Genomic DNA, 107,754 nt, shown 5'->3' on the forward strand with positions numbered 1-107,754 from the left:
TGATTCGGTTAGGTCTAACTTGGCTTATACAGGAGGTATTTTACTAATAGTTTTTTTAATGGTATAATTCCCCTCTCGCTTTGTGCTGGCAGTGCTGCTGATTTTGTGAAGAAGGTCCACTACAGACTGGGAACTGGATATATCTGAGGAAATCCATTATTATTGGCTATTGTTGGTTATATCTAACTTTTCATTACAATGAAGAACAATTTTTTATTAAGAACCTGCTCCGCTCATTTCTTTTAGGTACTATACTCAAGATGACAATATTGGTTAATGGCCAATATACATAATTTAAGTATTTGAGTCTCAAACAAGTCTCAGACTTGTCATGCAGGGCTCCCTTGCTCTCAATGGGACACCCTCATAATATAAAGGTTAAAAAAGTGTCGTTCGTTGTCGTTCGTTGTCTCTGATTGAGAATCATACTTAGGTAGCCTTTTCCCACCTGTGTTTTGTGGGTGATTATTTTCTGTTTTGCGCACCTTACAGGACTGTTTCGGTGTTCGTTTATTTTCATGTTGTTATTTTGTATTTTTCAGTGTTCAGTATAATAAATCATCATGAACACATACCACGCTGTGCATTGGTCCGACATTTCATACTCCTCGTCAGAGGAGGACGAAGAATATCGTTACATAAATACTTTAATCCATCTCTATTTCATGAATTTATTCATAGGTAAATAATAATTTAAGCTTTTTAAATTATTAATAAAAATCTGGTTTAAAATCAGAAAATGTATTTAATTGTTTATTTCCATATGATAGGCAAATTAAAAAATATATAACATTATTTATTATTTTATTTATTATTGACACCAAATTAATTTTACCCGCTAATATGAATATTGTCACGGCCGTCATTGAAGGAAGACCAACGAGCAGCGTGGTGAATATACATTACTTTTTATTTCGGAATGACACCAACAAAACAAGAAACAAACTGAACAACCGTGAAGCTTAGTGCAGCAAACAAAGTTAACTACCCACACTGAAGGAGGGAAAGGGCTACCTAAGTATGATTCCCAATCAGAGAGAACAATAGACAGCTGTCTCTGATTGAGAACCATACCCGGCCTAAACATTGAAATAAAGAAACATAGAAAACAAAACATAGAATGCCCACCCCACATCACACCCTGACCGAATGAAATAGAGAAATAAAACGGCTCTCTAAGGTCAGGGCATGACAAATATTGTCTTTCGTTGTCTCTGATTGGGAATCATACTTAGGCAGCCTTTTTCCCACCTGTGTTTTGTGGGTAGTTGTTTTCTGTATACTATATGCACCTTACAGAACTGTTTTGTTTTTCCCTCTTGTTTATTTTTGTTCGAGTGTTTGCTGATCAAATAAAATCATGAACACTTCCCACGCTGCGCTTTGGTCCGATCCTCATTACGAAGAGAGCCCTTACAAATATTTTTGGAGGGAGAGTAGGCTATTTGCTTATAAATAGTGATTTTATCCACCAGTGGTGGAAAAAGTACCCAATTGTCGTACTCAAGTAAAAGTCACCCAGTAAAATACTACTTGAGTAACAGTCTAAAATGATTTGGTTTTAAATGTACGTACTTAAGTATTAAAACTAAATGTAAATGCAAAAATATACTAAGTATCAAAAGTAAAAGTATAAATCATTTTAAAGTAGACAGTAGAGAAGAATATGTTAGCTATTAAAATCTCTATTTTAGTAAGCTAGCTGTCTAGCTAACATTAGCCAGCTAGCTAGCTTTAAGGGTGTTTTTACATGAGTATAAAATTGTAAAAAAATAAAATACAAGTGTAGATTAATAGTGAAATGCTTACTTTACGGGCACTTACCAACAATGCAGAGTGAAAAAAAATATAAATAATGTAAAAATTATAACACAAGGAATAAATACGCAATGAATAACGATAACTTGGCTATACACAGTCTTCACAAGGTTTTCACACACTGTTGCTGGTATTTTGGCCCATTCCTCCATGCAGATCTCCTCTAGAGCAGTGATGTTTTGGGGCTGTTGCTGGGCAACACGGACTTTCAACTCCCTCCAAAGATTTTCTATGGGGTTGAGATCTGGAGACTGGCTAGGCCACTCCAGGACCTTGAAATGCTTCTTACGAAGCCACTCCTTCGTTGCCCGGGCGGTGTGTTTGGGATCATTGTCATGCTGAAAGACCCAGCCACGTTTCATCTTCAATGCCCTTGCTGATGGAAGGAGGTTTTCACTAAAAATCTCACTATACATGGCCCCATTCATTCTTTCCTTTACACGGATCAGTCGTCCTGGTCCCTTTGCAGAAAAACAGCCTCAAAGCATGATGTTTCCACCCCCATGCTTCACAGTAGGTATGGTGTTCTTTGGATGCAACTCAGCATTCTTTGTCCTCCAAACACGGCGAGTTGAGTTTTTACCAAAAAGTTATATTTTGGTTTCATCTGACCATATGACATTCTCCCAATCTTCTTCTGGATCATCCAAATGCTCTCTAGCAAACTTCAGACGGGCCTGGACTTGTACTGGCTTAAGCAGGGGGACACGTCTGGCACTGCAGGATTTGAGTCCCTGGCGGCGTAGTGTGTTACTGATGGTAGGCTTTGTTACTTTGGTCCCAGCTCTCTGCAGGTCATTCATTAGGTCCCCCCGTGTGGTTCTGGGATTTCTGATCACCGTCCTTGTGATCATTTTGACCCCACGGGGTGAGATCTTGCGTGGAGCCCCAGATCGAGGGAGATTATCAGTGGTCTTGTATGTCTTCCATTTCCTAATAATTGCTCCCACAGTTGATTTCTTCAAACCAAGCTGCTTACCTATTGCAGATTCAGTCTTCCCAGCCTGGTGCAGGTCTACAATTTTGTTTCTGGTGTCCTTTGACAGCTCTTTGGTCTTGGCCATAGTGGAGTTTGGAGTGTAACTGTTTAATGTTGTGGACAGGTGTCTTTTATACTGATAACAAGTTCAAACAGGTGCCATTAATACAGGTTACGAGTGGAGGACAGAGGAGCCTCTTAAAGAAGAAGTTACAGGTCTGTGAGAGCCAGAAATCTTGCTTGTTTGTAGGTGACCAAATACTTATTTTCCACCATAATTTGCAAATAAATTCATTAAAAATCCTACAATGTGAGTTTCTGGATTTTTTTTCTCATTTTGTCTGTCATAGTTGAAGTGTACCGATGATGAAAATTACATATGATGAAAATTACAGGCCTCTCATTTTTTTAAGTGGGAGAACTTGCATCTGTCTCCATCCAGCAGGTGGGCGTTTTTTCGTTGTTTTGCAAGAACAATTTGTATGGAGGTCAACAAAAGAGTTTCGATTTTTTTGGTCAACAACAAAATGTATGTCTTGTTTGCTACATTAGGTTAATTTGATCAAATATAAGTTTTTGCAATACTTAAGTTGATACGTGTGTATTGATATAAACAGGACACGTGACATCCCGGGAACTTTGAGAAAAATAACTTTATATCGGAGTTGTCTCGAGATGGCTATCCAATATTCATGACTGAGGTTAGTAGCATAGCGTCTCTCTCTCTGCTGAATACAGGCAGATGACGTCAACAACCTTCATCAAATATTTTAAAAAGATTACAATAATGAGATAATAATCCACCAATCTAAAGAAATCACAGGTGAGAGCTAGACAGCCCGACGTGCCGCTTTGTGGACAATGACTCCCATTGTTATGGTTCGTGTACACTAGCATGCGGGAAATTGCAGCTTTCCGCTTCCGCCGCCCAGAGTGGCTCGCTTGTGGGCGTGCTGGCAGCATATGGCAGCATATGGCATCATGTTCGATTGTGCATAAAGAATTCAGCATAGCAACTTTGTATCAAGGTCTAGTTATTAAATGGGTAAATAGTTTAATCCATTCTCCATTTCATGAATTCATTCACAGGTAAATAGTAATATGCTCTAAAGCGCTCTGGTGACAAACAAACTTTGCTGCTCTGTTTCCAATTGTCCACAAGGCTGGGGGTACGTATTCAAGTAAGTAAATACATTTAGAAAATGTAAAAAAAAAGATGTATTATTAGCTAACTAGCTACAGTCCAGGCTAACTCAAATGAACTGCTAATGTAGCTAGCTAGCTATCGAGCCAACTTTACATACTGTATAGCTAGCTAGCTAAGTGAATTACATTTTACCAGCTACCTAACGTCATATTAGCTAGCTATCTTTATGTATTTATCACTGTAAAAAAAAACTATTCCAAACACATTTGTAGGTAGCTAGCTAAAAGCCATGGTGGAGGGTGAAAGGAGAGTGAGAGAGTAGGCTATTCTGGATAGGGCAGGTACTTTTGTGTAGTTCCAGTCCCTAGAAGTGAGGACAGAGATTATAGTTACATAATATTCAGGTTTAATTTTAGTATAATGAAGTCTGTTTCTTGTGAGGTTTTCTGTCCTCAGATGCAGAGAGCTGTGAAAGCCTGTCTGCAGAGGAAGAGTTCCCAATGAAGAGCAGTGGTTCTCAGTCCTGGTCCTGGGTTCTCAAAGGGGTGCATGTTTTTGTTTTTGCCATAGCACTACACAGCTGGTTCAAATGATCAACTCATTATCAATTTTCAAGTGGTATTTATGTATTCATTTGTGATGCTTCCTTGACATGATCCTTCTATTGTCACATGCTACACATGCACTTGTGTGTGCACACGCTTTTTACTTCCGGCACCAACAGAGATGGCCGGCCACGCTTTGCGTTCCTAGGAAACTATGCAGTTTTTTGTTTTTTTTACATGTTATTTCTTACATTGGTACCCCAGGAAGTCTTAGGTTTCATTACATACAGTCGGGAAGAACTACTGAATATAAGAGCAACGTCAACTCACCATCAGTACGACCAGGAATATAACTTTCCCGAAGCGGATCCTGTGTTCTGCCTTTCACCCAGGACAACGGAATGGATCCCAGCCTGCGACCCAAAAACAAAGACGTCGTAAAAGAGGGAAACGAAGCGGTCTTCTGGTCAGGCTCCGGAGACGGGCACATCGCGCACCACTCCCTAGCATTCTTCTCGCCAGTGTCCAGTCTCTTGACAACAAGGTTGATGAAATCCGAGTAAGGGTAGCATTCCAGAGGGACATCAGCGACTGTAACGTTCTTTGCTTCACGGAAACATGGCTCACTCGAGAGACACTATCGGAATCGGTGCAGCCAGCTGGTTTCTTCACGCATCGCGCTGACGGAAATAGTTTATTTCTGGTAAGAAGAGGGGCGGGGGCGTATGCCTTATGGTTAACGAGACGTGGTGTGGTCACAACAACATACAGGAACTCAAGTCCTTCTGTTCACCTGATTTAGAATTCCTCACAATCAAATGTCGACCACATTATCTACCAAGGGAATTCTCTTCGATTATAATCACAGCAGTATATATTGCCCCCCAAGCAGACACATCAATGGCTCTGAACAAACTATATTTGACTGGAAACCACATATCCTGAGGCTGCATTCATTGTAGCTGGGGATTTTAACAAGACTAATCTGAAAACAAGACTCCCTAAATTGTATCAGCATATTGATTGCGCAACCAGGGCTGGTAACACCTTGGATCATTGCTATTCTAAATTCCGCGACGCATATAAGGCCCTCCCCCGCCATCCTTTCGGAAAAGCTGACCACGACATTTTGATGCTCCCTGCCTACAGACAGAAGCTAAAACAAGAAGCTCTCACGCTCAGGTCTGTTCAACGCTGGTCCGACCAATCTGATTCCACGCTCCAAGACTGCTTCCATCACATGGACTGGGATATGTTTCGCACTGCGTCCAACAACAACATTGACGAATACGCTGATTCGGTGAGCGAGTTCATTAGAAAGTGCATTGAAGATGTCGTTCCCATAGCAACAATTAAAACATTCCCAAACCAGAAACCATGGATTGATTGCAGCATTCGTGTGAAACTGAAAGCGTGAACCACTGCTTTTAACCAGGGCAAGGTGACCGGAAACATGACCTAATACAAACAGTGTAGCTATTCCCTCCGCAAGGCAATCAAACAAGCTAAGCGTCAGTATAGAGACAAAGTAGAGTCGCAATTCAACGGTTCAGACACAAGAGGTATGTGGCAGGGTCTACAGTCAATCACGGATTACAAAAAGAAAACCAGCCCCGTCACGGACCAGGATGTCTTGCTCCCAGGCAGACTAAATAACTTTTTTGCCCGCTTTGAGGACAATACAGTGCCACTGACACGGCCCGCAACCAAAACATGCGGACTCTCTTTCACTGCAGCAGATGTGAGTAAAACATTTAAATGTGTTAACCCTCGCAAGGCTGCAGGTCCAGACGGCATCCCCAGTCGCGTCCTCAGAGCATGGGCAGACCAGCTGGCTGGTGTGTTTACGGACATATTCAATCAATCCTTATCCCAGTCTGCTGTTCCCACATGCTTCAAGAGGGCCACCATTGTCCCTGTTCCCAAGAAAGCTAAGGTAACTGAGCTAAACGAGTAGCACTCACTTCCGTCATCATGAAGTGCTTTGAGAGACTTGTCAAGGACCATATCACCTCCACCCTAACTGACAACCTAGATCCACTCCAATTTGCTTACCGCCTAAATAGTTCCACAGACGATGCAATCTCAACCACTGCACACTGACCTAACCCATCTGGACAAGAGGAATACCTATGTGAGAATGCTGTTCATCGACTACAGCTCAGCATTTAACACCATAGTACCCTCCAAACTCGTCATCAAGCTCGAGACCCTGGTACAACACTAAAGTGGTAGGCTTGATTACCAACAACGACGAGACGGCCTACAGGGAGGAGGTGACGGCCCTCAGAGTGTGGTGTCAGGAAAATAACCTCACACTCAACGTCAACAAAACTAAGGAGATGATTGTGGACTTCAGGAAACAGCAGAGGGAGCACCCCCCTATCTACATTGATGGGACAGTAGTGGAGAGGGTAGTAAGTTTTAAGTTCCTCGGCGTACACATCACAGACAAACTGAATTGGTCCACCCACACAGACAGCATCGTGAAGAAGGCGCAGCAGCGCCTCTTCAACCTCAGGAGGCTGAAGAAATTTGGCTTGTCACCAAAAGCACTCACAAACATCTACAGATGCACAATCGAGAGCATCCTGTCGGGCTGTATCACCGCCTGGTACGGCAACTGCTCCGCCCACAACTGTAAGGCTCTCCAGAGGGTAGTGAGGTCTGCACAACGCATCACCTGGGGCAAACTACCTGCCCTCCAGGACACCTACACCACCCAATGTCCTAGGAAGGCCATAAAGATCATCAAGGACAACAACCGCCCGAGCCACTGCCTGTTCACTCCGCTATCATCCAGAAGGCGAGGTCAGTACAGGTGCATCAAAGCAGGGACCGAGAGACTGAAAAACAGCTTCTATCTCAATTCCATCAGACTGTTAAACAGCCACCACTAACATTGAGTGGCTGCTGCCAACACACTGACTCAACTCCAGCCACTTTAATAATGGGAATTGATGGAAATTGTAAATTTTGTTGTTCCTCAAGGTTCCATTTTAGGACCACTATTGTTTTCACTATATATTTTACCTCTTGGGGATGTCATTCGAAAACATAATATTAACTTTCACTGTTATGCGGATTACACACAGCTGTACATTTCAATGAAACATGGCGAAGCCCCAAAATTGACCACGCTAGAAGCATGTGTTTCAGACATAAGGAAGTGGATGGCTGCAAACTTTCTACTTTTAAACTCGGACAAAACAGAGATGCTTGTTCTAGGTCCCAAGAAACAAAGAGATCTTCTGTTGAATCTGACAATTCATCTTAATGGTTGTACAGTCATCTCAAATAAAACTGTGAAGGACCTTGGCGTTACTCTGGACCCTGATCTCTCTTTTGAAGAACATATCAAGACTGTTTCAAGGACAGCTTTTTTCCATCTGCGTAACATTGCAAAAATCAGAAACTTTCTGTCCAAAAATGATGCTGAAAAATTAATCCATGCTTTTGTCACTTCTAGGTTAGACTACTGCAATGCTCTACTTTCCGGCTACCCGGATAAAGCACTAAATAAACTTCAGTTAGTGCTAAATACGGCTGCTAGAATCCTGACTAGAACCAAAAAATGCGATCATATTACTCCAGTGCTAGCCTCCCTGCACTGGCTTCCTGTCAAAGCAAGGGCTGATTTCAAGGTTTTACTGCTAACCTACAAAGCATTACATGGGCTTGCTCCTACATATCTCTCTGATTTGGTCCTGCCGTACATACCTACACGTACGCTACGGTCACAAGACGCAGGCCTCCTAATTGTCCCTAGAATTTCTAAGCAAACAGCTGGAGGCAGGGCTTTCTCCTATAGAGCTCCATTTTTATGGAACGGTCTGCCTACCCATGTCAGAGACGCAAACTCGGTCTCAACCTTTAAGTCTTTACTGAAGACTCATCTCTGAGTCACTGGCTTACTGGGGCTCTCTCATGCCATCCCTGGAAGGGGTGCGTCACCTGAGTGGGTTGATTCACTGATGTGATCTTCCTGTCTGGGTTGGCGCCCCCCCTTGGGTTGTGCCATGGCGGAGATCTTTGTGGGCTATACTCAGCCTTGTCTCAGGATGGTAAGTTGGTGGTTGAAGATATCCCTCTAGTGGTGTGGGGGCTGTGCTTTGGCAAAGTAGGTGGGGTTATATCCTTCCTGTTTGGCCCTGTCCAGGGGTGTCCTCGGATGGGGCCACAGTGTCTCCTGACCCCTCCTGTCTCAGCCTCCAGTATTTACGCTGCAGTAGTTTATGTGTTGGGGGGCTAGGGTCAGTTTGTTATATCTGGAGTACTTCTCCTGTCCTAATCGGTGTCCTGTGTGAATCTAAGTGTGCGTTCTCTAATTCTCTCCTTCTCTCTTTCTTTCTGTCTCTCGGAGGACCTGAGCCCTAGGACCATGCCCCAGGACTACCTGACATGATGACTCCTTGCTGTCCCCAGTCCACCTGGCCGTGCTGCTGCTCCAGTTTCAACTGTTCTGCCTTATTATTATTGGACCATGCTGGTCATTTATGAACATTTGAACATCTTGGCCATGTTCTGTTATAATCTCCACCCGGCACAGCCAGAAGAGGACTGGCCACCCCACATAGCCTGGTTCCTCTCTAGGTTTCTTCCTAGGTTTTGGCCTTTCTAGGGAGTTTTTCCTAGCCACCGTGCTTTTACACCTGCATTGCTTGCTGTTTGGGGTTTTAGGCTGGGTTTCTGTACAGCATTTTGAGATATCAGCTGATGTACGAAGGGCTATATAAATACATTTGATTTGATTTGATTTTGTTATGTTTTTTCTCTCCTTTGCACCCAATATCTCTACTTGCACATTCATCTTCTGCTCATCTATCCACTCCAGTGTTTAATTGCTAAATTGTAATTACTTCACCACTACGGCCTATTTATTGTCTTACCTCCCTAATCTTACCTCCTTTGCACACACTGTATATAGATTGTCTATTGTGCTATTGTGTTATTGACTCTGTTTGTTTATTCCATGTGTAGGGTGAAGAGACATGTAAATTGTCAGTATATCCATAATTTTTGCCTCCATTGAAAATTAATAGGAAGTGTTGTATCAACGCGCGTTGCAGCCCCCTTATGTACAAATGCCATATATGTGGTTGATTGTTGATTGTGATAAATGTAAAACTGTTATAGATTGTAATTACACAATTGTACCCCAACCTCAGTCACAGCTGTATGTCACGTTATGTAACACTGTAATTTGCTGTACCTGACCATGTAATGACAATACTGTATTTGTCTTTGTCAATAGTTTCTCTTAATGCTAGGGGGTTACGAAACAATGTGAAGCGCAAGGCCTTCTTTTTATTTGCTAAACAATTTCAAACAGATTTTTGCTTTTTTCAAGTCTCATTCAATTTCGGCTGATGCCAACTTCTGGGGATCACAGTGGGGCAACGATATTTGGCTTCCCATGGATCTGAACACTCCGCTGGTGTCACTACAATGAAAAATACCTTTGGTGGTAATATTCTACACTCGGAAAGTGACCCCTTTGGTCACTTTATTTGTCTTGTGATCAGTTACAATGACATTACGCTCATTACTGTAAACTTCTACGGGTACATCACCAAACATGAGAATGATGAGTTGCTTGAATCTATAGAGAAACATATACAGTGCCTTGCGAAAGTATTCGGCCCCCTTGAACTTTGCGACCTTTTGCCACATTTCAGGCTTCAAACATAAAGATATAAAACTGTATTTTTTTGTGAAGAATCAACAACAAGTGGGACACAATCATGAAGTGGAACGACATTTATTGGATATTTCAAACTTTTTTAACAAATCAAAAACTGAAAAATTGGGCGTGCAAAATTATTCAGCCCCCTTAAGTTAATACTTTGTAGCGCCACCTTTTGCTGCGATTACAGCTGTAAGTCGCTTGGGGTATGTCTCTATCAGTTTTGCACATCGAGAGACTGATTTTTTTTCCAATTCCTCCTTGCAAAACAGCTCGAGCTCAGTGAGGTTGGATGGAGAGCATTTGTGAACAGCAGTTTTCAGTTCTTTCCACAGATTCTCGATTGGATTCAGGTCTGGACTTTGACTTGGCCATTCTAACACCTGGATATGTTTATTTTTGAACTATTCCATTGTAGATTTTGCTTTATGTTTTGGATCATTGTCTTGTTGGAAGACAAATCTCTGTCCCAGTCTCAGGTCTTTTGCAGACTCCATTCTTCCAGAATGGTCCTGTATTTGGCTCCATCCATCTTCCCATCAATTTTAACCATCTTCCCTGTCCCTGCTGAAGAAAAGCAGGCCCAAACCATGATGCTGCCACCACCATGTTTGACAGTGGGGATGGTGTGTTCAGCTGTGTTGCTTTTACGCCAAACATAACGTTTTGCATTGTTGCCAAAAAGTTCAATTTTGGTTTCATCTGACCAGAGCACCTTCTTCCACATGTTTGGTGTGTCTCCCAGGTGGCTTGTGGCAAACTTTAAACAACACTTTTTATGGATATCTTTAAGAAATGGCTTTCTTCTTGCCACTCTTCCATAAAGGCCAGATTTGTGCAATATACGACTGATTGTTGTCCTATGGACAGAGTCTCCCACCTCAGCTGTAGATCTCTGCAGTTCATCCAGAGTGATCATGGGCCCCTTGGCTGCATCTCTGATCAGTCTTCTCTTTGTATGAGCTGAAAGTTTAGAGGGACGGCCAGGTCTTGGTAGATTTGCAGTGGTCTGATACTCCTTCCATTTCAATATTATCGCTTGCACAGTGCTCCTTGGGATGTTTAAAGCTTGGGAAATCTTTTTGTATCCAAATCCGGCTTTAAACTTCTTCACAACAGTATCTCGGACCTGCCTGGTGTGTTCCTTGTTCTTCATGATGCTCTCTGCGCTTTTAACGGACCTGTGAGACTATCACAGTGCAGGTGCATTTATACGGAGACTTGATTACACACAGGTGGATTGTATTTATCATCATTAGTCATTTAGGTCAACATTGGATCATTCAGAGATCCTCACTGAACTTCTGGAGAGAGTTTGCTGCACTGAAAGTAAAGGGGCTGAATAATTTTGCACGCCCAATTTTTCAGTTTTTGATTTGTTAAAAAAGTTTGAAATATCCAATAAATGTCATTCCACTTCATGATTGTGTCCCACTTGTTGATTCTTCACAAAAAAATACAGTTTTATATCTTTATGTTTGAAGCCTGAAATGTGGCAAAAGGTCGCAAAGTTCAAGGGGGCCGAATACTTTCGCAAGGCACTGTACTTCATTGGTTATCTACATTTCCCAATGTGTTATTATTAATAGGAGGGGACAATAACATTACTATAGATAATTCAACTGATAGATAGCCCCCAGGTAGGCCAACCAATCAGAATTTGGGTTTAATACTTTTATAGAAAAGTTTGATCTTACTGACATATGGAGAGAGAGGTTTCCGGCTGACAGATTGGAGTAAAAAAACAGGCTCCAGACAATCCAGAATAGGTTTTTGGCTTACATCCAAATGTATTGATAGTGAGTGTGTTACTACAAATATTTGTACCACTCCCCTCACAGACCATAGCGCCATTTACATTGATATTAAAATATTTACCCCTGATGCTAACCTTGGTAGAGCATCCTACTGGAAGCTAAATAGCTCATTGTAGAGTCTATCAAACATCTAAAGAACAATAAATCACCAGGTGTTGATGGAATTACATCAGAATTTGACAAATTATTTTTTGAACAAGTAGCTCCCTTCCTATTTGAAGTATTTTTTTTAGAGAGTATTAAAAACAATGTTCTCCCTCCTACAATGAGTCAGGGGTTAATAACTCTGATACCTAAGCCTAAAAAAGAAGCATTGCTCATCGATAACTACCGTCCAATTTGTCTTCTTAATAATGACTAAGATGTTTGCCTTACTACTTGCAAAAATAATTTAAGTCCTGAATGCAGTCATTGAAGAAACACAATCTGGCTTCATGAGGAACAGACATATTTCTAACAATGTCAGACTAGTATTAGACATACTTGACTACTCAGACCTAATAACCAAGGATAGCTTCATATTATTTTTTTGATTTTTATAAAGCATTTGACACAGTAGAGCATCAGTTCCTCTTCCACTCCCTTGAGACTTGGCTTTGGGATTTTTTCTGTAAGGCTATTAAGACTCTATACAAATGGTAACAGCTCTATCAAATTGAAATATGGCACCTCACCTAGTATTGAGTTAAAGAGAGGAATTAGGCAAGGTTGTTCTATCTCGCCATACCTGTTTTTATTAATCACCCAACTTCTTGCAAATTGTTTAAATAATAGTCCTGTACAATGTATTTCCATAGCTGGTAAAGAAATTGTTGTAAGCCAGCTGGCTGACGATACTACACTTTTTCTGAAAGATGCTAACCAAATTCCCATATCGAACAATGTGATACAATCCTTTTCCAAAGAGTCTGGTATATATCTTAACATTAATAAATGTGAACTCATGACTGTCACGATCGTCGTATGAAGCGGACCAAAATGCAGCGTGGTATATGTTCATGATGAGGAAGCTATAATGAGCTGTGCTGACACAAGCAACTAACATAGACAATCACCCACAAACAAACAGTGAAACCCAGGCTACCTAAGTATGATTCTCAATCAGAGACAACTAATGACACCTGCCTCTGATTGAGAACCATACTAGGCCGAAACATAGAAATCCCCAAATCATAGAAAAACAAACATAGACTGCCCACCCCAACTCACGCCCTGACCATACTAAATAATGACAAAACAAGGGAAATAAAGGGTCAGAACGTGACAGTACCCCCCCCCCCCCAAAGGTGCGGACTCCGGCCGCAAAACCTGAACCTATAGGGGAGGGTCTGGGTGGGCGTCTGTCCGCGGTGGCAGCTCTGGCGCGGGACGTGGACCCCACTTCAACAGTCTTTCTCCTCCGCCTCCGTGGCATCCTAAACACGGCGATCCTCGCCGCCGACCTCGGACTGGGGACCCTAGAAATGTGTCCCGAATGGACGGGAGATTCCGGCAGCGCCGGGGTGAAGGATGACTCCAGCAGCGCCGGACAGGCGGGAGACTCCGGCTGCGCTGGAGAGGAGGAAGGCTCTGGCAGCGCTGGACTGAGGGGCTCTGGCGCCTCTGGACTGAGGGGCTCTGGCGCCTCTGGACTGAGGGGCGGAAGCTCTGGTAGCGCCGGACAGGCGGAAGCACCTGTATTGATGGGACAGAGAGACAGCCTGGTGCGGGGTGCCGGCACTGGTGGTACCGGGCTGGGGACACGCACCTCAGGGTGAATGCCTTGCATACTACGCCAAATCAACTGCTCTCTCTCTTCACACTCCCTCAATTCTATTAACACCTCCTCGAGTGTCTCCTCATCTCCCATCCGTTCACTCTCCTCCATTCTGTCCAATAACTCCTCGACCCTCTCAGACTCAGCCCTCAGCTTCGCCGACAGCTCCGATAACATCCATGGCTCCTTACGGTAAACAGGGGGAGTTGTCTCAGGTCTGGCTCCTGACTGCCACACTCTCCCTGTGCCCCCCCCCCCAATACATTTTTGGGGCTGCCTCTCGGGCTTCCAGCCGCTCTGCCATGTCAGCTCCTCATAATGCCGCCTCTCTGCTTTCGCTGCCTCCAGCTCGGCTTTGGGGCGGCAATATTCCCCTGGCTCTGCCCAGGGTCTTTTCCCGTCTAGGATCTCCTCCCAAGTCCACTTTTCCAAATAGTGCTGCCTCTCCCATTGCTGCTGCTGTTGCTCCTGCTGCTGCTGCTTCTCCTGCTGCACCTGTTGCTTCTCCTGCTGCTGCTTTTGCTGCTGCCTCCGTTTTCCACGCCGCTTGGTCCTTGGTTGGTGGGTGATTCTGTCGTCGCATGAAGCGGACCAAAATGCACATGTGTTCATGATGATTTTTTCATTAAAAAAAGCACTGAACACTGAATACAAACTATACAAAACAATAAACGAATAACGACCGTGAAGCTATAATGAGAACTATGCTGACACAAGCAACTAACATAGACAATCACCCACAAACAAACAGTGAAACCCAGGCTACCTAAGTATGATTCTCAATCAGAGACAACTAATGACACCTGCCTCTGATTGAGAACCATACTAGGCCGAAACATAGAAATCCCCAAATCATAGAAAAACAAACATAGACTGCCCACCCCAACTCACGCCCTGACCATACTAAATAACGACAAAACAAAGGAAATAAAGGTCAGAACGTGACTGTGACACCTTGTGTGTGACACATATTATGGTATTCCAGTAAAAGAAGAACTTACATGTTTAGGCATAACCATTACAAAGGATCAGAAGTCTAGAGGCTTACTAAATATTAACCCTCTTATTAAAAAACCCCAGAGGAAGCTAAATCAATGGCTACAGAGGGACTTATCTTTAAAAGGAAGAGTCCTAATAACCAAGGCTGAAGGTATCTCTAGACTAACATACGGCGCTCTATCTTTATATCTTGACGGTAAAATAAGCAAGGAGATAGACCAGATGCTTTTCAACTTTCTGTGGAGAAACCGTACCCATTACATTAGGAAAACTGTTGTAATGAACACTTATGAGAATGTTGGGCTGAATTTTCTGGACGTTACTACCTTAAATAATAGTTGTAATATCAATTGGATAAAATAATTCTTAAGAAGACCCACTTCTATCTGGAATTTTATTCCTCATCGTGTCTTCTCTACTTTTGGTGACCTTAACTTCATGTTGGTTTGTAATTATAATATTCCCAAAGTTCCAGTGAAAGTTTCTGCTTTTCATCAGCAGGTTTTCTTGTCATGGTCCTTGTCATGGTCCTTGTCATGGACATAATTTTTCTCCACACATATTATATGGAATAATCGGGATATATTATATAAAAATACTTCTTTGTTTTTAGAATATTGGTTCCGAATTAATATCCTATTGGTGAGCCAACTGGTAAATGCAGTGGGTATTTTACTCAGTTATAAGGAAGTCTTATCACTTTACAAGGTCCCTGTAACACCTAAAGATTTTGCAATTGTTTTAGATGCCATTCCCTCAGGTGTTGCTTTATTATTCAGGAGCGTGTCCAGACCTGACCCTCAGAGCCTACCTTCTGTTGACCCTGTTGACTCATCAGTAGGAAAGATTTGTTCTCTTTTGGTCCATTCAACAACAGAGCGATACGAACGTTGTTTCAGCAGGATGTCATGTCATGGAATAGATTTATTGATAATATCTGTTGGAAAAAAATTTGGCGGTTGCCACAAACATACCTACTTGTTAACAAAATTAAGGAAGTTTCCTTTAAAATTGTTCATAAATATTATCCTGCCAACCACTATATGAAGAAGTTTAAGGAAAACATTAACTCAAATTGCTCCTTTTGTAATGACCACCCAGAAACAGTGTTGCATCCTTTTTGGCATTGTATTCATGTAAGAAAACTGTGGCAAGACATCAGTAGATTTATAATTGAACACATTTATGAAGGTCTATTGTGGAGAGATGTACACTATCGTGGAGAGATATACTGCTTGGATTCTTTACCTACGATAGGAATAAGCTGAAACATTTTTATGTAATTAATTTAATTATTATTTTGGTCCAATTTCATATTCACAAATGTAAATTTACAAACAAAAAAACACATTTTCTTACCCTACAAAAAGCAATTGAACTTGCTTGAAAATTGAATACTCTACTAACAAAAAAGCTGTTAGAATTATAAGTGTATGTATGTCCCTTAAGGTCCTTGTGTAATGTGATATTGTACCCCCTAGCTCAATTGTCCATTGTATATTATCCATGTATACTCGTGTTCCCTCATGTACTTCCTGTACTTCCTGTATTGAAAAAAAAGGTGAAAAAAGGAGATACTGTATTTGGATGTCTTCATAACATTGTTTAACTTTGTTAAACTTTAACTTTGTTAAAATGAGTTCAGACAATGTTGATATTTCACTGTTATTCAACAGAGATAATATAAGAACATTCCTGTGAGTTTCAATAACAAAGGATTAATTGTATTCTCCTTGTTATGACCAATCATCTGTTTCTGGGAAATAACGGACGTGCACATTCAGCCAATGGGCGTTTGATTAACAAACCAAACCAGGCCCTTTTATTGCCGTCATGAACCCACCAATAACGATTAGAGATTAACTTTACTGACGTTTTTATCCACCAATAGATGACCGGTTTTGGAAGTATTCCTACCCCTTCAATGAAGCCAGAGAGTTACTTGATGGCGACAGGTTTGGTAAAATAACAGATTTCTAAGAAACAAACGTCTAACTAATCTTGAGAAATAAGCAGTGTAATTTTCTTTATTCAGCGCGTATAGTTTGGTGGAGTGGGACAGTTGTCATTCTACCGTTCGATGTCGATTGACAATTTATTCTAGATATATTTTGTTCATTGTTATGTTTGTTATTTTGGTTGTAACATTAGCTTGCTAGGCTAGCAGCTTGCTAGCTATATATCAATATAGTGACAAATACAGCCTGCTTTAAAGGTAGTAAAACAATGTTTCGGGAAAAAACTTCGGACTCGATGTACATTTTCGGTTCATTCATTTGACAATCTCGAACAGTGGGGCGCAAGCGGTGTCGTGTCTGAACTTGTTGACATTCTTTTGTTTACAAGTGAGCTTGGTTATTTTCTAACTATTAGACAAGAAAGCTTATTCCCTTGTGACAGCACTCAACACAATAACATATTGCATTATAGAAAAAAGTAATTGGACAGTTGGCTATAGGCTATGTTAACGTTTCACATTTCTAAGAGTAATAAGTGTCATTCTATGTTTTAGCTAGTTTTCCAAGAATACAAATGTCAAGAAATAAATTGCGCAAGATTAGTTATCGGATATCTAGAAAGCCATATCTAGAATAAATAAATAAATATAATAAAGCCTAACATTAGATATAATCTTAACTTTACAATTTAAGTTTCTACGATAACCTAAAAAAAATGGCTACATTTCATTTGGCCACAGCTACGAAGCAGAAAGCTTGTTATTGTCTTCAGCTGATCCTTTATAATGTAGCCTACATTGCTCAGACTAGGTGGCATGCCACGTTGATATTTCTCAATTCGCCTTTATCTATGAAATAATATTGCTATTTTCTCTCGATATTTTGTGAATTTTTGTATGATCATAACAGCGTTATTGACCAGTGCTTGTTATGCAGTTATGAATGAATGAGCTCTGGTGCGCGTGCGCGAAGTTCCTCAAGTTTATAAACAAGGGCTGCACGCATATGATCACATGACTGTTCTTTATCTAGTCTACACAGACAAAGGACTTTGTTATATGGAGGCATTTTATCCCCAATGTAATGACCTGTAGATTTGATTTGATTTATTATGGCCATAATGTGTTATTGCCACAGGAAATGGGATTCGTAATTGTAGAATAATGCAGTCAACTATGCTTTTTAACCAGTGCTTTTTATTATTCACCTATTAATATTCAATGCAAACATAAATTACATAGGCCTAGCGTTTAACCAAATAATTCAAATAATATTAATTCAGAATTTTGTATGTTTTATACCTGTTGTGGTCAGATTCTGAAATTGTAATTTATCGTTGTCTCCAGTGGCTGTCTACAGACTTTCCAGCTGACATGGCGTAATATGTTATGGGAAGTTAATAAGACTGAACAAGTTGAGGAAAACAAGATGGATGCAAATAGAATGGAAGACTCTTTTGATCTTCTGAAATGCAATGAGGCTCTGTCCTCATCACCTGGCTGCCCCCCTACTCCCATGGAGTATGGTAAATATCTGCTATTATGTAATAGGTCTACACACACACACACACACACACACACACACACACACACACACACACACACACACAGTATACAGGTATAAGACTGCAATGTAAAGTGTTACCATAAAGGACAGGAATGTTCTATTTAATTATATTCTGAACACTTATAAGCACAACCCTGACCAACCTCACTCCCCTCCCGCTCCAGATGACCTGCCAGAGCTGCAGGAGGTAGAGGAGAACCAGTCCTCTCTGGTGCTGTTCCATGTGGGAACTGGGGTGTCACATCAGGACTGTATAGCTGGTTACCCTCACACCAATTGGCTGACTGAGCTAGCTAACATCGCCACCAGCCCTCAGAGCCCCCTACTGCAGGAGCCTCCTCCCATCAAGAGGTACCTGTTGTGTTTAGGGGTTGACAACGCATATGCACACTCATTTACTGTAGCATACACACACGTGGTACACAATACACATGCATGTCACACAAAGGCACGTGGTACACACACACACAGACAGACACACAGATAGAGCCACACATCAACAAAGCATTAGGTTTATGTTTGATATGTCGAATTTGATATGTATATCTGTATTTCTCCTTATCAGGTCGTCTCATGGACGGGCAAAGTGATGGTGTTAGATTGTTAATGTATTGATGATTGATATGTATTTCTCTTTATTCCTCTCATCAGGTCGTCTCCTATGCACATCTTTGCCACCAGTCGTAGTTTACATTCTTACGCCCGACCTCCCCTGGCTAGCAGTGCACCCAGCCCCTCTAGGGGTCACCTTAGGGAGCGCAGCAGACGTGTCAGAGTACGACCTTTCACCATTTACCTTTCAGTTCAACCATTTCCTGTGTGTGGACCCTATCACCCTCTCCACTTCTATACTGAATGAATGAATAAAATGTTTTTGTACGTGTCACGTCACCTAGACTATTTACTACAAGATTATGTATGACCATTTGTGTTCATTGTGGTCAATTCCATTTTAGTTTAGTCAATTCAGGAAGTAAACTGAAATCCCTCACTGAAATTCAAATGTTCTATCTATGGATTGGAAATTCATTTAGGAATTTCCTTGATGAACTGAATTGAAGTGGCTTTGGCCAACCCTGATGGGCATGCTTCATTCAGGGCAATGTACAGTGCCTTGCGAAAGTATTCGGCCCCCTTGAACTTTGCGACCTTTTGCCACATTTCAGGCTTCAAACATAAAGATATAAAACTGTATTTTTTTGTGAGGAATCAACAACAAGTGGGACACAATCATGAAGTGGAACGACATTTATTGGATATTTCAAACTTTTTTAACAAATCAAAAACTGAAAAATTGGGCGTGCAAAATTATTCAGCCCCCTTAAGTTAATACTTTGTAGCGCCACCTTTTGCTGCGATTACAGCTGTAAGTCGCTTGGGGTATGTCTATCAGTTTTGCACATCGAGAGACTGACATTTTTTCCCATTCCTCCTTGCAAAACAGCTCGAGCTCAGTGAGGTTGGATGGAGAGCATTTGTGAACAGCAGTTTTCAGTTCTTTCCACAGATTCTCGATTGGATTCAGGTCTGGACTTTGACTTGGCCATTCTAACACCTGGATATGTTTATTTTTGAACCATTCCATTGTAGATTTTGCTTTATGTTTTGGATCATTGTCTTGTTGGAAGACAAATCTCCGTCCCAGTCTCAGGTCTTTTGCAGACTACATCAGGTTTTCTTCCAGAAGGGTCCTGTATTTGGCTCCATCCATCTTCCCATCAATTTTAACCATCTTCCCTGTCCCTGCTGAAGAAAAGCAGGCCCAAACCATGATGCTGCCACCACCATGTTTGACAGTGGGGATGGTGTGTTCAGCTGTGTTGCTTTTACGCCAAACATAACGTTTTGCATTGTTGCCAAAAAGTTTAATTTTGGTTTCATCTGACCAGAGCACCTTCTTCCACATGTTTGGTGTGTCTCCCAGGTGGCTTGTGGCAAACTTTAAACTACACTTTTTATGGATATCTTTAAGAAATGGCTTTCTTCTTGCCATTCTTCCATAAAGGCCAGATTTGTGCAATATACGACTGATTGTTGTCCTATGGACAGAGTCTCCCACCTCAGCTGTAGATCTCTGCAGTTCATCCAGAGTGATCATGGGCCTCTTGGCTGCATCTCTGATCAGTCTTCTCCTTGTATGAGCTGAAAGTTTAGAGGGACGGCCCGGTCTTGGTAGATTTGCAGTGGTCTGATACTCCTTCCATTTCAATATTATCGCTTGCACAGTGCTCCTTGGGATGTTTAAAGCTTGGGAAATCTTTTTGTATCCAAATCCGGCTTTAAACTTCTTCACAACAGTATCTCGGACCTGCCTGGTGTGTTCCTTGTTCTTCATGATGCTCTCTGCGCTTTTAACGGACCTCTGAGACTATCACAGTGCAGGTGCATTTATACGGAGACTTGATTACACACAGGTGGATTGCATTTATCATCATTAGTCATTTAGGTCAACATTGGATCATTCAGTGAACCTCAGAGATTCAGAGATCCTCACTGAACTTCTGGAGAGAGTTTGCTGCACTGAAAGTAAAGGGGCTGAATAATTTTGCACGCCCAATTTTTCAGTTTTTGATTTGTTAAAAAAGTTTGAAATATCCAATAAATGTCGTTCCACTTCATGATTGTGTCCCACTTGTTGTTGATTCTTCACAAAAAAATACAGTTTTATATCTTTATGTTTGAAGCCTGAAATGTGGCAAAAGGTCGCAAAGTTCAAGGGGGCTGAATATAATAATAATAATATGTTTCTCTTTTTTTGAACATCCCCCATTCAGGCCAGCAGTGAGTCAGAGTCTGGTGTGTTCTCTATGTCATCATTCTCTGATGATGAGGACATGGGTTGGTCTAACTCCTGGCCCTTAACTGCCTGGCACTGTTTCCTGAAAGGTATGGATCCACGCAGGCGCGCACACACACACATACACAGAGAGAAATTGATAAGCTTTTCCTAGAATTATGGCCTTGAGTGCATTTACATTTTACTTGTGGAAAAAGCCTAGCTAACACATTGATAACAAGTGGCTGTGCAATCTGGATTCAGGACTGTATCAGGCAACATATCACAGATATGTGGCATGGCATGGATGAAAGAGAACTTCCTCCAGTTGATCAGTAGCAAGATTGAGGCTATGCTTATTGGGACACCCAAGCAGGTCATCAGTGCTGGAAACATCTGCCTTACAGTCAATGGCTAGGCCATCCACCTGTCCACTGTGTCGTGACGTTGTATTAGTTAATGTGACGACTGTTGTTCATCGAATGATTAAAGTTTCTAATTGCGTGATTAACTGAATCAAGCAATGATTAACTCATTAACCTGGGGCACCATGGGAAAACTAGTTTTTATTGAGTTTCTATTTCCCGAATTAACTCAAAGAATATCAGAATATCGATTTTTACAACAGCCGCTTATTAACCAGTTGCCTCTACCAATCTCGTTGTGAACGTTGTATCGCCCGTGAATCTGCACGGACCCGGGTCTCACCAATGAGTTTGTACCACACCAATCTTAGTTGAATATTTATTTACTAAAAAGCTAAAATTATAATAAAAGATACACATAGACAAAGCACATTATCGGCTATTGATTAGAACTTAGTATAATGGGCCAACACACTATGGCGTGTGTTACCCACAATGGGGATTTCAAGAGAGAGAAAAAAGAAAGTACACGAGAAATATACATTTGGGTGAATTTGTCAGTTATGCTATTCTAACCCTAGCCTTGCCCCAAACTGTCGCTCTTATGGGTCAGAATATAATGATGTAATTACGTGGGGATGATCTCAGAGGATTCTCTGTGTGGACCGTCCAGGCTGCTCGATGACGCACTACTCCGGCGCACCTCTCTGACTGTCCTCCCGATGTCAGTGTCCTTTTGGCTTAGGAGTCTGTTCCCTCACCCTTTGCTCTGGAAGGGGTCTTCTGAGGACAGACAGCTCTGTAGCTCAGAGCTCACAGCATAGGAATGAAACCCTTTAGATACCACAATTCGATGGGAGATGGAGGCTAGGTGGTTCGACTTGAATTCACCTGCTTAGACACAGCTACTCATCCGTAGCTTGGGTAGAAAATGATTTCTTTGTCTTCAAACTTGTTCTGGGTTTGTTGACTTTTTAGATCTTGCTGCAGCTTGGGTCAGGTAGTCTTCCTGTAAATTCTATACTCACAGGTTTTATACCCTTGGGTCAGAAGTGGGCATAACCGCCTTTAGGGCAATTTTCTGGGCGTACCAAGTTAATGAGGCAAGGTCTAGATTTGATTCAAATCCAATTTTAGACAACTAACTTAACATTTAATCTTCCCCAAAACATTCTCTTTGATTTGGATATTTTCCATACAACGTACAATGGGGCGGCAGCGTAGCCTAGTGGTTAGAGCGATGGACTAGTAACCAGAAGGTTGCAAGTTCAAACCCCCGAGCTGACAAGGTACAAATCTGTCGTTCTGCCCCTGAACAGGCAGTTAACCCACTGGCCGTCATTGAAAATAAGAATTTGTTCTTAACTGACTTGCCTAAAGGTAAATAAATAAATAAACATCAAACATGTACTAGGAAAACTCTTCACATTACAATGTTTTCGTAATCTTTAATAGAAAATGACATACATTTTCATATTCCATCTATCGTCTTGACCACCATTGTGGCTGACGGAAACCAAAATAATAAAGTCCCTTTATTTCATGTTTAATGTTCAGTTGAGCTGTAATGAAAAGTGTTATATTAAATATATTCTTTTTTTAAGCCTGTGTTTCCTCTGTGTGAGTTGCTAACTTAATCCAGAGTGAACATAAATTCATAGGGAAATATCAGCCTCTGGTGTTTAGACAGCAGTATGACAGGCCAATACGGTTTGTACTTCTTGGTAAGTAAGGATGTATCAATAAGAAGCATCAAAAGTCAAGTCTCAAGGCAAGAAGACATTTCTGTCTCTCTCTCTCTACTTACTCTATTTGACTAAATGTTTTGCTGTTATCCTCCTATTCAGGCACCCGGTTGCGGTTCCACATGGGTTCTAACAAGGAGTGGCAAGAGGCTGAGGACCTGGGAGACTCTGATGACGAGTCAGATGATGATGAGAGAATAATGCCGTCCACTGCCCGAAAGGTAGCAAAATGTTTTACAGCAACAAAAAAATAATCGAGCTAATCCCTCCCTGTTTGTTTGTTTTCTTCCGTTTGATGCCTTATGAACATGCCCTTGCTAATCGCCAGATCTGATATGATTGGCTAGACTCCCTCTCACATTTTTTTCTCTGGATGTTGATTGATTTACAGAGCTACGGTTCGGAAGGTCTGAAGCTAGTGGCCCACGAGGAGAACGTGTCGTACGGCCAGGCTGTCCTCAAACTCACCTTTGACCCCGGCTCGCCAGAAGATGGCCTCTTAACGGCGGAGTGCAGATTTGATCACCCCTTTTTTGTGAAAAACAAAGGTAAAAGAACGAAATGTCTTTGAATTGTTAACAAGATAACTGAATCAGTTAAGGGAACATGGCAAACTGGAACTGCGTGCATAATGATAAATGCAGGCGGTATTATTCTGAAATCCTAGATATTTTATTTACCTTAATTTAACTAGGCAAGTCAGTTAAGAACAAATTCTTATTTTCAATGATGGCCTAGGAACAGTGGGTTAACGACAGATTTGTCAGCTCGGGGATTTGAAGTTGCAAACTTTCGGTTACTAGTCCAAATCTCCAACCACTAGGCTACCCTGCCGCCCCTATCATCAGATTGATTAAGCAAATGTTCAGCTCTTGATGTTCAATGGCCTATTGGTAGGATCATCTTTGAGATTGTATGGTGATAGGGCTTTATAGTACAGGCCAGATGTACATATTTTTTGTGTATTTAAAAAAAATGTTTACAATTCCATTTCTCTTCCTGTCCCAGGCTGGTCCTCGTTCTATCCCAGCCTGACGGTGGTGCAGCACGGTATCCCCTGCTATGAGATGCAGGTGGGGGACCTATGTCTTCCTCCAGGCCACAGAGACTCCATAAACTGTGACGACTCTGTTGTCTTCGACACCTTCAGGAGGTACAGAATAATATTCTGAATATTATTCAGACAATATCAATGCCTCAGTATGACACAGTAGATAAGATTTTAGTGAAATTATATAAATTGTGTTAATCTTCCCTATCTCTTCATATCCATCTCCAGTTATGACTTCACCCCTCTGGACTCTTCAGCTGTCTATGTGCTGAGCAGCATGGCCAGGCAGCGTAGGACCTCCCAGTCCAGCAGTGGCGCTGTCTCCCCTGACCCAGAGAAACTCTCCAGTTCCTTCCACCCCTCCTCCACCAGCAAATCAAACAGGAGCAATACCTCAGGGACAGCCCCTGGCGGGGCCACACCCACCAAATGCAAGCGGCCAATGAACGCCTTCATGCTCTTCGCTAAGAAGTACAGGTTGGAGTACACACAGATGTACCCTGGGAAGGATAACAGGTGGGTAGGCAGACCAAACGTGTGTGTGTGCATGTGTGTAAAACATAATTTTCTGGGGGGGATGGTCAGTAGTACATCCGTCCTGTTCTGACAAATTGTTTACAAAATGAAAGGATCTCTATGTTAGGAACGTCTCTGAGTAGATTATTGCTTTAGACCAGAGCCACAGGTAGGATTACAGTAGCAGAGAAAAGAGTGTTGTCTCTCACAGTAATTAATAAAGTTCCACACACATGAGTGACTGAATTAATTAATGAATTATGGTAGAAATTATAGTATGTCCTTGTGTCCCTATACAGAGCCATCAGTGTAATCCTGGGTGATAAGTGGAAGAAGATGAAGAACGAGGAAAGGAGGATGTACACCATGGAGGCCAAGGCTCTGGCTGACGAGCAGAAGAGACTCAACCCTGACTGCTGGAAACGCAAGAGAACCAACTCAGTAAGTTGATCACAGTGACCACGTTTACATGCAGACCAATATTCCCTTATTATTCTGGATACTCAAGTATTCAGTTTTCGAGTTGACACACAAACATCATATCCGGTTTACAATAACCCGAAAAGCTTTTATCCTGGCTGTAGGAAAGCCGGATAAGATGCCTGGGATATATGCTGATCTTAGACTGGATACTGTGGCATGTAAACATCTTATCCCATTTACGGTTGTTTTTTGCGGTCTGTGTAGGCTCAATTTTGCATATCATGGGTGTTGTGTGATGATGTTTTCATCTGATTGTCAAACAAATCACTTCAAAAAGTAGGCTACCTTCGCAGTTCGATACACCATAATTCCATAATAATACATTTAGCTGATACTCCGTACTGGACCATATAGCCTACTGGCTACTTTCACTCCTAATTTAGACAACTTTTTGCTTATAATTTACGACATTTGGTAGGCCATATTATAATTTCTGACATTTGGTAGACCATTTGCTCGTCAACTACAGTATAGTTAGATACATGCAGCTTCTCTTCTGTCATAACTTGTTAACCAAGAAGACTAAATAAAGTAGTGCTCACCAGAATAATGTCTTACATTGATAGAATGAATGTGTTAGTAAACTAATTAATACCGGTCTGTTTCGTTTAGGGACCGGGAAGAAAACGCAATAACTCCAAAACAGTGGAATGATTGGTCCTGTGCAAAATGTACAAATGCCATCAGTTTGAACGCTTTTAAGGAAATTAAAAGCTGTGAAAACGATGAAACCTTTCTGATAAGGCTTCAGTTCATTTTGGGAACATATTTTATGTTGTTGAAATACTGTCTGCTTGCATAACAGTGTCAAAGATAACATTACACGCACATTCACATTTTCTGAGATGCTGAAATAAATAAATCATATTTCTCCACTCCTCTTCTCAAGACAAAATTAACATTTGTGGTATCATTTTACTGCAAGAAATGCATAATTCTATAGTAGTTACGAGCTACTATCCGGAATACTGTGCGCATGTAAACGTGGTCACTTATCATAAAGAACTCAGTAAGGTGTAATAGGCATGACACTGATCTGCTCTTATTTCGAAGGCCCAATTTCTGTCCTGGACATAAGGTCCTGAGCGAGATTCAAACCCTCTGGTTTAAACCAACACGGTAAGGACTGTTATTATAGGCATGATCATAAAGTTCCAACTGAAATTATCCAGGTATATAGTTTACCAGGCAACTGTGCCAAATTCAGGGCTTAGCTAAAACAAATAGTGATGATGTAAGGTCACAGATTTATAAAACCTATAGGGCACATTGCCAAAAATGTCACAGCAGCCTATCAATGGAAAGATAGGATTGCACACTCTAGGTATAATAACGCTGTGTGCAAGTTCTGAGCATGCTTTAAAGGCTCAGTACACTAAAAATTCAGTTTTCCTGTGTTTTGTATAATATTAACAGCTGGTTAAACGAACACTGTAAAAGTGTTAAACCATGTGATCAGTGTTATTTCCTGATGGTTTCTTTTTGAAAATACAATCTACATAGGATGTTCTAATCAGCAGGTTTGCATGGGCGGGAGTTTCGGCTTTCCATTGTGACATCACCATGCAGTAAATTGGTTAATAGGCCAATTACAAAGACTTCTAAAACTCTCTGCCAATAACAGCTAGTTTTCAGTTTTCCCTTCCCCACTCAGACCACTCCCAGACAGTCCTAGCAAAAAACAAAACACAGTTTTTTTGCTAAGCTATTTTTTGCCAATTTTAATGTAAATCTATTAGAGTAAGGTACTTAATTGTTACCCAGAAATGATTTGATATTGACATAAAAATGTCTGCATTGGGCCTTTACCCTCCACCGCTCTCTTTCTCTCTCCTCAGGGGTCCCAGCACCAATAGATGGCCTGGTGAACAGACCGACCAGGTGAACAGACCGACCAGGCGACCCCACTAGCCTCTCTAGCCTGGTCCCAGATCTGTTTGTGCTGTATAGCCAACTATGGTCGTTGGACCATAAGACAGCACAAACAGACCTGGAACCAGGCTACTCTCTCTCTCTGCTCACCTGTCAAATTGATGAGACATAACTGTGATGCTGAATACACTTGCTTTTATAACTAAGAGACCTTATAGATAGGCCTACAAGATAAAACGACAACTATGAACTATATATTAAAAAGCAGGTCATAAAGTGTAACTAACCGTGCTTATATTTTCTTACATTTTAAAATGACAAAAGTTGCCTTGTTATTCCTCTATAAAAAAAGGAAAGGCTCAGTTTTATTTCTTCAGGTAATTTCATATTTCGAGGCATGAAACCTTGAGATCAGGGTTGCAAAATTCTGGTAACTTTCCAAAGATTCCCCAGGTTTTCCAGAAATTCAGGTTGAAAGATTCCCAGAATCAGGAGGGTATAAGCAAGAAATCCAGAATCCTCCAACCAGGAATTCTGGAAAACTTGAGAATTTTGGTAGAAATACTGGAAATTGAGAATCCTACTTGAGACCCAGTGGTGCTAAGTTCGGTTAAGGAAGGAGGAGCAGTGATACAAAAGTTATATTTTTAATTGTAAAATAAATAAGGGGGATTTTAAATAGCTTTGGTAACACTTTATTTTAAGGGTCCATAATAAAGCATTTATAAGGCATTGACAAACCGCTTGCTCATCATTTATTAATCATGCAGGAATGTCTACCAATGGCATGTCCATCTTTTTGTGAGAAATTACACTGGTCACTCAAAATATTTATAAAATATTAATAAAGTATAAATAGTGCTCACTGGACTGCAAAAATACTTTACTAATTATTAGTAAATGGTTTATAAATGTGGGCGTAATGATTAATAAATGGTGACCACACAATTTATAACTGCCTTATTAAATGGTTTTAATACGGAACCTTAAAATGGTGTTTTTTCTCTTCTCAGCTGTAGTTCATATTGACTTATATTTGTACAACTCAATATATTGCACAGATTGATAAAGCCTTTCATGCATTGTGTCATACAGTACATGACCAAAAGTATGTGGACACCTGCTCGTCGAACATCTCATTCCAAAATCATGGGCATTAATATGGAGTTGTTCCTCCTTTGCTGATATAACAGCCTCTACTCTTCTGGGAACGCTTTCCACTTGATGTTGGAACATTGCTGCCGGGCCAATTTTTTTTATTTAACCTTTATTTAACTACGCAAGTCAGTTAAGAACAAATTCTTATTTACAATGATGGCCAAACCCGGACGAAGCTGGGCCAATTGTGTGCCTTGCCTAGTCTCGCATTGTCTTGTTTTGATCTCAGTTTTTTGTTATTATTATTGTTACTCTCAGAAGGACCAACCAAAAGCATCTGTTGGAGACACAGGTAGAGTGGCGAAGGAGCTGATCCCCCTTAACTCCTTATAAGGAACCACTCTCCTGGCCTCTGGTCATTCTCAAGCATGCTTCTCCTCGCACTCTTGTGAGCAGTGAAATGCTGAGATACATCTCACTTATATCAGAGAACCAGGGTTACAAAAGTAACCTTAAGTTCTCTTTCAAATACTAATTTCAATGTATCACATACTCTATGGTGATATGGCCAACTCTCGTATCGCAAACATGCTCACCGAAGCCAGGGTAGTCCCAACATCAGCAACCCTCAAGAGGCTCCGAAGCTGAGGAAGTGCGCATGCAAGAAGTTGCAGAAACAAGTTGTTGGGAAAACTTCATAACAAAGTGAGGGGAAGCCCAAAACATGGTGCGCAAATCTCAGTTTAATGAGATATGTCTCTTTCGAGGGTGGTAACCAAATGATTGAAAGCATTACACCCTTGCCTGAGCCTTCGTTCAATCCAAGTAGATGTGCAATGCGTGTACTGGACAACAACAGGAACGCCCTTATAGGCTCCAAGGTGCGACAAAAATAAATTGTCGACCTGGACCAAAGGATGGGGTTAGGTATAGGGTTAGCCTGAAAAACCCTGGGGCAGAATGCGGGTGTGAACAGTGGCAGGTAGAGCACTGTCCACACACTCACTTTAGGGATGCCAAAAGCAAAAGATGGAGGAATATTGCTTCTCAGCGGCTAGTAGCTGCTGTGAAAGAATCTTAAGCACAATAGACATGTCCCAGGTTGAGTAACCTCATCCCTAGGCTATTGCGCACGGTGCAATATAAGCCTTGGATATCAACGATTCAAAGTTGGCCTTAGTGGGAGTGACGATATAATTTTATGGGAGTGACCTACTGAGTAATGTATTTGTCATCATTAAATTTTGGAGAATCACATGACTGCAAAGAGTGGGGAGGGTTAAGGGGAAGGTGTTGTGGGTGACGATTGGTTGGTAGATTAAGCCAATGCCTATGCAATGGGAGTTTCTCCCGTTCTTTCTGTATTGGCTAACGAAGGCCAACAAGTTTGACGCGTTGGTCCACCAGACCTTCTCTCTGTCCAAAAAAGTCCTGCAAGGAGCATAAGACCATGGAACACAGTGTAGGACGAAACGATCTGTTTAGTCATACCACTTCTGTAAAACAGAGAGCATGCATAAGGAGGTTGGCCCTCTTTTTCAAGAGTTGAAGACCTGCATTTCTTTCCTTAAAATGTAAAAAATAAATGTAAAAAATAATCTCACCAGCTATGCCCCGAGAGAGTAGAGAATTGCTTTGTTTGCTAGGGTATAAACCCTGCATAAACCCTGCCAGGACTGGTTGTGAGTAGGGTATAACTGCTGCCTGAAAGTCACTGGCCATCGAGGGGCTCAAAAATGAGGGGGAGGCCCTATTCCCTTGCTCTGTGTAGACGGAAAAGGGAGGGTAGGTAACATAGTTGAAAAAGCATACGGCATCCCTCTATTTCATTGGTTTGTCAGCTCTCCCGCCCCAAATGGCGTGGTCACCGTTTTTGGGATGGGGTCTCCCATGGCCCTCACACGGTCTTTGCTTCTATCAGGGTGCAGAAAGTCAGTCTGGATAGATGTGGGAAGTGGGCTCTCTCTAGACAGAGCAGGCAATGTATCTGAAGGAAGAAGTATTCAAAATCCTGTATTCATAAAAAAAAATCCTGTATTCACTGAGAAGTAGAAAAGCAATTGACACAAAGCAAAAACCTTTCGTTCAGTACTCAACCTCTCAACAGGGTCTGAAGAGCTACGCTCAGCAAAAATATCCTACACGGTTCGCTTCAGAGCAAATAAGCAGGAAACAGGGTCATGCTGAGATCTAGAGAGCAATAGTCCTCAAGGGGAAGATGAACGAGAATGGCCATAGGCTTGGAGAGTGGCTCCTTATAAGAAGATGAGGGGCTCATCTCATTTTCCACTCTGTCTCCAACATATGATTTCTATTGGCCCTTCCAAGAGTATTGGTGATCCTAGCGAATCCCCATATGTGATACATCAAAATGAGTATTTGAAGGAGAACCCTTATGTTATTGTTCCATTGCAAAACATTTTGAAAGGTTTCCTTCCTTGCTCTAATGAACATAACTCAGATACCCTGTTTCCTGATTCACACTGTAGGGTCGAACCAACATATTATTATAGCTTGGATATTTTCTTTTCACATTGTGCTTTCTAGCATGGTTTCAGGAACTGTGATAGATGTATAACCAGGCCTCTCAGTACAGCTCGGCCAGGCTTGGCTTAGCCCTTTAGTGTGAATCAGGCATCTAGTTGCTAAACCAGCTGGTCGTGTGCCGATGATGATGTATGTTTCTACACATGGATGTTTTGCACACTCATCCAAACAGCACTTCAGGCCCAAGCCTTCACTTTTAGTGTTTTAATTTCTTTTTGCACTTTATATACAGTACATATGTAATCTTATACAGTACAACCAATTAAATGTATGCTAGTGGAAGCTACTGGTAACTGCCAAAATAAAGGAAACATGTGAGTAATGAGGGATACAAAGTATATCGAAAGCAGGTGCTTCCACACATATGTGGTTCCTGAGTTAATTAAGCAATTAAAACATCACATCGTGCTAAGGGTAATGTATAAAATGCCCAGTTTCCCATTATTTTGAAATAGGGGTTTAAAGGGTGTGTGTGTGTGTGTGTGTGTGTGTGTGTGTGTGTGTGTGTGTGTGTGTGTGTGTGTGTGTGTGTGTGTGTGTGTGTGTGTATTTGTATTTATTATGGATCCCTATTAGCTACTCTTCCTGGGGTCCAGCAAAATTAAGGCAGTTTATACCATTTTTAAAACATTACAATACATTTACAGATTTCACAACACACTGTGTGCCCTCAGGCCCCTACTCCACCACTACCACATATCTACAGTACTAAATCCATGTGTATGTGTAGTGCTTATGTTATCGTGTGTGTGTGTATGCGCCAATGTTTGTGTTGCATCACAGTCCCCGCTGTTCCATAAGGTGTTTTTTTAATATGTTTTTTAAATCAAATTTTACTGCTGGCATGAGTTACTTGATGTGGAAAGGAGTTTCATGTAGTCATGACTCTATGTAGTACTGTGTGCCTCCCATAGTCTGTTCTGGACTTGGGGACTGTGAAGAGACCTCTTGTGGCATGTCTTATGGGGTATGCATGGGTATCCAAGCTGTGTGACAGTAGTTTAGACAGACAGCTCGGTGCATTCAACATGTCAATACCTCTCATAAATAAAAGTAGTGATGAAGTCAATCTCTCCTCCACTTTCAGCCACGAGAGACTTGACATGCATATTATTAATATTAGCTCTCTGTGTACATCCAAGGGTCAGCCGTGCTGCTCTGTTCTGAGCCAATTGTACATTTCCAAAGTCCTTTTTTGTGGCACCTGACCGTATGACTGAACAGTAGTCAAGGTGTGACAAAACTAGGGCCTGTAGGACCTGCCTTGATGATAGTGTTGTTAAGAAGGCAGAGCAGCAATTTATTATGGACAGACTTCTCCCCATCTTAGCTACTGTTGTATCAATATGTTTTAACCATGACAGTTTACAATCTAGGGTTACTCCAAGCAGTTCAGTCATCTCAACTTGCTCAAGTTCCACATGATTTATTACAATATTTAGTTGAGGTTTAGGGTTTAGTGAGAGTTTTGTTCCAAATAAAATGATTTTAGTTGTAGAAATATTTAGGGCTAACTTATTCCTTGCCACCCACTCTGAAACTAACTGCAGCTCTTTGTTGAGTGTTGAGTCATCTGCATACATAGGCACTCTGGCTTTACTCAAAGTCAAAAACATGTAAAAAAGCAAGGGTCCTAAACAGCTACCCTGGGGAATTCCTGATTCTAACTGGATTATATTTGAGAGGCTTCCATTAAAGAACACCCGCTGTGTTCTGTTAGAGAAGTAACTCGTTCTCCTCTCAGATATAGATACCTTATTCCTTATGATTTATTTTTGGACTGAAATCTAGAGGCTTGATGTTGGTGTTTCCTTTATTTGGCAGTTACCTGTGTATAAAATGACATATGAAATAATCTTCAAGAGATCTATCAGTTTTTACATTGACACAAACATGGCCAAACTGTATACAGTAGGTCTAGCCTGAGTGCCAGTCTGTTTTGTGCTCTATGGCATGACAATGAATGACAAGGAGTTGGCAGTACAGCATAAAAAGACTGGCACCCAGGCTAGTACAGGTCATGTGATGTTTTGCTTGCAGGTTGCCATGGCGTTGAATTTATACAGCTTTGTTGTTGATAATGTACAGGTCCATGCCCCACCAAACTCAAAATATCCTTGTACTATATTTTAAATAAAAGTTTAAACTTGCAATCTTATTCACCTGTCCTATCTTTTGTTTTTGCACGTCTTGAGCATTTAAGAGGTAGCCAGCTAATTGTAGGAGGGACAGCTCAGTTTTCATGAATAATTTGTAAGATGATCTTAGCAAAGCTGAAGATTTCCCTCAGATCTCTCAGGTTTTCCTCCCGAGTGGTGCAGTGGTCTAAGGTACTGCATCGCAGTGCTAACTGTGCCACTATAGATTCTGGGTTCGAGTCCAGGCTCTGTCGCAGCCGGCCGCAACCGGGAGACCCATGAGGAGCGCACAATTGGCCCAGCATTGTCCGGGATAGGTGAGGATTTGGTCTGCAGGGATGTCCTTGTCCCATCATGCACTAGCGACTCCTGTGGCGGGCCGGACGCAGTGCACGCTAACACTGTCGCTGGTGTACAGTGTTTCCTCCGACACATTGGTGCGGCTGGCTTCCGGGTTAAGTAGGCATTGTGTCAAGAAGCAGTGCGGCTTGGTTGGGTTGTGTTTCGGAGGACACACGTCTCTCGACTTTCGCCTCTCCCGAGTTGTACGGGAGTTGCAGCGATGAGACAAGACTGTAACTACCAATTGGATACCATGAAAAGGGGGTAAAAAAAAACACTGATCTCCTAGGTTTTCATGTCTCTCAATAGCCATGTGATCTATATGTGTTTACAATACACAATTTCACAACGAGCAAAACCATCTTCCTGTTACCTTAGAAATGAGTCGGCCACCCTCAAGGTGTCCATATTTTTCAGCGCTTCAGGCACACATACCGGAAACACATGAAGTGACCGTTGAGTCACAGCAACTTCCTCTTATACATTCAGGACATGCATTGGTAGTACCCAACTGCTAACGATCATCAGGTCGCTAATGGCCTGGTACTCACAGCACTATTGTCCAACTAACCACTGATGTCAAGGCAAATGCAATTGAAAATCACATCAAACACTTATCATCAAAACAGTATGTGCTTTTAAAACTAACTGATTTATCAATTTCAAGAAAAAAGTTCAATAGGTTGAAACTGAGTGGAACACATTGTGGATATTGTTTCAAAGCCTAACACACCAAATGGGCAGCTCTTTTTTTAGGTGATGATTATTCAAAACAACCATATGCATATTAGAGTGGAACAGGGGAACCCAAGAACAGACTCAGATGAGTAGACTGGGATGAAGTAACCAAGGTATTTATTGAAACACGGGGAAGATGGAGTGCAGGTCAGGGGAAGCTCGGGCACATAGCTGGAAACCAGGTGCGGAGGCTGAGGCTGGAGCGAGAGGGGTTGAGACAGGGTAAGCAGGTCCGGAGGGGAATCCAAGGGAGTAGTGGAGTGGGGAAACCAGGACAGAGTAGCAGGATGACGAGATGTGGGACTAGAGACAGGTACCACAGTCAGAGCGGGCAGAACTGTAGTGGAGAGGAAAACAGCGTCAGGCAAGGAAAACAGGCACAACAGGATTTTTTATTTTTATTTTATTTCACCTTTACCTTTACTTCACCTTTAGCTTCACCAGGTAGGCAAGTTGAGAACAAGTTCTCATTTACAATTGCGACCTGGCCAAGATAAAGCAAAGCAGTTCGACACATACAACGACACAGAGTTACACATGGAGTAAAACAAACATACAGTCAATAATACAGTACAAACAAGTCTATATAAGGCAAAAAAAGGCCATGGTGGCAAAAACAGGATAACAGGATCTGAATAGTAGCTGGTGGGGATCTGCTCTGACTCCAGCACACCTGTCTCCGCCCACACAATCATACACACACAGAGAGAGAGGGAGACAGAGAGAGTACTGGGGGAGTGGCGGCAGGTTAAGGAGACACAGGATGAGCAGTAGAGGGGGTTGCAGGAGCAGATGTGACAGTTTATGCACAAGCATAGGACTTTATTTGAGCCTAAGCCTGAAAAAAAAAAACTGAATTAAAATAAGGATTGTGTCGTTATACAATACATTGCCTACTGCATATATGGCAGAAAAACATGACATTTTTATTTATTTAAGGTATCTTTGGTACAAACCATGCCTTTGGAATGTATTCAGACCCATTGACTTTTTCCAAATTTTGTTACGTTACAGGCTCAGAGGCTGACTACACCACTCGCGTCACGTGCGCGAGCATTGCACAATAAATTTAGGAATCTATGTTATTCAATTATTGCACCCACACTGCTCGCGCTCGCCAACGAGTGTCTGCGTTGCCAAGGGCTAAAATAGAAGTAATTCCTATTTCTGACGCAGATCGCGTTTTAAGTCCTGCCTCTCCCATCTCCTCATTGGTTTATAGAAGCAGGTACCCACGTGCCATCTCCTCATTGGTTATACCCACGTGGGTGATTGAAAGACGAACTGTTTTGCCGGTTGTCGTGGTAATACTATGAACGTGTAGATGCCAAACACCGTATAAGTTCAAAGATGAAAAAGCCTGGAAGGAGGAGAGATGACTAGAAACAATTCGGTTGACCGTTTTATGTGTGGATTAATTGTCGGAGTAGAGGACCTTGTGCATTTCAGGTAAAATAACTCAATGTTTATATCCCAGTACAAATTAGCTAGCAACAGCAAGCTAGCTAAATAGGACAAATTAGCTAGCAAGTGCATGCTAACTAGCTAAATTGCCATACATATTTAAGGCTTTTCGACCTGTCCCCAAATTAATGTCATTAGTTCAGAGTTTGTTTTGATATTTTAACCTGCGTATAGTGATCGCGTTTGGTTTAGGGCAAAATAATAATAATAAAATAAATAAATGTATGCACAATAGCTCACGGTGGCGCATGCGCGCTGCCAGTTTGCGTTCTGTGGTATTCTAAAATTGATTCAATTGTATTTTTTCCTCCACCTACACACAAAACCCCATAATGACAAAGCAAAAACATGTTTTTAGAAATGTTTGCAAATGTATAAAAAATATCAAACTGAAATAACACATTTATAAGAATTCAGACCCTTTAGTCAGGCTGGACGGGGTGCGTCGCTGCACAGCTATTTTTAGGTCTCTCCAGAGATATTCGATCGGGTTCAAGTCAGGGCTCTGGCTGGGCCACTCAAGGACATTCAGAGACTTGTCCCGAAGCCACTCCTGCGTTGTCTTGGCTGTGTGCTTAGGGTCTTTGTCCTTTTGGAAGATGAACCTTCGCCCTAGTCTGAGGTCCTGAGCGCTCTGGAGCAGGTTTTCATCAAGGATCTCTCTGTACTATGCTCCGTTCATCTTTCCTTCCTTTAATCCTGACAAGTCTCCCAGTCCCTGCCACTGAAAAACATCCCCGCAGCATGATGCTGCCACCACCATGCTTCATTGTATGGCTGGTGCCAGGTTTCCTCCAGACGTGATGCTTTGCATTCAAGCCAAATACTTTTTTCTTGGTTTCATCAGACTAGAAAATCTTGTTTTTCATGGTCTGAGAGTCATTTAGGTGCCTTTTGGCAAACTCCAAGCAGGCTGTCATGTGCCTTTTACTGAGGAGTGGATTCCATCTGGCCACTCTACCATAAAGGCCTGATTGGTGGAGTGCTGCAGTGATGGTTGTCCGTCTGGAAGATTCTCCCATCTCCACAGAGGAACTCTGGAGCTCTGTCAGAGTGACCATCGGGTTCTTGGTCACCTCCCTGACCAAGGCCCTTCTCCCCCGATTGCTCAATTTGGCCGGGCGACTAGCTCTAGGAAGAGTCTTAATGGTTTCTTTTAAACTACTACCATTTAAGAATGATGGAAGCCACTGTGTTCTTGGGGACCTTCAATGCTGCAGAAATGTTTCGGTACCCTTCCCCAGATCTGTGCCTCGACACAATCTTGTCTACCGACAATTCCTTGCACCTTATGGCTTGGTTTTTGCTCTGACGTACATTGTCAACTATGGAACCTTATATGGACAGGTGTGCCTTTCCAAATCATGTCCAACCAATTGATTTTACCACAGGTGGACTCCAAGTTGTAGAAACATCTCAAGAATGATCAATGGAAACAGGATGCACCTGAGCAAAGGGTCTGAATACTTATGTAAATAAGATATTTCCATTTTTTTTTATAAACATGCGGAAATGTCTGAACCTGTTTTTCGCTTGTCATTATGGAGTATTGTGATAGATTAATGAGGAAAAAACTACATTTAAATACATTTTAGAATAACATAACAAATTGTGGAAAAAGTCATGGTGTCTGAATTCTTTCCGAATGGTCTGTAATTGGTCTAGCCTAAATTAAACAAATTAAGAGTTAGTCTATAGTGAATTTGTAGCCTATTTGATTTTGAATAGCCGAGTAACAGGTCATTGTTTATATTTTCATAATTAATAGGCTGACATGTTACCTTTAGCAACAGAGCTGGCATTGTTTATTTAGCTGGATAGAGTCAAGGATACATTTAGCATTATTCGAAAAGCCTACTGCAACATGTATCTTGTTTTCGTTTCCCTTGCAATACGTTTGATTAGTAATAGGGTTAAAGTAAATAAACCAGTCCCAAAACAGATTATTTTTACAAAATAAAAAATCAACCCCCAAGGCGCGCGGTCAAATGATTTTCTGCTCATCATTACACTGTTGTCTTTCTAAAGTAAATCAACATCTTCACCCTCCTTATCATTTAGTTAGGCCTAATTTAAATTAAATTGTGAAGTAAGGTGCACAATTATCACCCATTCATCCATTTGTCATTCGTTCAGTGAGGAGAGAGAGACACATTAGTGCCTGCCTGGGTACCAACGTCCTACAGCAGGTTGTTTTGGCAAAATGTGTTGGGAATAGGTGTGAAATAAAACAAACACAAGGTTTTTCTGTTTGTGATTTCAAAATAATTTTTTTGGGGGCAGATTTTTTTTACACTGAACAAAAATATAAAATGCAACTTAAAGTGTTGGTCCCATGTTTTATTAACTGAAATAAAATCCCAGGAATGTTCTATATGCCCAAAAAGCGTATTTCTCGCAAATTTTGTGCACAAATTTGTTTACATCCCTGTTAGTGAGCATTTCTCCTTTGCCAAGATAATCCATCCGCCTGGCAGGTGTGGCATATCAAGAAGCTGATTATTACACAGATGCACCTTATGCTGGGGACAATTAAAGGTCACTCTAAAATGTGCAGTTTTGTCACACAACACAATGCCACAGATATCTCAAGATTTGAGTGGAGTGTGCAATTGGCATGCTGACTGCAGGATTGTCCACCAGAGCTGTTGCCAGATGATTTAATGTTCATTTCTCTACCATGTCTTAGAGAATTTGGCAGTACGTCCAACCGGTGATACGTTGGGCAGACCGCACCACCCTCTACACAGCCCACAACCGCAGGGCTCTCCAGAGGGTGGTGCGGTCCGCCCAACTCATCACCGGGGGCACACTGCCTGCCCTCCAGGACAGCTACAGTACCCGATGTCACAGGAAGGGCAAAAAGATGATCAAGGACAATCATCCGAGCCACGGCCTGTTCACAACTTACAGACTTGTTTACGTGCTGCTGTGCGTAACCTTACTTTGCTAACCTTACTTTGCTAACTGACAACTTTACAGTTTTTACTTTTTAATTACCGTTTATATTTTGAGTTTTTCCCTTACTCAACTTTTTTAAATTCAACTATTTCACTCCGGACACCTTACATGGTTCGTCAGGAATTCCAACAGCTGAAGCTAAGTAGTAACATTAACATGATGCCTTCTAATTGCAGTCGCTGTACTCATAATATACAGGAGAACAATTGCCTTACGGCGAGGATAGCTGTGCTGCAAGCCCAGCTTCAGACGCAATTGTCAGGCAAGGGTAATTTCAATGTAGGAAAGGATGAAACAGCGTCTGTGTCACCAGTAAGTTCAGATAGTAGTATAAATCCCCTCACACTGTCCCCGCAGCCGGACAACTTTCTCATGGCTTCTGGAGGGAAATGCTGTAGGAATGCTCCACCGGTGTCGCTCATTCAGCCAACAGAAACTTTCAACCGGTTCTCCTTATTAAGCAGCGAGTCGGAGCCAGAGACCGAGCCTTCTCTGGTCTCTACTCCTCCCGTTACGGGGTCTGAGACGCCGAAGCCTCCCACCATTAGCTCTGACAAATTGAAAACCCTAGTCATTGGCGACTCCATTACCCGCAGTATTATACTTAAGACGAATCATCCAGCGATCATACACTGTTTACCAGGAGGCAGGGCTACCGACGTTAAGGCTAATCTGAAGATGGTGCTGGCTAAAGCTAAAACTGGCGAGTGTAGAGCGTATAGGGGTATTGTTATCCACGTCGGTACCAACGATGTTAGGATGAAACAGTCAGAGGTCACCAAGCGCAACATAGCTTCAGCGTGTAAATCAGCTAGAAAGATGTGTCGGCATCGAGTAATTATCTCTGGCTCCCTCCCAGTTAGGGGGAGTGATGAGCTCTACAGCAGAGTCTCACAACTCAATCGCTGGTTGAAAGCTGTTTTCTGCCCCTCCCAAAAGATAGGATTTGTAGATAATTGGCCCTCTTTCTGGGACTCACCCACAAACAGGACCAAGCCTGGCCTGTTGAGAAGTGACGGACTCCATCCTAGCTGGAGGGGTGCTCTTATCTTATCTATGAACATAGACAGGGCCATAACTCCCCTAGCTCCACAATGATATAGGGTGCAGGCCAGGCAGCAGGCTGTTAGCCAGCCTGCCAGCTTAGTGGAGTCTGCCACTAGCACAGTCAGTGTAGTCAGCTCAGCTATCCCCATTGAGACCGTGTCTGTGCCTCGACCTAGGTTGGACAAAACTAAACATGGTGGTGTTCGCCTTAGCAATCTCACTAGAATAAAGACCTCCTCCATTCCTGCCATTATTGAAAGAGATTGTGAAACCTCACATCTCAAAATAGGGCTACTTAATGTTAGATCCCTCACTTCCAAGGCAGTTATAGTCAATGAACTAATCACTGATCATAATCTTGATGTGATTGGCCTGACTGAAACATGGCTTAAGCCTGATGAATTTACTGTGTTAACTGAGGCCTCACCTCCTCGTTACACTAGTGACCATATCCCCCGCGCATCCCGCAAAGACAGGGGTGTTGCTAACATTTACAATAGCAAATTTCAATTTACAAAAAAAACAAAACAACGTTTTTGTCTTTTGTGCTTCTAGTCAAGAAATCTATGCAGCCTACTCAATCGTATTTTATAGCTACTGTTTACAGGCCTCCTGGGCCATATACAGCGTTCCCCACTGAGTTCCCTGAATTCCTATCGGACATTGTAGTCATAGCATATAATATTCACATTTTTGGTGACTAGTATTCACATGGAAAAGTCCACAGACCCACTCCAAAAGGCTTTCGGAGCCATCATCAATTCAGTGGGTTTTGTCCAACATGACCTACTCACTGCCACAGTCATACTCTTGACCTAGTTTTGTCCCATGGAATAAATGTTGTGGATCTTAATGTTTTTCCTCATAATCCTGGACTATCGGACCACCATTTAATTATGTTTGCAATCGCAACAAATAATCTGCTCAGACCCCAACCAAGGAGCATCAAAAGTCGTGCTATAAATTCTCAGACAACCCAAAGATTCCTTGACGCCTTTCCAGACTCCCTCTGCCTACCCAAGGACGTCAGAGGACAAAAATCAATTAACAACCTAACTGAGAAACTCAATTTAACCTTGCGCAAAACCCTAGATGCAGTTGCACCGCTAACGACTAAAAACATTTGTCATAAGAAACTAGCTCCCTGGTATACAGAAAATACCCGAGCTCTGAAGCAAGCTTCCAGAAAATTGGAACGGAAATGGTGCCACACCAAACTGGAAGTCTTCCGACTAGCTTGGAAAGACAGGACCGTGCAGTATCGAAGAGCCCTCACTGCTGCTCGATCATCCTATTTTTCCAACCTAATTGAGGAAAATAATAACAACCCCAAATTTATTTTTGATACTGTCACAAAGCTAACTAAAAAGCAGCATTCCCCAAGAGAGGATGGCTTTCACATCAGCAGTAATAAATTCATGAACTTCTTTGAGGAAAGGATCATGCTCATTAGAAAGCAAATTACAGACCCCTCATTAAATCTGCGTATTCCTCCAAAGGTCAGTTGTCCTGAGTATGCACAACTGCCAGGAGCTAGGATCAAGGTAGACACTCATGTGTTTTAGTACTATATCTCTTGAAACATTGATGAAAATAATCATGGCCTCTAAACCTTCAAGCTACATACTGGATCCTATTCCAACTAAACTACTGAAAGAGCTGCTTCCTGTGCTTGGCCCTCCTATGTTGAACATAATAAACGGCTCTCTATCCACCGAATGTGTACCAAACTCACTAAAAGTGGCAGTAATAAAGCCTCTCTTGAAAAAGCCAAACCTTGACCCAGAAAATATAAAAAACTATCAGCCTATATCGAATCTTCCATTACTCTCAAACATTTTAGAAAAGGCTGTTGCGCAGCAACTCACTGGCTTCCTGGAGACAAACAATGTTTACAAAATGCTTCAGTCTGGTTTTAGACCCCATCATAGCACTGAGACTGCACTTGTGAAGGTGGTAAATTACCTTTTAATGGCATCAGACCGAGGCTCTGCATCTGTCCTCGTGCTCCTAGACCTTAGTGCTGCTTTTGATACCATCGATCACCACATTCTTTTGGAGAGATTGGAAACCCAAATTGGTCTACACGGACAAGTTCTGGCCTGGATTAGATCTTATCTGTCGGAAAGATATCAATTTGTCTCTGTGAATGGTTTGTCCTCTGACAAATCAACTGTAAATGTCGTTGTTCCTATGCGGATGACACACAGCTGTACATTTCAATGAAACATGGTGAAGCCCCAAAATTGCCCTCGCTAGAAGCATGTGTTTCAGACATAAGGAAGTGGATGGCTGCAAACTTTCTACTTTTAAACTCGGACAAAACAGATGCTTGTTCTAGGTCCCAAGAAACAAAGAGATATTCTGTTGAATCTGACAATTAATCTTAATGGTTGTACAGTCGTCTCAAATAAAACTGTGAAGGACCTCGGCGTTACTCTGGACCCTGATCTCTCTTTTGAAGAACATATCAAGACCATTTCAAGGGCAGCTTTTTTCCATCTACGTAACATTGCAAAAATCAGAAACTTTCTGTCCAAAAATGATGCAGAAAAATTAATCCATGCTTTTGTTACTTCTAGATTAGACTATTGCAATGCTCTACTTTCCGGCTACCCAGGAATAAAGCAATAAATACACTTCAGTTAGTGCTAAATACGGCTTCTAGAATCCTGACTAGAACCAAAAAATGTGATCATATTACTCCAGTGCTAGCCTCCCTACACTGGCTTCCTGTCAAGGCAAGGACTGATTTCAAGGTTTTACTGCTAACCTACAAAGCATTACATGGGCTTGCTCCTACCTATCTCTCTGATTTGGTCCTGCCGTACATACCTACACGTACGCTACGGTCACAAGACGCAGGCCTCCTAATTGTCCCTGGAATTTCTAAGCAAACAGCTGGAGGCAGGGCTTTCTCCTATAGAGCTCAATTTTTATGGAATGGCCATGTAAGAGATGCAAACTCGGTCTCAACCTTTAAGTCTTTACTGAAGACTCATCTCTTCAGTGGGTCATATGATTGAGTGTAGTCTGGCCCAGGAGTGGGAAGGTGAACGGAAAGGCTCTGGAGCAACGAACCGCTCTTGCTGTCTCTGCCTGGCCAGTTCCCCTCTTTCCACTGGGATTCTCTGCCTCTAACCCTATTACAGGGGCTGAGTCACTGGCTTACTGGGGCTCTTTCATACCGTCCCTGGGAGGGGTGCGTCACTTGAGTGGGTTGAGTCACTGATGCGATCTTCCTGTCTGGGTTGGCGCCCCCCCCCCCCCTTGGGTTGTGCCGTGGCGGAGATCTTTATGGGCTATACTCGGCCTTGTCTCAGGATGGTAAGTTGGTGGTTGAAGATATCCCTCTAGTGGTGTGGGGGCTGTGCTTTGGCAAAGTGGGTGGGGTTATATCCTTCCTGTTTGGCCCTGTCCAGGGGTGTCCTCGGATGGGGCCACAGTGTCTCCTGACCCCTCCTGTCTCAGCCTCCAGTATTTATGCTGCAGTAGTTTATGTGTCGGGGGGCTAGGGTCAGTTTGTTATATCTGGAGTACTTCTCCTGTCCTATTCGGTGTCCTGTGTGAATTTAAGTGTGCTCTCTCTAATTCTCTCTTTCTCTCTCTCTCTCGGAGGACCTGAGCCCTAGGACCATGCCTCAGGACTACCTGACTCCTTGCTGTCCCCAGTCCACCTGGCCGTGCTGCTGCTCCAGTTTCAACTGTTCTGCCTTATTATTATTGGACCATGCTGGTCATTTATGAACATTTGATCATCTTCGCCATGTTCTGTTATAATTTCCACCCGGCACAGCCAGAAGAGGACTGGCCATCCCACATAGCCTGGTTCCTCTCTAGGTTTCTTCCTAGGTTTTGGCCTTTCTATGGAAGTTTTTCCTAGCCACCGTGCTTCTACACCTGCATTGCTTGCTGTTTGGGGTTTTAGGCTGGGTTTCTGTACAGCACTTTGAGATATCAGCTGATGTACGAAGGGCTATATAAATAAATTTGATTTGATTTACTAAATTATAGGTCATGAACATAATTTTGAGGTATTTAGAGTAAACAAACATCTACTGCCAGCTACACTGACGGTTGCATGGTTACACAAACCGTCTCGCTCAGTTCATAGACTCTATTTTGAGTGACTTTCTTTTCATAGACTCAGAATAACTACTTGCTCCCAATGAGGAGGGGAAGGTTTATTGTCATCTTTGACAGGAGACATACCCTGTGTATGATGTGGTTAACCTGGCCACCTTGGTGTTGTCACAGCCCATGGCAAGGAAGAAGAGGGACAGGAAGTAACCTAGCAGGGAGGTCACAAAGGCAATCGTAGCAGCTCTCGCAAACTTAGCAGCTCCCATGATGCTTCCACTTCTTCATGACCACACCCGCAGAGCCACTACAGGGATGTTGATCATGGCTTAGAACCGGTATTTGGGAAGAGACTCTGAAAATATAGTTTACCAAACTATCCATGACTTCACACTGGAATAAGTTAAGTTACACTAAAGCTACCCTTAATAAAATATACTTTACTTAACTAAAGTTACGATAAAAAAGTAGTTCACTAAATCTAAGCTACTTCGTGAAAAATTTTAATATGCAAATCTGAAATGCCATAGACTACAAACTACTTGTATTTCACTAATCCCCAACAATGCATATAACAAAACGGATGTCAGAGACGCATGCATGCACACAGAGGGGTTGGAACAACAGTTCTAACCTCAGCACAGCACCACTGCAGCAGTTTTAGTGGTTGCATGACTTGCTCAAGCGCACAACGGCAGGAGAAGGCATCTAGGATACTAGCACCATCAATCCAGCACACTGCTGACCAGAATTCCCTATGGGATCTCTATAGACATCATAAAAACAACAGGTTAATACTGAGGGGAAGTGTGGAGCTGAGGTATAGCTCACTATTTGGCTTTATCGGAAAATATATACAGTAGCACAATCTAATCTTCCCAGCAGGGATGTTGATTATGCCTGCAGTACAATACAGATGTCAGACAACAAAAGGGCTCTTTCTCAATTATAATATTTTATTGATTCTTCGTATCTTCTCTCCTCGCCTCCTCAACAAAACACATTGAAGAAGACCTGAAAGGGAGGGACATTGGAAAGATGAATTGAGAAAGATTTTAGGGGGGAGGGGAACTACTGTACATGGGGAATCACTCACTGAGTTTTACAGGAAGACAGAGATGCAACAGTATCTAGCACAATCCCTCTTCCCAGAAAATAGAAAAAGGAAGGAATAGTCTCATTCATAGTCATGTCATGAACGTTTAAACTGTCTTCTGATGCTTGAAAGGACAGATGGACTGCTGAATGTATATCTGGCTGAACCCTCACCCTCCAAAAGTGTTAAACAAATCAACATTTCAGATTCTTCAAATAAGCCACCCTTTGCCTTGATGACAGCTTTGCATACTCTTAGCATTCTCTCAACCAACTTCACCTGGAATGCTTTCCCAACAGTCTTGAAGGAGTTCCCACATATGTTGAGCACTTGTTGGCTGATTTTCCTTCACTCTGTGGTCCAACTCATCCCAAAACGTCTCAGTTTGGTTGAGGTCGGGTGATTGTGGAGGCCAGGTCATCTGATGCAGCATTTCATCACTCTCCTTCTTGGTCAAATAGCACTTACACAGCCTGGAGGTGTGTTGGGTCATTGTCCCCTTGAAAATTAAATGATAGCCCCACTAAACACAACCCAGATGGGATGGTGTATCGCTGCAGAATGCTGTGGTAGCCACGCTGATTAAGTGTGCCTTGAATTCTAAGTAAATCACCTGCAGTATCACCAGCAAAGCACCCCCACATCATCACACCTCCTCCTGCTTCACTGTGGGAATGACACATGCAGAGGTAATCCGTTCACCGACTCATCAGACCAAGGACAGATTTCCATCGGTCTAATGTCCATTGCTCATGTTTCTTGCAAGTCTCTTCTTCTTATTGGTGTCTTTTAGAAATAAAAACAATAAATCAGCAATGTGACCGTGAAGGCTTGATTCACACAGTCTCCTCTGAACAGTTGATGTTGAGATGTTACTTGAACTCTGTAAAGCATTTATTTGGGCTGCAATTTCTTAGGTTGGAAACTCTAATGAACCCATCTCTGCAGCAGAGGTAACTCTGGGTCTTCCTTTCCTGTGGCGGTTGTCACGATCGTTGGAAGCATACGTGCAGCGTGATCTGGGTTCCACATCTTTTTTTATTTAAAGTAAGTGAACCACACAACAAAACAATAAAGAATAAACGAACCGTGACGACAATGGAGTGCTAACATGCAACTACACATAAACATTATCCCACAAACACAGGTGGGAAAAACAGCTACTTAAATATGATCCCCAATTAGAGACAACGATTACCAGCTGCCTCTAATTGGGAATCATACAAATCACCAACATAGAAAATAAACTAGAACACCACATAGAAATAAATAAACTAGATCACCCCCAGTCATGCCCTGACCTACCACACCATAGATAAACAAGGGCTCTCTATGGTCAGGGCGTGACAGCGGTCCTCATGAGAGCCAGTTTTCTCATAGCGCTTGATGGATTTTGCGTTTGCACTTCTTGAAATCTTCTGTATTGACTGACCTTCATGTCTAAAAGTAATGATGGACTGTCATTTATCTTTGCTTATTTGAGCTGTTCTTGCCATAATATGAATTTGGTCTTTTCCAAATAGGGCTATCTTCTGTATACCACCCCTACCTTGTCACAACACAACTGATTGTGTCAAACGCATTAAGCAAGAAATTCAACAAATGTACCTTTAACAAGGCACACCTGTTAATTGAAATGCATTCCAGGTGATTACCTAATGAAGTTGGTTGAGAGAATGCCAATAGTGTGCAAAGCTGTCATCAAGGAAAAGGGTAGTTACTACATTACTATTAATTCATTGCATTATGACATTTTATTTTCATTGTTCTGTATGTCTCTCTTCTCTTTATGTCAGTGTTTAATTGCAGTAGTCAGCTGTCTTTGGAGCAGCCCCCCTTCTTTAGTATGAAAGGACCATACCGCCATGGAAATGTAACATTACAAATAAAAAGATAAAAAGACAGTCAGTCACATGAAACTCTCATGACAATCAGCTCACTCAAATGGAATATTTCAATACTACAACATATTGAAATGTTCTTACTTACTGTCACGTTCTGACTATAGTTATTTTGTGTTTTCCTTGTTTTAGTGTTGGTCAGGACGTGAGCTGGGTGGGCATTCTATGTTGTGTGTCTAGTTTGTCCATTTCTATGTATGGCCTGCTATGGTTCTCAATCAGAGGCAGGTGTTAGTCATTGTCTCCGATTGGGAACCATATTTAGGTAGCTTGTTTTTTGTTTGGGGTTTGTGGGTTGTTGTTTCCTGTCTTTGTGTTCTCTGCACCAGATAGGACTGTTTCGGTTTTGCCACGTTTGTTATTTTGTATTTGTGTATTGTTCACGTTATCGTCTTTCATTAAACATGTTGAACACGAACTACACTGCATTTTGGTCCTCCTCTCCTTTGACGGAAGAAAGCCGTTACACTTACAGTCACCTCCAAAATATTTGGCATCCTTGAAAGACTATAAAATAAATAATACAAATACTGAGCTATATTGAATGCAAAACAATGGGAAATTATATTATTTTACAGTGCATTCAGAAAGTAGTCAGAGCCCTTGAAGTTTTGCACATTTTGGTACATTACAGCCTTATTCAATACCTCAAAACAGATTTTGTATTAAATGTATTAAAAATAGAAAACATATCACATTTACATAAGCATTCAGACCCCTTACTCAGTACTATGTTGAAGCAACTTTGGCAGTGATTACAGCCTTGGGTATGAGCTACAAAGCTTGGCACACCTCTATTTGGGGAGTCTCTCCCATTCATCTCTGCAGATCCTCTCAAGCTCTGTCAGGTTGGATGGGGAGTGTTGCTGCACAGCTATTTTCAGGTCTCTCCAGAGAAGTTAGATCTGATTAAAGTCCGGGCTCTGGCTGAGCCACTCAAGGACATTCAGAGACTTGTATCCAGAAGCCACTCCTGCGTTGTCTTGGCTGTGTGCTTAGGGTCGTTGTCCTCTTGGAAGGTGAACGTTCGCCCCAGTCTGAGGTCCTGAGCCCCCTGGAGTATGTTTTCATCAAGGATCTCTCTGTACATTGCTCCGTTCATCTTTCTCTCGATCCTGACTAGTCTCCCAGTCCCAGCCACTGAAAAACATCTCCACCACCATGCTCCACTGTAGGGATGGTGCCAGGTTTCATCCAGATGTGACACTTGGCATTCAGGTCAAAGATTTAATCCGACCAGAGAATCTTGTTTCTCATGGTCTGAGAGTCCTTTAGGTAGCCTTTGGCAAACTCCCGGGGGGCTGTAATGTGCCTTTTACTAAGGAGTGGCTTTCGTCTGACCACTCTACCATAAATATCTGATTGGTGGAGTGCTGCAGAGATGGTTGTCCTTCTGGAAGTTTCTCTCATCTCCACAGCGGAACTCTGGGGCTCTGTCAGTGACCATCGGGTTCTTGGTCACCTCCCTGACCAAGGCCCTTCTCCCCCGATTTCTCAGTTTGGCTGGACGGCCAGCTCTAGGAAGAGTCTTGGTGGTTCCAGACTTCTTCCGTTTAAGAATGATGGAGGCCATTGTGTTCTTGGGGACCTTCAATGCTGCAGAAATTTATAGATACTCTTCCCCAGATCTGTGACTCGACATCTTGTCTCAGAGCTCTACGGACAATTATTTTGAACTCATGGCTTGGTTTTTGCTCTGACATGCACTGTCAACTGTGGGACCTTATATAAACAGGTGCGTGCCTTTCCAAATCATGTCCAATCAATTGAATTTACCACAGGTGGTCTCCTAGAAACATCTAATTGGAAACAGGATCCACCTGAGCTAAATTCCGGGTCTCATAGCAAAGGGTCTGAATACTTATGTAAATAAGGTATTTCAGTTTTGTATTTGCTAAAACTTCTAAAAATCTGTTTTCGCTTTGTCATTATGGGGCATTGTGTGCAGAGCTATTTATTGAGAGGCTCTTTTCTTTCATTTGAAACTGAGTGCTAAATAGTGTTACTTTGGTCTTTGAGTAACTGAGATGTGTGCAGCAAAAATACAGGAGAGAAGATGAGGACACTTCAAAAAGAAGGGTTGTGAAACACCTGGTTTTAACATCTGCCCATACTTGGGAATGTATGTTGGAAGTGGAACAGCCATTGAGACAACACTTAGTACCGAGTCATAAACAGAGTCAGACATTTGTTGTTTACTGAGAAGGTAATTCAAAGCAGTCTTTGTTTATTAACTGGAACTATGGTCTCAAGCATTACAGGAAAAACGAGGACATCATCCAATAATTTACAGTATTGTTATTTTGGTGATTGCTTTTTGTCCTGCCAAATTGAGGTGAATGGAAATAATAATACGGATGCTTACATATGTCCTAGTTCACACATGTACACGTTTGAATAATACGCATGTGTGAATTGGAAATGTGTTTTTTTGGATATCCCACTCTCTGAGGGTGTCTCATGGGGAGTGGGATATGGAGAAAAAAACACAGCATCTACAACGATATGTCATGCTTTATAAAGGGTTCTTAAATGTAGCATAACTGTGTGACATAACCACCAATGTCAAATGTATAACCGACTATAACCCATAACCCACTATGTCAAATATGACATAAACCTGTGCTTTATAAAGGGTGGCATAAGCACTGATTAATAAAGGCCTTATCAATTATATTAAATTGAGGTTTTATAAAGCATTTCTAACACTGTCATGCATCTTGGTAGAGCATTGCAACGCCAGAATATTGGGTTTGATTCCCGGGACACCCATACACAAAAATGTACTCACACATGACTAAGTCACTTTGGATAGTGTCTGCTACATTTTATGTATTATATTAGATTTCCCAAAAACATTTCTAGGATGGCACAACCTTTTCCCCTCTTGGGTGCATAGTCAATATTTGACCTGACCTAAACTTCCCAAAAAATGCTGTTCTGCAGGATGAAACACTCTAAAGTGCAGAAAATGTTGGTAGGGCCTTTTAAAAATCTGTTTATATTTTTTGTATTTTTTTTCTTAGTTTTGTATTTCTAGGTTTCTTATTACCCCATTTTTTCAGGTTTACCCATTTTTTTCACACTTTTTAAAAAGACAAAATTGATTGCTGAAAGAACATGTATATTTTCGTATTGATTTGTCCGTGACATTTGACTTTGCACACAAGGTCAGAACAGCATATTGACTGCATGACAACACGTGTATGAAGAACTTTATGTAGATTCAAGATTTTCTGTGTTCACAACAATGCTTAAACCACATCAGGGGTTAACTTTTGAGATCTGGGAAAATCTAAGATTTTGAGTGTAGTTGCCCTTTAATTCAGTGAGAAGGCCCTGCACTGTTGTTTGGCTAGAGGGTTTTTTGTAGTGTAGTAAGTGTACATGTGATGTCATTCGGGAGGCAATGGAATAGGTGGAGTAAAAGGCCAGCAACACTCCGTATTATTCAGAGCCCCATGGAATGACAACATGTATACATTCTACAGACCCTACTGAGTATTCCCTACAATACTTTTACTGCGGCACCCAGCATAGTTCTTGCTGTAAGCCAATATGTATTCCATTTACAGTGATTCGCAATTATTTGATGTCACTTAAATATAAACAAATTGGAATAATTGTTAAAGTTTAGACAATTATTTTTCATACAGTACCAGTCAAAAGTTTGGGCACACCTACTCATTCAAGGGTTTTTCTATATTTGTACTATTTTCTACATTGTTGAATAATAATGAAGACATCAAAACTATGAAATAACACATATGGAATTATGTAGTAACCAAAAAAGTGTTAAACAAATCAAAATATATTTTAGATTTTAGATTCTTCAAAGTTGACAGCTTTGCACACTATTGGCATTATGTCAACCAGCATCGTCAGATAGTCAACTGGAATGCATTTCAATTAAGGTGTGCCTTCTTAAAAGTAAATGTTTTCCTTCTTAATGCATTTGAGACAATCGGTTGTGTTGTGACAAGGTAGGAGGGGTATACAGAAGATAGCCCTATTTGGTAAAAGACCAAGTACCTATTATGGAAAGAACATCTCAAATTAGCAAAGAGAAACGACAGTCCATCATTACTTTAGGACTTGAACGTCAGTCAATATGGAACATTTCAAGAACTTTGAAAGTTTCTTCAAGTGCAGTCGCAAAAACCCTCAAGCACTATGATGAAACTGGCTCTCATGTGGACCACCACAGGAAAGGAAGACCCAGAGTTACAGTACCTCTGCTGCAAAGGATACGTTCATTAGAGTTACCAGCCTCAGAAATTGCAGCCCAAATAAATTATTCACTGAGTTCAAGTAACGGACACATCAACATCAACTGTTCAGAGGAGACTGACTGCGTGAATCAGGCCTTCATGGTTGAATTGCTGCAAAGAAACCACTACTAAAGGACACCGATAAGAAGAAGAGACTTGCTTGGGCCAAGAAACACTAGCAATGGACATTAGACCATTGGAAATCTGTCCTTTGGTCTGATGAGTCCAAATGTGCGATTTTTGATTCCGTCTTTCTGAGACGCAGAGAATGTAAACGAATGATCTCCGCATGTGTAGTTCCCATGTGAACCATGGAGAAGGAGGTGTGATGGTGTCGGGGTGCTTTGCTGGTGACACTGTCTTTGATTTATTTAGAATTCAAGGCACACTTAACCAGCTTGGCTACCAGTTTTATGCAGCGAAACGCCATCCCATCTTGTTTGCTCTTAGTGTGACTATCATTTGTTTTTCAACAGGACAATGACCCAACACACCTCCAGGCTTTGTAAGGGCTATTTGATCAAGAAGGAGAGTGATGGAGTGCTGCATCAGATGTCCTGGCCTCCACAATCACCCAAGCTCAACCTAATTGAGATGGTTTGGGATGAGTTGCTCAGCATATGTGTGCTCAGCATATGTGGGAACTCATTCAAGACTGTTGGAAAAGCATTCCAGGTGAAGCTGTTTGAGAGATTGCCAAGAGTGTGCAAAGCTGTCATCAAGGAAAAGGGTGGCTACACTTTTTTGGTTACTACATGATTCCATGTGTTATTTTCATAGTTTTGATGTCCTCACGATTATTCTACAGTGTAAAAAAAAGTGTACAAATAAAGAAAAGCTCTGGAATGAGTAGGTGTGTCCAAACTTTTGACTGGTACTGTATATGGGGTGGCAGGGTAGCCTAGTGGTTAGAGTGTTGGACTAGTAACCGGAAGGCTGCAAGTTCAAACCCCCGAGCTGACAAGGTACAAATCTGTCATTCTGCCCCTGAACAGGCAGTTAACCTTCTTAACTGACTTAAATAAAGGTTAAAAAAAAGCATGAATGGTTTTGTACTATTACATGGGGGACCCGGAAGTACTTTTTTAATATTGCTGACTCATGCTCACATGCTGATCATGTGATGTTCGCAAGTCAAATGCTGCCAATGGACAGCAAAAAACAAGTAAGTTAACCTTTATTTATTGTGATTTAAATGAGTTTGTAGTAGTTAAATGTAGCTAGCTAGCAGGCTCATCTAAATACAAATCCACTTAGATACAGCCATGTCTCATAGGCACGTCACGAGATTTGTAAATTAAATAGGAATATAATAATACGAATTGAAAGGAGTTTCCCATCTTCCCATTTAGAGTTTCTGGCGGATGCACAGAAATGTCCTTATCCAGACAAAAGCATTTCCCATTGTTACTTTTAAGGTTGGAACCAACATGCAGTACCTCTTATTGTAACATTAAGTAACATTAAGTACTTCCAACTTCAAATGTTTTTTGCAACAGAAAGAACAAGCAATCTATCAAATTACAATCACACATGCACGCACAGACTCAACACCATGGTCCACGGTTACAAAGCCTCTGTGCAAACTCAACTACTCAGCCAAGGGCCTGTTTCTCCTCAAATGGAAAACAGAGGCAGGTGAAGACATTTGTTACAAAAATCACACTCAAATGCTTGGTTCCTTAAGGCACTGACAGGGACCACAGGACAGGATCTTAAACTATGTAGTGCAGCTGCTGCCTCTTGGAACTTGGCTTGTATGGAGAGCTAATTCAAGAAAATACATTAATGTAACATGTTTGCACTGAACCCCTGAGCAGTCGAGCCCTTATTCTGACATGGCTATCATACATTACACCAATGGAGTTCAGTTTCTATCATCAACAGAAAATTGTCTAAGCATTAAGGCTACACATGCCTATCTTTGACCCTCTACAAAGAATGATTAAATGCCACCAATGATTTAATACATTGAGATTGGTTGCTAACATATAAAATAAAAAAAATAACATTTTGGTCAAAACAGTCCCTTGCAACCAACAATTTCGACTTTGAAATCCAGCCTGGAAAGTGACTGTTGCGTGAAGTACACAAACTGGCTTCCCCAGTCTCTTCAAGTACATTCCCTCTTTCTGTCTATTCAGGCCAAAATAAGCAGAAAGTCATCTTTCTAAGGCAGCAACCTCAGCAACCCCTCTCTTCTTTCAAGCCAGGGTTTGTGTGACTATAATGGTCCACCATGAAAAAAATAGAATAAAGTTATACACTTTCCCAACTATAGACATGTCTCTGTTTTCACTAGGATTTTTTGGCAACCCCTGGGGAGGCCCTGTTGAACTGGGCGGCCATTTTGGATCAGAAGGATAACGTTTGGAATGATGATAGGCCCAGCCTCTACAGGTTGTCATATATGTGCAGGGTACGCTCCAGCTGTTGGCCCACACGCTGGTAGAAGGCTATCTGCTGTTTGAGGTAGGCCTGCATCATTTCCTTGAAGTCCACCTCACGGCGCTGGTGGAAGTGGTTAATCTCGGCTTGCAGGGCAAATCCCACTGTCCGGCAGCGTTTACGCACTCCGTCCGCCTCGTCCTGGTCCATCTTTCCTTCGTCGCTCATCCGCTGACTCTCTTTGACCTTGGCAAACGCACCTGAGGAGTGAGAGAGAGTTGGCAGTTAGCTACCTACCGATACATAAGAGGTGTTACTAACTGTGTAGCCTCTGCCGAGTCCCCAACAACCAGATGTTCTGGTTTTCTAGGGAAATGGAAAGAATATGTAGGGGATCTAGTTTCAGGCATTTCTTTTACACCTGCTATGTTAGGTTACTACAGTGCATTCGGAAAGTATTCATTCAGACCCATTGACTTTTTCCACATTTTGTTACGTTACAGTCCTATTCTAAAATTGATTAAATTACATGTTTTTTTAAATCAATCAACACACAATACCCCATAATGACAAAGCGAAAACAGTTTTTTAAAAATGTTTGCTTAATTCATTCAATTTTTTTTTAACAGAAATACCTTATTACAGGAAGGGCTAAGACGACTATCTTTACAAGTGCATCCAGTTTAATTTAATAATAGTACCTGCAAAACACCAGTCTCAACATCAACAGTGAAGAGGCGACTCCGGGATGCTGGGCTTCTAGGCAGAGTTCCTCTGTCCAGTGTCTGTGTTCTTTTTCCCATCCTCATCTTTTCTTTTTATTAGCCAGTCTGATATATGGCTTTTTCTTTGCAACTCTGCCTAGATGGCCAGCATCCCGGAGTCGCCTCTTCACTGTTGATGTTGAGACCTGGTGTTTTGCGGGTACTGTTTAATGAAGCTGCCAGTTGAGGACTTGTGAGGCGTCTGTTTGTCAAACTAGACACTCTAATGTACTTGTCCTCTTGCTCAGTTGTGCACCAGGGCCTACCACTCCTCTTTCAATTCTGGTTAGAGCCAGTTTGCACTGTTCTATGAAGGGAGTAGTACACAGCGTTGTACGAGATTTTCATTTTCTTGGCAATTTCTCGCATGGAATAGCCATAATTTCTCAGAACAAGAATAGACTGACGAGTTTCTGAAGAAAGGTCTTTGTTTCTGCCCATTTTGAGCCTGTAATCAAATCCACAAATGCTGATGCTCCAGATAGTCAACTAGTCTAAAGAAGGCTAGTTTTATTGCTTCTTTAATTGGCATAACAATTTTAAGCTGTGCTAACATAATTGCAAAAGGGGTTTCTAATGATCAATTAGCCTTTTAAAATTATAAACTTGGATTAGCTAAAACAACGTGTCATTGGAACATAGGAGTGATGGTTGCTGATAATGGACCTCTGTATGCCTATGTAGATATTCCATTAAAAATCTGCCGTTTCCAGAAACAAAAGTCATTTACAACGTTAACAATGTCTACACTGTATTTCTGATCAATTTGATGTTGTTTTGGACAAACAATGTGCTTTTCTTTCAAAAACAAGGACATTTCTAAGTAACCCCAAACTTTTGATCGGTAGTGTAACTGGGTCTTCCAAATGGACAATGACTCCAAGCATAAGTTGTGGCAAAATGGCTTAAGGACAACAAAGTCAAGGTATTGGAGTGGCAATCACAAAGCCCTGACCTCAATCCCATAGAAAATGTGTGGTCAGAACTGAAAAGCGTGTGCGAGCAAGGAGGCCTACAAACCTGACTGGGCCAAAATTCACCCAACTTATTGTGGGAAGCTTGTGAAAGGCTACCTGAAACGTTTGATCCAAGTTAAACCATTTAAAGGCAATGCTACCAAATACTAATTGAGTGCATGTAAACTTCTGACCCACTGGGAATGTGATGAAATAAATAAAACCTGAAATAAATCATTCTCTCAACTATTATTCTGACATTTCACATTATTAAAATAAAGCGGTGATCCTAACTGACCTAAGACAGGGAATTTTTACTAGGATTAAATGTCAGGAATTGTGAAAAACTGAGTTTAAATGTATTTGGCTAAGGTGTATGTAAACTTACGACTTCAACTGTAAATGTTTCCCCTTAAACCACTTAAGTGTTGCTTCAGCAGTATGCTTACCATCATTGTCCTGCTGGAAGGTGAACCTCCGTCCTAGTCTCAAATCTCTGGAAGACAAATAGGTTTCCCTCAAGAACTTCCCTGTATTTAGTGCCATCCTTCGATTCTGACCAGTTTCCCAGTCCCTGATGATGAAAAACATCCCAACAGCATGATGCTGTGTTTTTGGGGTGATGAGAGGTGTTGGGTTTGCACCAGACATAGCATTTTCCTTGATGGCCAAAAAGCTCATTTCTAGTCTCATCTGACCAGAGTACCTTCCTCCTTATATTTGTGGAGTCTCCCACATGTCTTTTGGCGAACACCAAATGTGTTTGCTTATTTTTTTTCTTTAAGCAATGGCTTTTTTCTGGCCCAGCTCTGTGGAGTGTACGGCTTAAAGTGGTCCTATGGACAGATACTCCAATCTCTGCTGTGGAGCTTTGCAGCTCTTTCAGGGTTATCTTTGATCTCTTTGTTAACTCTCTGATTAATGCCCTCCTTGCCTGGTCCGTGAGGTTTGGTGGGCGGCCCTCTCTTGGCAGGTTTGTTGTGGTGCCATATTCTTTCCATTTTGTAATAATAGATTTCATGTTGCTCAGTGGGATGTTCAACGTTTCAGATATTTTTTTAGAACCCAACCCTGATCTGTACTTCTCCACAACTTTGTCCCTGACCTGTTTGGAGAGCTCCTTGGTCTTCACAGTGCCACTTGCTTGGTGGTGCCCCTTGCTTAGTGGTGTTACAGACTCTGGGGCCTTTCAGAACAGGTGTATATATACTGAGATCATGTGACAGATCATGTGACACTTAGATTGCACGCAGGTGGACTTTATTTAACTAATTATGTGACTTCTGAAGGCAATTGGTTGTACAGATCTTATTTAGGGGCTTCATAGCAAAGGGGGTGAATACATAACCGATGTGAAATGGCTAGCTAGTTAGCGGTGGTGCGCGCTAATAGCGTTTCAATCGGTGACGCCACTCGCTCTGAGACCTTGAAGTAGTTGTTCCCCTTGCTCTGCAAGGGCTGCAGCTTTTGTGGCGCGATGGGTAACGATGCTTCGTGAGTGACTGTGGTTGATGTGTGCAGAGGGTCCCTGGTTCGAGCCCAGGTTGGGGCGAGGAGAGGGACGGAAGCTATACTGTTACACACGCACCACTTTTCAGTCATTTTTTTCATTTCACTTCACCAATTTGGACTATTTTGTGTATGTCCATTATATGAAATCCAAATAAAAATCAATTTAAATTACAGGTTGTAATGCAACAAAATAGGAAATACGCCAAGGGGGATGAATACTTTTGCAAGGCATTGTAGGTTACGCCTGCTGCAACTGTGCCCTGCCATACAATGACTATGCAATAACTTCTCATGTGGATCGACCCAGTGATCTGATCATTAATTCATTATGACACTGTGCTACAATTACCAAGTCTGCTGCTAAACAAGGACGGCATCATTCCGACTGTGAATCACAACATCTGCCTGTTCACCGCATCACTACTGTCTTTGAAGTAGTCTGAGCTGGCCTATTTTTAATGTCTATGGAGCGGACAGCCAGCCAGAATAGTCAAGCCTGTTCAGTTGCCAAATGTGGATTGTGACCAGTACACAGCATATGACCGACAAAGGGTTGGGGAGGGCGAGGGGGGTGGGTGTTGGACTGACGTCGTGCCAAGCACAGCAGTGAACTGATCAGACATTCAACCACACAAACAAACACACACACACACCCCTTCCATCTGTCAGCTCGCCAGTAACAGAAAACTCAAACACGCACGCACGCACACACACACACAAACACACACACACACACCGTCACTTTGGGGAGGGTGAGATCAACAGAGATGACTAGACACTCCTGCACAGATTTCTCTCCTCCATTTTATTTTTCCATCGTACTGTAGGAAACAGTGAACTGTTAGCAGCACTTGTCCGAGGCAACCTCAGCTAACTTCTAAAGGCAGGTTAACGCACATCTCAGAGAGCAATTTACTTGTAAAAGGTTTGCTTTGTCTGCCTTAAAGCGACACAGTCACTTTAAGAGTTCTGATTAGAAGAAAAGGGTCTGAGTATGCTGGCTGCAACATCATTTGCAGCTCCTCTCTGGCTTTGATAATAACAGGCCAATAGCTAGAGTGTACATGCCAAGTGTGGAATGTGAACACAACAAACTTTTACTGTCTCACGTGCCCGGCTTGTTCTTGTTTATTCCTACTTATGGCTAATAAAGGGGGAATTAAAGACAGAGAGAAGAAGCAAAGCTTCAGCAATGAGGAATTTTCAAAGAGATCCACCCATTCTTGCCCTGGGACTTAGTTACAGGAAGGGCTTAGACGACTTTACACATCCATCCCGTTTAATTTAATAATACCTCAGAATGTCAACTGTGTTGGTCATGGTATTACTCCCAGACCAAGGCTAGACAAGACATGCCGAAATGTGTCTGAGATTCAAAGATTTACTTCTATTGAACATGCCACCAAAACAAAGGCATTTTAATTGTATGAAGAGTGCCTTGGTCCTCCTAGTTTTTGATGTGTTTGATTATATGTTGGTCCTTGATTTCAAACAAGTGTTGTATACAGAGAATACAAGGGAAACGGACTAAAAAAGTGTTCAACAGATCAAACTGGTCTAACGACATGCACATTGAGAGTTGTGTTCAACAGATGACTTGTTGGAAGTAGCTCCTCTATAAAACAAAATAACCTATCGCTGGCCTAGATTCACACACCGAAGCAAAAAAGGTTGATCAAAGCGGAATGAAGGCAGGATCTGCATTGAATAGCAATGGAGAGTAGGGCTGTTGTAGTGATTGTATCACCACCACACCGGAAGTCACGAGTCATGACCGCAGTAAAAGTCCACGTGACCGCTGAGTCATGGTAACTCATTGACGGCCATCAAGTCCTAATGGCCTGGTACTCAGAGCTTTGTTTGTCACTCTAACCCAGTGCTTAATATGTAAATCGGAAGGTGTCGGGACAAAAAGTGGGCTCTAGAAGGGGGTGATCTGGGGAGTTCTACGGTACTGAAAAGCATAAAAAAAAAAAAACCTTTATAATAAAGCATTGCATATCATCGCATTTGCATAGTGGCATAGAACAGTAGAGTAGAGAGGCACTTAAAGAAGTTGCACACATGGGGAAATGTTTTGCCTTTTATAAACCCATTTTATGCAATTCTACAGCATTTTACATGACTGGAGACTTTAGGAGAATATTTTTTAATACCGCACAAATTATCGAAATGACAGGCTACTTTGACACAGACAAACTGAGAATCTGAGATCAATAAAAACGACCTTGTCTTGAATCCATCTGTCACGCCCTGATCTGTTTCACCTGCCTTGTGATTGTCTCCACCCCCTTCCTGGTGTCACCCATCTTCCCCATTATCCCCTGTGTATTTATACCTGTGTTCTGTGTTTGAACTGTCTGTTGCCAGTTCATATTGTTTGTCAAGTTAACCAGCGATTTTCTCAGCTCCTGCTTTTCCCCAGTCTCGCTTTTTCTCGCCCTCCAGGTTTTGACCCTTGGCTGTCCGGAATTTGAGCCCGCCTGCCTGACTACTCTGCCTGAGCCTGCCTGTAGTCCTGTACTGTTGAACCTACTCTGGATTACCCGACCTCTGCCTGACCTGAGCCTGCCTGCCGTCCTGTACCTTTGCCCCACCACTCTGGATTATCAACCCCTGCCTGACTTGACCTGTCATTTGCCTGCCCCTGTCGCTGTAGTAAACATTGTTACTTCAACACAGTCTGCACTTGGGTCTTACCTGAAACGTGATGCCATCAGTAGCCTAGGCCTAGGTGTGTGGAGACACATAATATAGGCTACATTATGAGAAAGAAATTATAGTCCTAAAAATGCTTTCCAGTTTCACAGACTGAACGAATGATGCACAGCTAACTCGCTGGTGATTGTCGATGCGCTCGTGCCAAAAGCCTCTCTCTCTCTCTTTTGTAAAACAATACCTGGAAGTTTACCACATTTGTTTGGTAGCCTACAGGATAGTCCTCTTTTTTCAGCAGGAGCAATCGCTTTCCAACCTGTGTTTCCCCTCGACTGTATTTGAAATATTGCGAAAGACCTGTTTCGTCTGTGTACTGTTTTATCAATGACAGATTTGCAGCCCATTCCCAACTGTAGGCTATTCCTTGTTATTGGGCTAAAATCCACAGCTAGGCTGTTTAAAAAAAAATAAGATATTGATCCTCTGTGGCTAAATTATAGGCCTTCTCATGGTGTAGTAGGCTATTCTAAATTATTTCATTTATTTCTAAACAGATATAGCAGTAATTCTTTAACTTTAGCAAATGTATTTCAATTGATCAGGGGTGCTGCATTTCCTCCAGAACCCTTCACGCAGCTATGATTCTATAAGAAAATAAATGCAACGCTGGAGAGATGAGAGTTGCAGGCTCATGTCTATCAGAACATAGAGGGAGAGAGAACATAGAAAGTGATTCTCATTCTAGTTATGTGAGAGATACTGGCGTGCTTCTCCCTCTATGGAGGGAACAATGTTGCACAAACCATAAACCTGGGCCGGCCCAAACCAAATCAACTCTTAGAATATTAGGCTCGGGCGATGAATCTACTTACAGAATTAACGAACAGGCTTTGATCGGTTTTATTTGAATTTTTACATTACAAAAAGTTATGCCACGAGAGGTACCGGATCCGGCCAAATAGGTTAAGGAACAAATCAGTCCAAAACGGAAAGGTGCCGGATCCGGCTCAAGTTAGGCACTGCTCTAACCACTCTGACATCAATGTACAGTTGAAGTCGGAAGTTTACATACACTTAGGTTGGAGTCATTAAAACTTGTTTTTCAACCTCTCCACAAGTAAGTTGACTGTGATGGCATGGATTTGGAAGCTTCTGATAGGCTACCAAAACCAAAAGGGTACTAAAAAAATTCTGCAGCATTGAAGGTCCCTAAGAACATGTTGGCCTACATCATTCTTAAATGGAGGACGTTTGAAACCACCAAAGCTCTTCCTAGAGCTGGCCGACCGGACAAACTGAGAAATTTGGGGAGAAGAGCTTTGGTCAGGGAGGTGACCCAAAACCTGATGGTCACTCTGAAAGAGCTCCAGAATTCCTCTGTGGAGATGGGAGAACCTTCCAGAAGGACAACCAGATGGCTGCAGAGATCTGCAGCACTCCACCAATCAGGTCTTTATTGTAGAGCGGCCAGACGGAAGCCACTCCTCAATAAAAAGCACGACAGCCCGCTTCAAGTTTGCCAAAAGGCACCTAAACGATTCTCAGACCATGATAAACAAGATTCTCTGGTCTGATGAAACCAAGATTGAAGTATTTGGCCTGAATGCCAAGCATCACATCTGGAGGAAACCTGGCACCATCCATATGGTGAAGCACGGTGGTGGCAGCATCATGCTGTGGGGATGTTTTTCAGGGGCAGTGACTGGGAGAATAGTCATGATTGAGGAAAAGATGAACGGAGCAAAGTACAGAGAGATCCTTGATGAAAATCTGCTCCAAAGCACTCAGGACCTCAGACTGGGGCGAAGGTTCACCTTCTAACAGGACAACACAGGAGTGGAACAAGTTTCTGAATGTGCTTGAGTGGCCCAGCCAGAGTCCCGATCGAACATCTCTGGTGAGACCTGAAAATAGCTGTGCAGCGACGCTCCCCAGCCAACCTGACAGAGCTCGAGAGGAACTGCAGAGAATGGGAGAAATCCCCAAATACAGGTGTGCCAAGCTTGAAGCATCATACACAAAAAGACTCAAAGCTATAATCGCTGCCAAAGGTGCTTCAACAAGGTAGTGAGTAAAGGGTTTGAATACATACGTAAATTTGATATTTCAGATGTTGTTTTTTATACATTTGCAAACATTTCTAAAAATCTGTTTTTCTATGTCATTATGAGGTATTAATGCGTGTAAAATGATGAGGGGATTTTATTTTTGAATTATTTTGCTGTAACGTAACAACATGTGGAAAAAGTAAAGGAATCGGAATTCTTTCGAATGCACTGTAGGTGAATTTCAAGAGAGCGCAGGCAAGTATACCTTGAGCAGGGAGATCCGACACTTACTTTCTTGCTCTCAATTCCACTTTCTGGGCACATTTTTCTCTGAACTCTCAATTATCTCTTAGCGCCTCATGATCCTCTGCGAACTCAATTGTATGCGATAATTTGCATATTACTAGAATCAATTTTTCAAACACATTGCTTCAAGTCTGAATGTTTTTATTTTATTGTGTTAAGACACTTAATGGTCAGACTTTTACAGATCAGTTGATCAAAATATTGTATTTTCATGGAATTATTTAAAAAACACAATTCACATGTATTACAGATTCATATTTTACATGTATTTACAGATAAAATGACAATTAAAATCAAAACGACACAAGATATAAAAAAAAAGCTCTGTAAAATTCTGATTATAAGACCTAAGAACCTTTGTGTGGAATAATGTGAATGTACATCCTTGGAAGACTGAGAAAATTCATATATCACTCCTAAACTGACAAATAAACATCAAATATGTATTTTACAAATATATTAGCACATTTATACATTTTAATTTTATTTAACCTTTATTTAACCAGGCAAGTCAGTTAAGAACAAATTATTATTTACAATGACGGCCTACCCCAGCCAAACCCTGACCCGGACAACGCTTGGCCAATTGTGCGCCGCCCTATGGGACTCCCAATCACAGCCGGTTGTGATACAGCCTGGAATCGAACCAGAGTCTGTAGTGACGCCACTCGGGGGTTAAATGTTTGATACGTTTGTTTCAAGCAATAGAGCATATGCTTTGAATACTGGTCTGTTGGGCAAATATGCAGTTTTGGGCAAATTCTCATATCACTTTGCTCAATTTGTCACACACAAGGATTGTGTATGGCTTTTGAAATGTGCAGAACATTAATCAGCTATGCCTGCCCCATATGTAAGGTCCTCTTTGAGTTGTTGCTGGTGCCACTTAACTTTCTTGACTGTGTCATGGGACCTGCGCCAATGCTTGGCACACTCCAGTGAAGCAGCATCAGCTCTCACAACTGTAAAGACACAATTTGTCCATCACATTTGATATAGCAGTGGCTCCCTCATTGAACGTGGCTACTGCCATACTGGCTGCTGCGTCAATACTGCTGCGTCAATGCTGCTTTTGCACACAAAGACAGTTTCGGGGGATCGCGACCATATTACAGAGTTCAGACATTCATTTGCATTCTGGGTTCCTCCGTGCTGCATTCTTTTGAGTAGGTTATTATTTGACATCCTATGATATAGAGGTACCATTTTCTGTGCAACCTCTCTATTAAAAAAAAGTATGGCCTCTATGGTTTTTGTGACTGGGTGGAATCTTCACCATTTTCTAGGGCTCGCTGGTACCAGCATCAAGATGACGAGCATCTACCATGATAGGGATTTAGCCTGTTGACATGGAATGGACAAGACCAGTCCAGATAGCATTCTTCTTGCCCTCTACATCACCCTGGTTATCAAGAATTCCACCCCTTGTATTAGTTTAGCTGATTCTTACATTTCTGTGCATTGAGTTTCTCTTCACCTCTCCCCCCCAAAGTGTTTCTCTGAACTCAGTTTACGAAGTGCTGTTCCCATCCTCTTGTGGGCATGATTGATGCATTCTAGTTTCCCTATCTCAATGCCTGGGTAGAGATCTAATTTGACAACTGCCTGGTATGCAGTACTGTCACCATCTGAGAGCATCCCGGTGTATCGAAAGTGGTGGCAACTGACTGATCTGGCCCACATGTGTTTAGCTGCTTCCTGCTCCATTGCTTTGCTCGAACCTGAGAAGTTTTGAGCACAGTCATCTGCATGTGAATCCTTCCATTCCCTGAACTCCTCCTCAGTAATTCCACTTTTCGATTTCATCACACATGCATGGCAATATGAAGGCAACACCTCGTAGTCTATCACTAGACCTGTTACAATGTCTATGCACGCATCTATCCCGTAATTGGAAGTGAATCCTCTCGCGCCAAGTGCCATTAAAGGATACATGCATGTCTATGATGGCATCCTCATCCTCCTTCCGCAACTCTGCTATATCTGCGTATGCCCTCTCTGAATCTCTGCAACTAAAGTGGGGGGGGGGGGGGGGGGGGGGGGATAAGTACTTATTATTATGTCTGTCGACATTTACAGTCATAACTGCAGGACTAAATATCAGCATGTTACCCTATGTAAATATTAGCATATAAGCATGTATTTACTTTATGTAAGTTAATTTCTCAGTAATCACAGCAGTCTACAGCCCTATGACACTGTAGGACCTATGTGACAGTCTAATTGTATAGATATATTTTCCTTTGAATACATATGCTGGTGCAAGAAAATACATACACTGCTCAAAAAAATAAAGGGAACACTAAAATAACACATCCTAGATCTGAATGAATTAAATATTCTTATTAAATACTTTTTTCTTTACATAGTTGAATGTGCTGACAACAAAATCACACAAAAATGAATCAATGGAAATCAAATTTAGCAACCCATGGAGGTCTGGATTTGGAGTCACACTCAAAATTAAAGTGGAAAACCACACTACAGGCTGATCCAACTTTGATGTAATGTCCTTAAAACAAGTCCAAATGAGTCGCAGTAGTGTGTGTGGCCTCCATGTGCCTGTATGACCTCCCTACAACGCCTGGGTATGCTCCTGATGAGGTGGCGGATGGTCTCCTGAGGGATGTCCTACCAGACCTGGACTAAAGCATCCGCCAACTCCTGGACAGTCTGTGGTACAACGTGGCGTTGGTGGATGGAGCGAGACATGATGTCCCAGATGTGCTCAATTGGATTCAGGTCTAGGGAACGGGCGGGCAGGTCCATAGCATCAATGCCTTCCTCTTGCAGGAACTGCTGACACACTCCAGCCACATGAGGTCTAGCATTATCTTGCATTAGGAGGAACCCAGGGCCAACCGCACCAGCATATGGTCTATCAAGGGGTCTGAGGATCTCATCTCGGGTACCTAATGGCAGTCAGGCTACCTCTGGCGAGCACATGGAGGGCTGTGCGGCCCCCCAAAGAAATGCCACCCCACACCATGACTGACCCACCGCCAAACCGGTCATGCTGGAGGATGTTGCAGGCAGCAGAACGTTCTCCACGGCGTCTCCAGACTGTCACGTCTGTCACATGTGCTCAGTGTGAACCTGCTTTCATCTGTAAAGAGCACAGGGCACCAGTGGCGAATTTGCCAATCTTGGTGTTCTCCGGCAAATGTCAAACGTCCTGCACGGTGTTGGGCTGTAAGCACAACCCCCACCTGTGGACGTCGGGCCCTCATACCACCCTCATGGAGTCTGTTTCTGACCGTTTGAGCAGACACATGCACATTTGTGGCCTGCTGGAGGTCATTTTGCAGGGCTCTGGCAGTGCTCCTCCTTGCACAAAGGCGGAGGTAGCGGTCCTGCTGCTGGGTTGTTGCCCTTCTACGGCCTCCTCCACATCTCCTGATGTACTGGCCTGTCTCCTGGTAGCGCCTCCATGCTCTGGACACTACGCTGACAGACACAGCAAACCTTCTTGCCACAGCTCGCATTGATGTGTCATCCTGGATGAGCTGCACTACCTGAGCCACTTGTGTGGGTTGTAGACTCCGTCTCATGGTACCACTAGAGTGAAAGCACCGCCAGCATTCAAAAGTGACCAAAACATCAGCCAGGAGCATAGGAACTGAGAAGTGGTCTGTGGTCCCCACCTGCAAAACCACTCCTTTATTGGGGGTGTCTTGCTAATTGCCTATAATTTCCACCTGTTGTCTATTCCATTTGCACAACAGCATGTGAAATGTATTGTCAATCAGTGTTGCTTCCTAAGTGGACAGTTTGATTTCACAGAAGTGTGATTGACTTGGAGTTACATTGTGTTGTTTAAGTGTTCCCTTTATTTTTTTGAGCAGTGTATTATTTATACACAGCAAGTCAACTGACACTAATGGGCCACTCTCTCCTTTTATTTACCTGTCACTCTCCTGTCATGCCTCTGCTATGAGCTGAGACGCAAATCCCTTTGCTTATATTATTTAGAGCTGCATAACCAAGTTCAAGTTTGTGGGCTAGAACAACCAACCTCACATTTATGTCAAAAGCCATATCTCCCCTGGAGCACTCCTGCAGCCTGGAGGATGTGTAAACACTCCTTAATGCATCACGATCACCTTCAGTGTGCACATTCTATCATGACAGAATTACAGAATCCCCGATTGGTGGGGTCTATGGTGATTTTCAGTCCTGTGTGTAGACACTTAGGGCAAATCAAATCAACTCAAAAACAGAATATTTGAGTATCCAAAATAATAACGGGATATTGGTGTGCATGTAACCGTGGTCAATGAGTGAGAGTGTCCCTGGTGGTGCAGAGGATAAAAGACCTGGCTTGGGAACCAAATATTGTAGTTTCAAACCCCACATGTCAACATATGAAGTGTAAACCAAATATGGTTGTGTTTGTAAGAGTAAATGCTTTTCAAATGTCCTATGATAAAAATGGCGCCGGAAGAAATGGCAGCACTTTTACAGGCGCCCAACCAATTGTGCTATTATGTGTTTTTCTTCGCGTTATTTGTAACTTATTTTGTACATAATGTTTCTACAACCGTATCTTATGGCAAAAAAGAGCTTCTGGATATTAGGACAGAGATCACTCACCTCGTATTAGACGAATACTTTTTCTTCAACAAACAAGACACACATGATATTCTCCAAACACCCGGCAGGGCCGACATTCACGTTATTTGCAAGAGGAAGAGATGCAGGTACAGAGGACAAAGAGCCGGATGCCTGGTCAGGACCCAGAAAAGGCGACTGGGAAAGCTGCTGTTACCGTTAATACTACTCGCTAACGTGCAATCATTGGACAATAAACTAGACGAGGTACGATCACGAATATCCTACCAACGGGACATCAAAAACTGTAATACCCTGGCTGAATGACGACATGGATATTCAGCTAGCGGGATACACGCTGCACCGGCAAGATAGAACAGCACAGCGCACGAATGCATATTTGTAAACAACAGCTGGTGCACGAAATCTAAGGAAGTTTCTAGATTTTGCTCGCCTGAAGTAGAGTATATTGTGATAAATTGCAGGCCACACTACTTGCCTAGAGAGTTTTCAGCTATACTTTTCATGGCTGTTTATTTACCACCACAGACAGATGCTGGCACTAAGACCGCACTCAGTCAGCTGTATAAGGAAATAAGCAAACAGGAAACCCAGAGGGTTCCCAGAGGCGGTGCTCCTAGTGTCCGGGGACTTTAATGCAGGGAAACTTAAATCAGTTCTACCAAATGTCCAACAACATGTTAAATGTTCAACCAGAGGGACATTTATTTTAGATCACCTGTACTCCACACACAGAGACTCGTACAAAGCTTTTCCTCGCCATCCATTTGGTAAATCCGACCACAACTCTATCCTCCTGATTCCTGCTTACAAGTACAAATTAAAGCAGGAAGCACCAGTGACTCGGTCTATAAAAAAGTGGTCAGATGAAGCAGATGCTAAACTACAGGACTGTTTTGCTATCACAGACTGGAATATGTTCCGGGATTCTTCCGATGGCATTGAGGAGTACACCACATCAGTCACTGGCTTTATCAATAAGAGCATCAAGGACGTCGTCCCAACAGTGACTGTACGTACCCCAACCAGAAGCCATGGAAAACAGTCAACATTCGCACTGAGCTAAAGGGTAGAGCTGCCGCTTTTAAGGTGCGGGACTCTAACCCGGAAGCTTACAAGAAATCCTGCTATGCCCTGCGACGAACCATCAAACAGGCAAAGCGTCAATACAGGGCTAAGATTCAATCATACTACACCAGCTCCGACACTCGTCTTATGTGGAAGGGCTTGCAAACTATTACAGACTACAAAGGTGTCACGAGCCTACCAGATGAGCTAAATCACTTCTATATTCGCTTCGAGGCAAGCAACACTGAGGCATGCATGAGAGCATCAGCTGTTCCGGACGACTGTGTGATCACGCTCTCCGTAGCCGGCGTGAGTTAGACCTTTAAACAGGTCAACATACACAAGGCTGCGGGGCCAGATGGATTACCAGGACGTGTGCTCCGGGCATGTGCTGACCAACTGGGAGGTGTCTTCACTGACATTTTCAACATGTCCCTGATTAAATCTGTAATTCCAACATGTTTCAAGCAGACAACCATAGTCCCTTGTGCCTAAGAACACAAAGGCAACCTGCCTAAATGACTACACACCCGTAGAATTCACGTCTGTAGCCATGAAGTGCTTTGAAAGGTTGATAATGGCTCACATCAACACCATTATCCCAGAAACCCTAGACCCACTCCAATTTGCATACAGCCAAAACAGATCCACATATGATACACTCCACACTGCCCTTTCTCACCTGGACAAAATAAACACTTATGTGAGAATGCTATTCATTGACTACAGCTCAGCGTTCAACACCATAGTACCTCAAAGCTCGTCACTAAGCTAAGGATCCTGGGACTAAACACCTCCCTCTGCAACTGGATCCTGGATTTCCTGACATGCCGCCCCCAGGTGGTGAGGGTAGGTAGCAACACATCTGCCACGCTGATCCTCAACACTGGAGCTCCCCAGGGGTGCGTGCTCAGGCCCCTCCAGTACTCCCTGTTCACCCACGACTGCATGGCCAGGCATGACTCCAACACCATCATTAAGTTTGCAGACGACACAACAGTGGTAGGCCTGATCACCGACAACGACGAGACAGCCTATAGGAAGGAAGTCAGAGACCTGGCCGGGTGGTGCCAGAATAACAACCTATCCCTCAATGTAATCAAGACTAAGGAGATTATTGTGGACTACAGGAAAAGAAGGACCGAGCATGCCCCCATTCTCATCGACGGGGCTGTAGTGGAGCAGGTTCAGAGCTTCAAGTTCCTTGGTGTCCACATCAACAACAAACTAGAATGGTCCAAATACACCAAGACAGTCGTGAAGAGGACACGACAAAGCCTATTCCCCCTCAGGAAACTAAAATGATTTGGCATGGGTCCTGAGATCCTCAAAAATTTCTACAGCTGCAACATCGAGAGCATCCTGACTAGTTGCATCACTGCCTGGTACGGAAATTGCTCGGCTTCTGACCGCAAGGCACTACAGAGGGTAGTGCGTACGGCCCAGTCCATCATTGGGGCTAAGCTTCCTGCCATCCATCTACACTAGGCGGTGCCAGAGGAAGGCCCTAAGAATTGTCAAAGACCCCAGCCACCCCAGTCATAGACTGTTCTCTCTACTACCGCATGGCAAGAGGTACCGGAGTGCCAAGTCTAGGACAAACAAGGCTTCTCAACAGTTTTTACCGCCAAGCCATAAGACGGCTACCCTGACTTACCCCCCCCCCCCCCCCCCCCAACCCCTCTTTTTATGCTGCTGCTACTCTCTGTTTATCATATATGCATAGTCACTTTAACTATACATTCATGTACATTAGAGGTCGACCGATTAATCGGAATGGCCGATTAACAGGGGCCGATTTCAAGTTTTCATAACAATCGGAAATCGTTATTTTTGGACACCGATCTGGACAATTCTTTTTTTTACACCTTTATTTAACTAGGCAAGTCAGTTAAGAACACATTCTTATTTTCATTGCATATAATCGATGCAATGCAGGGGGATGATCTAACAAAAGTGCATTTGCGAAAAAACTGTACCTAACCATAAACACGAATGCCTTTCTTAAAATCAATACACAAGTATATATTTTTAAACCTGCATATTTAGCTAAAATAAATCCAGGTTAGCAGGCAATATTAACCAGGTGAAATTGTGTCACTTCTCTTGTGTTCATTGCACGTAGAGTCAGGGTATATGCAACAGTTTGGGCAGCCTGGCTCATTGCTAACTAATTTTCCAGAATTGTACGTAATTATGACATAACATTGAAGGTTGTACAATGTATTAGGAATATTTAGACTTAGGGATTCCACCCGTTAGATAAAATACGGAACAGTTCCGTATTTCACTGAAATAATAAACGTTTTGTTTTCGAAATGATAGTTTCCGGATTCTACCATATTAATGACCAAAGGCTCATATTTCTGTGTGTTATTATGTTATAGTTAAGTCTATGATTTGATATTTGATAGAGCAGTCTGACTGAGCGATGGTAGGCAGCAGCAGGTTCGTAAGCATTCATTCAAACAGCACTTTCATGCGTTTTGCCAGCAGCTCTTCGTCGTGCTTCAAGCATTGCGCTGTTTATGACTTCAAGCCTATCAACTCCCGAGATTAGGCTGGTGTAACCGATGTGAAATGCCTAGCTAGTTAGCAGGGTGCGCGCTAATAGCGTTTCAAACGTCACTCGCTCTGAGACTTGGAGTAGTTGTTCCCCTTGCTCTGCATGGGTAACGCTGCTTCGAGGGTGGCTGTTTTCGATGTGTTCCTGGTTCGAGCCCAGGTAGGGGCGAGGAGAGGGACGGAAGTGATACTGTTACACTGGCAATACTAAAGTGCCCATAAGAACATCCAATAGTCAAAGGTATATGAAATACAAATGGTATAGAGAGAAATAGTCCTATAAATACTATATTAACTACTACCTAAAACTTCTTACCTTGGAATGTTCAAAGGAACCACCAACTTTCATATGTTCTCATGTTCTGAGGAAGGAACTTAAACGTTAGCTTTTTTACATGGCACATATTGCACTTTTACTTTCTTCTCCAACACTTTTTTTTTCATTATTTACACCAAATTGAACATGTTTCATTAATTATTTGAGGTTAAATGGATTTTTATTGATGTATTATATTAAGTTAAAATAAGTGTTCATTCAGTATTGTTGTAATTGTCATTATTACAAATAAATAAATAAAAATCGGTACATACCACCTCAGAGATCTTGGCTAACCGGGCTATCTGCATTGTGTCCCACCACCCGCTAACCCCTCTTTTACGCTACTGCTACTCTCTGTTCATCATATATGCATAGTCACTTTAACCATATCTACATGTACATACTACTTCAATCAGCCTGACTAACCGGTGTCTGTATGTAGCCTCGCTACTTTTATAGCCTCGCTACTGTATATAGCCTGCATTTTTACTGTTGTTTTATTTCTTTACCTACCTATTGTTCACCTAATTCCTTTTTTTGCACTAATGGTTAGAGCCTGTAACTATGTATATCACTGTAAGGTCTACTACACCTGTTGTATTCAGCGCACGTGACAAATAAACTTTGATTTGATTTGATTTCAATAAAAATGCCATGTGTGTCTCTATCACTGTCATGTATTGTCATGTTGTGTCTTTCTGTCCTTTCCTTTCACCCTGTCTCCCTCTGCTGGTCGTACTAGGTTACCGTTTCTGTCCCTCTTTCCCCCAGCTGTTCCTTGTCTTCTCTGACTACCTCCATTCACCCCTTTTCCCACCTGTTCCCTTTTTCCCTCTGATTAGGTCCCTATATCTCTCTCTGTTTCTGCTCCTGTCTTTGTCGGATTCTTGTTTGTGTGTCTCATGCCTGAACCAGACTATCATCGTGTTTGCTGCAACCTTGTCCTGTCCTGTCGGAATCTACCTGTCCATCTGAGCCCACGTGTGTTCATCATTAAAGAAACTCTGTTTGTTAATTCGCTTTTGGGTCCTCATTCACGCACCTGACAGAAGAATCCGACCAAGAATGGACCCAGCGACTTCGGATCCTCTCCACTCAGCCGTCGAGATCCAGGGAGCGATGCTAGGCAGACACGAGCAGGAATTGTCTGCTGCTCGACATGCCGTTGAGACCCTGGCCACCCAAGTCTCCAACCTCACAGAACAGGTTCACCATCTCCGCCTCGATCCACCGGCCACTTCCAGGGCTTTCAAATCTCCGGAGCCCAGAATCAATAACCCGCCGTGTTACTCTGGGGAGCCCACTGAATGCCGCTCGTTCCTCACCCAGTGTGATATTGTGTTTTCTCTCCAGCCCAACACTTACGCCAGGAGCACTGCTCGTGTCGCCTACGTCATATCTCTCCTTACTGGACGGGCTCGTGAGTGGGGCACGGCAATCTGGGAGGCAAGGGCTGAGTGTACTAACCAGTATCAGGACTTTAAGGAGGAGATGATACGGGTTTTTGATCGATCTGTTTTTGGGGAGGAGGCTTCCAGGGCCCTGTCTTCCCTATGTCAAGGCAATCGATCCATAACAGACTACTCTATTGAGTTTCGCACTCTTGCTGCCTCCAGTGGCTGGAACGAGCCGGCTTTGCTCGCTCGTCTTCTGGAGGGTCTCCGCGCAGAGGTAAAGGATGAGATTCTCTCCCGGGAGGTTCCTTCCAGCGTGGATTCCTTGATTGAACTCGCTATTCGCATTGAGCGACGGGTTGATCTTCGTCACCGAGCTCATGGAAAGGAGCTCGCGTTCTCCGTTGCCCCCCTCTCCGCATCACTACCATCTTCCTCTGCCGGCTCGGGAGCTGAGCCTATGCAGCTGGGAGGTATCCGCATCTCGACTAAGGAGAGGGAACGGAGAATCACCAACCGCCTCTGTCTCTATTGCGGTTCTGCTGGTCATTTTGTCACTTCATGTCCAGTAAAAGCCAGAGCTCATCAGTAAGCGGAGGGCTACTGGTGAGCGCTACTACTCCTGTCTCTCCTTCAAGATCCTGCACTACCTTGTCGGTCCATCTACGCTGGACCGGTTCGTCAGCTTCCTGCAGTGCCTTAATAGACTCTGGGGCGGAGGGCTGTTTTATGGACGAGACCTGGGCTCGGGAACATGACATTCCTCTCAGACAGTTAAGGGAGTCCACGGCCTTGTTCGCCCTGGATGGTAGTCCTCTCCCCAGGATTCAGCGTGAGACGCTACCTTTAACCCTCACTGTTTCTGGTAATCATAGCGAAACCATTTCTTTTTTAATTTTTCGTTCACCTTTTACACCTGTTGTTTTGGGCCATCCCTGGCTAGTTTGTCATAATCCTTCCATTAATTGGTCTAGTAATTCTATCCTCTCCTTGAACGTCTCTTGTCATGTGAAATGTTTAATGTCTGCTATCCCTCCTGTTTCCTCTGTCTCTTCTTCACAGGAGGAGCCTGGTGATTTGACAGGGGTGCCGGAGGAATATCACGATCTGCGCACGGTGTTCAGTCGGTCCAGGGCCACTTCTCTTCCTCCACACCGGTCGTATGATTGTAGTATTGATCTCCTTCCGGGAACCACTCCCCCCCGGGGTAGACTATACTCTCTGTCGGCTCCCGAACGTAAGGCTCTCGAGGATTATTTGTCTGTAGCTCTTGACGCCGGTACCATAGTCCCCTCCTCCTCTCCCGCCGGAGCGGGGTTTTTTTTTGTCAAGAAGAAGGACGGGTCTCTGCACCCCTGCATAGATTATCGAGGGCTGAATGACATAACAGTGAAGAATCGTTATCCGCTTCCTCTTATGTCTTCAGCCTTCGAGATCCTGCAGGGAGCCAGGTTTTTCACTAAGTTGGACCTTCGTAACGCTTACCATCTCGTGTGCATCAGGGAGGGGGACGAGTGGAAGACGGCGTTTAACACTCCGTTAGGGCACTTTGAATACCGGGTTCTTCCTTTCGGCCTCGCTAACGCTCCAGCTGTCTTTCAGGCATTAGTCAATGATGTCCTGAGAGACATGCTGAACATCTTTGTTTTCGTTTACCTTGACGATATCCTGATTTTTTCACCGTCACTCCAGATTCATGTTCAGCACGTTCGACGTGTCCTCCAGCGCCTTTTAGAGAATTGTCTTTTTGTGAAGGCTGAGAAGTGCACTTTTCATGCCTCCTCCGTCACATTTCTCGGTTCTGTTATTTCCGCTGAAGGCATTAAGATGGATCCCGCTAAGGTCCAAGCTGTCATTGATTGGCCCGCCCCTAAGTCACGCGTCGAGCTGCAGCGCTTTCTCGGCTTCGCGAACTTCTATCGTCGTTTCATCCGTAATTTCGGTCAGGTGGCAGCTCCTCTCACAGCCCTTACTTCTGTCAAGACGTGCTTTAAGTGGTCCGTTTCCGCCCAGGGAGCTTTTGATCTCCTCAAGAATCGTTTTACATCCGCTCCTATCCTTGTTACACCTGACGTCTCTAGACAGTTCGTTGTCGAGGTTGACGCGTCAGAGGTGGGCGTGGGAGCCATTCTTTCTCAGCGCTCCCTCTCTGACGACAAGGTCCACCCATGCGCGTATTTTTCTCATCGCCTGTCGCCGTCGGAACGTAACTATGATGTGGGAAACCGCGAACTGCTCGCCATCCGGTTAGCCCTAGGCGAATGGCGACAGTGGTTGGAGGGGGCGACCGTTCCTTTTGTCGTTTGGACTGACCATAGGAACCTTGAGTACATCCGTTCTGCCAAACGACTTAATGCGCGTCAGGCGCGTTGGGTGCTGTTTTTCGCTCGTTTCGAGTTCGTGATTTCTTATCGTCCGGGCTCTAAGAACACCAAGCCTGATGCTTTATCTCGTCTCTTCAGTTCTTCAGTAGCCTCCACTGACCCCGAGGGGATTCTCCCTGAGGGGCGTGTTGTCGGGTTGACTGTCTGGGGAATTGAGAGGCAGGTAAAGCAAGCGCTCACTCACACTCCGTCGCCGCGCGCTTGTCCTAGGAACCTTCTTTTCGTTCCCGTTCCTACTCGTCTGGCCGTTCTTCAGTGGGCTCACTCTGCCAAGTTAGCCGGCCACCCTGGCGTTCGGGGTACGCTTGCTTCCATTCGCCAGCGTTTTTGGTGGCCCACCCGGGAGCATGACACGCGTCGTTTCGTGGCTGCTTGTTCGGTCTGCGCGCAGACTAAGTCCGGTAACTCCCCTCCTGCCGGCCGTCTCAGGCCGCTTCCCATTCCCTCTCGACCGTGGTCTCACATCGCCTTAGATTTTGTCACCGGACTGCCTTCGTCAGCGGGGAAGACTGTTATTCTTACGGTTGTCGATAGGTTCTCTAAGGCGGCTCATTTCATTCCCCTTGCTAAGCTTCCTTCTGCTAAAGAGACGGCACAAATCATCATCGAGAATGTTTTCAGAATTCATGGCCTTCCGTCAGACGTCGTTTCGGACAGAGGTCCGCAATTCACGTCTCAATTTTGGAGGGAGTTTTGCAGTTTGATTGGGGCTTCCGTCAGTCTCTCTTCCGGCTTTCACCCCCAGTCTAACGGTCAAGCAGAACGGGCCAATCAGACTATTGGTCGCATCTTACGCAGTCTTTCTTTTCGCAACCCTGCGTCTTGGCCAGAACAGCTCCCCTGGGCAGAATACGCCCACAACTCGCTTCCTTCGTCTGCGACCGGGCTATCTCCTTTTCAGAGTAGCCTCGGGTACCAGCCTCCGCTGTTCTCATCTCAGTTCGCCGAGTCCAGCGTCCCCTCCGCTCAGGCTTTTGTCCAACGCTGCGAGCGCACCTGGAAGAGGGTCAGGTCTGCACTTTGCCGTTATAGGACGCAGACTGTGAGGGCTGCTAATAAGCGTAGAACTAAGAGTCCTAGATATTGTCGCGGTCAGAGAGTTTGGCTCTCCACTCAGAACCTTCCCCTTAAGACGGCTTCTCGCAAGTTGACCCCGCGGTTCATTGGTCCGTTCCGTATTTCTCGGGTCATTAATCCTGTCGCAGTTCGACTTCTTCTTCCGCGATACCTTCGTCGCGTCCACCCGGTCTTCCATGTCTCCTGTATCAAGCCCGTTCTTCGCGCCCCCGCTCGTCTCTCCTTCAAGATCCTGCACTACCTTGTCGGTCCATCTACGCTGGACCGGTTCGTCAGCTTCCTGCAGTGCCTTAATAGACTCTGGGGCGGAGGGCTGTTTTATGGACGAGACCTGGGCTCGGGAACATGACATTCCTCTCAGACAGTTAAGGGAGTCCACGGCCTTGTTCGCCCTGGATGGTAGTCCTCTCCCCAGGATTCAGCGTGAGACGCTACCTTTAACCCTCACTGTTTCTGGTAATCATAGCGAAACCATTTCTTTTTTAATTTTTCGTTCACCTTTTACACCTGTTGTTTTGGGCCATCCCTGGCTAGTTTGTCATAATCCTTCCATTAATTGGTCTAGTAATTCTATCCTCTCCTTGAACGTCTCTTGTCATGTGAAATGTTTAATGTCTGCTATCCCTCCTGTTTCCTCTGTCTCTTCTTCACAGGAGGAGCCTGGTGATTTGACAGGGGTGCCGGAGGAATATCACGATCTGCGCACGGTGTTCAGTCGGTCCAGGGCCACTTCTCTTCCTCCACACCGGTCGTATGATTGTAGTATTGATCTCCTTCCGGGAACCACTCCCCCCCGGGGTAGACTATACTCTCTGTCGGCTCCCGAACGTAAGGCTCTCGAGGATTATTTGTCTGTAGCTCTTGACGCCGGTACCATAGTCCCCTCCTCCTCTCCCGCCGGAGCGGGGTTTTTTTTTGTCAAGAAGAAGGACGGGTCTCTGCACCCCTGCATAGATTATCGAGGGCTGAATGACATAACAGTGAAGAATCGTTATCCGCTTCCTCTTATGTCTTCAGCCTTCGAGATCCTGCAGGGAGCCAGGTTTTTCACTAAGTTGGACCTTCGTAACGCTTACCATCTCGTGTGCATCAGGGAGGGGGACGAGTGGAAGACGGCGTTTAACACTCCGTTAGGGCACTTTGAATACCGGGTTCTTCCTTTCGGCCTCGCTAACGCTCCAGCTGTCTTTCAGGCATTAGTCAATGATGTCCTGAGAGACATGCTGAACATCTTTGTTTTCGTTTACCTTGACGATATCCTGATTTTTTCACCGTCACTCCAGATTCATGTTCAGCACGTTCGACGTGTCCTCCAGCGCCTTTTAGAGAATTGTCTTTTTGTGAAGGCTGAGAAGTGCACTTTTCATGCCTCCTCCGTCACATTTCTCGGTTCTGTTATTTCCGCTGAAGGCATTAAGATGGATCCCGCTAAGGTCCAAGCTGTCATTGATTGGCCCGCCCCTAAGTCACGCGTCGAGCTGCAGCGCTTTCTCGGCTTCGCGAACTTCTATCGTCGTTTCATCCGTAATTTCGGTCAGGTGGCAGCTCCTCTCACAGCCCTTACTTCTGTCAAGACGTGCTTTAAGTGGTCCGTTTCCGCCCAGGGAGCTTTTGATCTCCTCAAGAATCGTTTTACATCCGCTCCTATCCTTGTTACACCTGACGTCTCTAGACAGTTCGTTGTCGAGGTTGACGCGTCAGAGGTGGGCGTGGGAGCCATTCTTTCTCAGCGCTCCCTCTCTGACGACAAGGTCCACCCATGCGCGTATTTTTCTCATCGCCTGTCGCCGTCGGAACGTAACTATGATGTGGGAAACCGCGAACTGCTCGCCATCCGGTTAGCCCTAGGCGAATGGCGACAGTGGTTGGAGGGGGCGACCGTTCCTTTTGTCGTTTGGACTGACCATAGGAACCTTGAGTACATCCGTTCTGCCAAACGACTTAATGCGCGTCAGGCGCGTTGGGTGCTGTTTTTCGCTCGTTTCGAGTTCGTGATTTCTTATCGTCCGGGCTCTAAGAACACCAAGCCTGATGCTTTATCTCGTCTCTTCAGTTCTTCAGTAGCCTCCACTGACCCCGAGGGGATTCTCCCTGAGGGGCGTGTTGTCGGGTTGACTGTCTGGGGAATTGAGAGGCAGGTAAAGCAAGCGCTCACTCACACTCCGTCGCCGCGCGCTTGTCCTAGGAACCTTCTTTTCGTTCCCGTTCCTACTCGTCTGGCCGTTCTTCAGTGGGCTCACTCTGCCAAGTTAGCCGGCCACCCTGGCGTTCGGGGTACGCTTGCTTCCATTCGCCAGCGTTTTTGGTGGCCCACCCGGGAGCATGACACGCGTCGTTTCGTGGCTGCTTGTTCGGTCTGCGCGCAGACTAAGTCCGGTAACTCCCCTCCTGCCGGCCGTCTCAGGCCGCTTCCCATTCCCTCTCGACCGTGGTCTCACATCGCCTTAGATTTTGTCACCGGACTGCCTTCGTCAGCGGGGAAGACTGTTATTCTTACGGTTGTCGATAGGTTCTCTAAGGCGGCTCATTTCATTCCCCTTGCTAAGCTTCCTTCTGCTAAAGAGACGGCACAAATCATCATCGAGAATGTTTTCAGAATTCATGGCCTTCCGTCAGACGTCGTTTCGGACAGAGGTCCGCAATTCACGTCTCAATTTTGGAGGGAGTTTTGCAGTTTGATTGGGGCTTCCGTCAGTCTCTCTTCCGGCTTTCACCCCCAGTCTAACGGTCAAGCAGAACGGGCCAATCAGACTATTGGTCGCATCTTACGCAGTCTTTCTTTTCGCAACCCTGCGTCTTGGCCAGAACAGCTCCCCTGGGCAGAATACGCCCACAACTCGCTTCCTTCGTCTGCGACCGGGCTATCTCCTTTTCAGAGTAGCCTCGGGTACCAGCCTCCGCTGTTCTCATCTCAGTTCGCCGAGTCCAGCGTCCCCTCCGCTCAGGCTTTTGTCCAACGCTGCGAGCGCACCTGGAAGAGGGTCAGGTCTGCACTTTGCCGTTATAGGACGCAGACTGTGAGGGCTGCTAATAAGCGTAGAACTAAGAGTCCTAGATATTGTCGCGGTCAGAGAGTTTGGCTCTCCACTCAGAACCTTCCCCTTAAGACGGCTTCTCGCAAGTTGACCCCGCGGTTCATTGGTCCGTTCCGTATTTCTCGGGTCATTAATCCTGTCGCAGTTCGACTTCTTCTTCCGCGATACCTTCGTCGCGTCCACCCGGTCTTCCATGTCTCCTGTATCAAGCCCGTTCTTCGCGCCCCCGCTCGTCTTCCCCCCCCCCCCCCATCCTTGTCGAGGGCGCACCCATCTACAGGGTCCGTAGGATTTTGGACATGCGTCCTCGGGGCCGTGGTCACCAGTACCTCGTAGATTGGGAGGGGTACGGTCCTGAGGAGAGGAGTTGGGTTCCCTCTCGGGACGTGCTGGACCGTGCGCTGATCGAGGATTTCCTCCGTTGCCGCCAGGTTTCCTCCTCGAGTGCGCCAGGAGGCGCTCGGTGAGTGGGGGGGTACTGTCATGTATTGTCATGTTGTGTCTTTCTGTCCTTTCCTTTCACCCTGTCTCCCTCTGCTGGTCGTACTAGGTTACCGTTTCTGTCCCTCTTTCCCCCAGCTGTTCCTTGTCTTCTCTGACTACCTCATTCACCCCTTTTCCCACCTGTTCCCTTTTTCCCTCTGATTAGGTCCCTATATCTCTCTCTGTTTCTGCTCCTGTCTTTGTCGGATTCTTGTTTGTGTGTCTCATGCCTGAACCAGACTATCATCGTGTTTGCTGCAACCTTGTCCTGTCCTGTCGGAATCTACCTGTCCATCTGAGCCCACGTGTGTTCATCATTAAAGAAACTCTGTTTGTTAATTCGCTTTTGGGTCCTCATTCACGCACCTGACAATCACCTACAATACAGTCCTTAAATGTGAATTACCATCAAATCTGGAGGGAAACATGATGGGGATGTATTCTAATTTGCAGGCTGAGAATGTTGTGGTAATATTAGGTCACACTTAAATATAAAATCTTCTTGAAATGTTCTGAAGACCTCCAAGACAAAGTAAAATGTATATTGAGTGAACATCAATGGAATGTCATGTTAAACCTAAAACAAATACGCTATGAACATCATAAAAACTGACTTACAACATTAAGGGAATGTCCTGTGTCACCTAATTTAAACAATGTATGAACGTCACAACTGAGCATTTTTTGTGTTTTGTGAAACTATCTCTTGTAAGGTATCCACACTGTTCCCACAACTTAATTACATGTTCTGGGAGCCTTTAAAGAACTCAGGTAGGCTGTTTGGTCAACATTCCTGCAATATCAAAGGCATGTTTTGTGTACCCTGATAGAAACATGATCTGAATGTCAGCTCAACTGGACAGTTTTGGGAACATATCTCTTGTAAGGTATCCACACTGTTCCCACAACTTAATCAAACATTCTGGGAACCTTTAAAGAACAGATTATGTGTTATAGGAACATTCTTGCAACATCAGGCGAATGTTTATATAAAATTCTATAATCATCACCACGACTGGACAGTTTTTGTGTTATGAGAACATTTGCTGTGACCTAATGAATGTTCTGGGAACCAAAAACAGGCTTAATGTTTTACACAAACATACATACTTTTGGGGAATGTTCTGTGGTGGTTGTTACAGATGTTGTACACAACATTTGAGTGAATGCTAGAACCTTCCAAGGATATTTAATCTAAAACATTTTTTATTACTAAATTGATTTTATCAAAATATTCTCTGAATATTTTTGGGATGTTATCATCATAATGTTAGATAAAACCCTAATTAGAACTTAATAGGAATCTTAGCTATTGTTCTGGGAATGTGTCCAGTTTGCTGGGCAGTCTTCCATTGCAGTGCACGGAGTGATGTGTATTCATATTCAAGTCTTTCGATAGAGTCGATTGGATCAACATTGGATTCAGGTAGGCAAATGCTCAAAGCACCTCTGTTGGACTAAACTGGATTTACTCCTGTGTAATTGAAACCATCCAGACCGACAATCCAGAAAGACCAACAGTGTCTTCAGAAACTATTCATACCCCTTGACTTATTCTACATTTTGTTATGTTTCCAGACCGACTATCCAGGCAGACCTACAGTACATATCTGAGTGGGATGGTATTAATCAAAGAGAAAGGGATAGACATGAGAAGAGAAAGAGAGTGAGACAAAAAGAGGGCAGGGGGGGGGGGGGGAGATAGAGACAGACCCAGAAAAACAGAGAGAGAAAGAAAGAGGTAGACCTCTTTTGAAAGACTTGAATCTAGCAAAGATCCTGAAAAACACCCAGACACTCCTTGCCTCTCGTACCCAGCCCTACTTTATCAATGCCATATATAGCTCACACCACACCCGACCGAGCTTGCAGTGATATTCCATGAGTTTACACATCCAGGCATCCACCTATATCACAGTTCAAACTGTGGTCATTACTGTATGTGAGGGAGTGGACGTTAAAGGCTGTGATGGAGGATGAGAGGTGAACTGTACAGGAAGAGTTGAACCCGGGTTTTTGTGTGTGTTTGGTATGTTGTCACAGTTGGATCCAGTTCAGAAGAACACAAGTGACTTTGAGGGAAGCTCTCAGGGTTCAGCAGGGGAATCTTAAATTGATAGGCTAGTCGCAACAGTAAACTTGGCTCTCCGAAGTTGTTATGGAAATATGGATGTAGATATTGGTACAAAATGTGCCATAACCTTAAAAAATATATAGTTTTGGAACATACAGTGTTAAGTTACAGTCTTATTCTAAAATTGCTGAAATATTTTTTTCCCTCATCAAGATTGAACTCTTTTGCCTGAATGCCGAGTGTCATGTCTGGAGAAAATCTGGCACCATCCGTACAGTGGAGCATGGTGATGGCAGCATCATGCTGTGGGGAGGTGTTTCAGATGCAGGGACTGGGAGAATAGTCAGGATGTAGGGAAAGATGAACGGTGCAAAATAGAGAGTGATCCTTGACAAAAACCTGCTCCAGAGTGCTCAGGACCTCAGACTGGGGAGAAGGTTCACCTTCCAACATGACAAAAACCCTAAGCACACAGCCAAGACAATGCAGGACTGGCTTCGGGACAAGTTCTGAAAGTCCTTGAGTTCCCCAGCCAGAGCCCGGACATAAACCAGATCGAACATCTCTGGAGAGAACTGAAAGAATACTTATGTAAATACTTATGTAAATGTGATGTTTCCGCTTTAAATGTTTTATACATTTGCAACGCCTGTTTTTCCTTTGTCATTTTGGGGTATTATGTGTAGATTGACGAGGGGATTTTTTTTACATTTTAGAATAAGGCTATAACGTAACAAAATGTGGAAAAAGTCAAAGGGTCTGAATACTTTCCAAATATATATTCTTACACATGATATGTTCATGTGCATTGCCTTCAGCTAGGTAATGAGAGTACAGTAAACTGAGAGGAAGTGGATTTATTACATTTGCAGTGCAGATATGACATTCTGCCTTTTGACTATGCTATCACTAAATGTAGATCTACGTCTGTGGGCCAAGGTCATTCAATAAACAGCCAAATGTTCCATGAGTATTTTCAGCTGAACCAATAAGACCCTTGGTCCCTGACGTTGTGCTATGCCTATGACATTTTCAAATGGCTTTCAATTCCTGTACAATTAAGGGTGCGGTGAGGATGTGATATAGAAAAGCACATTGCAGCTGTTTACTTAACATTGAAACATTCACCATACCCTTATTTACAATAGATAACTAAGAGAAACATGGCTTCCTCTGCTGGAGGCCCCTCCCCCCTCCTGATATGTGGGTTGTTTGAGAACTGAAGCATGTCCTTGGTATGCTGGTCAAATACTGCACCACCCTGACGACAAATACAGACACGTCCAAGTTGTTGGCCATAGTTAATGCATCAGCAATGCCCAAGCATGTACTAGGCACATCAACCATTTTCAATGCATCCAATGGAGAAGAATGATCATCTGGATTGTGCAGGGCAGGGCATATAAGAAATCACCCCAGATGGAAGATTTTTGCAATGACACTAACAGGATTTCTTACAGCTCACTCTACCATTAAGGGACATGCCATTACAAGGTTGTCAGTTTGTGAAAGGTGGTTACCAACCAGACTGATTTATTATTATGCTATCTCCACCACTGAATGCATTAAAGGTAGATAGGTATAAAAACAAGAAGACATTGAAAATCCCTTTGAGCATGGTGAAGTTATTAATTACACTTTGGATCATGTAACAATACGCCCAGACACTACAAAGATACAGGTGTCCTTCTGAAACAGTTACAGAGTTTAATGGCTGTTTTAGAAGAAAACTGAGGATGGATCAACAACATTGTAGTTACTCCACAACACTAACCTAAATGACAGAGTGAAAAGAAGGAAACCTGTACAGAAAAAAAAATATTCCCAAACATTCAAACTGTTTGCAATAAGGCACTGAAGTAAAACTGCAAAAAATGTGTCAAAAAATGTTACTTTATGTCGAAAGTGTTAAAACAAAGTGTTATGTTGGGGGCAAATTAAACACAACACATCAGAGTACCACTCTTCATATTTTCAAGCATGGTGGGGGCTGCATCATGTATGCTGGTCATCGGCAAGGACTAGGGAGTTTTTTAGGATGAAAAGAAAAGGAATAGCGCTAAGCACAAGCAAAATCCTAGAGGAAAACTTGGTTCAGTCTGCTTTCCAACAGACACTGGGAGACAAATTCACCTTTCAGCAGGACAATAAACTTAAACACAAGGCCAAATATACACTGGTTGCTTACCAAGACGGCATTGAATGCTCCTGAGTAGCCTAGTTATATGTTTTACTTAAATCTGCTTGAAAATCTATGGCAAGTCTTTAAAATGGCTGTGTAGCAATGATCAACAACAATGAAATACAAGATGGCAGCATGTCAAGTTGTTTGTCTGTGACTAGTACATTTTAACCTACTAATAACCTATTTATTTATGGTTGAGTAACTTCCTTGTTGTGTAGTGCAAACTATTTTGTTTTTGCTGGTGTAAAGATCACGAGTCTCTCTCAACTCGGCACTTCATTACTTGAAGTTTACCAAAGTAACCCTATCTCTGGCTGGCCTGAGTTCCTTCTTCATCCGCGGAGTGTCTCGTCCAAGTTGCTCCTTTTTGCTCTGGCTCTCAGTGGCAGCTCAACAATCCCCAACCCGTTCTCTCAATCGACCTCAACACCCAATCTACTCACACGCGCAAATACTCACATTCAGACTCATACATACACGCTGTCCCTCTCTCCCCTTACCTTCGTTGGCCTCTATTTTTTTTACATTTGTTAGAGAAAATGACCATTTTCATGTTATTGCTTTGTGCACTGACTTTACTGAACTCTGGAGAAAACGAACATAGCCACTGGGTGAGTACATCTGACAATGTGCTCTCCCGTCCATTTTGTCTGCAGGAACTCGCTCTTTTTCACTCGGCCCACTCGTCCAAGTGCCGATGTATTTGTGGCATGACGTGAACAGTACGAATGTGTCACTACCAAGGTCTAATGGTTTTAAATTACTATTTTGTATTGTCTGGAAACTCACTTGTAGAATTCGCTTGCAGTACGTCTCTTAAAAAAGAGAAGCCGTGCAAGGTTATTAAACCGAGGTGCCAAGTTATTCTTCTTTTGTTGATATCAGGTAACGTGCAACCTAACCCTGGCCCTGATATGCAATGTCTCCAAACCCCCTCTGATTTTAAATCAAGATCTAGTTTTGGTATTTTTCATTTAAAAGTACACAGCCTGTTGTCAAAAATTGATGGGGTTAGGATTTGGGCTAAATCAACTGATGCTGATGTAATTGTGTTTTCTGAAACCTGGCTCAGCAAGTCTGTTTTTGATAAGGATATTTTGTTTATCACACTGATCGAGTTAAGAAAGGTGGGGTTGTGGCTATATATGTAAAAACTAAATTCCCCGTAAGTGTAGCAAAGTCTGAAACTATTTGTAAACAGTTGGAATTTCTTGCTTTGAATATTGAGGTTTCAAAGGGCCTCTCTATAACTGTGATTGGCTGTTATGGCTGTCCCCCCTCTGCTCTCGGTGATGCATTTTCTTCTTTGACGCACCTTATGTTTAAACTTCTTTACAGTGAAATGATCTTGATTGGTGATCTCGACTGGTGTTGGTTGAAGTCGGTGTCTGATGATTTAAAAATGTTTTGTAATTCTATGAATCTTACCCAGTTGATTAACTCACCCACTCTCCTAAATCTTAAATGCCCAGATACATTTACCCTGATTGATTTGATATTGGCAAATGTTCCACATAAATATTCTGTGGTTGGTGTTTTTTGTAATGATTTAAGTGACCATTGTGCTGTTGTTGCTGTTAGAAATACTAAGGATCCTAAGACAAACCCACGTTTATTCGTAAGAGAAATTTGAAGTGTTGTAATGAGCAGCCTTTCTTTCATGATTTGTTTATTTTGACTGGAGCAGAGTGAGTTTATCCCTGATGTGAAAACTGCCTGGAAATTCTTTCATTATGTTTTTTTTCCAAATAGTAAACAAACATGCCCCATTCCGCAGGTTCAGGGTTAAAGGGCGGGATAATCCATGGTTTTCTTCTGAGCTGTCTTGTATTATTCACGACCATAATCTAATTCACGGAATCACACTTCCAGTGGGTCAGAAGTTGACATACACTAAGTTGACTGTACCTTTAAACAGCTGGGAAAATTCCAAAAAATGATGTCATGGCTTAGAAACTTCTGATAGGCTAATTGACATCATTTGAGTCAAAACAAAACAAAACAGATGGCATCATGAGAAAGGAAAATGATGTGGATATATCGAAGCAACATCTCAAGACATCATTCAGGAAGTTAAAGCTTAGTCGCAAATGGGTCTTCCAAATGGACAATGACACCAAGCATACATCCAATGTTGTGGCAAAATGGCTTAAGGACAACAAAGTCAAGGTATTGAAGTGACCATCACAAAGCCCTGAGATTAATCCCATAGAAAATTGTGGGCAGAACTGAAAATGTGTGCAGGCAAGGAGGCCTACAAACCTGACTCAGTTACACCAGCTCTGTCAGGAGGAATGGGCCAAAATTCACAAAATTCAAGTTATTGTGGGAAGCTTGTGGAAGGCTACCTGAAATGTTTGACCCAAGTTAAACAATTTAAAGGCAATGCTACCAAATACTAATTGAGTGTATGTATACTTCCAACCCACTGGGAATTTGATGAAAGAAATAAAAGCTGAAATAAATCATTCTCTCTACTATTATTCTGACATTTCACATTCTTAAAATAAAGTGGTGATCCTAACTGACCTAAAACAGGAACATTTTTACTAGGATTAAATGTCAGGAATTGTGAAAAACTGAGTTTAAATGTATTTGGCTAAGGTGTATGTAAACTTCCGACTTCAACTGTAGGTAAATGAGATATTTCTGTATTTCATTTTCAAGAAATGTGCAAATATTCCTCAAAACAGGTTTTCACTTTGTCATTATGGGGTGTAGATTGTGTGCAGATGGGTGAGATTTTTTTTTTACCTAATCAATGTTATATTCAGGACGTAACACAACAACATTTGGAATAATAAGGGGTGTGAAAAGTTTCTAAAGGCACTGTATATGCGACTAAGGAATGGCTTGGTGGTACTTCAATTATCCTTCCATTTATCAGTGACAGGGTAGTAAAACTAGACGCATTTAGGAGATACCGTTAGGGCTCAAAGACATGTTTGATAGAAGTGTCAGTGTTCATCAATCAAGGAACCAAGAGTGATTTCTGCCCTATTGATTTCAAAGCTGTTGTGGTAATGCATAACTTATAACAGTGATTTTATAAGCACTTATAACTAGTGTTGCACGGTTTACCGAAACTTTGGTACTTTCTCAATACTAAAACATGAACAACGGTTCGGTACGAGAATTTGTGTTACTTTCGGTACTTCTGTCAAATGTGTCTCACAGATCAAGCCTGTATCTGCGCAACAACCCCTATTTATAAAGTGCACCATGCCTGCTCCACTTACTCATTACTAGCCTGCACTGGGAGTCTGGGCTGCATCCTGTTAGTTCCCCACTCACGATACGCAAAAGTTAACACACCTGAATAATGCAACACGACAGCAAAACAATGTCCATATAGGCTAGAACACTTTGCAATGGAAGAAGATACTGGTAATTTCCAGCTTTGTAGGCTAACTTTCCTTGCTAGCTGATAGCTAAAGCTAACATCACTTCACCACCCTAGCATTTATGCAAAATATACTGATTTCAAAGCTGATTGCCACTAAAAACTTTATTAATTCACTTGTTCGGTCTCTCTTGCACATCTCTCCCAAAGATGATCTACTGCCTCAGCAAACTGACTGCTTTGACAAGCTGCCCCCTTCTTGCCTCGTGAATGACCTCATGACTGGTTAAAGAGACTACTTCTATGCAAATGTTGTTTATCAGTACAATAAAATAAGTCTCAAGTGAAAGGGAAACAGATTGTTTGTCATCTGTAGCCCCATGAAATCAGCCAAAACAAGATCAATAACTCAATGCATGCACAAACTCCTATTGAATGTGAATTCACCTGTATTTTGGATAGGCCTAGGCTACATCTTGATATACCCACTATATCAATATAGATTTACCATTCAAATAAATTAACATTATGTTGTAGTTAGATTGGTAAAAACAACGTCAAATTGATTGTATGATCGTACAATTGATTCATTAAAGCATACATGGCTGTGTCTGAAAAATGTTGAAGTAAAAAAAAATTCTAATGTAATGATATTGAACTCAAAAGATGTCCAATGATTGAACAGAGCAGTAGCTGAGTTTCTGTCTGGATCAGTTACCATTCTGTGACTTTGGTTAATATACAATTTTTTTGTTGTTGTGGTATCGTTTTGGTATCGAGTTCCATGATGGTATTGAAGTCAGAATGATGGTGATAACTACATACACTAATAGGCCGTACTTCGTGAGGCAAAACAATGAGTTGAAGATTAATCTCTAGGACAAGCTATTAGACTCTAGGTCTAACACTAATGAGCACACCATAAGGGGAGAGTACATTACCTTTCTGTAAATGAATAATGTCCGGGAAGTTGGCGAGGAGGCCCTGGTAGAGCGACAGTTTGTCCAGCATGTGGAAGAGGTCGTAATTAGGTTGCTCGGCAAACATTTCACCAATGTTCTCGTATGTGCGTCCTGTGTGGGAGATGGCAGTGTTGAGGGATTCCGAGCAGTGGGGAGGGTCCAGCATGAACGCCTGACTGACATTCTGGAAAGCGTTCCCCAGACGCTGGAACTCCTTCCGGAAGCCACCGAGGTGCTTCCGCACCAGTTCCGAGGCCACGTGCGTCAGCTGCATGACGCTGTCGTCCATTTTCTTGGTGAAGGTCTTGAAGGAGTCCACACGTTCCTCCACGTCCTGCAGGTCCTGGTGCTCGTTGGGGATCTGGAAGGTAAGCATGAAGTTGGCTCCCATCATCTCGTCCTTCTCCGCCCGCCGTTTTCCCAGCTTCCACTGCTTGTCATCGGCACACATCAGGAAGTGCTCAAAGCCCTCATACTGCGACAGGACCGGATGGCTGGTCATGTGGTCCATCCAGAGAATCAGCCGCCTTTTGCGCTTCTCAATGAAATCGTCCCCAAAGCGCCCCGTTGCCTGTTTCTCGGGCAGGTGGGGTACCGAGATGATGGTGAACTTGTGCAGTAGACGATTGTACAACCAGTCAAAGTGCTTGTAACGCCGGTACACAGGCCTCGCATTGTGGCTCGGGGTCACCCGATAAGATATGTAGGTCTTGATGCCTTTGAACTTGGTCTGCTTGGTGGGGTCCTCGATGGAGCAAGAGAAAGGTGTGGGGCTCTCTTTCCATTGAGGCCCTTTGGGGCCCATCGCAATGGTGTATGACTCGGCTATCTTAGCGTTCATGGGCACATCGCCCAACACAAATGCTTCCACCCCTGAGCGGACAAAGCTGGAGAATCTGTTCAAGTTCCTGCCTACCATACTGCCCTTCCGCGAGCTGGAGATGCTGTCCTGCCTCTCCATGTAAGGTTTGGCACAATAGTGGACATTGGGGTTGTTGGAGTGGGGGCTCTGATGGGAATGTCCATTTGTGCCACTGGGGTCATCATCGTCCACCACTGTGGAACTGTCATCCCAATCATCCCAGTCATCATCGTCATCGTGATAGTAACCCTGTTGCATGTGAAAGGGCGTGTTTGCTGTAGAGGGGAAATATGAGGAGCCATTGCCGGGAGAACCCTCCGGGCTTATGGAGCAGTCTGTCATGTTGGAGTTGGAACGAGGGCGGATTACTTCCACATAAGAGGCTGGGAAGAGACCTTTCTGTCCTTTACTGTTCTCCCCTTGTAACCATCCATCCACAGAGTTATTGTCAAAGATAACCAGTTCTTCATTCTCCTTTATGCTGATCTCCTCTTTGTTTTCACTTTGGAAAGTGAAGAGTGCCTTGCCTTTCATCGACATTTTGACTCACTTTTGACATCAAAAATCAGCTGACTATCATATGCACACTGCCTAAAATCATTGTGATTCTGCTACCCTTGAGCACAACTTGTTAACACATGTTGTGCAAATAGGTGATCTCTGAATAGCTGAACCATAACCCTACTATTTCATCTAATCTCAACTCTAGTCACCCAACAAATCAATAAGAGAAGGAGAGAAAGAGTGACTTGAATGACACAAAGTGTCAAATGACACTAATACTGATACAAACTACTAATTTCGAATGTGTTCATGCACTATAACATGATAATAACCTTAGTGCTTTATCTACTCTCTTAAAACATAACTAGTGCAGTATACAGCTGGGTATGTTTACAACTCAATTACACAACTGTCCTGTGTTGTTTTCTATACTCTGCCAAGAATCTTGTCCATCTTTTTAGTAGGCCTATGGACTGTATATAAAAACAGTCAAATCGAATTGCAGATGGTTTTCAGTGGTAGTGAGGATCAATTCCTGAACACGTACAATTAACAGAATATGGGCTATTTCCAATGGAATTCTTACTGCAAATTTGAATTGCAAACTTGGTATATTGCTAGCATATGCCATGCACCCACTGCCCACTACATCAGTACCATATTCCTATTGATAGCATTACGTTACCTTAGCCTAAACGTTTTCTTTGATGTCCAATATTTTCCTTCAATACTTGAAACTGCAATATAACTTGCGGGCTTCGCAACTTGTAACTCCTCAGTCCTCGGCTCACGGAAGCATTGACATCGGTTTATCCGAAAATGTGTTTCCACCAAGAAAAAATTGCAAACATGTGTCTGTCTATTCGTTGTAATCCTGATGAATCGTTACATTGTTATCCTTGCGTGATGTGATCCTCGAACAAAAGACTTGCTGTACATATGATCAAACATTATCAACATTGTTTGTTCCCAGCACAAAGACAAAGTGAAATAGTTTGTTCCCAGTACAAAGACAAACTGCCCGGGGTGGAAGAAAGCATTCAGACCCGATAGAGATGACTAGCCTAATGATTTCCCAGTCTAATGCAATCCGGTGTTGATACACATTCCTTCCGAAACTTGCTCCAATTCCCCCACAAAACAGGTTCTTGCGCATGTCCTCTTTGTTGCCTTGAATTAAAAAAACATGAAGCATTATTAGCAAGTGATAAGGGTACGCGACTTAATGCAAAGCATATGCCATTATATTACTATCCGTTTTGTAGCAAAGTAACTTTTGTCATGACGTTAGGCATGGACAATAGAGAAACTATTTGTTTTCTTCGTTAACGTCCTTAATAATTCACTATTTGAAACGCAAGAAATCAGCTCTACACTGCCCCTAGCATGAGAAACATAACATGAAGTAACTCGGTCATTTTAGTCGTTGACCTGCTGGTGCTGTCCGCAAGGAGTCCTTACAGCAGGATTAAAACAAGCGCCTCCGGCTCAGCGGATCCAGAGACGTGCTCCGACAACCACTTTTTTGTCATATGCGCGCAAGAAAATAGATCATAAGCATAGAGAATACAGAATACATGTTTAGAACTGATAACTGACCGCATGCTCTAAGACTGACTGCCTGACTGCTTCTCACCTGTGCAGTCCAAACACTTAAAAGACACACCCTATCCCCTCAGCCCTCAAATGAAGTGGACACTTCTGATGACGTTTCATGACGTCTGACGAGTACACACTTGCAGGGCAAAGAGCGATGGAGGAGGGGGGCGCTCAAGATGGCGACATGAGAGGGTGTAACATTTCTAGCTGAGGAACAATTTCAGGGTATTCTCACAAAGTTTATAGTTTTAGACTGCAGTTGCAATTTTTTTTTTTCACACAAAATTATATCTAACCATACAATGTAGCTATTTTGAATAATTGTGTAATTAATCAAACCATTGAAATATATTTTTGACGATTTCCAACTAACAAGCTAACGTAAACTCACCATATTCCGTACAAATGTGCGCAACTGCGACTCTTTATAGTGTTTTATTTACATTTTAGAGGCAATAAGGTGATAAGTTGGACCTTCTCACTACCACGCATTAGATTCGCTTCCCCACCCGCCATTTTTATAAAGACCAGACGGAGCTCGTTGCCTTCTTGAATCATGCAGAAACGGGCAGCGTGGAGTTCATGTAATTGATTCTGTTGGAAAATTGAGAAATTGTGCTTTACAGTGGCATTGACATTACAGTTGATCTGGAAGTATTACGTTTTTTGGGTGCTAAAATAAGGTCAATTGTATGGACCAAGGCGATGTACAAAAGTGAGTGAGTTTACGTTAGCTGTCGACAAGTTTCAGCGTGTGTAGTTAAGTTAGCCTGCTAACGTCTTCATAGCTAGTAGCATGGAATCAGGACATGACCAAACTGTTGCTGAGATAATGGATGTTGAAACTTCCAAGGATAAAAGAGGCATTGTTGAAACTCAGATGCTTGCAGTGTAAAAAAGGGGGGTGAATGTGATTCATACCCGAATACCCCAACCAAGGAGCAACTTCCAAAGAAGCTGAGAAGTGAACCATCAATGAGCCATCTACAGGACAACATCGTCCGCATCCTCACGGCTAAAATCAAAGAGAGTGCAGATGACATCATGAATTTTGTGAAAAAGAACACTATCATATCGTTAACCTGAAGAAATCAATTGATTTCAATGCTGAGGAAGTAAAAACTCTGAAGCAGCAGAACGCAACATTGAACATTCAGGTTGCAAAGCAAGGAGAAGAAACTCACTGAAATGGAGTCAAAGGTAAACGAGAATGACCGGTATAGTCGGAGATGGAATCTTCGAATTTATGGAATAGCAGAAAAATCTGAGGAGAACATCAAAGCAAGAGTGAAGGACATTTGCAGGGCAATAGTCCCGGAGGAGGAAAGAAATGTTGTTGCAGGTTCTCTGGATGTAGTGCACCACCTGGGTAGGCTGAGAGATGGGGACAACAACCAGCCACCACGACCAGTGATCATTAGATTCATCTCCAGGACAGTGAGGGATGTGACATGGAAAAGTGTAAAGAAAAATGACTATTTAAAGAAGAACAACCTGAGGTTCAAGGAAGATCTGACAGCATTTGACAAAGAAGCTCGGAATCGTCTGTGGCCGATGATTGAGAGAGCAAAGAAGGAAGGGAAAAGTGCATACTTTGCGGGAGCCAAGGCTTTGTTCATGGAAGGGAAATTCACGCTGACGCCTAGCTTGTTGACTGCTGGATTTATCAAGTGAGTTGTGCAGGACTGAGTTTTATTTGCATCTGATAAAACTTTATATTTCTTGAGGAAAGAGCATTGTTTGTGTGAGCCAAACTGTTTTTCTACATTTATATATATCTTTTATGTCAGGGAAATTCGCACTGGCACTTAATGTTAGCTTGATGCCTATTCATTTTTACCAATCTATGGTACAATGTTATTTGCAATTGTATAAAAATATTTGTTTTTATTTGCAACTAGTAAGAACTTTTCTTTTTGTGAGAACCCGATTCATGTGAACGTATGCAAGTTTAATATTCTTCATATAGTCACTGTGATAGTAAATGTCCATTTCTGTTTTTTCTATTAATGCCAGGGGAATCCGTAATATTTTGAAAAGGAAATCTTTATTATTGTATTGTAAGGGTGAGAGTGCCGAATTTTATTTAATTCATGAAACTCCTGCCTGTTCCACAAATACTGCGTTTTGGAAGTGTCAATGGGGGAATGATATTTGGTTTTCATTTGGTACTAATCGGTCAGCAGGTGTCGCTATTTTAAAAGGCAACTTTAAGTCATGAAGCAGATAATACAGGGAGATGGATTATACCACGTTCAATAATAATACAGGTAATAATACAGGTAGATGTCAACCACATTCAATTCATTGTTGTAAATACTTATGCTTCCAATAACAAGTCAAGTAACTATTTTATTTGGAGACATTGAGAGGAAAATAAGTCAAAATATGTCTACATTTCCATTGGCCAAAGTAATATGGGGTGGAGATTTTAATACAGTATTACATGATAATCTAGATAGATGGCCTCCTAAGGATAGCAATTATGTTAGTGAGATTAGGAATATATGTATAAGGTTAGGTGTTCTAGATATTTGTAGACATAAGACCCCAGATAAGTTTATGTTAACATGGAGTACCAAAGATACAATCCCGTATTGATTTCTGGTTAATATCTGAAGATATGGCTGACAAGGTTGATAAAGTCTCAATTGAACCATCGATTTTAACAGACCACAAAGGGATCTCAATAAACATAAATATGTATGGTTTGTCAACAAAAAAAGTTAGTAAAGGTTGCTGGAAAATGAACAAGACTTTAGTAGAGAATTAAGTATTTAAGAAGGAAGTAGCAGGAATTCATGATAAATACTGGAATTGTGCCTGTGTTATGAATACGTTTGGAAGTTACTGGGAGCTAATGAAATTTGATATAATGCTTTTGGCTATTTCAATGGGGAAAGAAATTGCTCGTGCCAAGAGAGAGAAAGAATATGACATCATAGAGGGAATAATGAATTATACTAAAAAAACTAAACTAACTAATCAGGAATTACTGGAGCTATCATCATTGCAACTGCAGTTAGACTGTATCTACGAGGAAAAGGGCCGGGGAGCGTTTGTAAGATCAAGACGAAAATGGATGGAAGAGGGAGAGAAAAATACAAAATCTTTATTTAATTTAGAAAAAAGGGCAGGCGAAAATACTTCCATATGTAAATTAATGATTAGTAATATTCCCAATGAAAATCCAAAAGAAATCTCTCAGCATGTTGCCCAGTATTATCAGAATCTGTATACATCAGCCCAGCCAACTTCCAATATGGATCTTTTCTTAGAAAATGTAGCAAACATTGCTAAGAAGATAGATAATGATTTCAGGGATTTTGTGATGATGAGTTATCTGAAATTGTGATAAAAGACTGTATTAAAGCCTTAAGGACAATTGGTCCCCTGGAAATGATGGTTTAATAAGCAAGTTTTAAAAGCATTCAATGATAAATTTGTTCCTTTCATTCTTGCTATGTTTCACGAATTAATTGAAAATGGGGAGTTACCGGCTTCCTTAAAGCAAGGTATAAATAAGGATACTCTTTACATAGACAACTGGAGACCCATTAGCCTGATGAATAATGATGGGAAATTATTTGCCCTTGTATTTGCTAAGAGGTTGAAACAAGGCTTGCATCATATAATTGATGAAGAACAATCTGGTTTTATGCATGGTCGACACATTAGTAATAACATCAGGTTGATCTTAGATACAGTGCCTTGCGAAAGTATTCGGCCCCCTTGAACTTTGCGACCTTTTGCCACATTTCAGGCTTCAAACATAAAGATATAAAACTGTATTTTTTTGTGAAGAATCAACAACAAGTGGGATACAATCATGAAGTGGAACGACATTTATTGGATATTTCAAACTTTTTTAACAAATCAAAAACTGAAAAATTGGGCGTGCAAAATTATTCAGCCCCCTTAAGTTAATACTTTGTAGCGCCACCTTTTGCTGCGATTACAGCTGTAAGTCGCTTGGGGTATGTCTCTATCAGTTTTGCACATCGAGAGACTGAAATTATTTCCCATTCCTCCTTGCAAAACAGCTCGAGCTCAGTGAGGTTGGATGGAGAGCATTTGTGAACAGCAGTTTTCAGTTCTTTCCACAGATTCTCGATTGGATTCAGGTCTGGACTTTGACTTGGCCATTCTAACACCTGGATATGTTTATTTTTGAACCATTCCATTGTAGATTTTTCTTTATGTTTTGGATCATTGTCTTGTTGGAAGACAAATCTCCGTCCCAGTCTCAGGTCTTTTGCAGACTCCATCAGGTTTTCTTCCAGAATGGTCCTGTATTTGGCTCCATCCATCTTCCCATCAATTTTAACCATCTTCCCTGTCCCTGCTGAAGAAAAGCAGGCCCAAACCATGATGCTGCCACCACCATGTTTGACAGTGGGGATGGTGTGTTCAGCTGTGTTGCTTTTACGCCAAACATAACGTTTTGCATTGTTTAAAGCTTGGGAAATCTTTTTGTATCCAAATCCGGCTTTAAACTTCTTCACAACAGTATCTCGGACCTGCCTGGTGTGTTCCTTGTTCTTCATGATGCTCTCTGCGCATTTAACGGACCTCTGAGACTATCACAGTGCAGGTGCATTTATACGGAGACTTGATTACACACAGGTGGATTGTATTTATCATCATTAGTCATTTAGGTCAACATTGGATCATTCAGAGATCCTCACTGAACTTCTGGAGAGAGTTTGCTGCACTGAAAGTAAAGGGGCTGAATAATTTTGCACGCCCAATTTTTCAGTTTTTGAAATGTTAAAAAAGTTTGAAATATCCAATAAATGTCGTTCCACTTCATGATTGTGTCCCACTTGTTGATTCTTCACAAAAAAATACAGTTTTATATCTTTATGTTTGAAGCCTGGAATGTGGCAAAAGGTCGCAAAGTTCAAGGGGGCCGAATACTTTCGCAAGGCACTGTATGTATATATATATATATATATATATATATATGTATATATATATATATGTATATGTATATATGTATATGTATATATATGTATATATCTATGTATATGTATATGTATGTATATATATATATGTATATATGTATATATATGTATATGTATGTGTGTATATATATATATGTGTCATGTATTGTCATGTTGTGTCTTGTTTCTGTCCTTTCTCTTCACCCTGTCTCCCTCTGCTGGTCGTATTAGGTTACCTTTTCTTACCCTCCTTCCCCCAGCTGTTCCTTGTCTCCTCTAACTACCTCGTTCACCCCTTTTCCCACCTGTTCCCTTTTTCCCTCTGATTAGGTCTCTATATCTCTCTCTGTTCCTGCTTCTGTCCTTGTCGGATTCTCGTTTGTGTTTCCCATGCCTGAACCAGACTATCGTCGTGTTTGCTGCAACCTTGTCCTGTCCTGTCGGAATCTGCCAGTTCATCTAACCTTGTCCTGTCCTGTCAGAATCTGCCTGTCCATCTGAGCCTACATGTGTTTCCTCATTAAAGAAACGCTGTTTTGTTAATTCGCTTTTGGGTCCTCATTCACGTACCGTAACAATATGTGTGTATATATATATATATGTGCGTATATATATATATATATATATATATATATATATATATGTGTCCCCAGTCCACCTGACTGTGCTGCTGCTCCAGTTTCAACTATTCTGCCTTATTATTATTCGACCATGCTGGTCATTTATGAACATTTGAACATCTTGACCATGTTTTGTTATAATCTCCACCCGGCACAGCCAGAAGAGGACTGGCCACCCCACATAGCCTGGTTCCTCTCTAGGTTTCTTCCTAGGTTTTGGCCTTTCTAGGGAGTTTTTCCTAGCCACCGTGCTTCTTCACCTGCATTGCTTGCTGTTTGGGGTTTTAGGCTGGGTTTCTGTACAGCACTTTGAGATATCAGCTGATGTACGAAGGGCTATATAAAATAAATTTGATTGATTGATTGATGTGTGTATATATATGTATATACAAGGACATACAAGTGACCCCAAACTTTTGAACGGTAGTGTACATACAGTGGGGAGAACAAGTATTGCCGATTTTGCATGTTTCCCTACTTAGAAAGCATTTAGAGGTCTGTAATTTTTTATCATAGGTACACTTCAACTGGGAGAGACGGAGTCTAAAACAAAAATCCAGAAAATCACATTGTATGATTTTTAAGTAATTAATTTGCATTTTATTCAGACGCTTTACTCAGTACTTTGTTAAAGCACTTTTGGCAGCAATTACAGCCTTGAGTGTTCTTGAGTATGACACTATAAGCTTGAAACACCTGTATTTGGGGAGTTCAAAAAATAAACAATTGTATTTATTTCACCTTTATTTAACCAGGTAGGCTAGTTGAGAACAAGTTCTAATTTTCAACTGCGACCTGGCCAAGATAAAGCAAAGCAGTTCGACACATACAACAATACAGAGTTACACATGGAGTAAAACAAACATACAGTCAATAATACAGTAGAAAAATTAATCTATGTACAATGTGAGCAAATGAGGTTAGATAAGGGAGGTAAAGGCAAAAAAAAGGCCATGGTGGCGAGGTAAATACAATATAGTAAGTAAAACACTGGAATGGTAAATTTGTAGTGGAAGAATATGTCAAGTAGAAATATAAATACATGGGGTGCAAAGGAGCAAAATACATAAATACCGTAGGGGAAGAGGTAGTTGTTTGGGCTAAATTATAGATGGGCTATGTACAGGTGCAGTAATCTGTGAGCTGCTCTGACAGCTGGTTCTTAAAGCTAGTGAGGGAGATAAGTGTTTCTAGTTTCAGAGATTTTTGTAGTTTGTAGTTTGGCCAGACCCCCCTAAAAGAGGCTTAGCCCCCCAATCCATCAATCTCTCGTGATGTCCCTGATTGTCTGTATTGTAATTGTTTTTAATAACCTGCCCAGGGACTGTATTTGAAAATTAGCCGGATGGCTAAAACCGGCACTTTTACTGAAACATTGATTAATGTGCACTGTCACTGTAAAAATATAAATAAACTCTAACTCAATCACCCGACCTCAACTCAGTTGAGATGGTTTGGGATGAGTTGGACTGCAGAGGGAAGGAAAAGCAACCAACACGAGCTCAGCATATGTGGGAACTCCTTCAAGACTGTTGGAAAAGTCCAGGTTAAGCTGGTTGAGAAAATGCCAAGAGTGTCCAAAGCTGTCATTAAGGCAAAGGGTGGCTACTTTGAAGAATCTCAAATATATTTTGATTTGTTTAACACTTTTTTTGGTTACTATATGATTCCATATGTGTTTTTTTTAAATAGTTTTGATGTCTTCACTACTATTCTACAATGTAGAAAATAGTAAAAAAAAAAAAATACAAAAAAATAAACTTTAATTAGTAGGTGTGTCCAAACTTTTGACTGGAACTGTATCTATACACAGTGCTTTCGAAAAGTATTCAGACACATTTACTTTTTCCACATTCTGTTACGTTATAGCCTTATTCTAAAATGGATTGATTTTTTTTTTTTTCTTCTCATCAATCTATATACAATACCCCATAATGACAAAGTACAAATTGGGTTTAAAGAAATTTCTGCAAATGTATAAAATAGAAATGAAATATCACATTTACATAAGTATGTAGACCTTTATTCAGTACTTTGTTAAAGCAACTTTGGCAGCGAATACAGCCTTTGAGACTTCTTGGCTATGATACTACAAGCTTGGCACACCTGTATTTGGGGAGTTTCGCCTTTTCTTCTCTGCAGATCTTCTCAAGCTCTTTCAGGTTGGATGGGGAGCGTCAATGCGCAGCTATTTTCAGGTCTCTCCAGAGATATTCGATCGGGTTCAAGTCCAGACTCTGGCTGGGCCACTCAAGGACATTCAGAGATTTGTACCAAAGCCACTCCTGCATTGTCTTGGCTGTGTGCTTAGGGTCGTTGTTTTGTTGGAAGGTGAACCTTCGCCCCCAGTCTGATGTCCTGAGCGCTCTGGAGAAGGTTTTCATCAAGGATCTCTCTGTACCTTACTCTGTTCATCGTTCCCTTGATCCTGACGAGTCTTCCCGGTCCCTGCCGCTTAAAAACACCCCACACAGCATGATGCTGCCACCATCATGATTCACCGTACAGATGGTGCCCGGTTTCCTCCTTGGCATTCAGGCCAAAGAGTTCAATCTTGGTTTCATCAGACCAGAGAATCTTGTTTCTCATGGTCTGAGAGTCCTTTAGGTGCCTTTTGGCAAACTCAAAGCCGGCCGTCATGTGCCTTTAACTGAGGAGTGGCTTCCGTCTGGCCACTACCATAAAGGACTGATTGGTGGAGTGCTGCTGAGATGGGAGAACCTTCCAGAAGGACAACCATCTCCACAGAGGAACTCTGGAGCTCTGTCAGAGTGACCATCGGGTTCTTGGTCACCTCCCTGAACAAGGCCCTTCTAACCCGATTGCTCAGTTTGGCTGGGCGGCCAGCTCTAGGAATAGTCTTGGTTGTTCCAAACTTCTTCCATTTAAGAATGATGGAGGCCACTGTGTTCAAGGGGACCTACAATGCTGCAGAAATGTTTTGGTACTGTCGTGGCAGAATCAGAATTCCATTTATAAATAAGATGTTTTATTAATTTTATTGCATGCTTATGTGAGATATTTGTCATTAGAATGTCTTCTTTTGGATAATACTGTTTGCAGTTTGCAGTTAAGTACCAGGATAATCTTTCAACTGGTTGGATTAGCTAAAGGTTGTTATTTTCCCCAACCTTTTGATGTTACAATACTCTCCCTATGTTAACAAAAGGGCTTTCCAAGAGTCCAGTCTGTAGACTGGAGAGAGAAAAGGGGAAAGGTATTTATGGGGGGTCAGAAACCTCCCCCAACAGGGCAACGTCATGACAACGCATTATCTGCCTTCCCAATGAAAACTAGTTGTCACGCCCTGACCTTAGTTATCTCTGTTTTCGTTATTATTTTGGATAGGCCAGGGTGTGACGAGGGTGGGTATGCTTGTTAATCTTGTCTAGGGTTTTTCTATTTCTTAGGGGTTTTTGTAAGTCTAGGTAATTGTATGTCTATGGTGGCCTGAATTGGTTCCCAATCAGAGGCTGCTGTTTATCGTTATCTCTGATTGGGAATCCTATCGAGGTTGCCATTTTCCCTTTTGGTTTCGTGGGTTCTGTTCTATGTTTAGTTGCCTGTCTGCACTACTCATATTAACTTCACGGTTCGTTTTGTTGTTTTTGTTAGTTTGTTAGCTTCTTCATTAAAGAAGTATGTACGCATATCACGCTGTGCCTTGGTCTCCTCCTTACGACGACCGTGACACTAATTTAACATATACTTTATGGAAAAGAGATGTTGTATGTTTCTGGACTATGCACAATGCTGCCTTGTTTACAACATGACTGAGCGACGCAGATTACTGTTTGATTTGAGAAGGGCGCTCCTCCCTCACCGATTTTGCCCGTTCAGGTCACAGGCCACGGACCAGTGCCCCTGCAGCTCAGAATAATTGAATCCACCCATTCCTGACATGGGCGGTAGGTGGTTCTAGGGCCTGCCTATCAAGTTGTCCCAAATGACATGTCAGCCCATTGACAGGAAATATATTGTTGTCCAGTCCCTGTTCCCTTGGTTTCCAACATAGGCTTTCTCAGGCTTCATTATTTACAGCTATTCTGAGCTGTTATCATTTAAACCATTAATAACGTGTAAAATCATTATTGTACCTGCCAATACACACATTGGCAGTAGTAGGGTTGTTAACCAATTATTCCTCTAAAAATGCTAGAAGACAATCCGTGTGAATGATAATTTCATGGTAAATGTACAGGTGCTCACACAAGCCATTGCACTGTCAGTCCCTATATTTAAAACTTCTTGACGCACCCATCCCGTTAGCGGGATCATTTTCATCAACATCAGCTGAATTGCACAGCGCCAAATTCAAATTAAATTACTAAAAATATTAAATTTTCATGAAATCACAAGTGCAATATAGCAAAACACAGCTTAGCTTGTTGTTAATCCACCTGGCGTGTCAGATTTCAATAAAGCTTTTCGTGAAAGCATAACAAGCGTTTATATAAGAACATCTCTCTCAGTAGACAAAATATTACAAACAGCAGCCAAGTAGATTGGTCACAAAAGTCAGAAAAGCAATAAATTAAATCGCTTACCTTCGATGATCTTCGGATGTTTGCACTCACGAGACTCCCAGTTACACAATAAATGTTCCTTTTGTTCCATGAAGATAATTTTTATATCCAAAATACCTCCATTTGTTTGGCACGTTATGTTCAGAAATCCACAGGCTCTAGCGGTATCGTAAAGTGCACAGAAAAATGTCAAATGTTTTTTATAATCAATCCTCAGGTTGTTTTTACAATATATAATCGATAATATGTCAACCGGAATGTAGCTTCTTCCATAGGCGAGAGAGAGAAAATGGCTGATGCACATGAAAAACTCTGCTGGCACCCAGCCATCCACTGACGCGATGGGTTCTTTCTAACTAATTTTTCAAAATAAAAGCCTGAAACTATGTCTAAAGACTGTTCACAGCTTGAGGAAGCCATAGGAAAAGGAATCTGGTTGATATCCCTTTAAATGGAGGCAAGGCATCCAATGGAACAGAGAGCTTTTAGGAAAAACAGCACTTCCTTGTTGGATTTTCCTCAGGTTTTCGCCTGCAATATCAGTTCTGTTATACTCACAGACAATATTTGGACAGTTTTGGAAACTTTAGAGTGTTTTCTATCACATGCACATTATGGTTTCTGGGCCTGAGAAATAGGCAGTTTCAAATGGGTACGTTTTTTAGCCAAAAACGAAAATACTGCCCCCTACACTCAAGAAGTTTTAATAACTGGAACACAGATTTTATCATTATGAAGGCTTTCATGTGGAAAGGTCTGTTCAATCTGGACAATTTGAGAACCTTTATTCCAGTTTCCCAAAGTTTGTTGGTATGCACTACATGTGAGTAAGTGGTGCCTCTGACTCTTGACTTCTAAAGGCAATGGATTGCTCAATTTAAGCATATTACATGTAGACAACATTTTCCTACTGACTGGCGGTGAAGGTCACAAAGAAACTGAGCACCTACAGGAACAGTATTTTTTTCTCTGCATTGTTGGGAAGGACCCATAAGTAAGCATTTCACTGTTAATCTACACTTGTTGATTACAAAGCATGTGGCAAATACAATTTAATTTGGTGACTCACTTTCATTAAACAGTGCTGAAAATGCCAAATAATTGCAATGTTTAAATCATTATCAGCTGGTTTCATATAATTGGTCAAACAAGGTGTGTGTGATAAACAAAATGGTGTGCCATTTTTATGAATGAAGGAAGGCAGTTTGTGTGAATTTCATTGTTGTTTTTCATTGTGGCCACCAGAGGGAGGAGTTACTATACCTCAGAGAATGTGCCTCACCAGGACCTGTGTGAAACTAGCCACAATAAGGATTAGCCACAATAGTCGAATTTGCTGTTTGCCTTCAAAATAAAATTACCCTATTGAAACTGTTCCAAACGTTTACAAATAGTGGAATAATGCCATATTGGGTGTAGATAATACTAAAGAATGTTATATAACTTTAAAAAAAATACATTTACTTAATTAATTTGACAATAAACAGTAAAAAAAAACATCCCACTGTCGATATAGTATACTGCAAATCAAATCAAATCAAATTTTATTTGTCACATACACATGGTTAGCAGATGTTAATGCGAGTGTAGCGAAATGCTTGTGCTTCTAGATCCGACAATGCAGTAATAACCAACAAGTAATCTAGCTAACAATTCCAAAACTACTACCTTATACACACAAGTGTAAAGGGATAAAGAATATGTACATAAAGATATATGAATGAGTGATGGTACAGAGCGGCATAGGCAAGATACAGTAGATGGTATTGAGTGCAGTATATACATATGAGATGAGTATGTAAACAAAGTGGCATAGTTAAAGTGGCTAGTGATACATGTATTACATAAAGATGCAGTAGATGATATAGAGTACAGTATATACATATGCATATGAGATGAATAATGTAGGGTATGTTAACATTATATTAGGTAGCATTGTTTAAAGTGGCTAGTGATATATTTTACATAATTTCCCATCAATTCCCATTATTAAAGTGGCTGGAGTTGAGTCAGTGTGTTGGCAGCAGCCACTCAATGTTAGTGGTGGCTGTTTAACAGTCTGATTGCCTTGAGATAGAAGCTGTTTTTCAGTCTCTCGGTCCCAGCTTTGATGCACCTGTACTGACCTCGCCTTCTGGATGATAGCGGGGTGAACAGGCAGTGGCTCGGGTGGTTGTTGTCCTTGATCTTTATGGCCTTCCTGTGACATCGGGTGGTGTAGGTGTCCTGGAGGGCAGGTAGTTTGCCCCCGGTGATGCGTTGTGCAAACCTCACTACCCTCTGGAGAGCCTTACGGTTGTGGGCGGAGCAGTTGCCGTACCAGGCGGTGATACAGCCCGACAGGATGCTCTCGATTGTGAGTGCTTTTGGTGACAAGCCGAATTTCTTCAGCCTCCTGAGGTTGAAGAGGCACTGCTGCGCCTTCTTCACGATGCTGTCTGTGTGGGTGGACCAATTCAGTTTGTCTGTGATATGTACGCCGAGGAACTTAAAACTTACTACCCTCTCCACTACTGTTCCATCGATGTGGATAGGGGGGTGTTCCCTCTGCTGTTTCCTGAAGTCCACAATCATCTCCTTAGTTTAGTTGACGTTGAGTGTGAGGTTATTTTCCTGACACCACACTCCGAGGGCCCTCACCTCCTCCCTGTAGGCCGTCTCGTCGTTGTTGGTAATCAAGCCTACCACTGTTGTGTCGTCCGCAAACTTGATGATTGAGTTGGAGGCGTGGGTGGCCATGCAGTCGTGGGTGAACAGGGAGTACAGGAGAGGGCTCAGAACGCACCCTTGTGGGGCCCCAGTGTTGAGGATCAGCGGGGTGGAGATGTTGTTGCCTACCCTCACCACCTGGGGGCGGCCCGTCAGGAAGTCCAGTACCCAGTTGCACAGGGCGGGGTCAAGACCCAGGGTCTCGAGCTTGATGACGAGCTTGGAGGGCACTATGGTGTTAAATGCCGAGCTGTAGTCGATGAACAGCATTCTCACATAGGTATTACTCTTGTCCAGATGGGTTAGGGCAGTGTGCAGTGTGGTTGAGATTGCATTGTCTGTAGACCTATTTGGGTAGTAAGCAAATTGGAGTGGGTCTAGGGTGTCAGGTAGGGTGGAGGTGATATGGTCCTTGACTAGTCTCTCAAAGCACTTCATGATGACGGAAGTGAGTGCTATGGGGCGGTAGTCGTTTAGCTCAGTTACCTTAGCTTTCTTGGGAACAGGAACAATGGTGGCCCTCTTGAAGCATGTGGGAACAACAGACTGGGATAGGGATTGATTGAATATGTCCGTAAACACACCAGTCAGCTGGTCTGCGCATGCTCTGAGGGCGCGGCTGGGGATGCCGTCTGGGCCTGCAGCCTTGCGAGGGTTGACACGTTTAAATGTTTTCCTCATGTCGGCTGCAGTGAAGGAGAGTCCGCATGTTTTAGTTGCGGGCCGTGACAGTGGCACTGTATTGTCCTCAAAGCGGGCAAAAAAGTTATTTAGTCTGCCTGGGAGCAAGACATCCTGGTCCGTGACGGGGCTGGTTTTCATTTTGTAATCCGTGATTGACTGTAGACCCTGCCACATACCTCTTGTGTCTGAGCCGTTGAATTGAGATTCTACTTTGTCTCTATACTGACGCTTAGCTTGTTTGATTGCCTTGCGGAGGGAATAGTTACACTGTTTGTATTCGGTCATGTTTCCGGTCACTTTGCCCTGATTAAAAGCAGTGGTTCGCGCTTTCAGTTTCACGCGAATGCTGCCATCAATCCACGGTTTCTGGTTTGGGAATGTTTTAATCGTTGCTATGGGAACGACATCTTCAACGCACGTTCTAATGAACTCGCTCACCATTTCAGCGTATTCGTCAATGTTGTTGTCTGACACAATACAAAACATATCCCAGTCCACGTGATGGAAGCAGTCTTCGAGTGTGGAATCAGATTGGTCGGACCAGCGTTGAACAGACCTCAGCGCGGGAGCTTCTTGTTTTAGTTTCTGTCTGTAGGCAGGAATCAACAAAATGGAGTAGTGGTCAGCTTTTCCGAAAGGAGAGCGGGGCAGGGTCTTATATGCTTCGCGGAAGTTAGAATAGCAATGATCCAAGGTTTTTCCAGCCCTGGTTGCGCAATCGATATGCTGATAAAATTTAGGGAGTCTTGTTTTCAGATTAGCCTTGTTAAAATCCCCAGCTACAATGAATGCAGCCTCCGGATATATGGATTCCAGTTTGCAAAGAGTCAAATAAAGTTCGTTCAGAGCCATCGATGTGTCTGCTTGGGGGGGAATATATACGGCTGTGATTATAATCGAAGAGAATTCCCTTGGTAGATAATGCGGTCGACATTTGATTGTGAGGAATTCTAAATCAGGTGAACAGAAGGACTTGAGTTCCTTTATGTTGTTGTGGCCACACCACGTCACGTTAACCATGAAGCATACGCCCCCGCCCCTCTTCTTACCAGAAAGATGTTTGTTACTGTCGGCGCGATGCGTGGAGAAACCAGCTGGCTGCACCGACTCCGATAGCGTCTCTCCAGTGAGCCATGTTTCCGTGAAGCAAAGAACGTTACAGTCTCTGATGTCCCTCTGGAATGCTACCCTTGCTCAGATTTCATCAACCTTGTTGTCAAGAGACTGGACTTTGGCGAGAAGAATGCTAGGGAGTTGTGCACGATGTGCCCGTCTCCGGAGTCTGACCAGAAGACCGCTCCGTTTCCCCCTTTTACGAAGTCGTTTTTTTGGGTCGCCGGCTGGGATCCATTCCGTTGTCCTGGGTGAAAGGCAGAACACAGGATCCGCTTCGCGAAAGTCATATTCTTGGTCGTACTGATGGTGAGTTGACGCTGCTCTTATGTTCAGTAGTTCTTCTCGACTTTATGTAATGAAACCTAAGATGACCTGGGGTACAAATGTAAGAAATAACACGTAAAAAAAAAAAAAAAACTGCATAGTTTCCTAGGAACGCGAAGCGAGGCAGCCATCTCTGTTGGCGCCGAAAGTAAGTAATGGGGGCATAATTTCATTGGGGGCATACATCTACGCACTATATGAATAAAATTGGGTAACAGCCTACTAAGTGGCACCCAGAGATGAAAAGAGTTTAACAAATATTAGCGTCATACTGTAGCTCTTATTGTAGGACTCTGAAACCACTGTGACATTAGTCACATTATCAGTCAACCTATTGACTGTCAACCTATTGTGTGTATTGACCATTAATATTGGACTGTGCAGCCTTACCAATAGAGTGTGCATTAAATGGGGTATAATCCTACTCTGTAACACCAACAGATTACAATTCCAAAGAGTTTACATAAATATTTGTCATAGCTCTTATTGCAGGACTTTGACTGTATGAAATCACCTCCCCAGTCAGTCTATTGCCTGTATTGGACATTCATATCAGACTGTACAGCCTTACATATGGAGTGTGTACCCATGGGATATCAGTCAACTCAGTGACACCCACAGAACACAACTATGTATAGTCTACACCAATATTAGTGTTATAGCTCTTATTGCAGGACTCACTGTGAAATAAGACATTAGCTCACCCATCAACCCATTGTGCACCCATGTAATGGAAAATCATTTAGCCTTTAATGTTTAACCCATCTGCAATTAAAATACACAATATTCAGAAATGACAATATAAATAATGTTATAATCAGTATTTATATAAAAAAATATATATATTACAGAGGGAAACAAAAAACAGAAATATGGGCGAAACTGATAAATGTTTTTATAAGACAACCGAGTTCCTGGAAAATACACAAAGCATCAACATACATCCATGAACTATTTAAAATAAAATGTTGTTCAAGACCAGTCCTATCACACCTGATTCTACAACTCATGTTGAGCAGTTGATAAGTTAAAATGGTGTGGAAGAATGGTGATTGAACAAAAACCTGATCATCCTGTGGCTCTGAGAGCAGTGTTAGCCACCACTGACTCATAATGAATGAGCATATATTATTTAGGAAGAGACAAATAACATTTAAACACAAGAGCTTGAACAAGGATGCATGCGATTGGCAGTCCTAAAACTTGGTTATTTGCGCAGAGATTCGAACCAATTGAGGAGGTCATGGGTTGTATGCTATGGGTTGTATGCTATGAGTTGTATGCTATGGGTGGCTATGTACAACATTATATTTCATGGATTTGATTGAAGCCTAAACTACTAGGCTACTGTGTCATATAGGCAAAATCATTTAGTTTTTTTGTTGTTTCCATTGCTGATTTACATGTGTAAAGGCCCAACCTTTAAAAGCATCAGTAGGGCAAACTGGCTAATTAGACAGGAATGTCAGTCTGTTAAGGTAAATTCGCACACAGTGGTGTAAAGTACTTAAGTAAAAATACTTGAAAATACTACTTAAGTAGTTTTCTGGGGTATCTGTTCCTCAGTACTTATATTTTTGACAACTTTTACTACACTACATTCCTAAAGAAAATGACGTAACTTTTTAATCCATACATTTTCCCCTGACACCCAAAAGTACTCTTTACATTTTGAATTCTTAGCAGGACAGGAAATTGGTCCAATTCACACACTTATCAAGAGAACATCCCTGGTCATCCCTACTGCCTCTGATCTGGTGGACTCACTAAACACAAATGCTTCTGAGTATTTGCTATCTATAAAAAAAAGTACTTTTTTAATATAAGGAATTTTTTATTATTTACGCTTTCATGTTTTATACTTAAATATATTTACAACCAAATACTTTTAGACTTTTACTCAAGTAGTATTTCACTGGGTGACTTTCACTTGAGTCATTTTCTATTACGGTATATTTACTTTTACTGAAGTAAAACAATTGGGTATTTTTTCCCCCACTGTTCACACACTACAGACAGAAAGTATGGAGCGTAGCACAGTATTACAATGTTGTTTTTCATCACAAAAGGGGGTGTCCTTGTAATATGCTCCGGTATTCGAAGTACATTTGTACTACTTGAAAGTTGAGACCGGCTGTATCATTCCTTCCACAGCTGTGGGGGTATTTTCACTTCTTGGTTCCTTGAGCTGATCTATAAGCTATATAGGCTATTCATCAGCGACTGTTCTAACAGTAAACCAAACAACAAGAATCCACCCAAGAAGGTGTTTTGTTTAGAAGTAATAACTAAGGATTCCAAGCTATAGTGAAATGGTAGAACCTGCTGTAGCCAACTATTGTAGCCAGCCATTAGCTTTTTTCTCCATTACCAAATCAAATAAAATAGTATTTTTCACATGCGCCGAATACAACAGGTGAATTTCACAGTGAAATGCTTACTTACAAGCCCTTAACCAACAATGCAGTTTTAAGAAAAATACCTAAAGAAAAATAAGAAATAAAAGTAACAAATAATTAAAGAGCAGCAGTAGAGAGGTTATATACAGGGGGTACCGGTACAGAGTCAATGTGCGGGGGCACCGGTTAGTTGAGGTAATATATACATGTAGGTAGAGTTAAACATGATGATGTAATTATTTTTTAACTAATATCGGAATGAACAAAATTGGGATAATGTTTTAGGTTAAACCGGCAAGTATATGAATATTTGCCAAGACATTTTTATTATAAATCTGATAATTTTACATAGAGAAGTGGTAAACTCAAACGGCTAGCTGGCTTGCTATGTTTTTAGCCAGGATCTAGCCATTCTGCCAGCTAGCTACTACTAGCAAGGGAAGCCAACTCTTCCTTATTTTCACTAAATGAAATTACAACAATAAAGGTTGCTAGCGCACCGTTGTGAATGGGAGTGGGACCGGTGAGGATATCATGTTACCAAAATGTGTTCGCTGCTCTAAAAACACCACTTCACCCACATGCACACACGCATGTAGCCAGGCTGCCA

The 107,754-nt window shown here is 42.5% G+C and overlaps 2 protein-coding genes across 8 annotated transcripts; one reads left to right on the plus strand and one right to left on the minus strand.

The window, feature by feature from the left end:
* Window positions 1–16,619: 16,619 nt before the first annotated feature.
* Window positions 16,620–32,882, plus strand: LOC110525297 (HMG box-containing protein 1). 6 transcript variants are annotated; one of them, XM_090234767.1, is made up of 12 exons: window positions 16,637–16,707; window positions 18,052–18,230; window positions 18,436–18,622; window positions 18,923–19,046; window positions 21,046–21,157; window positions 23,260–23,378; window positions 23,549–23,705; window positions 24,166–24,310; window positions 24,437–24,724; window positions 25,024–25,165; window positions 26,261–26,326; window positions 27,046–32,882. In XM_090234767.1, exons 2-11 carry the CDS (start codon window positions 18,089–18,091, stop codon window positions 26,282–26,284), a joined length of 1,440 nt encoding a protein of 479 aa, XP_090090893.1. In that variant the 5' UTR covers window positions 16,637–16,707; window positions 18,052–18,088; the 3' UTR covers window positions 26,285–26,326; window positions 27,046–32,882. The 6 variants fall into 6 exon arrangements, with proteins under 6 accessions (XP_090090879.1, XP_090090893.1, XP_036836277.2 ...); XM_090234765.1 differs by having other exon boundaries at window positions 16,671–17,092; XM_090234753.1 differs by lacking the exons at window positions 26,261–26,326; window positions 27,046–32,882 and adding an exon at window positions 25,820–26,082 and having other exon boundaries at window positions 16,620–16,707.
* Window positions 32,883–48,678: 15,796 nt separating this feature from the next.
* LOC110525320 (sorting nexin-33-like) lies at window positions 48,679–89,966 on the minus strand. 2 transcript variants are annotated; one of them, XM_090234778.1, is made up of 3 exons: window positions 89,858–89,966; window positions 86,835–89,391; window positions 48,679–53,410 (listed from the first exon to the last, which is right to left on the minus strand). In XM_090234778.1, exons 2-3 carry the CDS (start codon window positions 88,255–88,257, stop codon window positions 53,157–53,159), a joined length of 1,677 nt encoding a protein of 558 aa, XP_090090904.1. In that variant the 5' UTR covers window positions 88,258–89,391; window positions 89,858–89,966; the 3' UTR covers window positions 48,679–53,156. The 2 variants fall into 2 exon arrangements, with proteins under 2 accessions (XP_090090904.1, XP_090090909.1); XM_090234783.1 differs by having other exon boundaries at window positions 89,653–89,883.
* Between the last annotated feature and the right edge of the window lie 17,788 nt (window positions 89,967–107,754).

The sequence above is a fragment of the Oncorhynchus mykiss genome, chromosome 1 (assembly GCF_057628025.1).
Source record: "Oncorhynchus mykiss isolate SJ-2025 chromosome 1, ASM5762802v1, whole genome shotgun sequence".
NCBI lineage: Eukaryota > Metazoa > Chordata > Actinopteri > Salmoniformes > Salmonidae > Oncorhynchus > Oncorhynchus mykiss.

What these genes read in the sequence shown, in the direction of transcription:
- LOC110525320 (XM_090234778.1), bottom strand. Translation starts at nt 88,257, where the DNA reads ATGTCGATGAAAGGCAAGGCACTCTTCACTTTCCAAAGTGAAAACAAA. An exon ending in CATTATTCATTTACAGAAAG is followed by an intron (nt 53,411 to 86,834) that starts GTAATGTACTCT and finishes CTCACTCCTCAG; the next exon opens with GTGCGTTTGCCAAGGTCAAA.
- LOC110525297 (XM_090234753.1), top strand. Translation starts at nt 18,089, where the DNA reads ATGTTATGGGAAGTTAATAAGACTGAACAAGTTGAGGAAAACAAGATG. An exon ending in GAGCCTCCTCCCATCAAGAG is followed by an intron (nt 18,623 to 18,922) that starts GTACCTGTTGTG and finishes TCCTCTCATCAG; the next exon opens with GTCGTCTCCTATGCACATCT. An exon ending in CTTTTTTGTGAAAAACAAAG is followed by an intron (nt 23,706 to 24,165) that starts GTAAAAGAACGA and finishes TTCCTGTCCCAG; the next exon opens with GCTGGTCCTCGTTCTATCCC.